Source organism: Panthera uncia, chromosome B4, assembly GCF_023721935.1.
Source record: "Panthera uncia isolate 11264 chromosome B4, Puncia_PCG_1.0, whole genome shotgun sequence".
In the NCBI taxonomy this organism is placed as follows: Eukaryota; Metazoa; Chordata; class Mammalia; order Carnivora; family Felidae; genus Panthera; species Panthera uncia.
In genome coordinates, this window is record NC_064809.1 from 39,621,981 (window position 1) to 39,747,904 (window position 125,924).

Genomic DNA, 125,924 nt, shown 5'->3' on the forward strand with positions numbered 1-125,924 from the left:
TCACTGGATTATTTGTGGGGTTTTTTGGGTGTTGAGTTTGGTAAGTTCTTTATACATTTTGGATACTAACCCTTTATCTGATATGTCATTTGCAAATATCTTCTTCCATTCTGTTGGTTATCCACACAAAACTGCAGAAACAAGTTCCTTGAGCTGTAAGGGCTTTGCAGGGATGATACCATCCAACCTCCTGCTTCCAAGCATGCCTACATCAGCCCAAACTAAAGATAAGTGCTTAAGAACAGCCTTTAGATAGCTATTTCTTAAATGTAATGAAGTGTCATGCTGAGATGCAGCCAGGTCCTGTGCTAGAAGTCAAAGATACAAGGTCAAACAGAAGACCTGCCCTCCAAGAGATTTAATCTGGAAGGTAAGAATATCAGTCAATGCTTTAAAACCCTATGTAAGAGTCCCTCCTAAAAGGAGTGAGTTGAACTGTGACTCCCAAAACTGTACGTCCAAGTCCTAACCCCTGGAACCTGTGAATGTGACTTTATTTGGAAAAAGGGCCTTTGCAAATGTAACTTAGCAAAAGATCTTAAGATGAGCTCATCTTGGATTTAGTGTGGGGACCTAAATCCAATGACTAGTATCCTTATAAGAGACAGGAGGAGAGAAGACACAGACACAGGGGTGAAGGCCAAGTGAAGACAGAGGCAGAGACTGGAGAGATGCGGCTACAAGCCAAGGAATGCCTGGAGCCACCAGAAGCTGGACAAGGCAAGGATGGGTTCTCCCTTAGGGCCTTCAGAGGGAGTGTGACCCTGCCAAAACCTTTACTTTGGACTTTTGGCCTCTAGAACCATGAGAGAATAAATCTCTGTTGTTTTAAGCCACCCCGCTTACAGTAATTTGTCATAAGAATCCTAGGATATAAATCTGAAGGCCAACAGCTAAGTCCATCAGGGAGTGAGAGATGGCCTCCCAGGAGAGATGACATTAGCCCTAAGTTTTCTAGATGAGGAGGAGCATGTTGGATTAAAACATGGAAAGCATTTTCCAAGCAAAGAGACTTGCATGTCCAAAGTCACTGAGGCATGATTCAGCAAGAGGTACTCAGAGAACTGCAAGTAGTTGGGAAATATTTGGCAGAATGGCTTCATATGGGACAGCGGGAGAAGCTGTTGGAGTGGTGGGTCATGTAGGGCCTTGTGGGTAAAGCCAAGAAGCTTGAAAATAATCCTGAACACTATGGAGAGCATTAGAGGATTTTAAACAAGGGAGTGTCATAATTAGATTTGCATTCTGGATGGATCCCTCTGACACAGCTGGAAGGGGGCCTGACAAGGGGTGGGAGACCAGTCAGGGGGTCACTGAAGAAGTCTAGGCAAGATGTGATGAGGGCCTGAACTCAGAGGACAAAGAAGGGATAAATCTAGGACATTAAGTACGCCCTGGCAGACAGATATGGGGATGAAGAGAAAAGAGTAACTGAGGATGGCTCCAAAGTTTCTGGCTTACACAACTAAGTCTTTCAAAATTGGTGTCATCTAACAAGCATACAACACATGCATTTATTCTTGTTTTCATTTTTCACTTATTTTTTAACCCAAGGATACAGACATTAGATGAACTTCTTTAGTGTTAGAAGGTCTCTTTGTGTCTCAAGCTACTTTAAACATTTCCTTCCAGAAAGCAGCCGGTCAAAGCCACAGTTTCCATTTGGGGAAACTCGGCAGGTGGCTGAGGGGAATGCTAAGTCCCCCTGACCCTGTGTGCCAACATTATAATCAGCACTGCGACAACACATGAATTAAATAGCTAAGAGGGGTCAGTGCAGGGAGGGAAGGTTTATGGAGCTTCCTGGAAGAAATATGGAAGATGACACATGGTGGGCTCTTGGTAACTGGGAGCTCCCAGCTTGTTTACAGAGCAGTTGTTACCAAGTCCTCTCTGGCATGACTCACACTGGCAGCCCCACCAACTTCCATATTTCAAGTTGCCAGACTCCTCTGCTAGTTCCAAAACAAGGAAAACTCAGAGTGAATCCTTCTTCCACCATCTACCATCCATGACATTGGCTAAAAAAGCCTGGGCAAAGGGGGTGTTCCCAGCTACACCCTTCCCCTCAGGGCTCAGCTGGCCCAGAGACACTAGTCTCATTTACTTGGGGAGCCACTTCAGGTCCTCCTTCTGTCTGCCAGCTCCTAGCTTCTGCCAAAGAAAGGAGACACAGGGAGAGATGCTAAAGCCGGAAGAAACAAGATCCAGTATCAGGATCTGGCCCAGAGCCTGCAGACTTTGAGCAACCTCCCTGCTCTGCTTAGGCCTGCCAAGATTCCGGCCCATTCCTTCGACTTTCCCACATGCGGATTATCTGCCACTCTATCAGATCACTCTGGAGTGACCTTTGTTTGGCAAAAGTTCAGAGGACACAGTCATTTTAGCCAAATTCCCATTAGTCCTCCAGCTCTGCTATTATGTCCACATCTCTGAGTCCAAACGAAGGAACCTCAGATAAGGACTCACCCCACTTCCTGCCATCCAAACAGGGATTAAACAAGAACAGAGGAGGCAGGGAGGCTGGCTCTGGGACTTGCAGTAGACCTGAGGCCATGGCAAGTTGTACACCAGGCCCAAGAAACATTAGCCAACCCCCAAGTCTCACGAGCTTGGTGGTACTGCCAGCTTTGTTTCCTGCCTGGACCTCCAGAGAGCTAGAAGTAGCCCCAAACACTCCATTTATGTGAAGAAGCTAAAAATTATGGAGACTGGGGTTATAATACAGCATTCATTGTTATCTATGAATAGGGGTAACTACAGACATTCCTTTGCTCCTGCTCCTTCTTCTCCTTTCTCTTTATTCTCCTCCTTCTTCTGCTTCCTTTTAAAGAGGTCTACTTATTTTAACCTGGATTTTTAGAATTTCAAGGGTGCCCAGTTTAGAATCACAGCATGAACTACTTAGGAACCTCTATCCTAAACTATGTATGACTGGAAAAGCAAAGACAGGGAAAAGCACAAATTCCAAATTCAGAGCCCTATTAGATCAGTTTGGGGCTAATGCTACATTTTCCTGGTTTACCAAAGGGTGTGAAGGTGTGCCTAAGTACTATGGGGAGAGAAAGTGACTACTGATGGAAAGTTCAGTCAAATGAAAAATGGTACTAAAGAAAGAGCATCATATTGGGGCGCCTGGGTGGCGCAGTCGGTTAAGCGTCCGACTTCAGCCAGGTCACGATCTTGCGGTCCGTGAGTTCGAGCCCCGCGTCAGGCTCTGGGCTGATGGCTCGGAGCCTGGAGCCTGTTTCCGATTCTGTGTTTCCCTCTCTCTCTGCCCCTCCCCCATTCATGCTCTGTCTCTCTCTGTCCCAAAAATAAATTAAAAATGTTGAAGAAAGAGCATCATATTAAGGTATTTATCAAGGGCTCTTCTGTGGATTAACAATATTTTCCATAGGTCAACAGTCTGTGTGTGTACATGTTGTAAAGCTGGAAAAAAAATCGGCATCTCAACAACAAGAAAATCCTTCCCCTTCTCGGAAGTCAGAGTGACCCTACTTGCCCTCTAAATTGTTTCCAGAAGTTTAAGTTATCATTTCATACTTTCTTGGTTGATCATTTACCAACCGGGACACATTTCCTCTTGGAACTAAAACCATAGCTCACAATTTGTCCCACTGATTTCCCTGCCAAAAATCAGCCTTAGTTCAAATGATAAAATATCTTTACTGGAGAAGCACTCATGATCCATCTATTGCCCCCACAAGCATTTTTCCACATTAATGATGGAGTCGGAAGATGTAGACAGTTCTAGGATTTGATACAAGTTACCCACCCATTCCCAGGATGTGATAAATGGTTCCCTGGCCAGCACTGACCCCCAGAGTCGAAGATAATGACCCACCTATGCTCCAGAACATCTGCTCTTCCCACTGCACATGCAAAAAGAACAAAAGCCTCCTGCTTTCCCAGAAGGGGCACCCAAGTCAATGGGAAAGTTCTAGGACATGAATTAAGTGACCTGACCCACCATCTCTCACAGTGAAAACTGAGCGGTGGCAAGAGAGGCAATTACACTCAAGCTGCTTCTACGTACCAGTCGCAGGTCAAGGGCTAGCTCTATGTAGTTCCTCCAACAAGTTCACAAGCATGTGCAATTAGGAACCCAGTAACTGAATAAAGATCTTAAGCTTCTAGTGATCTCTCCTATTAATATAACCTCTTGAAATAATCCAAACCATCCTCCCACTGACATAATAAGTACAAATAAGTATAAATAAGTAATAATGAATACAAGTAAGTAATAATAAGTACAATACTAAAGGCTAAGGACTAAGAAAACTATAATACATTCATATGATATATTAATCCAAATAACCCAAAATCTATGAAAAGAAATGAGTGTGTTCATCATATGCTAACTACAAGTTAAGGGCTAAGAAAAATATAATACATTCACATGATAACATATTGGACATTGTAATGATGCTCTTGAACTCTATTTAACAAGACTGGGAACTTCTCATGTTCTAAGATGAAGTAAAGAAATGATGATGGGGCACCTGGGGGGCTCAGTTGGTTAAGCATGAGACTCTTGGTTTTTCAGCTCAGGTCATGATCTCGCAGTTTGTGAGATCGAGCCCCGTGTTGTGCTCTGTTCTGACAGTGTGGAGCCTGCTTGGGATGTTCTTTTTCTTTCTCTCTCTCTCTCTCTCTCTCTCTCTCTCTCTCTCCCCCCTTCTCCCTCCCTCCCTCCCTCAAAATAAGTAAACTTTAAAAACCCATGATAGAAAATTAAATATGTAGAATGATTTTTAACTCCATGACAATATACATTAAAATGGGGTTTACAAGAGTTTTTCTGGGAGATGAAATAATGATTTACTTTCCTTCATTATATATTACTTCCCTTTTTCAATTTTCTACACTTAGCACGTTTTACTTTTATATACTGAAAAAATAATCGTTTGACAATGCCATGGATTTAGGGGGCTGGTGATGAGGATGCCAAAGAAGGATGTGCTGAGCTGGAAGGTGGCCAGGCATCACCAGAATTATTGTGCTGATTGCTGACCCCCATTCTGACACTCCAATCGCTGGGTGTGGAAGGGTCCAGAGTGGTCCCTGGCTCCACCCCGCACCCTGCAGTCCAAACCCTCTGGTTATGAGCAAGTTCTTTCATGACTCACTATAGGCCCCTGCACTGGTCACTTCCCTTAAAACAATCCAGCTGGCAAAGAGCACACAGTGGTGTTAGGAGGATTAATTCATTCATGTTTATAGACGAGCTCTCTGGGATTCTTGGATGGGAGTCACTTCATGCTAAGGAGTGAGAATATTCGGCGGAGTACATTTCCAGGGCAAACTTCCTGCTGCAGTTCTCTAAACTTGATGCAGATGCCCAAATTCAGAACAAAATTTATGTAAGTTGGCTGGCAGACCACACACCATTAAAATAAAAATGAACTGGATGTCAAATATCTACAGCCAACTGAACACCATCACGTCTGTCCTTCCTGAGGAACCATGAGGCTCTTTCCAACTCTGGCCCACTGATGAGCAGGACTGCTTGGCCCTGGGTGAGTGGCAAAGCTTCCAAGGTTATGTATATCTCCACCACAGGGATGTAAGTGGCCAAAAGGTGCCATGAAAATCGGTACAGGCCCACCGGCCCTAGACCAAGCAAAAAGAAAGCCAGTGTGCGGAAAATCCTTCATGTGGCATCATAATATTGGGAAAGCATAGTATTTTTGAAGAAAAGCAACAGCAGCAGCTTCCCAGATGAGGATTTGACTCTGGAAAAATCTGTGGATGAAGAATGACTCGTGGAACGGACCGCCCTTTTGCCCAGGCCAGCACTTAGTTCTGGCTGTGCTGCAGCCAGCTTCTGACAGTAGCAGATAAATGGTTATGAGAGCTATGTGGGAACCGTGCAGAGGCCTCAAGAGCTCCTCAGGGATATTTTTCCGTCTCCCACCTCCCACCAGCTGGAGGACAAAGCATGCTCATTTTCAGAGAAAATGGAATGCCCAAGTTAGCCCAGAAGATCTGGAATTGCATTTCAAGGTCGTTTTGTAACCACATCTCAAGGGCTTTAGCTGACAAGATACAGAAATAAGATAGGTCCCACAGGGGTGGGTTTTGGACATCTTCTTTCAAAGAAGCGTGATTTACAGAGAAGACAGGTACAGAAGGCAAGTTAAATCAAGGATCGCCTCCTCGCTCCCCGCATCACCCTGCCTCAATCTCTGAAACCCGAACACAGTGTAAGACAAGTAACTAAATTAACATCCTGTGCTTATCTTTCCCACAAAGGGATACAACTCCTTTCTCTCTGGGGTTGGCACACCCACTGACCCAATTCCAATGTATATTTTCCCTTGAACTGCATATCTGGCCTGCCTGCAACAGGAGGATGCCATTCTCCTAGCAGGTAGTAGCCTGTGAATATTAAATACACCTATCAATCTGGTCTTAGATATTAAAGGAAAAGAGAGAACATGGATCATTGTGTTCTTAGGTATTTTATGGATTAAGTCAGCTATTAAGTGAACCTCCAACTCAGAAGAAGTAACCAAGGAAAGCAGAGACTGGCATTGGCTTTGCTCTAGACTTGGTGCACATTAATCATGAAAGCCTCACTTAGGTTGCCCCGTCTGAAAGAACAGGAGACTACATGGACATACTTCTCTCCGAGAAGATTGGAAGAACAAATGAGGTAACCACTAAAGGCATGGGGAGCCCTCGGTGGGGGCAAATTAGCATGAATCAGATCACTATTACTAGCAAATAGAATGTTGACATTTGGTTTTATTGAACAGATAAAAGCTGATATGTGTACATGGTAAAAGGCTGAGAAAGCGAGAAAAACCCAGCATGTTCCATGTTTTGAAAGGAAAGAAACCTACCTCACTGAAACAGAGTAAACACCAAGCCTTGGTAAGCCTGACACAGAAAAAAGAGCTTTTTATTTAAGATGTCGTGTTTCCTCAATGACTGCCATGATGGGAGCAGAAGATGTAGAACAAAAGGCACAAGAAATAGCCCCAAGACACCTCAGAACGGGGCAGGGGGTGGTGGAAGGGTATGGAGTATGTCCCCCATCATATCATCTATCCTATCCCAAAATGGAGTCCATGGAAATTCCTTAGAAATTCCAGAGGCCACTTTGGAGATGACAAACCCAATAGTCATATGAAAGACCTGTGAAATAGGGGGGGTGGAGGCATACATTTATGTCAGATAAAGGGTTAAGACTAGGGACCGGTCCTTTTCCTGTTTCCTCTCAGATCTGCCCATCCTTTGCTCTAATATGTAATATAGGGGCAGTGGTCCCTGAAGTCCCATTTCCAAGACTCTCTCACCAACTGGCTTCAGACTAGACTCAGCCAAGGCAAGAACTGGTGGCAGATTGGCAGGTGGATGGAAAGAAGAATCCTGAGTACTGCTCCCTTCCCTCTATCTGCTTCATGCAGTGGCTGCACCTCCACCATACTTTCAGCACCCCGCCATACTGCCCTTCCTCCGATGACCCCATCTCCCACCATGCAGCTTCCACCACTGTTCCGGTGCCCAGGCAGCCCAGCCCTGTGCTCTGGTTACACCATCTTCTACCTTGGCTCCCCAGCTCCTGCTGCCACTCTTATCTCTGAGTTGCTTCACCACCCCTGTTTAGCTTGTCAGCGATTCACGTATCTAACGAACTTTCCCTGTATTAAATTCCCTCTGCTGACCTCCTGGGCTTCCCAAGTTTCTGACTGGATCTTGACTGATACATTTTAGGACCTAGAAGCTCTATACTGTTGGTGTCTACCTCAGACCTCCAGGAGCTTTACTACAGAGTGGGGAGGTCCAAATTCCAACTGCCAGCACCTGTATCTCTTTGCCTGAAGACTTGTCTTGGTAGTTTGAGTCTTTTCTGTTCACGTGTATCTTCAGGGCAGGTCAGAAGTGCAGGGGAATTTTCACTCACACACACACACACACACACACACACACACACACACATACACAACCTCCCTCAATGGTGACCCATGGGAGCTTCCTGCCCACTCAGGCAGTAAAACTGCCAAGTGCCTGTTCTAGCTTAGCTCCCAGAATTTCCCACCAGAAACAGCTCCAGTTGTCCACAGCAGTAACCCGATTGACAAGACACCCTTTATTGGCTGCCTTCTTTCCTCTGTCACTTGCCCACTCCACTACTGGGGTTTCCACCTCTCGAATAAATTTTGTACCTGAATCCTTGGCTCCAGGTCTGCATCTGGGGCCACCTAAAGTAGGACCCTGTTTTCTTGTCTTCCTAGTTCCTTATTTTTCATGGAAGTGTAGAAAGTCATGTCCAGGAAGAACGCTGTGCTGCAGACGCTCTGAATGAGAAGTGCTTTCTCACCAGCTGGAGCATGGCTGAGCAGGCCATGGTGCTAGGGGGGAGAGGGGAGGTTCCAGAAACCTCATCTAGCCTGGGTAACAACTGGTAGAAGAGCACTGTCTTGAGACCTCTGTTTTCTCTGTCCACAAAAGAGCAATCCCACCTGCTTTCTCCAAGAGCTTTCTTTCTGACAATCATGTCAAAAGAATCACAGGGAGCCAGAATACCTCCTGACCCTGGAGGAATTTTTTAAACCGACACTTGATTTTCTGGCACGTGACGGGGAAGACGGCAAAGGAACCTGAAGGGCTTATGTGTGCTTCCAGTGAATTCTAGGGAAGTGAAATAATGACCTTGGCCCAGACAGCAAAAGACAAATTTAATTTACATGCTTCAGGCCGTATATGGAAAAATCATTTAGACTGAAAAAAGAAAAGTCCAAACTGCAAGTCAATAGTGGCAAACATCACACATCCCGACGGTATGTGCTGGCCTCCATTTGCTACTCTGCCGTTCCAACATTCTCCATCGTTGCACATATTTGGGCCTTGTGTTTTCCATGAGGGTCTGGTCTGAAATACCATCCTGAATTTGCCCAGCCTCAGCTCAGAGGCTAGAGCCACCGCTTCTCCTCCCGCAGCGTGCTCTTACTTCAAGGGCTGACCCATCTCTCTGGCTTCTCCTCCATCACACAGTCCTCGGGACTCTCCTTATTTGTAACTTCTTAATTTAGACCAGGGCCAGTGGAAATGTATACAATGAGAGCATAGGGAAGGTCTTATTTTAGCCAGCACTTCTGATGCTGAGAATGGACTGTCAGTTGAAGAGGGCCAGAGCCCCCGTATGATAGCCTGGGCCACCCGAGGAGTCTCTCTTTGGGATGAGTAATTCCCATGCTCCACAAAGGGATATGTTTATGGACACATTCTGTGCTTCTCTGGCATCCCTCTCCACGAAGCCCAAACCACCCTGGAGACTGTAAGTAAAGCAAGGTCTTCTGGATAAGATGTCGCATTTATTTTTAAACCCAAGGATTTAAAGGGATGTCCATAATCAGAAACCCTCAGTCCCCTCCTGACACACAGACACACACAGACACACACACACACACACACACACACACACACACACACAATGAGAGACAGACGAGGAAACAGAGACAGAGGCAGACACACAGAGAGACCGTCCTAGAGCAGATATACTCTGTGGCCCAAGAGTGTAATCAGTGGGAGACGTAAGAGCAAGTGTAGAAGAAGTCAGTCCACCTGGCACTTTTCTAGCGCACACTTTGCCACAGAATGTTGCCACCCCCAAATAAATTCCTGCAGCTTTAAAGTTTATTCACTTATTTTGAGAGAGACAAGTGAGAGGGAGAGAGGACAAGCAGGGGATGGGCAGAGAGATACAGGGAAAGAGAGAATCCCAAGGAGGCTCTGCACTGTCAGTGTGGAGCCTGAGGTGGAGCTCAAACTCATGAACCGTGAGATCATGACCTGAACAGAAATCAAGAGTCAGAGGCTTAACCGATTGAGCCACCCAGGCGCCCCAAATTCCTGCAACTTTAAAACTCATTACTTATCTCTTTAAGATGTTCTGCTTTTGGCTGTATACTTCACTCTGAAATCTCTAAAAAACTCAGGAAGTTCTTTATGCAGCAGTTCCCAAACTTTCTCAGTTCGTGGTACCCTTAATGTCTACGTAATTTTTACACAAATGCCCTAGGCTAAAAGAAACCCTTGGCAGTTCCAGAGTAGTTGAGTCCAAAGAACCTAGTGAGCGTTTTTGTACTAACAAGTTTAGTAGCCATTTGGGGGAAAATACACACAAATGGAAAGAAAAAATATTTTATTTCATTCTTAGCCTTAACTGCTTACTAAAAGGATGTGCTCACCTGTTGGACACTATCCAACTTCACCAATCTTGGAATCAGACTGGATATGACCACTATCACTTCCTGGTTCTATGATGGCTTTGTGCGGAACTGGTATCATAAGCACTGAGAGCTTGACCTCACTAAGACAGGATGACATTGAAAGGCTTATCATATGTGTTAACACTGACACAGCCAAGGGGGTAGTTCATGTGGTGTCTGTCTGACAGACATCAAGTATTTCTGGGCTTCCCTCAAAAATGTTTATAAATTCTACACCTCTATGAGTTCACTGTGGAACTCTGGGGGGGTGTCTTGGGCACAGTTTGGAAAACACAGCCTTCCTGCTTCAACCTTTGTCAACACAATGAAACTATCTGTCCATGACTTTCTCCTAAATGTGTGTGTGTGTGTGTGTGTGTGTGTGTGTGTGTAAACAAACCCATAACCAAAACAAATACAAGTGCATACATGAATCAAAGTGCCCAAGGCAAGGTCTGGAAGTGTACAAACCACACTATATCTGTAGCTACCTCTAGGGAGACAGACAACATTTGGAGGAGGTGCGAATGAGGGAGCCCTTCATTTTATCTCTCATGTGGAACTTTTCTTGACGAGAATGCTTTCATATATAATAACTATAAACAAAAAAAACCCCACAATTGTAATGTACCCAAACACAAAAACTTTACCTACAATACCACTTCAGATAGGGCTAATTTTGTGCAGAGAGGGGTGAGTCCCAAACTCCAGTGGAGGGACTTAGTCACTAAAGGACTCAAACAGGCTTTGTCATACACTGATAGGCGAACACTTCTCATTTACTTCTCCTTACAACATTTCCCTCTTGAGGAGAATTCACTTTCCATAACACTGATTCTCAAGGGTAGTAGTCAGGAACAGGACTGTGGGCTTTTCCACACTTCTCCCTCCATGCACCTTCCCAGAGTCTAACTGTTCACACTCTACTCACATCATGATGCTATAGAGGGGAAGGCCACTGTCCTTTGTTAGTTTGGAGCTGCTGCCTGGCAATGACCATATTTCCCAGCCTGCCTTTCCTCTAGGTGGAGCCAGGGGACAAGGTCCCACCAATGAGGGAAAGGGATGCAGAACCCTGAAATTCCAAATTTGAGTCCTTAACTATTCCTAAGAAGACATCTCCATTCTATAGTCAAACAGATGGACTCCCCAGTCCCTTGCTACATCCATTTCTCTGCACCTTTGCTTATCCATTTCCCTTGGCAAGACTGGCCTAGGGAGGAAGGGACCATAGGTGAGAAACAGAAGCCTCTCCTTGAGAGATGGCACAAAGACAGTGAGATCCAGGGGAAGTGGATGGTGAGAAGCAGAAATAGATGAGCCAGAGCTGGAAACAATGAATCAAAGATACAAGAAAATAACAATCAATCAGTAACCATATAAAATAAAATGAATAAAATAAAATAAAGTAAATAAAAGTACATGAAATTGTCAGGGGGGCGGCCTTCAGTAACAATTCAACTCCGTAAGCTGTGTTTCACCCATGGAGCTACATCGTACACAGTGACCTGTTTCATTGCCCTTATTATCAAACATGAGAAATTCCAGGGGAGCAAGGATAAATGACTTGGATTTCAGAGCTGACCAGCCCTTGGTCAGTTGGTCCTTATCAGTTTAAGTAAGGGCTGGTCTGAGAAGCAAGAAGACTGACTCCTCCAGAAGGAGCGTGGGATAGAAGCAGCCTCTTTCCTGACAGTCCTCAGTTCATGCAGAAGCACAGGTGAGACTGAAGGCCCAGAATGGTGCCAGCATTTAGAACTCAGCTGTAATAGTGAGAGGCTATGAAACACCCAGGTAATAATGAAGATTAGTGACTGCGGGCACCAATGCAAATATGAGGCTTTCAACAATGGACCCAGGCTCGAGCCTCACCTTAGCTCTTCGTGATGTGACTCTTTGGCAAACTGAGTCATTTTCTGTCCCCATTGTATCCCTGTGCCGATGGGGAACCTTCTTAACCCCTAAGAAGAGTCTGAGAGAATTACTTAGATCTCTCTCTCTTTTTTTTTTTTTTTTTTTTGACCCTCAAATGGTCATATAGTGCCTTCAAAGAGGGCCTGAGGGAACTTCACTCTGTTCCACGGAACATTCTCACGGACCACCAAGGGCCTCTGTGGAAAGTCTGGGCCATACCCCCTTGGCCCGGACAGCCCCGACCCTCCCTGGGCCCCTCTTCCCCCCCCCTGAGCTGACAGTCCTGAGCTTCCTGGTGCTGTTGTCCCAGCCTCCTCGTCAAAGGCCCTACAATTATGCATAATTTATTCCACATGTTTTGTCTGTTGCGCCTGCCAGAGGCATCTGTCGTAAATGTTTCAATACTTTAACTTTAGATGAGTTTTCTTTTGAAATAATTGTCCCCAGAGTGGTGCACTGAACAGTAAATTAACACCCATCTATCCCCAGGCCTCCTTTTGGCACATGTTCTAGCTTCGACGCTCCCCATAAAACATTCAGTAACTGTAGCATCGCAGGCAGCGCCTGGCCACCACGGGAGCACAGGTGGCGCGCCCGCACCGGGTAAACAGCTGGGTGACAAGTCCTGTGAGGTAAACTCTGGGGACCGGTTAGATAGGAGTTTGCTTTAGAGTCTTCTCAGTGGTTTGTTTTACAGGAGAACATGCTTTTAGGTCTCACATTTGCCACCTCCCAGCTTGCTACACATTCCTTGTTCCTTGACATGAAAATACATTTCCCCTCCTCTCTGAAGCCATCGGTTATCTGATCCCATCTGTGTCGCGCCAGTGACAACCCCCCCACATCCCGCCCCATCACACACACACTCTGTCTCTCCTACACACACATACTACCACACACTCTCACACATGCTCACACAAACATTCACAACTCATGAGCAGTCTGAACAACTGATCTTCCGGGTACTCATTATTAGTGGTGGGCGTTATTGTGCTTTTTGCCAAATTTTTATTTCTGCGCCCCAGTAGCTTCTTAACTCCCCAAAGTAAGGGCCTGGCTAGGAAGGAGCTGTGGCTCATCAGCTACAATGAGTAAGGGTGTGCTGACTTACTGACTGAACCCATGTTCCAGTGCTTTGCCACTTGCTCTCAGATCCACTCAGCCATTCCCTTCCTCTGCTTGGGTACTGACCCCTGAAAACGATATTCCCCAGAAGAAGTGAACAACTGACTTTGAGTTGGGTTTGGCCAATGGGGGGCACTGGTGGGAGACTGGAGGGTAGGGGGGGAGATTCAGGGTATTTCTCCTCCACTGTCTCCTCCAAGGCATCTCCAGAAGTAGCTGCACCTCCTGCAGGGTTCCAGCCCCCACTGGGTGGTCGTGGCACCTGGCCTCTGGTAATCCCACCTCCCTCTTTGTGTTTGCAGTCCTAAGAATGGCAGCAATTCCCTGAAGGTGCCAATCTCTGGGCTTCCTGTTTCCTGCTTCCTCTACCTGCCCAGTTCTAACACCTCTGTAATTAGGTCCTCCTATTGTTTTCCCTCAACTGGCATGTGCTCTGCTTTCTGAGTGTACTCTAGCTAATACAAAGCTTATTGAAAGAAAAGGAGGCATAGGCTAGAATTAGAAGGGGCTGAGTGAAAGGTCAGAGGGATGACAGGAAAGATCAGGACTGCTCCCCAATCCCGCCATCCACAGCATCTTGCCATACTCAGCTTCAAGCCTTATCATCCTGCACAGAGAAAAACCTTGCCCTGGAGGAAAACTTGAGGAAACCTCCAAATTGGTCCAGGACAGACTAGTCCAGAAGAGATTCAAACTGATTAAGGGGGCTGGGGTAGAAAGAGAAACAGAGAGAGCCTATTCTTTTATTAAAAGTATCAGACTCTAGATTCTTCCTTGGAAACACAACATATATATATGTTTATGTTCCTGAATTTTTCCTACTGTCTGTTGAACCTCCTGCTGTAAACTGAGCTAATTCTACTCATGGTTGTCTTCAGTGGAAACAGAGCATCACGCCATGAGCATTTACACAAAACTATTAAAGAAAAAGTAGGTTAGCAAGTTTGTCTCATTCCAGTCTTTCCAATGAATACCCTTGTCCTTCTTGCCTTAATATAAGGAAGAAAAAGCAAGCATGACTTTTTAGTCATGTTTGAGGATCTGTTGAGGGAAAACATTCGAAGGACAGAGAAGCACAGTGGTCAAGAGCATTGCTCTGGAGTCAGACTGCCTGGCTCATACTCTGATTCTGCCACATATTAGCTTTGAGCAAGTTGTTCATTTCTTTAATCCTCAGCCTTTTCACATTTATAAATTGGAGATAATAATGGTTTTGAGACCTATATGAAATAAAACATGTAAAGCCTTAAATATTACTCAGAATTTTATTATTATTACTATCCTCACTATGCCTATACCCTTGAAAATCATAAGAATATATGTAAGAAGCCTACAACAGACCCAGTTCAGACCAAAAGACACCTGCAGATTGAAAGGGTGGAGATGGAGAAACATTTATCATGCAAATGGATGTCAAAAGAGAGCTGGAATAGCAACACTTATATTGGATGAACTAGACTTTAAAACTAAGATTGTAACAAGAGCTAAAGAAGGGCATTATATAATCATAAGGGGAAAATCCAACAAGAAGATCTAACAACTGTAAGTATTTATGCACCTAACATGGGAGTACCCAAATATATAAAACAATTAAAAACAAACATAAGAGACTCTTAAAAACTGAGAACAAACTGAGGGTTGATGGGGGGTAGGAGGGAGGGGGGTGGGTGATGGGTATTGAGGAGGGCACCTTTTGGGATGACCACTGGGTGTTGTATGGAAACCAATTTGACAATAAATTTCATATTTAAAAAAAACATAAAGGAACTCATTGATAATAACACAATAATAGTAGGGGTCTTTAACACCCCACTTACATCAATGGACAGATCATGTAAACAAAATAAACAAGGATGGGGCGGCGGGGTGGCTCAGCCGGTTAAGCGTCCAACTTCGGCTCAGGTCATGATCTCACGGTCCGTGAGTTCGAGCCCCACGTCGGGCTCTGTGCTGACAGCTCAGAGCCTGGAGCCCGTTTCAGATTCTGTGTCTCCCTCTCTCTCTGCCCCTCCCCTGTTCATGCTCTGTCTCTCTCTGTCTCAAAAATAAATAAACGTTAAAAAAATTTTTTTAAATAAATAAACAAGGATCAATGGCTTTGAATGACACAGTGTACCAGATGGATTTCACAGATATATTCAGAACACTCCATCCTAAAACAGCAGAATACACATTCTTTTCAAGTGCACATGGAACATTCTGCAGAATAGATCACATATTAGTTCACAAAACAGGCCTCAACAAATACAAAAATGTTGAAATCATACCATGCCTCTTTTCTGCCCACAATACTATGAAAATAGTCAAACACAAGAAAAAATTTGGAAAGACCAAAAATACATGGAGGTTAAACAACATGCTACTAAACAATGAATGGGTCAACCAGAAAATCAAAGAAGAAATTTAAAAATATATGGAAACAAATTAAAATGAAAACAAAATTGTCCAAAACGTTTGAGATGCAGCAAAAGAAGTTCTGAGGCAAGTATATAGCAATACAGGCTTACTTCAAGAAGCAAGAAAACTCTCAAATAAACAATATACCCTTACATGTAAAGGAGCTAGAAAAAGAAAATAAAGCCTAAAGCCAGCAGAAGAAAAGAAATAAAAATATAAGAGCAGAAATAAATGATATAGAAACTAAAAAAAAAAAAACAAACAAACAAACAATAGAACAGATCAATGAAACCAGGAAGCTGGTTATTTGAAAAAATTAATAAAAGTGATAAATCTCTAGCCAAATTTATCAAAAATAAAAGATAAAGGACCCAAATAAATAAAATCACAAGTAAAACAACAAATGAGAGAGGAGAAATAACAACTAACAGCACAGAAATACAATTATAAGAGAATATTATGAAAAACTATATGTCAACGAATTGGACAACCTGGAAGAAATGGACAAATTTCTAGTAACATATACACAAGAAAAACTGAAACAAAAGAAACAGACAACTTGAACAGACTGATAACCAGCAGAGAAATTTAATCAGTAATCAAAATACTCCCAAAAAACAAAAATCCAGGGCCAGATGGCTTCACAGGTGAACTCTACCACACATTTAAGTTAAGGGGTGCCTGGGTGCCTCAGTAGGTTGAGTGGCTGACTTCAGCTCAGGTCACGATCTCACAGTTTGTGAGTTCGAGCCCCGCATCTGGCTCTGTGCTGACAGCTCAGAGCCTGGAGCGTGCTTCTGATTCTGTCTCCCTCTCTCTCTGCCCCTCCCCCATTTATGCTGTGTCTCTCTCTGTCTCAGAAATAAATAAACATTAAAAAAAATTTTTTTTAATAATAATAAAGTTAATACCTATTCTTCTCAAACTATTCTAAAAAATGAAAAAAGAAGGAAAACTTCCAAATTCATTCTATGCAGTCAGCATTACCCTGATACCAAAACCAGATAAAGTCTCCACTAAAAAAGAGAACTACAGGCCAATATCCCCGATAAACATGGATGTAAAAATTCTCCATAAAATACTAGCAAATAGAAACCAACAGTACATTAAAAAAAAATCACCCATCACAATCAAGTGAGAATTATTTCTGGGTTGCAAGGGTGAGTCAATATTTGCAAATCTACCAACATGATACACCACATGAATAAAAGAAAGGATAAGGACCATATGATCCTCTCAACAGATGCAGAAAAAACAGCTGACAAAGCACAATATCCATTCATGATACAAACCCTCAACAAAGTACGTTTAGAGGGAACACCTCAGCATAATAAAGGCCATAAATGAAAAACCCACAGCTATTATCATCCTCAATAGGGAAAAACTGAGAGCTTTTCCTTTATGGTCTGGAACAAGACAGAGATGTCCACTTTTACCACTATTATTTAACATAGTTCTGAAAGTCTTAGCCACAGCAGACAACAAAAAGAAATAAAAGGCATCCATATCAGCAAGGAAGAAGTAAAACTTTCACTATTTGCAGATGACATGATACTACATACAGAAAACCCAAAAGACTCCACCAAAAAACTGTTGAGCTAATAAACAAATTCAGTGGAATCACAGGATACAAAACCAATATATAGAAATCTTCTGCATTTCTGTATACCAATAATGAAACAATAGAAAAAGAAATTAAGGTATCAACCCTACTTACAACTGCACCAAAAACAGTAAGATACCTATGAATAAACCTAACCAATGAGGCAAAAGACCTGTACTCTGAAAACCATAAAACACTGATGAAAGAAATTGAAGATAACATAAAGAAATGGAAAAACATTCCATGCTCATGGACTAAAAGAACAAATATTGTTAAAATGTCTATAGTATCCAAAGCAATCTACACATTTAATGGAATCTCTATTAAAATACCAATAGCATTTTTCACAGAGCTAGAACAAACAATCCTAAAATTTATATGGAACCACAAAAGACCCCAAATAGCCAAAGGAACCTTGAAAAAGAAAAGCAAAGCTAGAGGCATCACAATTCCAGACGTCAACTTATCTAACAAAGCTGTAGAAATCATGACAGTATGGTATTGGCATAAAAACAGACGTATAGATTAATAGATCATAAAACCCAGAAATGAAACCACAATTATATGGTCAATTAATCTTCAACAAAGCAGGAAAGAATATTCAATGGGAAAAAGACAACCTCTCCAACAAATGATGTTGGCAAAACTGGACAGCAACATGGAAAAGAAGGAAACTGGACCATGTTCTTATATCATACACAAAAATAAATGGAAAACCGATTAAAGACCTAAATGTAAGACCTGAGGGGTGCCTGGGTGGCTCAGTCAGTTAAGCATCCAACTTCGGTTCAGGGCATGATTTCACAGTTTGTGAGTTTGAGTCCCATGTCGGGCTCTGTGCTGACAGCTGAGAGCCCGGAGCCTGCTTCAGATTCGGTGTCTCTCTCTCTCTCTCTCTCTCTGCTCCTCCCCAGCTCTCGCTCTGTCTGTCTCTCTCTCTCTCTCAAAAATAAATTTAAAAATTTAAAAATTAAAAAAAATCTAAATGTAAGACCTGATACCATAAAAATCCTAGAGGAGAACACAGGCAGTAACCTCTTTGACATCTGCTGTAGCAATTTCCTTCTAAATATGTCTTCTGAAGCAAGGGAAATAAAAGCAAAAATAAACTATTGGGACTTCATCAAAATAAAAAGCTTCTGCACAATGAGAAAACAATCACTAAAACAAAAAGGCAATCTATGGAATGGGAGAAGATATTTGCAAATGACATATCTGATAAAGGATTAGTATCCAAAATATATAAAGAACTTCTAAAACTCAACACCCCAAAGATGAATAATCCAATTAAAAATTGGGCAAAAGATGGGGCACCTGGGTGGCTCAGTCAGTTGAGCATTCAACTATTGGTTTTGGTTCAGGTCATGATCTTATAATTTGTGAGTTCAAGCCCACATCATACTCCATGCTGACAGTGTGGAGCCTGCTTGAGATTCTCTCTTTCTCCCTCTATCCCTCCCCCACTTGCTCTATCTCTCTCTCAAAAATAAATAAACTTAAAAAAATTTTTTTTAATGGGCAAAAGACATGAAAAGACATTTTTCCAGAGAAGACATAACAAATGGCCAACAGACACATAAAAAGATGCTCAACATCACTGTTCATCAGGGAAATACAAATCAAAATGAGATATCACTTCACACCTGTCAGAATGGCTAAAATAAAAAATGCAAGAACAACAAGTGTTGTCGAGGATGTGGAGAAAAAGGAACCCTCTGGCACTGTTGGTGGGAATGCAAACTGGTGCAGCCACTCTGGAAAACAGTATGGAGGTTCTTCAAAAAGTTAAAAATAGAACTATCCTGGGGCACCTGGATGGCTTAGTTGGTTAAGAATATGACTTTGGCTCAAATCATGATCTCACAGTTTGTGAGCCCAAGCCCCACATAGGGCTCTGTGCTGACAGCTTGGAACCTGGAGCCTGCATCAGAATCTGTGTCTCCCTCTCTCTCTGCTCATGTTCTGTCTCTCTTTCTCTCAAAAATAAATAAACATTAAAAAAAAAACCAGAACTACCCTATGATCCAGCAATTGCACTACTAGGTTATTTACCCAAAGGATACAAAAATGCGGGGGCGCCTGGGTGGCTCAGTCGGTTGAGCGTCTGACTTCGGCTCAGGTCGTGATCTCAGGGTCTGTGAGTTCAAGCCCCGCGTCGGGCTCTGTGCCGACAGCTCAGAGCCTGGAGCCTGGTTTGGATTCTGTGTCTCCCTCTCTCTCTGACCCTCCCCCATTCATGCTCTGTCTCTCTCTGTCTCAAAAAAATTAAGGTTAAAAAAAAATTAAAAACAAAGGACACAAAAATGCTAATTCAAAGGGATACATGCACCCTGATGCATATAGCAGCATTATCTACAATAGCCAAAATATGGAAATAGCCCAAGAGTCCATCAACTGATGAATGGATAAAGAAGAGGTGGTATATATACCACACATACACACACACACACACACACACACACACACACACACACACACAGAGGAATATTACTGAGCTATAAAAAAGAATTAAATCTTGCCATTTGCAAAGACATGGATGGAGCTACAGAGTATTATGCTAAGCGAAATAAGTCAGAGAAAGACAAATACCATATGATTTCACTCATATGTGGAATTTAAGAAACAAAACAAATGAGCAAAGGGGGAAAAAAGAGAGAGGGAGAGGCAAACCAAGAAACAGACTCTTATCTATAGAAAACAAACTGATGGTTACCAGAGGGGAGGTGGGCAGGGGGAGGGGTTAAGTAGGTGATAGGGATTAAGGAGGACACTTGAGCACCGGGTGTTGTATGGAAGTGTGGAATCACTATATTATACTCCTGAAGTTAATATTACACTGTTGTTAACTAACTGGAATTAAAGTAAAACTTTTTAAAAAGGCATATTTAAAAAACAGATGTAAGAATATCCAAATTAACACCACCTAAGACAAATAAGAGACAGTCTATGCCCCAAAGTTATGGGCTAACGGCCAACATCATCTCTCACATAAACAAAGAAAGTCACCAACTCTCAGAACCACAGAGGCTATAACTCAATCTTCCCATGTGACAGCCGAAGCAGAAAAGACCCAGAGAAAAGCTCAACTACCTGATGAAAGTACCATGACCCAGCCAGCCAGCCTTGGGCCATACCACACTGTCTCTCCCGAATGTGGACATGTAGTTACCACCTCATTACAGTATAGAATGTTTCATTTCAAATAAGCATCGTGTTTATGTGATGTAAATTGTTTTCTGGGAAGCCTTACAAAGAGAGAACAAAAAAGCAATGGGCCACAGCTAACATCACACTTAATGGTGAAAGACTAATTTTTTTTTCTCCTAAGATCAAGATCAAGAACAAGACAAGGAAGTCTGTTCTCCTCACTTCTATTCAACATTGTACAAGAGATTGTAGTCAGAGCAATTAGCTAGAAAAAAAGAGATAGAGACAAATAAAATGCATCCAGATTGGGAAAGGAAGAAGTAAAACTATCTCTATTCACAGATAACATGATCTTATACATAGAAAATCATAAGGAGTTCACTAAAAACTATTAGAATTAAAAAATGAGTTCACCAAAGTTGTGGGATACAAAATCAATTATATTTCTATATGCTAGCAATGAATAATGCAAAACAGAAATTAAGAACGATTCGCAATAGCATCAAAAAGAATAAAATAATTACAAACAAATTTAACAAAATATGTACAAGACTTCTACACTGAAAATATAAAACATTGTTGAAAGGAACTAAATAAGATCTAAGTAAATAGAAAGATACATCACGCTCATAAATTATAAGAATAGTGTGGGGCACCTGGGTAGCTCATTCGGTTAAATGTCCGACTTTGGCTCAGGTCAAGATCTCATGGTCTATGGGTTCGAGCCCCACATCAGGCTCTGTGCTGACAGCTCAGAGCCTGGAGCCTTTTCAGTTTCTGTGTCTCCCTCTCTCTCCCTCTCCCTACCCTGCTCTCTCGCTCTTTCTCTCTCTCTCTCTCTCTCAAAAATAAATAAACACTAAAAATTAAAAAAAAAAGACTTAATAGTATTATGATGGCAATATTCCTAAATTAACCTATAGATTCAACTCAGTTCCTATCACAAATCCTAACATGTGTTTTTTACAGAAATTGATAAGCTGGTTATGAAATTCATATGGAAATGCAAGGCACCCAGAATCATCAAAACAATTTTGAAAAAGAAGCACAAAGTCAAAGTCACATTCCCAATTTCAAAACTTATTACACAAGTGTAGTAATCAAGACAATGTGGCACTGGCATAAAGATAGACACATGGGTTAACAGAATACAATTGAGTGTCCAGAAACAAATTCTTACATTTATATTGAATAGATTTTTGATGAGGATGTCAATATAATTCAGTAGAGATAATAGTCTTTCAACAAATAGTGCTAGACAATTGAATATCCACATGCAAAAACAAACAAAAAACAAGAATTTGGACACCTTAGTTAGTTAACTAATACATAAAAATTAATTCAAAATGGATCATACACCTAAAAATATAAGAGCCAACACAAAAATCCCTTGGAAGAAAACCTAGGAGTATATGTCTATGACCTTGAACTAGGCAATGATTTCTTGGATATGATACAAAAGCACCAGTGACAAAAGGAAATACATATAATTTGAATTACAACAAAACTTTTTGTGCTTTGAATTATATCATCAATAAAATTAAAAAACAATATCCATTCAACAGGAGAAAATATTTGTAAATCATATTATATATTGGATTGGTATTTAGATTATTAAATAACTCTTACAACATGATCATAAGAGAACAATTTAAAAAATGGGCAAAGAGGGCACTTGGGTGGCACAGTCAGTTAAATGTCCAACTCTTGATTTCGGCTCAGGTCAGGATCTCACAGTACATGAGATCAAGCCCCGCTTTGGGTTCTGCACTGACAACGTGGAGCCTGCTTGGGATTCTCTCTCCCTCTCTCTCTGTCCCTCCCCCCACTCTCTCTTTCTCAAAATAAATAAATAAATAAATAAATAAATACATAAATACATAAATAAATAAATAAACAAACTTAAAAAAAATAAAAATAAAATAAAAAGTAAAAAATGGGCAAAGGATTTGAATAGGCATTTCTCCAAAGAAGGCATACAAACAGCCAACAAGTACATGAAAAGATGTTCAACATTATTAGTCATTAGAGATATGCTAATTAAAACCACAGTGAAATGCCACTTCACACAACTAGGATAGATAAAATAAAAAAGATAATAGCAAGTGTTGCTGAGATGTGGAGAAACCATACATTGTATGGTTAGACTGTAAAATGGTACAGTTACTTTGGGAAATAGTATGGCAGGTCTTCAACTTGTTAAATATGGAGCTACTGTGTGACCCAATTATTCCACTCTTACCTATAAATCCAAGAGAAATGAAAACATGCATCCACACAAAAACTTGTACACACATATTCATAGCACCATTATTGATAACAGCCCAAAGGTGGAAGCCATCCAAGTGGCTTTATCATACCAATTGATAAAGGAGGTATATCTAAACTATGTAATATTACTTGGCAATAAAAAAGTATGAAATACTGATGTAGCTAAAACATGGATGAATCATGAAAACATTTTTCCAAGTGAAAGCAGCTAAATACTACATTTTTTTCATGATACCATTGACATGAAAACCCAAAATAGGCAAATTATTTTTTATTGTATTTTTTTTATTTACTTTGAAAGAGAGAAACAGAGAAGAGAGAGAGAGAAAGTGTGCATGCGGGAGGGTCAGAGAGAGAGGAGAAGAGAGAGAATCCCAAACAGGCTCTGCGCTGTCAGCATGGAGCCCGATGCAGAGCTTGAACTCGTGAATTGTGAGATCATGACCTGAGCTGAAACCAAGAGTCAGATACTTCACTGACTGAGCCACCCAGGGGCCCCAGAATAGGCAAATCTATAGAAAAAGAAAGTAGATTAGTTGTTTTTCCAGAGTTTAGTAACTACTAGGTATAGGGTTTCTTTTTGGGGTGATAAAAATATTTGAGGGGTGCCCGGGTGGCTCAGTTGGTTAAGCATCTTACTCTTGATTTCGGCTCAGGTCATAATCTCACGGTTTGTAAGTCCCAGCTCCACATCAGGTTCAGCACTGACAGTGTGGAGCCTACTTTGGATTCTCTCTCTCCCTCTCTCTGCCCCTTCCCTGTGTGCTCGCTTGCTCTCTCTCATCAAGTAAATAAATAAACCTTAAAAAAATATTTTAAACTTAGATGGTAGAAATGCTGCACAAATCTGTGAATATACTAAAAGCTATTGAATCGTACATTTTATGTGGGTGAATTTTATGGTCTGAGGACTAAATCTCAATAAAGAGGTCTTTAAAAATGGGGTTGATATCTTCAAAATTAAATAAAAAAGCAATAGGCCTTGGGGATCGGGTGAAGCTAAGTTTGACTACCAGCTTCCCCACACACATTATATGGTCTTGGGCAAATTCCCATACTGCTCTGGGTCTCAATAAGTGGTAGCTTATCATCCAACTGGAAGGAAAGTAAAGAGAGGTGAGGATATGCAGACTCGGGGTCACAGTCAAGGCAGAGCCAAGAGGATCCTCTGGGATGACAAGAGGCATATCCAAGACCACCAGCTAAATTTTGGTTCTTTGTCCCTGTCTATTCCCCAGCAGAAGGGGCCTTTCCTAAATATCCCACACATGAGAGGGTCTCCAGAGCCATGTTATACAGTGGGTATTGACCTCAACTCTTCCAGTAGGCAAGAGCAGCATCCCTCCCATCAGACAGCAACACGTGCTCCTCCCTTCATCTCCCATCTTTGGCTAGACTTACAGCAGGAACAGAAGATTTACAGTATTAACAGAATGGAGGGAACAGAAGAAGGATGTTGACAATCACATTCCAAGCCATTTTCTTCTCTCACTGCTCAATCAGGAAGGTCATTTTCTCCCCAGTGCCCATAAGACATTAGATGCTTTGAGCTTTGCATTCTCAACAGTGTAATGGAAATAGATGTTGAATGCTAAAACATAAACATATGTATCATTCATAATGCATTCAGATGTTTTTCAATTATTCATGGTTCCTGAAAGTTATGTGACCTATCATGCATATATATCCAAGCAAAGTTTATATTAGAACCACAGTCTCAATGTACGCAATTCCAGCTCCTTGGCATTCCCGTCCATGGAATTAAAATTAAATGAGTCAGTGGTCAATAAAAGTTACATGTGATTTCCATAAAATTATCCATTGTATATTGCTCTAGGGTGGAGAAAGAAGGTTGCATGGAGTTGCTAAAGCTGAGAACACAGACTTCTTGCTTTCTGATGAGGGTGGTGGTGATGATTAGTCTGTCCTAAGAATGAATTCATTATTTCCCTGAATAATTGGTGGTCTTGGACTTACTTTTTGTCTAGGAAAAAAAAAAAATAACTCAGAGAGCCATGCTCTTTCTCTTCTAAGTCCTGTTTTCTTTAAGAAAGAAAGAAAGAAAAGAGAGAAAGAAAGAAAGGAAGAAAGAAAGAAAGAAAGAAAGAAGAAAAAAGCCAGTGTTCTGGCCTCAAAAACACCACATTCTTCTGTTTTGGTGCTTGAATAAATTTGCATGTTAACATGAATGGTTCCAACTTTAAGAATGTAAAATTAAATGAAATTTGAATTCAAAGCCAAGATGGAGAAAAGACACATGCAAAAACAACAGATTTCCAATCTTGTTGATTTTTTTCAGGAACCAGATTAGGAAAGACATAAACACACACACACACACACACACACACACACACACACACACACACAGTTTCAAAGAAGGGTGGCACTCAGAGAAGACAGGCACTGCCAAAGAGGAGCCCCCCACACTGTACCCCCAGCTCACACACACTATGCGTATTTACAGATCACAGCACAGATTCTGAAGCTCTGTTTTAATGTCTGAATGCCACCGTAAAACTCAGAAATAGGACTCGGAAGACATGTTCACCATCACATTCCTACTTGTGAAAGCCCACCCAGATAAAATGAAATGTAAGGAACTTTATATGAGTAGCTCAAGTGAACACAGGCATGAATTTGCCTCGGCTGGCCCTAAGAGCCATGTCTTGCTTGGACTTCTTCACTGCACTCGAAGGGCAGTATTGCATGTAGTGGTTAGATGCACAGACCGTCAGAGATGTACAGAATCCCAGATCTACTCACCATTTACTGGCTGGGTGATTTCTGGCAACTGACTTAAGCTATGAACATAACTTTTGTCATTAGTTTTCATTTGCCTAATAAGAATGCCAGCATCATAAATTTACCATGAAAATAAGATAATATAATGCACTTAGAATGGCATCTAGCCTAGAGCAAGCATTCGACAAGGGTTAACTGCCATTGTGCTAGTTAGTATGGTGGTAGTTATCATTATTAGGTATTTAGGTGATTCAGTCCTGCACTGAAACTGTTTCTTTCTTCTCCAACCTACTCTCCCATTTTGGCCAGACACCACCATCCAGAAAGAGAGACAAATCAAGTCATGGCAAAAGCCTGCTCTGAGTGCAGGTCAACGGAATGTGTCATGAATCATCCCCTCCTGTCCCACTCCTGTCAACCTCTTCTCACAGCCCAGTCTCTGATGAAGGCATTCCAAATGAAATGACAAAGCACCTTCAGAAACGAAGAAGATGGCGAGCAACAAGCACCAGCAACTTACCTCATCTTCATCCTCAGCCATATTGGTGCCCAATTTCTGGACCACCGACTTGCCACTTGCCTTTAACATTTTCTCTCGAACTTTGGTTTCATACTCAGGCCGGGAGTGTTCCTAAAACCCAAGAGTCAAAGAGTAGTAAGTAAGCAGGCAGAAGAGCCCCTGGCCTGTGGGTGATAATCAGACACTACGAGTACGGTATAAAGTCAGGACTTAGGATCGAATGCTATTTGGATATGAACACCACACACGATCACAAGGAGTCTAGACCAGGAACACAATGTGGGGGAGAGGGAAGGAACACACAATAGTTGTTACCACACTGAAAACCAAACCTGGGCACGTTCCTGGGGATGGCGCCAGTGTTGAGAAAGGAAAGAGGAAACATTAACTGGGCAGCTGATACAAACAGAAGCATCTGGTTGTCCTACTAACTATCCTCATACCTCAAACTTTAAGTTTCAATGAGCCAAATCCCAGCCAGAGAAACAGATGTGCCCCACAGCTGGGAGTTAGGGCAACAGCAAAACTTCCTGCTCCATTATTCTGCAAGCTAAAATGGCGACCAATAAACATCAAAGCTAAAGATGGCCACAGGGAATCTTAAAACTCACTTGCCTGAACCTGTTTCCTGTACAACCTAGGTGACTAACTCATTGGCAAGTACACCAATGCTCAAGAGATATCACTGAGCCATTCAGCAATATAAACCTGAATAGTGAGTCACTAGGCAGGGGAAAGAGACTAACTAATCAAGAGGACTACGGTCAAACCAATGCAGATGCTGAAGCAGGAAGATGCAGGACTTACTTCAAAGAGAATTTAACAGTGTACACCTGGCCTCATTGGCAGGTCTTCCCTACAGCGTCCAAGGACAAATATCTACAGGTGTGAGGACTTCATGTTCCCGCATCATTTATCGATAACTTGTAGGCAAGGGTTCAGGCACTGGCTCAGAGTTGACCCAGAGTACACACATTTCTTTACCACTGCTCAGACGTCAGAGATTCCAAAAGCCAAACAAGCTAGGCTCCTGACCAGTCTTTGGCTTTCCCAGGACATTCATAACATTGGAGAGGAGAAACCATGCATGTGACTTATAAGCATAACCACTGCAACAGGGGGTGATGCTATTGAAGGGTTTTAAGGCACCCTGTCATTACCAATCTCCAAGGATGCATCAGCCCCGTCCCTTCCAGGACTTCTCTGCGGCAGCATGCCTGGGGGAATCTCCTTCCTCTTGAATAGCCTAGAGTTGCATAGTTTGTACCACAGATAGTTCTCAATTATGTATATTTCTTTTATTTTTTCCTAGCTGTTTTGCATGTGAGAGTCTCCTAATATGAGGATCTGCTACCAAAACTGTCTTATTTTGTATTTTTCACAGTAATTAGCACTATGCAGAGCACCCGGGAATCTCTAAATGCTTGTGAAGCTCACTGATTTTGTCTCTCACCTTCATCCATTCTCTACCACATCATTTCCTAATGTGTGTGCCAAAAGAGTTTTAGCTAAAAAGGGATTTCAGGGTCTAAGAGATTGGAAAAGCCCATACAAGGTATCACCTGAGAGTCACAATGAGCATATTAGAAGCTCTGAAAAGTTTTACTGTGAAGACACTTGCTTAATTTTTTTAAAGCCACCATTTCTTACAAAAAAACCCTTTGCTCCAAAAATTAACATCCTATAGGAATACTTTGAGAAATGGGGTTTGAAATTGTCCTCCATGGCCTCTGAAATCTGGCCACTTTTTATCTATATTATTTCCATGGAAGATTTTTTTATTTTTTTAATGTTTATTTCTGAGAGAGAGAGAGCAAGCATGGGAGGTAGAGGGGCAGAGAGAGAAGGAGACATAGAATCTGAAGCAGGCTCCAGGCTCTGAGCTGTCAGCACAGAGCCTGATGTGGGGCTTGAACTCATGGAGTACAAGATCATGATCTGAGCTGAAGTCAGATGCTTAACCGACTGAGCCACCCAGGTGCCCCTCCATGGAAGATTTTAATTAAAAAACCATAGCAATATCCTTTTGGTGAGTACCATAATGTGGATTCTAACCCCCCTCAAGCTAGAGTTGTTTCTACCTTTCATACCCTGAAAAGGGGCTGAGGAACTTTCCCTACTTGACTAGGAGGCTGCTCTCAACCTGCCTCTGACTTTCCAAAGATGTGCCACGCCATCAGGCATGTCTCTGCATTCCTCTAGTGGTGGCTATGGCTCACCTCACCCCACACTGGGCCCCCATTCAGAACCCCTCCTCTGTTTGGAACAAGCCGAGCATTCTTGGTGCATAAACAGAAGTCCAAGACTCTCAAAGCAGAGTTAGGCTGCTCTGCATCTAGCTGAGGCAGGTCAGACAAGGATCTCTCTGTTGGTAGCCAAGAAGGTCAGGTGAGGTTACAGAATTCTTCAAAGGCAGAGGGCTGGACAACTGAGCTCATGACCAGAGCAGAATCTAGTCCCTGTGAGGGTTGCTCCAATGCACCCAGCCATGGATAGGTCCTTCTTATTTCTGATGTTCCCCATACACGGCCTCTCTGGATTGGTGGTCTGATGTAAAATCATCACAAACATATAACTCCTCCCACCAAGACTCCGGGAAATATTTCCCAAGGCTACTTCCACCTGGTTGGTCTCTTCAGGAACTGGCTGAAGGATGGCACCAGGCCAACTCAGGACCAGCCTTCTCTGAGATGATCTAAAGAGGTAAATCCAGAGATATGTTCAACAAGTGCCTTCATCAAAGAGTTCCCAAGCTCCTACTGTGCTCTGAGCCTTTTTCCAAGCTCTGAGGTCACAATGGGTCCCTCCTCTCGAGGAGCTCATCTTCAAGTGGAGGAAGGTGACAGTAAGCAAACACACACACACATAAGAAACCAGCAGATAGGGATAAGAACAATGGAAGAAATAAAATAGGATGGCTGCTTTAGAATGGGGATTCTGAGAAGGCCAGTCAGAGGACGGTAATGTTTTGGTATGGAAAAGTCAAGAAAAGATAGGCCATGTGGAGACTGCAGCATTCTAGGCAGAGGTGACAGCCAGTGCAAAGACTAGAACGAGCATGGGAAAGAATGAAGGTCTACATGGCTGGAAGGTCTGAGCAAGGAGGAGAATGACATGTGCTGAGGTCAGAAAAGGCAGGTAGAGGATTTTGCTTCCTATGTGATAGGAAACCAGCTGGGTCATCTAAAGCTTGATATGACAGATGATGGATGGGAGAGAGATTGAGGGGAGGATATCTGTGTTCAGACAAGGCCACACTCTCTAAGAGGAACACCTGGGGTCTGACAGAAGCTAATGAGGCAAATGAGGCCCACTGAGCTGAAGATCATCCCACCTCACAGGGAAAGACTCTTGAGATCTTGCAGGCCTCCCTACAACAAGAACAGAATCCAAAGTAAATCCCTTGAGGTGCCCCTGCTGGTTCCACAGGGAAGTCCCTCAGGCAGGGGACACACTGACCCAAGAAGTTGGCTCTTGGGTTTGGTTTTTCACGTCCTTCCCTGCCCTGAAAGAAAGCAGTCTCTAGCCTCCTTCCACTTCTCCCTGGTTTACAACCTAGACTTGAGGCATCCCACTTGTTTGACCCTTCCTGGGGTGGCCCACATGGTGGGTTCCCCCCAGGTGGGAAGGACAGAGGGGAAATGAGCCTTTGTCCCGGTGAGTTAACCACTCTCCTCTCCCCTGAGGAGGTAAGTGTTTCCTAGTGAAGACCACGGGGAAGCATAACATCTTAGGACTACAGACAGCTGACCATGGGAATATTCCTGATTCCTAGAGATACAATCTGGTTAAAATAGAAATAACTTCTAATCATGACCTCCAAGGGCCCCTGCCTCCCACTCCCCAATGCCCAAGTCATACCCGCCATCCTCTTGCTCCTCGCCTGAATGCAGGTTAAACCTGCCCACGACACTTCAGATAAGGAATCTTGTAAAGTCATAAACACCTTCCTATCCTGCCCTCCATGACTTCCCATGACCTACAGGAGATGCACAGCAGCCATCAGTAACCACCCCGACCTGAGTGCATGCCTATATTTGTTGCTTTGTCCACCACTACATCCCCAAACCTGTTCCCACAGCCAACTGCACCTTCCCATCATCTCACTGTTTCTGATCTATACCCCTAGCTTCCCGGATCAAGACTTCTGCCTGCTGTTTCCTCCTGTGGGTACCCTTTCTTCCCTTTGAAATTTTCTTCAATGGAATTTGGCCAGTCTTCAAAACTCTGATAAAAACAAAACAAATTTTTAAAAAGGCATTTCTTTTTCTGGCTACATTAGCCAAAAGGAATTTCTATCACATATTTACCATTGCGTTCTAAATATTAGAGACCAGACAGCACCCTAGTTGAATAGAACCCTTTGGAGATGCTCAGAGACCACCCGACATAATTCCATATTGCATATCAAAACTTGGTACATAGTTGGTGCTTACTGGGTATGTTCAGACTGAACTGAACTTAAAGTGTGTTTGATATCCTAGTTTGAAATATAAACACATTAAAGGAAAAGACAAGGTTGTCCTCCCTTCCTCTCAGCCATGCCTGGCCCTGGGCTTGCACACTCAAGGCACACCAACCATGCTGTAGAACCAACCTGCCTTGCAGTAACCTCACCCATCAGGAGTGACCAGAGCCCATGAGGACCACCTCATTGTGGTAAACCCAGTCTTGGCCAGACCACTCTCACCCTGCACATGAGTTCCTGAAATCATGTACCTCCCATGAAGTTACCACTGCTCGCTGGGTTCATCAGAAAACAGGAAACATGGCTACTAAAGAAAATGGATCATATGGCCACCCCTGGCAGGGGCCTGTGACTGAGATTTTGAGGGAACTGAGTCACAACCAATGCCTTTCTCTGTGTGAATGTGTTTATACCTCCTAACAGAGACTTGCTGGCATCCTCAGCTCTACTTAGCCCACACACTTAGCTGGTCTCTGGCCCCAGGCAGGCTCGGATGCCAGGATGTTTCTTCTTCTCTTCTTTGGAGACATGCTAGGCCCTTCATTAGGAGAGTGGGAGCTCCCGCCACCACTACCCCCACACCTGGCCATAACTCCCCTGTCTCTCTCTCTGCTGAAGCAACTGGAACCAACAGGATAAGGATGTCCCAATCAGGTCACACCCACAGTCCCACTTCTACAGCTCTTTTATCGGAAGCACTCATTTGGGCATTCTCCCCCAAGAAAGGCAATTGCCTTCATTATTCTCTGTTGCTTATCTTCCTCATTTGTATCCTCTCTGAAGGTAGAATCCACATGCACATTCCCTGATTTGCCATGGAACCCATGATGCCGTCAGTCCCCGGGCATATGTTCAACGCACAGGACTGGAATACAGTGAGCCCATGTACTCAGTGCATGGTAATGGAATGCCCACCTGCCCAATTATAGCATCAAGGAGAAGAAATGATGTCATGCTACAGACATAGGGACTCACAAAGATCCCGAGTGTAAGGCGAGGCACATCAATTACTATGGGAGAATACAGAAAAGGCCTGCTCTCCATGTAGCCGCCATAATGCTTGTGGCCAGCCTTTGCATGTGGGTACTCAGGCAAATGCAAGTGTCCCTTGATCTTTCTAGACACCGTTCCCAGTACCTCATCAACAATGTCCACGATATCAGGAGTGCCTACCCAATATTCACATTTACTGTTCAGTCACTGGTAGTGTGTGGAAACAGATAAGAACTGTGAGCAACCATGCACATACTACTCATTGCCAGTTTGCCAACATCAGGACTGTGGACCTGGTTCTCATAAGAGCCCAGGGGGACGGCTGATTTGTTTTCAGTCTTTTCAATATCATCTGTCCATAAAACTAGACTCCAGAAGGGCCTATCCTTTGCCCTTAGCTCATCCTCTAGTTTCACACATGCTGTACTGGCTTATAATAGTTCAGTGGTTCTTCTTCCACAGGCATCAAAGGCAATCAGCATCTGGCACCCACACCTCTCCCTTGACCCTCAGTAGGCTTACATATGCATGCTCTGGGCTACATGAGAGTGATTCCTACCCTTTGGCTTCATGCACACTAGCAGCCATGACATGAGAGACAGAAATTAAATCTCAAAAGTTAAGTTAAATCCCAAAGCTACCATAAGGCTTTTCTCTTATACCACCTCTTTTTCCACCTGACTACCTATCAGGTCCAATGTTTTATAGCTCAAGAGAAGAGTGGAGATTTGAACTCTTGGCCTCAGTGCCTATCAACCACAGCTAAGACCATGGAGCCAATGGATTGATGTGGCAGCAAATGTTAAGTGGTCATCTCACTCAAGGAGATCTATTTCCAGGGTGAAACCAAGAAAGGACCCAGAGAAGTATGCAAGGAAACTCACTTCTTCCTCTTCTATCCCAGTCAGGTCCCAGAAGTAGCCCAGTCGCATCTGCAATCTCTTCCAATTTTCAAGAAACATGGTAGCTTAAAAAGAGAGAAAAAGTTCTATTAATTTTAAAGGGAAGATTTTGAGTACCCTTTAGGTTCCCCAATGGAGGTGAAGGATAAACATACTGATTTCAAATTTAGGGACTCTCTTTAAAGCACTTATTCCCTTCTTTCTACTTCTAGCTGGAACTGATCAAAACATTCCACATCCCTGACTGTTCACTCCATATATTTAAAGGGAGATACACATGCACACATGCTTGCGTGCGCCTTTCCCACTTCTAGATTATGAGGAGAGGGTAAACACAGACCTCAAGACATGAAGGAGGGAGGGAAGGATGAAGAAAATAAGACGGGAAGGGTCTGTAGTCTTTCTTGACAAGCCTCATCTTGCCTCCACACACATTCTTTCTTCCTGCACCTTCCTCAGCTGGCTCTCACTCTCCATCTTTCCTTCCGTCCCCAGCACCCCTTCCCTTCTCTGGGCCCCACTCATCCCAACCTGAGGTCATGTAACAGTCTCCTAACTGACCCCAGTCTCAGCCTTCTGAGCCCCCCTGCATGTGGCTCATGGAGCAATCTCCCCTAAGTGACGTTCACCCATTCCTCCATTTGTTCGGCAAGTAGCTGCTGTGCGCCTCCCACACCTGCATGCCGGTAGGTCTGCCTGCTCCAGCCGCAGCCCCTTAAAGGGATAGCCCAACACGCCCCAGGGAGAACCAACACCCATGGGCTTGTGACACGAGGACTGAACACCTAACACCTGCTGATGGAGCAAGCTGGTACTCTCTTTTGATAACTGAAACTAAGAGACACGAAGAGAAGCAGACATGGGACGAGCCATGCAGCACCTGAACAGAGGAAGGGCCATGGTTTCCGGTAGCTCCTCCAGCTCCAGTTCCCCAGACACCTGGCTGCCTGTCATTACCTGCATCCATGAGCTTGCTTCTTGCTTTCTTACAACAAATCTCTTGTTATCTGAGCAAGCTTGAACCAATTTCCAATCTTGCAAAAAGAACCAGGCCTAAGATCATCTGTAACATATACAACAATGTTCTAGACATCATGAGGGAGATCAGGGGAAACTAACGTGGATTTGCTCTCAAACTGTTTATAGTCTATGGGGAGAGACTGTCAATAACTAAAATACAAGGCATGGAGTGAGCAGGGCCTAAAGAACAGCACAGATAAGAGCTGTGGACATGCAGCAGAGGGAGCGCTAGCTGCCAGAGAAACCACCTGAGTGGAGTCGAAAACAATGGCATTTGGGCTGTGAAGAAGGGGTGGGGAGAGGGCAGATGCCCACTCTCCCCCATCTAAACTTTCAATGGCTCCTTATTGCCTAGTTCTTCTCTCTGGATGGGGGGGATCCTGTATATGCGGCCCAACCCATCTGTCTGAATCCATTCCCTCGGTTTGTCAACACACAACCTCACACTTGCACTGCTGCTAAGTCATCTCCTTGTTACCCTCCTCGCCCCCAACTCATGCACACTGTCCCACTCTCCTATGGTGCCCTCCACTGTCTACCCTCATCCTCTGCTGAACCACTCAAGCCCCACCTCACCCATAGGATCAGGCTTGGGACACCCTCTCCTCCACACTCCTAATTGTCCTTCAGGTCTGGTGCCCTGGACAAAAAGGAAAGTGACACTCCCTGAGGCCACCCCCTCACCTGGACACCAAGCATGGGAAGAGCCTGGGCGCCTATTGCTGCACCATGCAGAGCAGTGCAGTAACAGGGCCATAAATTTCCTCAGCTCTTAGCTGCCTGTCTACCAAGGGCACAGCACAGAACTAAGCAGAACACCTACAGACCAGCTGAATGTGCAGTTGCTAAAGGCTATGTTTGTTTTACTTGGCATCTACATTACAGTGCATGGGTTCATGCAGTTTCTCCTGTGGATTTGAGGCTTCTTAATGTCAGTGCATCGTGACCTCCCAACCCTGGCATTGGCCTGGGGATGCCCTGAGAACAAGGTGGAGAGGAGGGCGTCCCTCCTTTTCCTACGCTCTTCTCAGCGCCTAAGGAGGGCTCTGCATACAGTGGGACTCAGAGTGCTTCCTGACTGCCATCTCTATGAAGCAGACAAGTCTGACCATGTGAACAGAGGAGAGGGGCAAAGAAGTCACCGCAGAGGAGCCATGAGGACAAGGGAGGACTGTCATAACGACGAAGAGCGGCTCACAGCTCCTGGTGTGTATTACACGCCAGGGACTATGTCAAGTGCTCCACACATATCTCATTCACTTCTCACGGGAACACTACAGGGTAAGTATCCCTTCACCCACCTCACAGATGAGCATAATGAGGCCTAAAGGTTAAGAGCCTTGCTCCAGGTATACAACACCTTAGTTAAGAGTGCCGACTTTGGTGGGGCACCTGGATGGCTCAGTCGGTTGAGCATCAGTGAGTTCAAGCCCCCCATCGGACTCCCTGCTGTCACTCACCAACCCCCCCCGCCCCCCGCCAAGCCTGCTTTGGATCCTCTGTCTCCCCTTCTCTCTGCCCCTCCTCTGGCTGTGCTCGCTCTCTCAAAAATAAATAAAACTTAAGAACAAAACAAAAAACAAAACAAAACAGAGTGCTGACTTTTGTGACCAGGAGCCAGATCCACGCTGTCTGGCCATGGACCCTCAGCTGGTAAGGGGCAGAACTGAGACACACACATCTAGGACTGCCTGGCTCTTAAGACAGTGTCCTTAACTTCTATTCAGAACAGAGTTCAGAAACCCTGTCCCGTTACTTCCCTTTTCAATAGAGCTTCATTCACTTTCCAAAGTTCCCTGGAGTCTGAAGCCGGACGACAGAGGAACCAGGAGCTGGGCCTGAAGACTCCCACAGACCCAGACCCTGCCAAACTAGCACCTTCCACGCAGCCCTGGCTCAGCAGCCCCCACTCCTGCTCCACTGACAGAGAATCTCTCTGCAAAGTGCCACTTCTCCCCAGCCTTCCTCCTGGCAGGTTGGGCCCCAGCCCAGGCCCACCCAGCACAGCATCACTGATCATAATAATCATGGTAATGAGAGGCAGTACTATTATTTTTAATTGTAATTTGCAGGCAATTGTGCCCAGCGGCTCTTGGCTGCTGCAACCAAATACACAATCACATAAAACACAGCAAGGCTGTTAAAAAACACAACCGAACCCCACGCTATGCCAGGAAGCTCTGACGCATCCCACCCTTCCTGCTTTCCCCGCACGGCCACAGGAGGGGGAGGGAGAGGAGCAGGGGCGGGGGTGGGGGCAGTAAATTATGGCAGATCCCTGGGGTGGGGGGGGGGGGGTGAGAGGCATCTGTTAATTACAGCTATTGAGGAAAGAGGAGAGGTAGTTGTTGGGGCTTGAGAGTGGGAAAGTACAATTGAAAACCAAGTTTGTCTATGACAAGGGATTACGGATCCTAGGAAAAGTCTGTAAGGGATCATGGGTCTGGCGTTATTAAGCTTTCGCTATTCAGTCATGGGCATCTCTTAAGACAAATTGGTGGGAATTAGGACTGTAATATATCAAAAACTAAATATGTGTTCCAGGTTCCAAATGAATTCCAGTGAATTTGGGGGTAGTTATGAGATGCTATGCTTGACAAGGAGCCACAGAGCTGCAGCTCAAGATGCCCCAGTCAACAAGCTTCAGCTTCAGCCAGTTCTACTGAACCCGTCCTGTGAACCATTCCAGGGCCAAATGGTACTAAGTGCCACTTCCTCCTACTCCCTGTCCCTACTTCTGTGGGCTGACTACTGCCCATGTGCTCCTGGGTACTGGCTATTCCACCTGAGAACAGAAAATAGAGTGTCCCCTGGAAATGTTTCTTGGTGACCTAGTAATATGGCGGTCTTTCCAGTCTGGTTCTATCTCCACCCAAGTAGAGGTCCCTACAGGGAATAGAGAACGCTTGTGTTCGGTACTCCCAACACAGTACTGACAACAGACCTCTCCCTGTCCCCTCTTCACACTTTTGGGAATGTGTGACTCATGGTCCCATCCTGGCATGTCCTTCAGGCGCCATGGAGTCAGTGATAATCAAGTATCCTTTGCAGAAGGATCATGGCCCTGCTGCTCTGCAATCCAATGGGGAAGCTAAGGGCTTGTGTATCCAACAATGAGGAAAAAGTAAAAGTCAGGTAGCTACTCAAGATGGACTGAAATGTGTTGACTCTGTTCCTTGTATGATACACGTGGGTGTGTCTTCTTGGAAATGTCCAGTTACCACAGGGTTATTATTCCAGGTTATTCCATTCCAGTTTGTGAAGAGAAGGGTGTGTGTGTGTGTGTGTGTGTGTGTGTGTGTGTGGTCAGATGGCTATGGCCCAGAGAAAGTTTATTACCCTAATACTCTGGGGGTAAGGGAGGAGAAGGAAAATGATGAAACTATCTGTTCTTTACAAATCCCTTTGGTGGAAATACTGACAATACTTCTCTGGCATTAAGTAAAATCTCTAACATCTACACTCATGGTATCCTGGAAATTGCACTGAACCTGGAGTCAGGAGACCAGGTTTAGGCCCATCTTGACCACCAGCTACCTTGGTGACCATGGCAGTCACCCCACCACTCTGAGTGTTATACTGAATATCTATGACTTTACATATCTTAGTAGATAAACCTGGAGCACCTTACAGGTGTGCTAGGGGTTTTCAAACATGCATTGGTTCAAATTCTGAATAGATCATATGTGAGATTAAAACAAGATTAACATCCTATATGCTTTTAAAATATATATAAAGCCATGGAGGGTACTCCTAGGTCTATTCACATGTATAAGAGAGAAAGCTACTGTCCCTAAAATACTTATTGAGGTATAAGTATTAAATACTAAAGGACGTAAATCAAAGGGTATGGGCTTCAGAGCATGGTCACTGTAACCACTTAAAGATATCACCAATATAAGCAAGGCTCATGGTGACCACTTACCCCACAGAGCCATGAAGATGGAGAAGAAGACGGTGGCAGGGTTGTCAAACAGGTGGCTCGCCTTTGCTGTACCACAGGCTGAGCTGAGGTTCCAGTAATCACAGGACTTGTCACACAGGGGACACATGGTGAAGGCATTCTGCTGGTCACACATCTCTTTGCTGCAGTTGAGAGAGGCTGCTGGGTCAAGTGGAAGTCAAGGAGGACCCACCCCAAGAAAATCATCCTGAAAACATCTCCCACTTCCAAATCCATGGCTAAGCTTATCAACTCCATAGGTGAGGTGTGTTAGAGATGCTGGAATTGGATTCTTTGCCATGAGAGTTTTACTTCTGCATTTTGTCAAAGAAACGGATGGGCCACTTCTGAGGTGCGGATCCCCCTGTCACTAGGAGTGTCCTAATTAGTGAGCATCTGTCAGAGATGTTGTACACTGAGTGATGCCTTATAAAGTCCCCTCAAAATGTGCTGCATCTATGAGGTTGGTGGGGAGCACCGATGACTCTGAATCCATCACCTGCCTGAAGTCCGATTCCACCACCATCATATCAAGCCCAGGTTGTCTTCTTAAACCCTTATGGCTGCCCCCAACAGGTGTGGGACTGGTCATGGGGAGAAGCAAACCAAGAATCTGGCTGGATCAACACAAGCTCTTACTTCTTTCTAAAGAAGAAGCCACGGGAAGAAGAATGGAGTCAGAGCTGGGCTGGAAGTCTCTAAGTGCATCAGCTGCACGCCCATTTGTAGGATGGGGATTAATACCCTCAGTATAATAAGAATGATCAAAACTATGAAATGGGGGATGCCTCAGTCAGTTAAGCATCCAACTCTTGATGTCGGCTCTGTTCATGATCTTGTGGTTCGTGAGTTCAAGCCCCACATCAGGCTCTGCACTGTGTCAGCATGGAGCCTGCTTGGGATTCTTTCTCCCTTTCTCTCTGCCCCTGCCCCACTTGTTCTCTCTCTCCCTCTCTCTCTTTCCCTCTCTCTCTCTTAAAATAAATAAATAAACTTAAAAAAATTATTTAAAAAAAAACATGAAATGGGATTAGGGAGAATGCAAGAATAAGGTAAATTCTTCCAAAGTCTAGATTCTATGATACTTGTAGAGAGAAACACGAGTCAAATAACCACTGGTTAAATTCTAAGCTATCCATTCTATTTAATGGACTAATGAATATAGTTGAAATTCCATTCACTCTTTAGGTGATTAGCTAGATCCAATAAATTCAGGCTCATATGAATGCTTGCAAATAAGAACCAAAGAACTACCAGCCCTAATTGGCTTCCCCAGTGTCCTTCCACACTATATATTGGTAGGAAAATGAATGAACTCATCACTCTGGTGTGTAATATTTCCCCAGGGGGAATGGGTAGATGGTTAAACTCATTGTTTGGGGGAAAAGGGTGGAGAACTCGAGATTTCATGAAAATGAAGCATTGGCTGTTCTCAGAGAGCAGCTGGAGACACAGTCTTAGCGAGGTAGGAGGTACTACACTAAAAACCACAGCTGTGTTTCCTCTGGAAAGAGGCAGCAGAGGGCACTATAGAGTATGGCTGACAAGAGGGAGGCCATTGCCACAGTGAGCTGGCTGGCATCCTGTGTGCTAAATCAAGTGCTTACATGAAACCTGGAAGTCAAGGGATGCCTGGATCCAGCTCCCTTCCATGAAGAAGTTGAAGGATTTCCCTGAGGGCTGTCACAGTCTGTCAAGTCCCAGCTTTCAGGCTTGTTTTTAATGAGCCATTAAGCCCACAACAAGGAAAGGCCTTCTGTGTGAGAGAATGGAAACTCTAAGTCTGAATAAATCCTCATTCCTCCATTGACTCGCTGTGAAGCTGTCCATTGGCAAGTGTCAATAGGAGTGAGTCACTCACATAGACAATATTAAATAATATCTTAATAGTAAGTTTAGCCATGCAGGTTTTACTTGGGCACATTGTTTTTTTTTTTAAGTTTTCTTTTTTTGTAATGTTTGTTTACTTTTGAGAGAGAGACAGAGACAGAGTGTGAGCAGGGGAAGGGCAGAGAGAGAAGACACAGAATCCGAAGCAGGCTCCAGGCTCTGAGCTGTCAGCACAGTGCCCGACATGGGGCTCAAACTCACAAGCCATGAGATCATGACCTGAGCTGAAGTCAGACACTTAACCGACTGAGTCACCCAGATACCCCACACTTGGGTAAATTCTTATTGGTAACTGGAGAACAAGGTTTATTCTAAGTCTTCTGGGTCAGACAAGTGTCCACTGTATCACTGAGGAGTTGTTATTTTCAGAGATGAGACTACCCTCTTAGAAAACAGATTCACACAGAAAACTGTTAGTCTGTATAAATTATAGTAAAGAGCTGTGCTTTTAAGCCATGTTTGAGAACATATAAGTTCCTCAGTGCTGTCCTTAAGTATGTGTGTCAGGGACATCACTTTGTTGTTTGGGATTTTTTTTTTTTTTACACATAGACTTGGGGGAGGGATAATCCTAGTCAACCCAATTCTAATCAAACCCGGTCAATGCTTTAAAAAAAAAAGGTCAGGAATGAACACAGTGTCAGCAACCAGCTTGGTGCAAAGCACTTTGAAACTTAAGTGCTGTGTCACCAATCATTTGTACAAAATGGCAGCCATTGTAACATGGAGACTTCTCAAATCATTTAAATTTGAAGTCAGAATGCTTTATAGGTATTGGGTTGTTTTGTTTGTCTGTTGGATGCAAGCAATTTGAACAGAATTCTGGAGAAATTCTGCCTTAGGAGGATATTAAAATGACTTTGTATTCTCTGAGAGAGGCTGTCTCTCTAGACAAACTGAAAAGACAACTAGAAAGATGAGGGAAGCTCACTAGAACTGAAATCACATCTGGGTTATTCACCAGCTGCATAATCCACAGATTTCTTGTTAGATGCAAATGTGACTATAACTCATATTTCTTCAATCTATCATTTTCTCTAGAAAGCATAAAAGGGCTGATAAATGGTCTGGCAATCAGCTGAACCAGGACCCCAAGGTGAGTGGTGTTCTTAATCAGTAGTAACTCATTGCTCACAAATTAGGTGATACAGGGCTGTGCTAGCATGAAGGGAAGAGGTGCAATACGGCATTTATTCAAGAAATTCAGACACAACATTGCTACTAAGGACTCAGACCTAAAGTAACCATTTTTTTTCAACATGGTTTAGATCAATCAGATTTTTTTTTTAAATGTCCCAGTCTTTCCTATGCATGTAAGCAAATGCCTAATAAATGGAATCAATCCCTTGGTTAGTAAAGTACTATAGACAAGTCATGTACATATGGAACCATTTATTACTCATAAGTGATATTTGTATCTCACATATCAAAGTTGTGGGTGATAAAAGGTACCATTCAAAGTTCCACATAATGTAAATTTTCTGCTTTTGATATGATACTATAGTTACATGAGACACAACCAGTGGGGGGAACAGGATGAAGGATACTGTGGGTCCTTTGTACTATCTTCCTATTAGTCTATAATGTTTTCAAAATAAAACATTTTTTAAATGATACATAGATAATAAATTCCAGGCTTAATGTCAAAATACTCTAAAGTAATCCCAGGAATTACTTCTGCAAGTTTTTAATCATGCTTAGGAGTAGCTGACAGACACAGATCCCAGAAGAATATGAATTTGTTTAGATTCAGTATTGGGACTTAAAGACTACCTTTTGTTGATTGAGAGTGGTATTTCATGAGTTTTCGTCAAGCCCAAAGAGCTTGGATTTCTGATGGATACACAATTATGATTAAAGAGCAGTTCTTTTAAAAAATTCTTCATAATTTGTTATCATTTACATCTTCCTTATTTATCACACCCCACCTTGAGTATGCAAAACCAATAACCAAAATTTCAATTTTATAACAGTCAATTTCAAACTTTTGGACTGTGACCTACAGTTTAAAAAAAATCTTTTAATCAGATTCCAGTATACAAATACATACTCTCTCCCCTATAAACATACTTAGATAACTAAATAAAATCTCATAAAACAATACCTATACTTCCTTCTTATGATGAATACTAATATTATATTTCACTCTACTCTATCCTGTCTTTTTCTGGTTCACTTAAAACATAGCCATTCAACTGATTCTTTAATCCACTAGTGGGTTGCTATACATAGTTTCTGAAACATTACACACTCTTACAGGTAATAAGATACACCTGCAGTGATAACAATGATATTTTACATGACTATATACCTGCATATACACAAGCACATGTGTATAGATATAGATTTTTCAGCATGTGTAGACCATGATAATTTCCAGCTAAAATGGTCACTGTCTCATGTATTCCCAGATGGGAAACCAGGGCAAAGGTTCTAAAACCCAACATTAACCAGGACGCTGATGCCCACCCCCCTTCTCCTACACTGGCCTTGGCTCTCTATGCACAGTATGGAGTTTTCCAGTTTGGATCAATCTGAGGCCCAGCTCTCTAGGGATCAAACTCAGTAAAGGGAAACATGGGAGCCATGTTTCCTGAGAAAGCACCAGGCAAGGCCAGCTGAAGCTACTTGGCTACCAAGGAAGATATAAGCCCTCTGGGGGACTTCACATCTTAGCGGAAAAAGCAAAGATGGGAGCAGGAGGCAGCAGAGGTCAAACTGCAACCCTGACAATTATTAGTTGTTGAAGTTGGAAAAGTTAGGTGACCATACTTAGCATCAGATGAAAATAATAACAGTTTACAACCATTGATCTCTACAGGATCAAAAAAACTAATGCATGAAAACCACCCAGCACCATGCCTGGCACAAGGTAGGCATCTAGTAAGTATCCATTCTCCCCTTGCGCTCCATGGCCTGAAGAAAGCAGAACCTCTGCTATGTATCTCGTGTGACAAAGGTCCCAGAACTCCCAGTCAAGAACGCCAGACAGTTGGTCCTGGAGTTTTACACACAAAAATATCCAAACCCTTGTCTCTTATCTCAAGGTATTTTGCTTTATTCTAACCACGGGCAATGCCTATTCCAGCTTCTCTAGTTTACAAGACCATTCCTATAGACAGACATGGTGGAAAGAAGAGCTACCTGGTTCCTGCCATTGGTGAAACCTTTTCCTCAAAGGAGCACAGCTCTTGGCCCTTTCTCCAGAATGGCCACTACTTCCTCCAACTACAGTAGACACCCACAGTCTGCCCGGTGTCCTCATCCACCTGGCTACTGAGGGAACGTCCTGCTGGTACAGCGTGATCTCGGCTCACAGCCACAATTGCTGGCCCAGGGCCCTCTGCCTAACCCAAAGTGAGCCAACAGGCCTTTTTCATTCAGGACCAATCAAGTAGAAAGCTCTAAGTTGTAACACCCATGAGCTATTAGTAGGACTGTTTACATCCAATGGAGAAAATCTGTAGTGAAACAAATATGAGAAAGAACCAGAGACAGGAGATAAACAGGAGTCCCTATTTCCATTGTCTCTTAGGCTAGCCACATGCCTGACACTAGGTTCCCCCGACACACCCCAGAACCCTTATGATAAATTCGTTTTGTTGTTGTTGTGTTTTTTTTTTTTTTTTTTGCTTCAGCTAGTTCATGTTGCACGTCTATCACTTGCAACTGAAAAAGTATTAAAATACACTAACCCACTAACTATGCTTCGCTTTTCAAGGACAGTGCTGCAGATGGCAAGAGATTTAAATTTGAAATATAAGTGTCTCTCATGTCGCTTGTACTTTATTTCCACAGACGTTGACCCTTTCAACAACTATTTATTAATATTCTACTATGTGCCAAACATTGTCTCCTTGAATCCTCACAACAACATCACGAGGTACGAGTTATTACCACCATTTACAGCCAAGGGAAGGAAGACTCAGGGAGTGAACTACCCAGTCCTACAGCTAATACATAATGCTGTCCATCCTAAAGGATGCTATTTTTAAGTGCTTATATTCTTTGTAGTCTCTCTTTTCACCAGAAGGACCAGCCTTTATTCTATCTTTGGCTTTCCAAGAGCCTCACCATGGGGCCTATCACCTGCAGTTTCCAACTTCCTGAACCAGAGGCTGAGCCCTCCTTTCCAGAACTGCCTGCTTCCATGGTCAGCCTCACAGTGTTTGACCATATAAACATGCAATCGCCACCCAACACCGCTCAACATCTCCTGACTTGGGTCTTTATAGAAAACCAGAGAAAAGAGTAAGTCATGAAGTTGAGGGGGAAACGCATTTCTCAGGCATGATTTTTTTTCATCAGGTATAATTCATTTGCCCATATCAGACTTAGGCCCTGGAGAAGAGCTTAAGTAGGAGAGAAAGGGAGCCACCCCAGCACAGCTCTGAAGCCATTCCCAGACTCTGTAGTTCCCAGATCTGTCTCTGGAGGGAAGTTGCATGTGCGGTAAGGGGAGGAGAGAATAGAGGGTAAGAACTTTGGAAAGAAGCGTGTGAAATGTACTCGCAACTGGGATGAATCGCCAAACTACTGCCATGTGGGAACTGAGCCCTCTTCTTTAAAACCGTCTCACCTGGGAATATCTTCTTCGATTGTTGCACATCCATAAAGAAACACGATCACCCCGATTACAGAAGATGGGATGAGGAATGATGTATATAATCCCAGCCAGGCAAAATACAGTCCAATTTTTTCTCCAAAATACTTTCTGTAAAAGAAAGAAAATCACAACACATAGTAAGAACACCATATACATTCCACATTTCTGTTTGTTCTAACCTGACAATGGGTTGGCATAAAGGAAAAGAGATGGAAGTTAGATAGCGAAACAGGGACCTCGGCACAAAGATCAACGGGTCTCTTCTGATATGAATTACGTTCCCTTGGAATCACACACACACACACACACACACACACACACACACACCTGCCCTGGCTATTCCTGTGCCATAGCTGCAGGAAGGAATCCAGCCCTAACAGCAAGCTGAGAATATGCCGTAAGTTTTGGCATCTTTACTGGACAAACATGAAGGACACATCATCATCTCATAAGTACTGCAACCCACAAAAAAACCACACCTTTTCAGAACTTGCTTATATGAACAAAACACACAAAGTATATAGTTGGGCATGTATACTTGTGTACACAAACCATAAAACCCATAGAAAAAGGACTAGATGCATTTTGGTAAAATATTAGCAGTGGTTTCTCTAGCTGACAGGATGATGGGTGGCTTTTTATTTATTTTTCATCATTCTGCATTTAAAAAAAATTTTTTTAACATTTATTCATTTTTTGAGAGACAGAGCATGAGTGGGGGAGGGGCAGAGAGAGACAGGGCGACACAGAATCCGAAGCAGGCTCCAGGCTCCGAGCTGTCAGCACAGAGCCCAATGTGGGGCTCGAACCCACAAACTGTGAGATCATGACCTGAGCTGAAGTCTGACGCTTAACCGACTGAGCCACCCAGGCACCCCTTATCATTCTGCATTTTTAAACTACTTTGTTAATGAATTATTTTCATTAAAAAAAAATCTTTTTAAAGAGAAAATTAACCAGCCATTATCTTTTTGATCCCCATTCAGGAATGTAGTAAATTATCACACCAAGTCTCTAAAAAGGGATTTTTTTTCCTTTAAACAAATATTGGTTACGGATACCTGATGAGAAAACTACAAGTAGATTTTACTTCTTGAGAGCCTCTGACATAAAACTCAGGAGGGACAAGGGAGTGCAGCCCAGTCTTTGATGTGAGAACGAAAGAACAACAACAGACAACAGAATCTATTTCTCTACCACCAGAGGTGCTGACTGCAAGGACATGGGGCTTCCACCCTAATGGCAAGAGAAATCTGGATAATCTGTGACATCAAACTTCCCTTGAAGTTTCCATCAGGGAGTGGAAGCTGCAAGGTAATCATGTGAACTGAATTGAAAAAACAAAAGCAAAAACAACAACGACAAGCCCCTCCCAGGAAAGATGGGACATGTGAACACTTTCAGATTTGGCAGAGCATGGGAAGAAAAGGCAGACACCATAAAAGTGGGCACAAAGAAATAGATATAATTTTTTAAACCTTAAAGGTTGAGTATAGGTTAGCATGACATGTTAGAAAAAATGGCAGCTCTAGACACAAGAGGGCTTTGCGCTCACTCATAAGATCCTAGCCAAGAACCGCCACTCAGTACTCAGGACGACGGTAATGGGCAAGGTCAGAAACTGGAAAGGGCCTCCTTAGTTGCAGAGAGGCATGAAAGCACACCATCTCCCAGGACCATCTCTTATTCAAATCACTGAGTGACAAGGATCAGCAGTCTGCAGTGAGGGAGGGGCAGGAGAGAGACCCCCCTGCGGCAAAGGACTGCTGACAGCTGACGTGGAAAGGGGACAATGAGGACAAACTGTCAGCACTTCCAGGGCCCACATGAAGCAGCACATGGTAATAGCATCCCACTGCTGAAGGAATGTGAAGCCTGTCGTATGCTGCAGATGACTCTCACAACAACAAAATCCAAGCCGTGCCCAACCTCTGACTAGGTTGACTCTGCTCCCCTCATGACAGAAGAGGTATAAGCCCATTTCAGTTTTTCTTATTTTTTTTAGATTTATTTATTTTTTTGAGAGAGAAATAGAGAGACAGAGAGCACACAAGAGCACACAGGCGGGGGAAGAGCAGAGAGAGTGAAGGAGAGTCCCAAGCAAGGCTCCATGCTGTCACCACAGAGTCCGACATGGGGCTAGATCTCACAAACCATGAGATCATGAACTGAACTGAAATGAGAAGTCAGCTGTTAAACCGACTGAGCAACCCAGGTGCCCCAAGTCCATTTCTAGGTGTAAATACCACTTACCTCAGTTTCTATGTCCTTTCATACACAATGTTCAGAAAATTCAATAAAAAAAAATCCTGAGTTACATAAAAAATTAAACATTCACTGTCAAGAAATTAGGAAATCAACAAAACCAAAGTTGCTCTAGATGTCAGAATTATTAGGGACTTTAAAGTAATTATAATTCATTTTTTAAGGAAGAATCTAATGCAAAAGATAGGCAACATGCATCATGAGAAAATTGGGAACTCCCATAGAGAGACAAAAATACAAAAATGCAAAATGGAATTGCTAGAGGAAAAAAAAGCAATAATGGATATCAGATATGAGAAACATCTTTATTAGAGTGCCTTAGCAGGAGACTAAACACAGCTTAGGAAAAAATGAATAATTCTGAATATAAGTCAACAAATATTATCCAAACTAAGACACAAAGAGAAAGAAAAGAAGAAAAATATAGCAATCAAGAGCCATAGGATAATATCCTAGGGTCTATCATATGTAACTGAAGTCCCAGAAAGATAAAGAGAAAGAGACAGAAGAAACACTTGAATGGATTATGGCTAAAAAAATTTTCCAAAATTAATCGAAAACAATAAAACACAGATCCAAGAACTCCAGAGAACCCCAAGCAGAATAAATATAAAAACAAAAACAGAAACCCACATAGCTAGACAATATCATAATCAAACTTCTGAAAAACAAAGATAGAAAATCTTTAATTAAGCTGGGGTGAGGGTGAGGGTGAGGTGGGGAGGGTATTATATGCAAAGTAACAAAGATAAGATTTACAGTCAATTTCTTGGCAGAAACTATGCAAGCCAGAAGAATAGAGTGTCAACCTTAAAATATGGAAATTAAAAAAAAAAAACAGTCAAAGCAGAATACAGAATATTATGTGACATAGTGCTTCCATGGGGGATAAAACTAGTTCTTTGGAAGCCAAAACTATCTTAGGTAGCTTTCAGGTGGTTTTTAGGTCTCCAAAGGGCCACAGTACATAAACAGATACATAGTATATACATGGTATTAAAATTTCATGTAACAATAATGGAATAAAGGCAGAGAAACACTGATACCAAGCAAAAATAGTGATAATGTCTTATGGAGTTTATAACGTATGTAGGAATAGGATAATAATAGCACAAAAGACAGGAGAGAAGAAACCAAGATATACTGTTGGAAGACCCATACCCTGTGTTTGAAAGGGTATAATATTATTACTTTTTTAAAATTTATTGTCAAGTTAGCTAACATACAGTGTATACAGTGTGTTCCTGGTTTTGGGGGTAGATACCCGTGATTCATCACTTCTATACAACACCCAGTGCTCATCCCAACAAGTGCCCTCCTCAATGACTATCACCTGTTCCCCCCATCGCCATCAACCCTCAGTTTGTTCTCTGCATTCAAGAGTCTCTTATGGTTTGTATCCATGTTTTAAACTATTTTTTCCCCTTCCCTTCCCCCATGGACTTCCGTTAAGTTTCTGAAGTTCCACATGAGTGAAAACATGTGAGATCTGTCTTTCTCTGACTAACTTATGTCACTTAGCATAATATCCTCCAGTTCCATCCACTTTGCCACAAATGGCAGGATTTCATTCTTTCTCATTACCAAGTAATATTCCATTGTATATATAAACCACATCTTTTTTTTTCAATATATGAAATTTATTGTCAAAATGGTTTCCATACAACACCCAGTGCTCATCCCAAAAGGTGCCTTCCTCAATACCCATCACCCACCCTCCCCCACCCCCACCCCCCATCAACCCTCAGTTTGTTCTCAGTTTTTACGAGTCTCTTATCCTTGGGCTCTCTCCCACTCTAACCTCTTTTTTTTTTCCTTCCCCTCCCCCATGGGTTTCTGTTAAGTTTCTCAGGATCCACATAAGAGTGAAAACATATGGTATCTGTCTTTCTCTGTATGGCTTATTTCACTTAGCATCACACTCTCCAGTTCCATCCACGTTGCTACAAAGGGCCATATTTTGTTCTTTCTCATTGCCCTGTAGTACTCCATTGTGTATATAAACCACAATTTCTTTATCCATTCATCAGTTGATGGACATTTAGGCTCTTTCCATAATTTGGCTATTGTTGAGAGTGCTGCTATAAACATTGAGGTACAAGTGCCCCTATGCATCAGTACTCCTGTATCCCTTGGGTAAATTCCTAGCAGTGCTATTGCTGGGTCATAGGGTAGGTCTATTTTTAATTTTCTGAGGAACCTCCACACTGTTTTCCAGAGTGGCTGCACCAATTTGCATTCCTACCAACAGTGCAAGAGGGTTCCCGTTTCTCCACATCCTCTCCAGCATCTATAGTCTCCTGATTTGTTCATTTTGGCCACTCTGACTGGCGTGAGGTGATATCTGAGTGTGGTTTTGATTTGTATTTCCCTGATGAGGAGCAACGTTGAGCATCTTTTCATGTGCCTGTTGGCCATCCGGATGTCTTCTTTAGAGAAGTGTCTATTCATGTTTTCTGCCCATTTCTTCACTGGGTTATTTGTTTTTCGGGTGTGGAGTTTGGTGAGCTCTTTATAGATTTTGGATACTAGCCCTTTGTCCAATATGTCATTTGCAAATATCTTTTCCCATTCCGTTGGTTGCCTTTTAGTTTTGTTGGTTGTTTCCTTTGCTGTGCAGAAGCTTTTTATCTTCATAAGGTCCCAGTACTTCATTTTTGCTTTTAATTCCCTTGCCTTTGGGGATGTGTCGAGTAAGAGATTGCTACGGCTGAGGTCAGAGAGGTCTTTTCCTGCTTTCTCCTCTAGGGTTTTGATGATAAACCACATCTTCTTTCTCCATTCATCAGTTGATGGACATTTGGGCTCTTTCCATAATTTGGCTATTGTCTATAGTGCTGCTATAAACATTGGGGTACATATGCCCCTATGAATCAGCACTCCTGTATCCTTTGATAAATTCCTACTAGCACTATTGCTGGGTTGTAGGGTAGCTCTATTTTTAATTTTTTGAGGAACCTCCACACTGTTTTCCAGAGTGACTACACCAGTTTGCATTCCCTCCAACAGTACAAGAGGGTTCCCATTTGTCCACATCCTCACCAACATCTGTTGTTTCCTGAGTTGTTAATTTTAGCTACAAAGCTGTAATCATCAAGACAGTACAGTACTGGCACAAGAACAGATGCATAGATCAATGTAATAGAATAGAGAACCCAGAATTGGATCCACAAATGTATGGCCAACTAATCTTTGACAAAGCAGGAAAGAGTATGCAATGGAAAAAAGACAGTCTCTTTAGCAAATGGTGCTGGGAGAACTGGAGAGCAACATGCAGAAGAATGAAACTGGATCACTTTCTTATGCCATACACAAAAATAAACTCAAAATGGATGAAAAACCTAAATGTGAGACAGGAAACCATCAAAACCGTAAAGGAGAAAACAGGCAACAACTTCTTTCACCTCAGCCACAGCAATTTCTTGCTCAACACATCTCTAAAGGCAAGGGAAATAAAAGCAAACTGAACTACTGGGACTTCATCAAGATAAAAAGCTTCTGTACTACAAAGGAAACAATTAACAAAATTAAAAGGCAACTGACGGAATGGGAGAAGATATTTGCAAATAACATATCAGATAAAGGGTTGGTATCCAAAATCCATAAAGAACTTAGCAAACTCAACACCCCAAAATCAAATAATCCAGTAAAGAAATGGGCAGAATACATGAATAGACACTTTTCCAAAGAAGACATCCAGATGCCAACAGACACATGAAAAGATGCTCAACATCACTCATCATCAGTGAAATGGTATAATATTATTTTAAGGTAGAATGTGATAAATTAAAGATGTTTTCTGGTAAACCCTGGAGAAACCACTAAATTTTTTAGGATAGGTATAATTAATAGGCCAAAATGGGAGATGAAATGAAATCATAAAATATATTCATTTGCAAAGAAGGCATGAAAAGAGGAAAAACAGAAATAAACTACAGACAAAACAAATAAAAAACAAAGATGGTAAGATGGTAATTTTAAAATATAGATACATTAATAATAACACTAAATGTAAATGTATAAGAAACCTACTTTAATTATAAAGGCATATGTAGAAGAAAAAGTAAATGAAAAAAGACATACCATGCAAACATGAATCAAAAGGAAGCTGGGACACATAAAGAAGACTTCAGAAAAAAGAACATTACTTGGGATAAAGAGGGGCATTAATTAATGATAATGTGGTCAATTCATTAAGAAGGCCTAATAATCCTAAATGCATACAGTAAAATGCATACATCAGCTGCATACATCAAAATACATACAATAAAAACCAATAGAACTAAAAGGATGAATCAACAAATTTTCAAGTATAAATTGGAGATGTTAACACTTCTCTCTCAAGTAATGGAGAGAAAACTAGACATAAAATCAGTAAGAATATAGATGTCACTACACACTAACTTGACTTGACAGTCCACTAAGCAGCTGAAAATACATTCGTTTCAATACACATTCACCAAGATAGTCCATATTCTGAGTCATAAGGCTAATCCAACAAATTTAAAAGGATTGAAGTAATGAAAATTTTATTCCCTGGCCACAATTAAGTTAAACTTTTTAGTTTAGTTGATTTTTGTCAACAGCAGCAAGATATCTGAAAATAACCACAAATACTTGGAAATTAAACAGCACCCTTCTAAATAACCCAAAGAAGGGACAAAGAAGAAATAAAGGGAATTAGAAGGTATTTTCAATTGAGTGAAAAGGAAAACACAACATATCAAAAATTGTGGGACGCTGTTACAGAAATACTTCGCAATTTACAACAATTAATACTTGTATTAACATAAGAAATCTCTGAATCAAAATCATCTAAGCTTGCACTTCAACTAGAAAAAGAAGAACAAATTCAATCCAAAGCAAGAAGAAGAAAATAAATAATAAAGCAGGGACCAGAGGTCAGTGAGGAAGAAAGCAGAAAATCAATAGAGAAAGTCAATGAAACCAAAAGCTGGTTGTTTGACAGGACCCATAAAAGTGATAAATGTTCAGTCAGACTAATCAAGAAGGTGAAAGATAAAACACAAATTACCAACATGGGGAATGAAAGAAGGGACATCACTACAGATCCTATTTTCCATGACCATGTGATACTGTTAGCTGCTTCCTCATGGGTGTGCTCATCTTGCCTCCCCCTCCACTTCACACTGCCCACCTCTGGAAGAAGAGCGAGGAACAGAGAAGGCAGGAGGCACATAAGACATAACAAACACAAACTGCCCTAGTGCTCTTGTCTTGATTGTTTGTATGGCCCCACTTTAAATTCTCACGATATCTTTTCCAGGTGAGAAAACTAAAACTCTGTGGATAGATAGACTTGTCCAAGGTCACATGGCTAGTGCAGAGCAAAGCAAGAGCTTGATCCCTTGTCATCTGACCCCTCCATGTCCATTGCTCTTGCCAGGATAACAACAGAAGCCATAGTGACTGAAATTTATTGAGGACTGATTGTTTGCCAAGCTCTGTTCTAAGAGATTCTAAATAATGTCTTATTTTTCAGTCCTCACAACTCTATGAGGTAGTATGCTATTACCCACCAGTTACAGATGAAGAAACTGATATACAAAAAGATTAGCCACATGCGACTAAAAGATTACTCACATAGCTAGTAAGAAAGCAGAGACAAGATTCAAATCCAGTGGGGCTAACTTGAGATTCTAGCTCTTCACCTCCATAGTATACTGACTTCCAGGAAGGACTTAGAGAAGGAAAGGAAATGGTTGGGCAAGGGGACACACCCAGAGAAAACTTGCTGAGTTGGAGAAGGACAATATATAACTACTTATCCATCCCCCTCCCTTGCCATGTTCTCACTTTTTTTTTTCCAGCTCTGAAGCCAGACCACCACAGCATCCCATCTGAAGCATATTCAGAGACATAAGATTTCCCCAACCACTCTCTTAACCCATATAATCTACAAATCTCTTCTCCTGTTGTTTCCCAAACTTATGCTTAAGAAGCTGATCTGATAAATTAAACTTTACTGGGATACTTCATCACTTCTTCCAGGAAAGGAATTACATTCCAAGCTTTATGGAAACACAATACCTTCACCCCTTAAAGGAAGGGGTAGGGTATTTTGAGGGGCTCTTCTAACTGTTCTACCTAAGCAATTTACTCCTCTTTTTACCATAAAAACACTGCTGGTCAGAGAGGTGGACAGGAAGCCTGAATACAGAGCCCAGATGCCTGGAAAAGGAAGGTGGGAGGGTCAAAAAGCATTAGGGTAAGAACAGATGGAACAAAAAAGGGAAAAAAATCAATTATGTCATTTAAGGAAAACAGTTTAGTAGAGTCAAAACTTCAGATGCCTTCAGAAGCCAGGCAGGAAGCATAAATGTTTGATGCAGACCAGGCATGACCAATCATAGCATCTCCAGTGGAACACTAGAGGGCTTAGGTCTGTCTTCAGGGACCAGTAACTACTCAGCTCCAGCAGTCCAGGGTGACATGTGAGAAAATGGGACCTGAATTGCCAGAACCTAGATTTTTCAAGAAAAGCTGGAAATCTGCATTTCTCCTAATTTTTCAATGTTGGCAACTAACTCAACTGGAAAAAAATGTGGGAGTCAAACAAAAATATCCAAGGACTGGACAATATCTATGGAATTATCATCTGGTGCCCCCTCTGGTAGAGCAGAGATCCCAGAGCAGGGGCTTGGAGTGGGGAGAGCTGGGCATGAGTGTGCCCTCTTCTGCTTCCTAATTTGGGAAAGTCATCCACTTCTCTAAGCTTAATTTTCTTTCCATTTAAAATATGTTAGTGCGAAAATGAAATGAGTAAGGTATAGGAAGACATGGTGAGCAAGTAATAAATGCTGGAGGACACAGGAAGCAAGTAATAAATGTTACCTATTGTTGATGATGTTACTCTAAAAGTCCACGTGGTCTACTACATTAAAATGAAAAACTTCTCTTCATCAATGGTACTATTAAGCAAGTAAAGAGACTGGCCAAGGAATAGGGGAACAAAATATTTGTATACATTTATACAACAATAGACTTGTATCCGGAATACATAAAGAATAGATCAATATGAATTAGGAATCCAATAGAAAAATGAGAAAAAAACTTTAAGGAACATTTCATTAAAAAGATACCTAACTGCAGCCTCCAGTGAACTTACCACCAGAAGCACTGCTGACTCCGGTGAACACATTGTCCGAAGTACTGCTGCCTTCAGTGAACCCACTGCCCGAGGCAATGCAGCCTCCAGTGAACCCAGTGCCCATGGCACTGCATCCTCCAGTGAACGCATTGCCTGCGGCACTGGAGCCTCCAGTGAAAAGGCTCGCGGCAGTGCATCCTCCAGTGGACCCAGTGCCCACGGCACTGGAGCCTCCAGTGAATACAGTGTCCGCTGCACTGCAGCCTCCAGTGAAACCAGGGCTCGCGGCACTGCATCCTCCAGTGAACGCAGTACCCGCGGCACTGGATCTTCCAGTGAACACAGCTCCTGCGGCACTGCATCCTCCAGTGAACCCAGTGCCCGCGGAACGGCAAACTGCAGTGAACCTAGTTCCTGCGGCACGGCAGCCTCCAGTGAACCCAGTGCCCGCGGCACTACAGCCTCGATTGAATCCCATGCCCTCGGCACTGCAGCCTCCATTGAACCCACTGCCAGAAGCACTGCATCCCAGTGAACCCAGTGCCTGCGGCAATGCATCCTGAAGTGAACCCAGCCCGTGGCACTGCACACTCCAGTGAACCCAGTGCCCGCGGGACTGCAGCCTGCAATGAACCCATGGTCTGCCGACTCTACCCTCCAGTGAAGCCAGTGTCCCCGGCACTGCACCCTCCAGTGAAGCCAGTGCCTGCCGCACTGTACCCTCAAGTGAACCCAGTGCCCGCAGCACTGCAGCATGCAGTGAACCCAGTTCCAGCTTCTATGCAATCTCCAGTGAACCCACTGCCCGCAGCACTGCAGACTCCAGTGAACTTACCACCCGAAGCACTGCTGCCTACAGTGAACACATTGTCCGCAGCACTGCTGCCTTCAGTGAACCCACTGCCCGAGTCAATGCAGCCTCCAGTGTACCCAGTGTCGCGACACTGCAGCCTCCAGTGAAACCAGTGCCCGCGGAACTGCAGCCTCCAGTGAACCCAGTGCCCATGGCACTGCATCCTCCAGTGAAAGCATTGCCTGCTGCACTGGAGCCTCCAGTGAAGAAGGCCCACGGCAGTGCATCCTCCAGTGAACCCAGTGCCCATGGCACTGGAGCCTCCAGTGAACACAGTGTCCGCTGCACTGCACCATGCAGTGCACCCAGTTCCCGCTTCTATGCAGCCTCCAATGAACCCAGTGCCCGCAGCACTGAACCATGCAGTGAACCCAGTTCCTGCTTCTATGCAGCCTCCAGTGAACGCACTGCCAGTTAGTGCTGCGTTCAATAAACATGAAAAGGTACTCAACTTCCCTAATGATCAGATTATTGGGGAAATGAAAATGAAATCACAATGCAATATCTCTACCCAGTAAAGAGAATGGTAAAAATGAAAAAGAGGGGAAATACCAAGTTTTGGCCAAATGTAGAGAAACCAAAATGCTCACGCAGTGCAGGTGGGATATACACAGGTGGATCCACTTGGGAAAACTGCTTGGCAGCACCTACTACAGCGGGGCATGGGCATCCCCAGTGATGCAGTAACTCTTCTAAGTATATGCTCAACAGAAGTGCAAAGAGAGACCCATACAAGACTCACTATTTATAAGAGCCCCAAGCTGGAAACCACCCTAATGCCTATAAGGAATAAAATGGATAAATATGTTGTGATATACTTGCACAATGGAATATTATGCTGCAGTGAAAATGAACACATTACAAAGAACATGCAACCATATGGATAAATGTCATCAATACAACAGTGAACAAAAGAGGCCACATACTGAAGAATATATATACTTTATTATTCTATTTATATAAAGTTTAAAAACAAAATAACGGTGCTAGAAGTCCATATAGTAGTGTAATCATATTTTTCTTTGATCTGGGTACTGGTTGTATGGGTGGGTTCAGTTTGCAAAAATTCAACAAATTATATATATTATATATGCACACCTTTCTATAGGTATAGTATACTTTGATTTTAAAATGGTTTCATTTTTTATTTTATTTTAATTTTTTTTACACATTTATTCCTTTTTGAGAGACAGAGAGAGACAGAGTGCAAGTGGGGGTAGGGGCAGAGAGAGAGGGAGACACAGAATCCAAAGCAGGCTCCAGGATCCGAGCTGTCAGCATGGAGCCTGATGCAGGGCTCGAACCCACAGACCGTGAGATCATGACCTGAGCTGAAGTCGGAGGCTTAACCGACTGAGCCACCCAGGCGACCCTAAAAATGGTTTCATTTTTAATTTTTTTGTTATGTGCAGCTACCCTCTGTCGCCACACCATGCTATTACAATACCATTGGCTATATTTCTTATGCTGTGCCTTTTATACCTGTGAATTATTCATTCCATAACTGGAAGTCTGTACTTCCCATTCCCCTTCACCCATTTTACCCATGCTCCCCTCTGGCAACCATCAGTTCATTCTCTTTGTTTATTCATTTTGTTTTGTTTTGTTTTGTTTTTAGATTCCACATATGGGTGAAATCATATGGCATTTGTCTTTCTTGGTCTGACTTATTTTCCTTAGCATGGTACACTTTAGGTCCATCCATGTTGTTGCAAATGGCAAAATCTCATGCTTTTCAGTGGCTGTGTAATGTTCCATTATATATAATACCATATCTTCCTATCCATTCACATCTATCAATGGACTCTTAGGTTGCTTCCATATCTTGGCTATTGTAAATAATGCTGCAAAAACACAGGGGTGCATGTATCTTTTTGAATGAGTATTTTCATTTTCTTTGGGTAATTACCTAGTAATGGAGTTACTGGATCATTTGGTATTTCTATTACTGATTTTCTGAGGAACCTCCATAGTGTTTTCCACAGTGGCTGCACTAGTTTGCATTCCAACCAACAGTGCGTGAGGATTCCTTTTTCTCCACATCTTTGCAACAACACTTATTTCTTGTCTTTTTGATTGTAGCCATTCTGACAGGTGTGAGGTGGTATCTCATCATGGTTTTGATTTGTATTTCCCTGATGATTAATGCTGCTGAGCATCTTTTTATGTGTCTGTTGGCCATCTGTATATCTTCTTTGGAAAAATGTCTATTCAGGCCCTCTGCCCATTTTTTAATCGGGTATTTATTTTTTTGGTGTTGTCTTTGGTCTTTATACATTTTGGATACTAACCCTTTATCAGATGTGTCATTGGCAAATACCTTCTCTAGTTGTCGACTGTTTCCTTCATTTTCCAAAACCTTTTTATTTTTATTTAGTTCCAATAGTTTATTTTTGTTTTTGTTTCCCTTCCCTTTCCCTTGCCTTCCCATGTTTAGAAAAATGTTGCTATGGACAATGTCAGAGAAATTACTGCCCGTGCTGTCTTCTAGGATTTTTATGGTTGCAGGTCTCACATTTAGGTCTTTTATGCATTTTGAGTTTATGTATGGTGTTAGAAAGTGGTCTAGTTTCATTCTTTCCAGTTTTCCCAGCACCATTTATTGAAGAGACTCTCTTTTCCTCATTGTATATTCTTGCCTCCTTTTTCATAGATTAATTGACCATATAATCACTGGTCTATTTTTGGGCTCTCTATTCTGTTCAAGTGATCTATGTGTCTATTTTTGTGTCTGTACCATATTGTTTTAGTTACTATAGCTTTGTAGTATATATTGAGATCTAGAATTATGATACCTCCAGCTTTGTTTTCTTTCTCAAGACCAAAAGGATCATTCACCACAATCAAATGGAATTTATTCCAAGGACGCAAGGATGGTTCAATATTTGCAAATCAATCAACATGAATCATCACATCAACAAAATGAAGGATAAAAATCCTATGATCATCTCAGTAGATGCAGAAAAAGAATCTGACAAAATATCAACATTAATTCATGATAAAAACTCTCAACAAAGTAGGGTTAGAGGGAACCTACCTCAACATAATAAAGACCATATATGAAAAATCCACAGCTAACATCTTAATAGAAAAAAACCAGAGCTTTTCCTCTAAGATGAGGAAGAAGATAAGGATATTCATCATAATCTCTTTTATTAAACACAGTACTGGAAGTCCTCACCACACCCATCAGACAAGAAAAAGAAATCAGAGGTATCCATATAGGTAAACAAGTTGTTAACCTGTCACTATTTGCAGATGACATGATACTATATAGAGAAAACCCTAAAGACTCTACCAAAAAATCTACTAGAAATAATAAGTGAATTCAGTAAAGTTTCAGGATACTAAATTAATACCCAGAAATTAGTAGCACTTTTATACACTAATAACAAAGTAGCAGAAACAGAAATTAAGAAAACAATTCCATTTACAATTATACCCAAAAAAATAAAATACCCAAACATAAACTTAACCAAAGAGGCAAAAGACCAGTACTCCAAAAACTATACAACACTGATTAAAGAAACTGGAAGAAGATGTCACAAACAAATAGGAAGATATTACACGCTCATGGACTGGATGAATTAATATTGTTAAAATGTCCATATTAGCCAAAGCAATCTACAGATTGGAAGCAATCCCTATAAAAATACCAACAGCATTTTTCACAAAACTAGAACAAATAATACTAAAGTTTGTATGGAACCACAAAAGACCCCAAATAGCCAAAGCAATCTGAAAATGGTTTTAAAAAGACACCACATGTCCTATAATCTGCAGGCCAACAGATTCCCTGAAGATCATTTTGTCCATTCTCTTGCCTTCAAGCCAGACAGCATTTAATCCACATCTGGTGTATGTATCATTCAGGCTCAGTCTATCACCAGACCTGAACAGGGAGTTCTCACCTTAGTGAAGCAAAAAGGCCAGGCTTACAAAGACAAGGCTTCCAGAACCAGGCTGCCAGCCCTGAAATGCAAGGTCGGCATTCAGTGGGGCAGCCCAAGGCAGTGATGGGGTTGAATGCTGCTTGTGTCATTCCCAAGCGATCGGATCCGAAGTGGAGCAGACATGCCAGCAGGGCATGTTTCGGGGGAGCCAGCCCTGTCAGCCAGAGGGAGCGAATTCTGCTCTCAACTGCTGCCAAGCCCACATCAGCCTGACAGCATGGCAAAAGCACAGCACCTTCCTTCCTGGTCTTACGAAAAGCTCAGGCTTTCCCAGCCCCTCAGGAGACAGACTGTGGGCAGGTGCTGGGATGCCAAAGAGAAAGTTTGGAGCCTTTAATTAGAGTTCACAATGGCTGGTTCTTTGGAAGACAGCCTGGAAATTCCCAGCTACAGAAGAAGCCAGGCAAGCCAGCAAAGGCCTTTCCTTGGTGAAACCACGAGATTGGGCCAATTACCAATGCCCCTTTCCTGTATCTTCAGCTCTTGGAAATCATAGCTGATAAGGGGTCAGCACTGGGAGCAAGAGGAGAAATGCAGCATTTATTCAGCATGTACCATATGCCAAGCTCTTGGTTAAGTGCTTTATACACATTATCTCATTTAATGCCTACAAAACCTTACAAGGCAAGCTAAAAACTAGTGTTGGAATTAAGGTTAGATTCAGATGAACAAAAACAGTGAAAGATGACTTGGTTTGGTCAGGTTTTTAAAAAGTCTTTCTTGGGGATAATATTCAGTCAAGTCAAGGTTCAAGCTCCCTGTCAGAATGGTCTTGCCCAGCTCAAAGAGTTTCCCCACCTTTACAAGGTAGTATACAGGTAAGGAGGAAGTAGGTGCATCCTTAGGATGTAAGAGGGGAGGGGACTTCTGGCCAGAAGGCTGTCCGCTGGGAATTTCCTGGTCTAGACCTTGGAGCCCTGCCCTGGTCCCCGCTTCTCAGTAGCTGAGATGGGCTGGATTGGCTCCCAGTATTGTGTGGGCATCCACCAAGGGGTGGCCAGGCCAGCATGGTCCTACTGGGGCATCCACCCCAGTCTTCCTCTTCCTTGTCCCCACTCCAGCCTCTTCAAGTCAGCTAGTTCATGAGAACCTCTGGATCCCCCAGACTCTATGTGTGGTCTGTGGGATGAAGGGGGTGCTATTTCAGGCTCAGCTATCCCGAGTCAGCTGCCCTGGCAGCAGCATGAACACTGGCCCCATGCTGGATGCTGGGCTTCTCTAAAGGACTTGTAATTTCCTAAGACCACACTCTAAGACAGGAGGTGCAAACCCTGGGCACTAGGATTCACCCCCAAAATATCCAGGTGCTTGCTTCCTCTTGCTTCCACCTCCCTCTCCTACTCCAGAATAGTTTGACCCTAGGGAGGCACCAGAATAATGACCTCTCAACTCCTATTCTCCTACATCTTTCTATTTCTTTCTTACAATGGACTTCCTTCATTGGAAAAGCTGGTTTTCCCTTTCTGTCTGTTGGGAATTTCCCCATGTCTTATCCCCTCCACGCCTCACCGCAATCCTAGGGAGTACTGCCCCACCCCCACCTCTCCCAGCTGCAGGGGGTGGGGCAGTACTCCCTAGGATTGCGGTGAGGCGTGGAGGGGATAAGACATGGGGAAATTCCCAACAGACAGAAAGGGATTTCAAACATTGTCTATACAGATATACATTATACTCATTAAAGATTGGTGCTTATCAGTTTCTTTTCTTAGGACCCACGATCCTAAGACCTGAAGTACATGGTGCTTCTCTCTAGGGAATACAGACATGCCTGTGAGAAAGAGACCACCATCACAGGACATAAGGTTCTCCAGGCCTCTCCCCCATCCCACCTCCCAGCTTCTGCCTCCTGATCACTAGCCTGGCAATCCAGGGCCTGAACCCATCCCCGGGTGGAGGGGGGGGGGGTGTCCCACTGTTGGGGAACTGCAGCTGGATTGTCACCCATCTACCATAGCCGAAAGCAGGAGCCAGGCTGCCTCCAGCTCTGGGAGGCACAGGCCAGCACACACAATAGGTGGCTCCTCCAATCAACAATGGAGGGCCAGGAGGCTCTCAGTGCTTAGCCATCCCAGAGAGGTCAAGAGAAGACCTCCTTCTGAAAAGAACATTTTGCAAATATGGGGCAAATTCAGAAAGGAGAGTGAAGAATGGGCTAGGCTTCAGGGCTGTAAAAACCGGGCTTGGCTCAAGTCCTGACATTAAGAGACAACACAGATGCCAGCTAATGGGATGGGAGCACTTCAGAAGTTCCAGAGGGGAAAAAATACTCCTTGGAATCAGAGCACCCTAAGTCCATGACACTCTCCTGTGCCACTTCTGTCAATTGTCTCCCTCTCCCCTCCAAGTCCTCTGTTTGAAAACGTTTCCAAATAAAGAACTGTTGCATGAAGCAAGGGAAGCTGCAGGCCCAGGCCCAGGACTCAGAATTGGCTGGGCTGAAGTGGCCCATCACAGGCCCCTCAAGCAGCAGGTGTGTCCAGAGGTGCAAACAGAACAGAAGACCAGGGAGGGCCAGGGACCACAAGATGGAGATGCCAAGCCCAGGGTCAAATAGAGAAGGGAGGTTCAGGTGACGGTAAGTTAGATAAAAAAAATCAGGGCTAGGAAAGTGAGTTAAAGTAGGAAAAACAAGGCAGCAAAAACCAAGCTCCAAAGCCAGAGCACTGGCAGGATCTTCTCCAGAACCCAGGAGAAATACTGAAGGCAAGTTCTGATCCTGGCTCTTTCCACACATTTGTGGATTCCCTTCAGCGGCTGGATAGACCTCTGTTAACAGCCATGTCTCCCCAGCCAAAAGGAGAAACAGATCACAAAGTAAAATAAAATACCTCCATCTCTAATTGTCCACTTCATTTCAGGTACTCTGTGGAATGCTTTCATCGCATTCTCCCTTATGTTCCTCACAAGAACCCGGTGAGCGAATACAGGGCTTGGCAAAAATGGTGTCCTTGTGTGAATGAAAAGGTTCCTTCCTCTGGGAATACACAGCCCACATCAGGGCACAAGGAGTGGAAAGAGAGCATGGTGTGGATTCCAGACCCCACTCACACTCTCAGCCAGGGACCTATGGGCAAGGCACAAAATTCACAAGTCTGTGTGCAGTCCTAGAAGTACGCATTATATCCCCATCTAATAGATGACGGGATGGGTATTTAAATGTTAAACACCTCACTCAAGTGCATGAAGCCATTAGGTCGTGGAGCCAACATTCAAACTCTAATCCACTGAGGTCCAAAAACCCCTGATTTCTACTACCACACTAATATCACAAAGCAGAGAGGAGTGCCTTTCAGGAAGCCCTTCCAATAGTTAACAGCAATGGCTGTAGATTCCTAATGACCCTAAAATAGTCAAGAAGCCTCATTCCCCAGTTGTGCGATTTGTCCCCAGTTCATGAGATGGAACTACAGAAAAAAGCAAAATGATTCATATTCTCCCAGCTTGTTGGTTTCCAATCCCACAGTTCCACCAGCTAACCTGACACTTCCCCATGGTGGCTAATAAGAGTCTTGAAGTCAATGCACCCAAAGTGCAACTCTTGGTTTCTCTACCTCTCCTACCACTCTTCAACTGTCCTCCCCAGTCTTCATCATTTGGAGACACAGAACCACAATCCAGGTGCCCAGGACAACACATGGAAAGAAGATCACGGACTCTGTTCACCACACTCCACATCCAATCCATCAGCAGACCCTGCAGACTGTCCTTTCAAAAACCCACCAAATCCAACCATATCTCGCCATTTCCACCACTCACACCCTGGCCTCACTTCGGTAGTCTCTCTCCTGAGTCACTTCCACCCATGCCCTGAAATCTCTTCACTACAAAAAAGGCAGAAGAATCCGTTTAAACATCTCTCAGATTCATTATTCCTCTGCTCAAGGTAATTGTATGACTTCATATCACATGTACAATAAAACCTGAAATTGTTTTCATGACCTGCAGGGTCCTATCTGATCTGGCCCCAACCCCCTCACCCCCTTGAAACAAGTCCAACTTCATGTTTTCCTGCTGCCCCTCCTCTTTGGCTTTGTTCCAGTTCACTCACCCCCTTTTGCTCCTCAAGCACACCACATCTGCTCCCAACTCAGAGTCTTTGCTACGGTTGTGCCCTTGGCCTGGGACACCCCTCCCTCAGACTTTCTCATACTCACTTCCTCAGAAAGGCCTTCTGTGACACACCCATTCCAAATGTCACCCACTCTCTGGCCTTGCTTCATTTTTCTCCATGACACTTCTCATTACCCAACATTATGTGCTAAGTTTATTGGTGTCTTTGTCCATCTCTGCTGCTAGAATGTAAGCTTCACAAGAGCAAAGACATTTTCTCTCCCATTCGCTATTGTTCCCTAGTGCCTGGAATGTGTCTGGTACACAGCAGTGGCTTAATAAGCATTTGATTAGTGGATGAGTAACTCCTCACAATAACCCCTCAGAGTGGTTACTAGGCCTATCCCTCAGCATGAGCTGAGTATGGCTCTGAGAACTGAGAGCCTTGTGTCGTCACATAGCTAATAAGAGAAGAATCTGGACTCCAGCCCAGGGATGCCTGATCTCAAGCCTATGCTGTCCCCATAGCATGTATCCCTTCAGGAATGGAACAGATGATAATGCAGACTGGACCCTCCTGGTTTACTAAGTATTATGAGTTATCTTCTATTAAAAAAAAAAAAAAACTGGGGCGCCTGGGTGGCTCAGTCGGTTAAGCGTCCGACTTCGGCTCAGGTCATGATCTCACAGTCTGTGAGCTCGAGCCCCGCGTCAGGCTCTGTGCTGATAGCTCAGAGCCTGGAGCCTGCTTCGAATTCTGTGTCTTCCTCTCACTCTGACCCTCCCCTATTCATGCTCTGTCTCTCTCTGTCTCAAAAATAAATAAGTGTTAAAAAAAATTAAAAGAAAAAAAGAAAAAAAACTGAAAGGAACCCTAAGGCTCATCTGAAACAGAATTCTCCACTCAAAGGTTTACAAAACCCTGCAGCCCTTCCCCCCAGAAGCACATTCACATTGGAGAAGCCAGTGATAGCATCTGTTCCAATTTCTATTTGTAAAAAAGGTAATATATAAAATGATTATACAGACATTTTCTGTTTATTAATGAGCAGCATGAGAGCCTCCAAGACATATCAGATGGTGATTAGAGACACACACTCGTGCACAGACCCCCCAGTCATTTAGCACCTGGTGGTTTTGACCATTCTACATTGTTTGCATTTTCACTCTTAAATATAGTTTATTTCTTACCCACAACCAATCTTTTAAAAAAAGATGGAAACATGAAGGATACCGATGTGGAAATATAACATGTTAACGCAGAACAGGAAAATGGCAAGAAAGAAGTCAATAAATTTGCCTCTAGGTGATATTCACACAGATCCATAGATTGCATGCCAAAATTATTAATATGACATAAGATACCCTTATTGCCAAAACTCAATGTTAAAAGGTTGGAGGAGCTATTGTATCCAATTATATTTAATTGGTTTTTCATTTATTGAGGGTTAAAGAATGTCCCCAACTACTGTGTGTCATCTGCAGAGAACTCCTTGTAAATGTAACCTAAAACTTTCTCTTGTAGCTCTTAATTTGGGAATGAAGAATACACATTAAATGCTGAACTCAAAATGCAGATATACCAAATTTCAAGTCAGAAAAGTGTTTTTCTATTTGGGAGCTTTAATATGATGATAAATTCTAATCTAAGTTTTTACATACATCATTACCCAAACCAAGGATGACATACTCTGCTACTTAAAAATGTATTTGTTGGGACATGTCTTTCTTTTCTTGCATAATTTAATGTGATAACATAAACAGTATGTGCTACCTCTGTCGAAAAAAAGGATAGACTTGCCTTTATGTATAATGAATACTATAAAAGATGAGATGCAATGAATTGTATAGTACAGTACCCATTAATATTTATTTGAAATAAACTACTTTTTCTTAGAATCATTTCTTCATCATATTCCACATAATTTTGACTTAAAAACAATTCCTAGGGGGCGCCTGGGTGGCTCAGTCGGTTGAGCGACTGACTTCGGCTCAGGTCATGATCTCACGGTTTGTTAGTTTGAGCCCCGTGTCGGGCTCTGTGCTGACAGCTCAGAGCCTGGAGCCTGCTTCTGATTCTGTGTCTCCCTCTCTCTCTGCCCCTTCTCCGCTCATGCTCTGTCTCTCTCTGTCTCAGAAATGAATAAACAAAAAAAATTTTTAAACAATTCCTAGGGGCTGCTATGAAGGTGGTCCGTGCAGAGCCACACACCTACCCTCTACCCACCCAGCTCCACAGGGTCTGTGTCCCACGAGGGTGACCTCAGGGGAGAGTCAAGCAGGTCCCCTGGTTCTCTGGCTTCTGGGTTGGCCAGTGGGAGGCATCAGCAGGAAATCAAAGGGTAGGGGAATGGGTTGGCCATGGGGCCACAGCATCCAGCAGGGGCCTCGCCTGCACAGTGGCTTCAGCCACAGCCCACCTCTGCGTTCTGTGACCACAGCCCCCTCCCGCCCCTTTGGGCCTAGAGGTACTAACAGCTCGCCACTATTGCTGATCGACCCCTAGGGTGCCTTCCCATCCTTTCTGGATTTCCTTTAATCAATCACATTTGAGCATGCCACCTCTTTCCTAAATAAATATAAGGTTCAACAGTCAAAAAAAGCACATGATGAGAGTTAGAGGTTGCTGATCTGTTACAATCCTCTCCTTTTACAGATTAGGGAACAGAGGCTAAAGGATCTCACCAGACTTGTCCTAAAGCCCTGCCAAAAACAAGCCAGAGCCACAATCAGAGACAAGAATTTGACACAGGAGTGATAGAGACCATATAATGTATGGCTATGAGAAGAGCCATGAGTTCATACATATGAATTGCTTGAAACAGCACCTGAGCAGAGTAGATACTCAGAACTGTCAGCTAGCATCATCATCATCATCATCATCATCATCGTCGTCGTTGTGTACCAATTCCCAATCCAGTTCAGAAAAAGGGGACATGGACTTAAAAATACACAATCCTTTCAGCATAAAGATCCTAAAATCAATCCTATTACTAGATGGAGAAACCAAAGCCCCAAAAGGTTCTGTCCAAGGCAAGACCCCTGCCACCTTCAGTATGAATGAGAAAGAAGTGCCAAGGCTCGTGACTTGTTGGTGGCATGGAGTGAATTCCAGCCCCCTAATACTCCCTTGACCAGATGCCCTGTTCAGCTCTGCAGAGCTGTCCCAGAATAGTCCCGCTTCAAGGTCCCCCAGCAAGCAGCTGTCACTGTTAAATGAAAATGACCTTCATCTCACTAAGTGGTTACAAATATCCACTGAGGCAGCATAGGAAACATGCTTTCAGAATTCTAAAGCAGAGGGTTCCAGCACAAATTACCATGGCTTCCTTACTCCACATTCTTCCAAAAAGAAAAGGGGCCAGAGATTAGAATAAGAAGAGGCTGAGGAGCTGTTCTGACTTCACTATTCCATAATGTGTGGGGGTGGCAGAAAAAAAAATAAGACTTTATTCCCGTATGACAAAAAATCATTCTTCAGTGTTCTTCAATATTCTCAAGGGGGAAAGAAAGACCAGCGCTATGATGTGTAACAACCATGCCAAGAAACCTGTTATATTTCATGTTGAAAGGTTGATGAAAAGAAGGTCTTGATTCAAAGCACAGTTTTATTGCAAGTTTATGGGCAACGTTGGTATTGATGTTTTTAAAGAACACCTGCTAGCATGGTGGGACCCCCAGAAAAAGCTCAGTTAGAGAGCCCAGCCCGCCCAAACTATGTCTGCTCTTTACCGAGACACAGGCAGCCCACATTCTTCCCTCAGTGTTCATCCATGTGAAAACCTAACTGGAATCTGGTTTTTTCTTTCTGGTTCAAGGTGCATTTCCCATCTTAAAGATAACTCTGTTTGGGACACCTGGGTGGCTCAGTCAGTTAAGTGTCCAACTCTTGATTTTGGCTCAGGTCACAATCTCATCATCAGGGATTAAGCCCTGTGTCGGGCTCCATGCTGAGCATGGAGCCTGCTCAGGATTCTCTCTCTCCCTTTCTCTCTGCCTCTCCCCCACGCTCACACTCTCTCAAAATAAATAAACTTAAAAAAAAAAAGATAACCCTGTTTGTTCTGCCATTGGGCACTACACCTCTTCTTGGTGATGTCTTCTTTTCCCAAATTTGTTCCCGTCTCATCCACCAGGAAGGGAAGAAAAAGAACATGTATTAAGCACCTACACTGCTTTTTACATACATAGGTAAGTTAGTCCTCACCCTATGAGTTAGAAATTATCCCCCAATTTTCAGATAAGGAAAACCAGCCTCAAAGAAGTCAAATCCCATGTCCCAGATCCACACCCAGTTAGCTACACACCTGAATTTCCAACTGAAATCTATTTTAACAGTCTTTGATCCTTCCTACTGCCCCACTGTGCCAATTCCAAACCCCCTCTTTCCACTGCTAATCGTACCTCCCTCCTCTACCACTAGAATATGATTAATGGATAAGAGAATAGAATCATATTCTCTCTCTCTCTCTCTCTCTCTCTCTCTCACACACACACACACACACATGCACACACAAACAGATCCTACCAAACAGGAACAATCTCCATTGTCTCATCTTGACCCAGAAGATCACCACATGCCCATATGAGTCATGTTAAAAACTATGGAAGAATAAAAATTAAAAACCTCCTAATTGTTTTTCCAACAGTTAAAATGCATTGTCCTGAGCTCCATAAATTTTTTCTCTAATAGTTTCCTAAATAGTTTTCTCCCTCTAATCTCTCCACGGTGCACCTCCCTGGTCTCTGACAATGTACACTCCCTAAGCTCAAAAGTCCTTCCCAGCTAGTGCCCTTCCCAGTACCTACTGCAGCCTTTGGTGCAGTAAGCAGTAAATGACAGTAATGAACAGAGCAGCATGGGCTCAACAACTAGAAATAAACTAACAACATCTAAACCCCATCCTCACATATAGTGGTTGGGGGTAAAGATGCCTAGACGTTCCAAGACTTCAAGGGAGACGATCAGAATATCCTCCCCCAATCCAATTATTCCTTACTCAGGCCCCACACTGGCAATGAGCACTGTTGGCAGACACAGGTCTTCAGACCTCACCTACATTCTAGAACTTGGTTCCTCTGCATTGCACTGAAGCTTTATCATTAAAATCAATAACACTGAAAATCTGCACAGCACTTTATCGTGAACAAAGTACAGTCACATACTCTATCCCATGCAATCCTCCCAAACACTCTTTGGAAAAAAAAAAGTAAAGGTCACAGATGGAAACAACTGGCCCAAAGCCAAAGAGCTACGACGGGGGATGCTGGGCCTCAGGCCATGTCTTCTGTCACCATTGTCCGAGCTCTTGCGGCTCTACTACTTTTGTATTATTTCAGTTGTTGTGTCTGGTCTCCCTAGCCTTGCTGTAACACCTCAAGGATTATCCATCTTCTCCCTCCCCACCTGGGCACTGGGCAAAGCTCTGCCCTTTCCCAGCCTTTGGTAAACCCCTGCTGAACGCATGAGTGAAGAGCATATGAAGTGACCTCCTCTTTCTGTCAAGTAATGGCAAGTAGAAGAAAGAAAGCCTCAAGTGATTCACTTTTCAGATGAGTGGCTTTTAGGAATAAAGCAGCACTAGTCTCTGTGACCAGAGTCCTGATTCTCTGGAAGAATCTACCTTTGGGCAGCTTTGGCTATCCCCTCAAGAGCTTTCTCCCAGCATCTTTGACTTACAGACAAGGGATGAAGGGCTCCTTTGAGCTTAGATGCAACCTCAGTCCCAGTGCTTTCTTCTCGTTGGCATACAAATGTTGAAGCCTAGCAGAACTTAAGTCTTCAGTCAAAGGTCACATGCTTTCAGCTCCTTGGTGCAGCTCCTGAGGTGTGTGAGTGCAGATTGATGCCATGACTTCAAGGTCCATCCACTCCAGCTTGTGAGGAGAGGAGCTCCCAACCATGGCAGGCCCCGAAGGACTCAGCTTCCAGATCTTAGGGGAAGGTCATGAATCTCTTCTCCAAACCTCCCTCAAAGTACTTCTGGAACCCCAGACCCATGATAGCAAATACATGAAGGACAACTATCCCCTTTAAAATATATGCAGAAGGGACTGAGGAAGGAAATAATCAGATGGCATGAGCTTGGAAGAAGTAAAAAGGGGGCTGGACAGAAGGAGCTCACAAGGGCCACTGAGCTGTAGCTTGAGGCACTGGCATCAACCAAGAACCCTCAGCACTGCAGAGGATAAAAGGAATGGTCCTTCCATCAGGCAGTGGGGTCGTAGTAGCAAAAATCAGCTAAGGCCTCAGTGAGGCTCCAGAAAGAAGGAAAGATTCAATCATTTGTCTTTCACCTCACGATCAGGATACAGAGGAGACAAGGTCTTAGGGACAAAGGCAGCAAGAGGGAAGAAAAGACAGCAGTGTCCCCATGTCAACATGATCCTCTCAAAACCTGGCAAGTAGTGGCATGGGCTGAGGACCTGCAGAGGCTGCATGGGGCTTGTAAAAGTGGCTCTGAAGTCATCCAAAGGCTCTTCCTCAGCAATGCTGTCTGATTATTTCAGGGCAAATGCATCACAAACATATGGATTTGATTGTACCTCCCCACCCCCATCTTCCTCTCCTTGTGCCAGAAAAACACATACAGATTTCAAAATGAAAAGGAAAAAACAAAAGAACGGCCAGGGACCAAAATGCGTAGTATGGTTTTAAGCAAGCTTGGAACATGCTAGGAAAATAATCGTTACTGGTCAACAAATCCAAACAGCAGTGGCACCCAGCCCTGTCATTAACATTGACAGCCAGGAAAGTAACTGCAATTCGGTGGGAGCAGACATGTGGTCTGCCAGAAGGGGCTAGAAATAAATGGCCCCCAAATGTCTGACACTTAAATGGATAAGGTGACGCATCATCTCTCTACAGTCTCCAGACCAATGCATGAGGGTGAGTCCACTTGTGTCCTCAAATTTTATCAAAGGGTCAGTGTCCAGCTGTTCTCCATCTCCACTGGAAATGGAACAAAACTGCTTCCATTAGAGCAGAGGGAACACAATTCAGACATCAAAAGAAATGACCAGTTGTATGTACTTTTACAACAGAGCATATTAATTGCATGCCTATGAATCAATCTATTTACAAATATTTATTGAATGCTTACCCTAAAGTAAGGGTTGCACTGTGTGTCAGACACAAAGCTAGGTGATTTTCAAATATTATTAGCAATCTTCACAACAGCACTCCAAGATGGGTATTGTGAATCCTGTTTTATAGGTGAGGACGGAGCCACAGAGAAGTTAAATGAGCTTCCCAAGATCATAAATCCCAGAAATGGTAGACCGAGGATCAAATTCAAGTTCATCCAATTCTGATTTGTTTTCTCTATTCTCTTCACTTTCAGCTAAGTGCTGAAGGGAATTCTTTGTACCTCCGCACAAAAACGAGCACACTGTTTTATGCCAAGTAGATGGTGAATGAATGAATGAACAAGCACAAACAATAGGTTCTACCACCACCATTCTTATGCCATATTTCATTAATTCAAATGTTCACCTTTAAGTATTACATAAAATAAATGTATATCTTACAATCAGAAGACTCTTGGAATCAATGAAAAAATGATCATCTCAAACTAAGATCAGTGTGACATGAAAGCATAATGAATGATATGGGACAGTGAGCATTAAGTGCCAAATATAGGTAAGTGTCACAGTTCAGACAGAGCAGTACAAAAAGAGTGGAGTTGATTTTAGATATAAAGGCCAAATAAATAAATGAAGGCCAAAGAACCTTGATGAGGATGGGGAACGGTCATTTGAGGCATCTCTCTTAGCAGAATATACAGATCTCTTGGGGTGCCTGGGTGGCTCAATCAGTTAAGCGTCTGCCTTGGTTTCAGCTCAGGTCATGATCTCATGGTTCAGTTTGTGAGTTCAAGCCCCACATGAGGCTCTGCACTGACAGTGTGGAGCCTGCTCAGGATTCTCTCTCCCTCCCTCTCTCTCTGCCCTTCTCCCACTTGTGTGCATGCTCTCTCTCGCTCTCTCTCTCAAAATAAATAAACTTAAAAAAAAAGGAAGAGTACATAGATTTCTTAAAAATAGGGGCCTCATCTGATCTGTTTTGCTCCCCAAGCTCCCAGTTTTGCATTATGTAAGAAAGAATGGTGGGGTCTCCCCTCTGAAGTATCAAAAAATAAAGGAAAGCCCAACAACTCATCGGACATTCCCAGTCTGATGACCTCTGAACACACTTAGATCCAGGATTCCATACCTAAAATGGGAAACCTAATTGGTTGCTCACCTGATGAACTACAGAAACTTACTGTGCAGTGACAGTATCGAATCAAGAACTCACTCAACAGTATTTTGCTTACTCACTTCTCTCTAGCCAAACTTCCTTTTTGCATTTCCACATTTTTTATCACGCCCCCTCTCCCCATACACACACAGACACACACACACACACACACACACACACACACACACATACACACACACTCCTCCCCCACACACACACAGCCATTTGAAGGTAAATTAATCTCCCTTCTCTATTCTCAATTTAAGTAATCTAAATGTCTACTTTCTTCAGGAAATGCTACATGGTGTTAGGGAACAGGGACAGAAAATGGTCACACACCAAGCAGGGCCTTTAATAAGGAGTTTCTCTACTACTTCTCCCTTCAAGATGCCGTCCCAAGAGGTACAAAAACTTAAAAACAATTCTTGCTTGCTGAAAGTAAGGGGTGAAAATCTGATGAGGCATAGGATATTCACAGGGTCTCAAAGACTGTCCTCATAAATTTATTATTAATTACAGAGGAAAACCAGTAACCACACAGTGGAGGAATCTGGCAGACACCACGAAGAACACAGTGATCAAAGCTAACATCACCATAAAAGGGACACGCAGACAGCACAGGCCTCCTGCGTGATATACTGACAAGGACACACATCGCTTATGTAGGATTCCTACTAAAAATACATGATCTGGATCCAGTCATGAGGAAACGTCAGACTAACCCAAACGGAAAGACCTTCAACAAAATGATCCTTTATTCTTCAAAAATGCCAAAGTCATGAAAGACTAAAACAAGATCACAAATTGAAAAAGACTAAAGAGACATACCAACTCTAAATGGTAATACAGGACATTATTGGGACCAGTGAAACTCCAATATGGATTCTAGAACAGATAATGGCATCAACAGCAATGTTGAAGTCCCTGGTGTTAAAAATTACACTGTAAGAAAAAAATCTATGTTTTTGGAAAACACACACTCAGGTACTTAAGGGATAAAGAGGCATGACGTCTGCCACATTCTCCTAAGTGGTTCAATAAAGATAATGTATTCATAAATGTATAGACAGAGAGAGAATGGCAGAGCACATGCAGCAACATGTGAATGAGTGATGAACCTGAGCGCTGACAATCAGGGAGTCCTTTGTATTACTTTTACAGTTTTCCCGTCCTGTAAATTTGAAATCATTTCAAAATAAAGACCAAGAAACAAATTAAACCAATTTCTCCTCCTTCTACAGGTGTCACTGAGTCCAGGCCCTCGCCTCTAACTAAGCAGCCATGTCTGATTTCTTGGGCTCCACCAGCCACCAGGGAAGGACACAGAGAAACGTCCAGCAACACGTCTTGTCTCTCAACACATTCAGCCTTTCCTTTGGTTTCAGTAGAGACTGCTAGCGAACAACGTGATCACTGAAAGTAATTATCTGAGCATAAAACAATTAGTACGACAACCACAGAGAGAAAGTTAATAGCCACTTACGTGGCTGTTCACTTGTAAACACACCAGCAGTGAAACTCGGCCAAACCCGCGCTCTGCCCTGAGGAATTACGAGTCTTAAATCAAAGTTACAAGGGCAGGGCAGGCAGTAGAGGCTGTGCACATTTTGAGGGAGGCTCCAAAAACAAGCATAAAGATGTTCCTGGAAGCGGTTCTGGAAGGGGAAAAGGAAACCCTGATCACTTCATGAGGTATTGGAACAGGTTGCAAGGGAAGGGGACTGGGCGTCCTTTCCTGGACATCTTTAAAAGAAGGAGAAACTGTCTAGGAAAATGTTACAATGTGTAGAATTTACTTCAAAATACTTGATCATATAAAGTGTGAGCGGAGGTGTCTTACTCGGCCACAGCTCTGATGCAGGTGCCAGCCAAGACGGCCCAGGTGTTCAGCTGGCGCTCTCTTCAGGAAGCCCGCTCTCGCAGGTGGTTTCTCTGCCTCGCGCATCTCCATCGACAAGCACAGCTTGGTTAATTAGCATAGAGTGTCAGAAATGGGTTTTCGTGGGTAAAAACAATGGCCTGTTTGTTGACTAGCATAACGAGTGCTAGAAAAGAGCTCTCATTTGGTGAAATTAGAGGTATTCAAATAACGTGGACTGGCTAGACCTATTTCAGACATTTTCCTACCCTTGCTTATAAATATCCAAGGGGGCCTGTACCCCTTGTCCTAGATGCCTTAGGCTAAACCCCTATATGGCCCCATGTCTAGCTGAGTCTCTGGATTCTATTTCCCTGACACTGTTTATAAAGGTGACAAAGTTCTGTCTCTAGAGTTGAGGGGTTTGCCTGGAATCAATCTTTCACGCATGGAGATGGGTCAGAGAATACAAAAGAACGATGACTTGGGACATCCTGAACACGTCGTGAGAGCTATTATTTTTCACACTTGTTAATAAATGTCACTTACTCAAAAACTGCAGGGACTATGGTAAAGAATTATGGGTGGCTAAACTGGCTTAGGTCGGCGTGAAGCAGATGAACAAGGGGTGGCCCTACATAAACACAGGGGCAGAGGCACGGCAGGCTGCGGGTAGGCCTTTTTGTTAATGACCTTCAGCTTAATGCCACTGTGGTCTGAGGAGATATGCCATCTGACCTCAATTCCGAAAAAAATCACTGGAGCTTGTTTTAAGGGCTAGAGTACAGCAGCTCAGTAAATGGCCCGTGGGAACACAAAAAGCATGTGTTTGCTGCCATTTGGGTGCAGCGTTCTATAAATATCAATTAGGATAATTTCATTCATAATGTTGTTCAGGTGTACCACATCTGATCATCTACTTGTTCCCATCAGTTATTGAGAGAATTGAAATCCCTAGATATCACTGTGGCTTTGTCTATTTCTCCTGTTTCGTCAGTTTTTGCTCCCTGTGTATTGTTAGGTACACACAACCATAAATAGGGCCGTTGCATCCTTTTAAGAAGTTGGCTCCTTTATTGATTACAAATATTATCCATATCTCTGATAATACTCCTTACACTGAAGTCTATTTTGTCTGATATTGACATAGACACTTTGGCTTCCTTTTGATTAGCATTTATGTGGTATATCTCCTTTCATCCTTACACTTTAAACCTATCTGTGCCCTTATATTTAAAGTATGTTTCCAGTAGGCACCATATAATTATGTATTGTTTTTAATCCAACCTCACATGTATATTCTATCCCGTTTATACTTGATGTAATTACCAATATGCTTGGATAGAAGTACACCATCTTGCTATTTTATTTTGCACTTGTTCAGAGCCACAGAAGGGCTCACCTCGTTCTTTCAGGGATTACCTGCCCTTTGTCTAATGTCTGGCAACAGTTATTACTTGAATTTTAACTAGGTTTGTAGTTGTTTATGGCACAAAAGCTAGTCCTACAGTAGGTACTCCATCATGACCAGATGTGGAAGTAGGGAATCCGTGTTTAAAAAGTTTCTCAGGTGATTCTGGTGTGCTGCTAGAATTGGGAATCTCTGCTTTAATTCGAGGGTCACACTTTAAATGGGTCACGCTTTAAAAGACACAGCAGAAATGTGAACTGCTGGATATAAGACAATAGGGACTGCTGGGGGGCATGGGGAACCAGACAGCATAGGTTCAGACTAAGAATATTCACACATCTTTTGGACCAAATCTTTTTAAATGCCTCCTGGCTAAAAATCTTCCCTGGGGCCACCAACTTGCACCATCTGTGACTTTTTTTTTTAATTAATCAATTTATTTAAATTCAAGTTAGGGGGCGCCTGGGTGGCGCAGTCGGTTAAGCGTCCGACTTCAGCCAGGTCACGATCTCGCGGTCCGTGAGTTCGAGCCCCGCGTCAGGCTCTGGGCTGATGGCTCGGAGCCTGGAGCCTGTTTCCGATTCTGTGTCTCCCTCTCTCTCTCTGCCCCTCCCCCGTTCATGCTCTGTCTCTCTCTGTCCCAAAAATAAATAAAAACGTTGAAAAGAAAAAAAAAAAATTTTTAAATTCAAGTTAGTTAACATACAGTGTAGTACTGGTTTCAGGAGTAGAACCCAGGGGTTCATCCCTTACATAAAACTCCCAGTGATCATCCCAACAGTGCCCTCCTTAATGCCCATCACACATTTAGCCCATCCCCCCATCCATCGCCTCTCCAGCAACCCTCAGTTTGTCCTCTGTATTTAAGAGTCTCTTATGGTTTGCCTCCCTCTCTGTTTTTATCTTATTTTTGCTTCCCTTCCTCTGTGTTCATGTGTTTTGTTTCTTAAATTCCATATATGAGTGAAATCATGTATTTCATGTGACTCTCCTTTAGTGTCAATGTACCTCTTAAAATGGGATGCCCAGAATGGAGCACCATCTTCCATGGAGGACTGACAGCTCAAGGTCAGTGACACCATAACTTTGAATCTTGACTCTGTTATCTTTCAGGGCAACTACTTCTTCCACATGTGTACCAATGGAAAATCTGGTAAGTATGCCTCCCATTCTCAAGGACCCAGAGCCTAGTGACTAGATGGCATAACACAACCCCTTGACTGACGCTGGCCAATCAATGCTACCTCTGTCCTTCATAATCTCTACCCCCAGGAGAACAGAGATCAGAAGCACAGGAAACACCAACAAGTACACCAGCTGTTAGAAAGTATCTTGGCAAAACTCCAGGGTGATGGTAAAGTTGCGATACGTGTGCGGATTTTGTATAAACGTTCCCATGAACACTCCCGCAGCTCACTTGCACAGGTAACAAGTAATGCTGGAAATGGAGAGGTTGGGGCCACTGTAGAGCAAAACTGTGGGGTCACAATTCCTGTCTGGCTTCCACTCAGCAGCCCCAGATCTGCTGTGAATTAGCTGCATGGCCTTGGGCTACTGAGCTGTCTTTCCTAAGCTTCCAATTATTCCTATGAGGTCTCCCTCTCCAAGAAACTTTGCCCCTTCTCCCATCCTGGCACCCTCTCTCCCACCAGAGACTCAATCTATGTCCCATTTCCACAAGGCTTGGCATTGCCCTGGCCCTGACACACTTCTGGGAAAAGTAGTTGGGGAAATTTTATCCCTCAGATAACGTTCTTCAGTCTGATCTTACCAGCTTCCTATTCAAAATCCTTCCACGTCACTTTGATTGAGAGTTTTCACGCTGGCTTTATGATCTGATGCCTGCCTATCTTTCCTGCCTTACATCCCTCCCCACCCTCACATATACCTTTCATTCCTGTGAAACACAGCCTCCTGCAGACCCCTGAATGATTATGTTTTTTCACCACTGTTTGCCTTAATTCATGCCCACCCCCCTCCTCTCTACCCAACTTATGTCATTGTTCATAGCTCAGTCATGCATATTCCAGGCCTCCTCTGATTCAGGAACCCCATTTTTGTACCTCCTAATTCTGCTGCACATATTCTGTCTGAGCAGTCATCACACATCTGTAGATATTAGCTGACTCATCTTTTCTCCAAGGTGACTATAAGCCCCTCAAAGGCCTGGATTTTTCATTACTACTGCCTGTACAGTTCCTGCCACAGTATATGTGCTTGAATCACTGAGTGTTTTGAATGATGAGGGCATCAATGATAAGCAAGTCACATCACGGGGGCGGTGGCCTACCTGCCTCACAGGAAGGGCCAGGCCTGCAAACAAAGCCCTTGTCACAGTATCCTGAGCTCAGACTCAGGCTCCTGGGACTATGTCAGAATGTCACACAACCCAGTGTGGACTCTGCAGCCCATGCACTCCCTTCTCCACCCTCTGTCTAAATCCTCTCCCTGAGCAGGCCCAGTTAAATGGAAGAAACCTCTGCTCCCTCTGCTCACAACTGCTTCACAAACAAGAAGGAGACACACTCCCAGATGTGCTGCCCGAGAGGTGCTCTGGTGCCTGGAATTTAAGAAGTCAGGAAACCTCTGGAAAAACATCAGTTGGAAAATCCATCCACAGCCAGCCCTCTCCAGGCCTCTCTCCTGCCGAGTTTGCTCACTGCTTGAAGTCTACAACCCACTAGTTGTTTACGTTCCTAACCCTGAGTTAGGGGCATCTGCAATTTAATTTGAGCCATGGCTAGACAGGACTGTTCTCTGTTAGAGTTGCAAGAGCATAAGCAACCTTCTAGGCTGAACCCTGTGTGGCATTCTCTGGCACCACCCCTACCCTGAGCCTATAAATACCTTCTATCACTTTCCAAAATCATCTTTGGCAAGCCAAGATGGGGGTCAGTCACCCCCAAACCTGGAAGATGTCACTAGGGGTGAACAGATACAGAGTAGCTGCAACAGACTGGTAAGGAAAGGAGATGGAAGAGGAAAGAACAAAGTGTGATGGCTATTGGAGGAGGGAGAAGGGAAAGTGCAGGGGAACCAGAGAGGTTAGAGGGAGATGCACGCAGCCGCGAAGCCTGAAGATCACTAACTCAGGCCCTGGGAAGGGTTGCAAAGGACACCAGAGAGCCATGATGGGCTCTAAAACACCTTGCCAGGAGTCCGGCTCCAAATGAATAGTAAACAGAGTTGGCCAGGCACACCCACCCCTCCTCGCCACCCACGAAAGTAACTTCACCTACGGAGAAACATGCCAACTCCCCTCTGCCCATGTCCAAGACTCAGAGGACTAAAGGCCAACACTGAGGGAAGGGACAACAGACAGCAAAGAGAGTTCTGGTCAGGGGACCAGACTGTTCCCAGCTCATTCACTAGGGAAGTCTACTTTGCATCTCATCTATCCCCACTGCTCAGTGGTCCCACCAGGTGGCTCACTGGAAATTACTGTCACCTTTCAAAGACACACTACTGCTCTGCCTCTCTGCCCCATGTCACATTCATCACCCACCGTCTACCTATAGAAAACACACCATTGGTTTATGTTATTGGATGTGCACGCAGGCAGATAAGAGCCCCTGTTACAATGGAGAGCAAAGCCCTGAAGGGCAGCATCCCATGGCAACAAGGCAGAGGGCCATCCAGTCTGCTTACACACTCACACACATGCACACACACACGCACATAATTCCCATTCACCAACACCACTGGAACAACTCAAAGCCATTTGGAGCAGCAGCCCCCAAGCCGGGCCTCTGAGCCTTCCCAAAGTCAGTCAGCCCTCATGCCAGGTGTCCTGCCATGCAGCTGCCATCGACCCTCCAGGCCATCAGCCCCTGAGATGCCATGCAGACTTTTCCACTCATCCAAAGCTTCTTAAGTGCTTCTGATACACACCATGTGTCCCAACAGGAAAACACACACTCATCAACTCCACAAAATGCTCCAGATGTGATCAAAGCTGGAGAGGCAAAAGAAAACAGAGATGGGGGTGTTCAGGAAAGGGAAGACGAAGAGAGAAATCCAGGGGTTATGGCAGCAGGGGTACTCTGGGTGGTGGTGAGTCCAATGGATTGAGTCTAGAACTGGGGGTCCAGACTCCCAGGCTCCAATCCTTCCTTGCCACAATCAACTTGCCTCATTGTGAGACCTGGGGTCCTGCCCCAGACCAGCTTCAGGCTTAAGATTCTATCTAGAGAGCCTAGAAAGTTGGCCCTGGAGAGGATGTTACAGATCACCCATCCCAACCCCCCTATTGTTAGGTGAGGAAGGCAGCAGGTAAGTCAACCTGCCTGGAACATCTTCCACCACCTCTAACTCCACACACCCTTCTACCTCCCAGCTCACCACTGTCTGTATTAAATATCAGCAGATTACGGCAGCAAAGATTAATGATTCCTTATCATTAAAGGGATGATGTCCCTCTGCCCCATTAAATCTGTTAGAGGATTTTGGTTCCCTTTTTATAAAGTGAGGCTTTCAAGGACCTCCCCCGCAAATCTAAAATTCCTAAGTCTCCATGATCTTTGGCAATACCCCCTTTAAGGAACCAGATCTATTTTATTCTAAAAGGTCCTAGAGTCCCCTCACCATACCATCTAAACATCTGACCACATCCGTTCACTATCCCCCACCATCGTCTGGAGGCTCCTTTTAGGAAGCAGCCCCTGTATCTCACCAACAGCCTTCCTCTCTCAAAGTGGCACAAAGTGGTTAAGATAATGGGCTCTGGAGTTGTACTATCTGAGATCTGGAGCAAGTGACTTATCTACTCTGTGTAGCAGTGTCCTCTTCTTGACAATGAGGTTGGTGACTGTGCCAATCTCACAGGGTTACCGTGAAGATCCAAGCAGAGCATGCATACAGAGGGCATGGTGACACAGGTGCACAGTGAGTATAGGGGTCAATGCTATTAGTACTGGTCATCATCATGCCTACTGAGACATCTGCCACTGGGGAACAGGGCCATTACAACCTAGTGAAATCTGTGGGTTAGTTAGGATGTAGAAGGGAGAAAACAGAAAAGAAACTCTAAGCTTAGTGTCATACCACCCAGAACATCCGTCATGTCCTCTTGGAAGGACAGAAGACATCTCAGGAGCAGAAACCGCTCTTCTCCCCAGACCCTCCCAACCCCACCCCTCCATCTTGTCTGGCACAAAATGTGCAATCTCTTTCTAGTGCCCCACAAGGAAGAACTTCAGGTCCTTTAAAAGTAAAAGCCAGCCAGATCATGTTAATGTCGTCCACACAAGTGCACCCACATAAGCCAAACTCTTCAAGGACGTACTCTTTTCCTTAGGATAAAGCCCCAAATCCTCAACCAGCCTACAGGATCCTCTAGGACCTGAGTCCTGCTTCACCCCAGCCTGGTCCCCTATCACTCCCCTCGCTGCAGACCTAATGCACTCTCTTCCAACAGTGGGGCAGTATACACAGTGGTGAAGAGAACCAGCTCTGAAGCCAGACTCAGGAGTTCAAATCTTACCTCTTACTTACTAGCTGTGTGACCCTGAGTGACTTCACAATCTCTTTGTGTTTTAACTTCTCATCTGCGAAAGGACTATAGTGATTCTATCTCAAAGGGCTGTTGTATGTTAGCAAATGCAAAGAGCTTAAGCAGTGCCTAACACACAGGAAGGACCATGTAATATCAGCTATTGCCATTACTCTGCTTACCTTTGCCTGGCTTATCTTTGCTTTCACTCATGTATCAAAACTTAGTTGGGGGCACCTGGGTGGCTCAGTTGGTTAAGCATTTGACTTTGGCTCAGGTCATGAGCTCACAGTTCATGAGTTCGAGCCCTGTATCGGGCTCTGTGCTGATAGCTGAGAGCCTGGAGCTTGCTTTGGATTCTGTGTGTGTGTGTCTCTGCCCCATCCTTGCTCATGCTCTGTTTGTCTCTCTCTTTCAAAAACAAATAAACATTAAAAAATTTTTAAGAAAACTTAGTTCAAAGTCACTTCTTCCTTAGTGAGTCCTTCTCCACCTAGGCTAGATTACCCTACATCTTTATTCCCATCACATTCCATGATCCTCCACTGTAAACCATGCCACATTTAAAATTAACTATATATTATCTGTGTTCCCTACTAGATCACAAGCCCCAGGAGATCAGACTAGTGTGGACCACAGGTTTAGATATTCCCGGGACAGTCCTGGTTTACACTTGCTGTCTCAGTGTGGTAGGTCAAATTGGTTTTCAGCCAATATTAACTTCCCAGCAACATAGATTTGTGCTTGGCTATGTGAGTTCTTTGGCCAATGGAACAGTAGCAAATGTGATGTTGGTGATACCTTAAGAGGTGCTATGTGTTTCCATTCCTTTGCTTGTGCTCTTGTGATTCATCATGAGAAGAACATGCCCCAGGTAGCTTCTGATCTAAGGAGAATGTACACAACTATGAAGACCTGAACAGTCTGAGGTCTGGAGCCAAGCCCAGACAACCCGCAGCCTGAAGCAGAGCTTTTCCACTCAACCAACAGATATACAAGCAAGACAAATAAGTGACCGCTGTGAGCAAGACAAATAAGTGACGCTGTCATAAGCTACTGACCTTGGGGTACTTTGTTATGCAGCATTACCATGACAATAGTTGACTAGTACACTCAGCATAATTATTAATAGTGCTCACCTTTACTCTTAAAAGTGTTCCAGGTAGATGATAAATAATGTAACCACCCAAAGTCAGCCCATAGCTACCTATCTTTTTGCCATTTTTAACTCCAGTGCCTAAAACAGTGCCTGGCTCAGGGAAGGCGCTCAATGAACCCACTGGATAAAACTGAACTGAATTACAGGATTTCTTAAATCTCTTCCCCAAAAACATGGAGTCTTCTTCCCAACTGCATAGTTAGATGTTAAACACTCAGAGAAGGGCTAATATATTCAAAAGGAGATATGATCTCACAGGATTTGACTGGATGGTGTTAAGCCTTCAGAGAAGGGCTAGTATTCCAAAGAGAGATACGATCTCACAGGATTTGACAAAGAGGGGAAACAGATCATGGAGTAAGCATGGAGGATGAATGAAGTGAAGGGGAATGAAGCTCCACAGGTAAGAGGAATCTCTATCAGGTGCATCAGGTGGGGCTTCCAGGAGGCTGAGTGTCCATGAGTGGGGCAAAGAGACACCCTTAGGATGGTTCTTCTCTCCACTGAGCAGCTTGCCTTCCTGACCAAAGGTTGAGGATTGGGCAGAATATCAACCGAAGGCAATACTGCCATTTTGTTATTGATAAGAGCTGGAAATCAGCCATTGTCTTTACCCTCATCTGGACAAAAATGCCCACATAAAAAGTTGAAAATCCCAGTCCTTTAATCCTCTCTCTGTCACTCTTGTGTTCAGTTGAGTATGGATTCTACGAGAGAAACTGACGCGGTGGAGCCAACAACCCTGAGGCCTAAGCCCTCAAGATGAGTTTTCCTGAGTCCCTTCAATGGGCTGGGTGACCCAAGCTAGGTGCCACATCTTTCAAAGTTTGCATCAACCATTCTGCCAGAGGCAGACAGCAATCCTTGGCGGTCAGCCAACCACTCATATCTTTGAATACCTTAGATAATCCCAAAGGTACTGGAGGACAGCAACCTCCCAGGCAGGGATCTTGAAGCTTTTTGTTTTGCTTTATTTTGTTTCTTGCTTATGTCTGTGACTTCCAGACCCACAAAATGCTGTGGTTTTCCGTTTCTAAAACAGAGGCATGTCCCTCTGCGAAAAGCCTGGGCGTGCCGGGCTAATTAAATTTAGCTATCTTGTGGTTGTTGTTGTAATGTGTGTTCCGCCAATGTTATTCAATGTGTTAAGACGTTTTCTGTTTATGTTGGTTACATACCCATGTGGTGTGGGTGGAGAACATCACTCAAGGGAATATCATTAGCAGGAACAGGGAGCTCAAGGGTTCCAGAGACACGTGGTGAGACAGTGGCTCACGGGATCAAACAGTTGGGCCGTGTCCATGGTAACTTATCCACATGCTAGTCCCTTCCCCCTTGCTAGGGCAAGAGCAGTCCCTCAGATCTACCTGAGGTCCCCGACTTCCGCAGACAGGCTTGCACCTGCCACGGCCAGCCTAGAGGTTTTGCAGAAGAGAAGAGATCCCCCTCTCTCCATCAGGGAGAGAGACTGCACCCGGTCCAAAGGGGCTGGGTGACTTGCCCAAAGTTTCCCAAGAGAGTGGGTGAGAAACTGCCTGCTACCACTTCACAGCTAGGAGTGCACGAGTCCTGAAACCCTCGTGAGCCCTGTTTTGCCACCTGCCTACATTCCAGAGAAGCCATCTGACAGCATCCCCTTTGGTTTTCCACTGTCGTGACTCCTTTGTCTAGGCTCTCTTGCCGCACTCTCTCAAACGTCTCCTCCAACCACTGCCCGTAGCACTGTGCTTTCTTCTCAGCGCTTCCTCAGCCTTGGCCATTCTTGGGTCTCTCCTGACCACAAATGCCTTTATCAGAGTCCTGTAAAGCTCCCGACCATATTTCTTCTCTCCTTCATATCTCTGCTTTCTACTCTAAACTCACCTGCTCCGTAAGTTACATGTTTCCCTCACAAACCACACTAAATCCAGGCACTACCCCTTCTAAACCTTCTACCACCTGCTCCTTGCACATCAACATATATCTGGTGTGTCAGCTACCTGCTGGGCACTACTTACAGCTCTATGACCTCTATCAGCAGCGCTCCATTATGAGCACCTTGTGTCCCAACATAACACTTCAAGCTTCCTGCTCCCCCATTTCTTTTAGTTGTGATGCCACACCCAGGGCAAAGTTCTTCATCCAGTAGACCCATGATGCAAAGACCGTGTTGTTAACAGAGTTCTATTTTGAGAATAATCTTTGATCATCTGGGTTTCTTGCGACCTGACGACATCACACTTATTCTGGTCCCATCTCTGAGGCCCCCTGAGCTTCAGAAACACCATTTCACTCTCACTGGGGAACAAAAAGAAGACATTCCCATGACAAAGGCAGACCTTCCACAAAATCCCACACCTAACAGGAGCCAGGAGCCAGACTCTGGGACAGACTGTGGAAGAGTCTCACCTGGTACACAGTGCGAACCTGCTGGGGTGTCTGGTTGCGAAACCTGCAAATAAGACACAGCAGCGCATTGGAGTTGGGCAGGAGCTACTCGATTGACAAGACCAAGAAGTGACAACTAACAACCTGACAACATGGAAGAAGTCAGAACAAAAAGACTTCAAAAAGACTGCAAAAAAAGACTGCTTTTGATTGAGAAATCAAAAGCATGGCGTTCTGGGGTTGCTTAACAGAGGCACAAATGATTCTCTCCAGCTCAACAAGCCAAGAGTGGCCCATCACCCCTGCCATGCCCAGGGGACTGTTCATAACCATGTCACCACTGTAAAGCAGAGGTTGACTATAGCCAGTGAGCTCCACTCACCAGGAGCCCACACTAGTTTTCCCTCAGAGATTAATACCAGATAGCTGGAAACCCAGCTTGCCTGACGTCCAGTTGGATGGAGCTGTGTGTCACCTTCAGCCACATGCTACAAGGGAAAAAATATAGTTTCTGTAATCAGACAGGTCTGGGTGTGAATCCCAGATGGGCTGCCAGCTCTGTGCCTTGGGAAAGGTCCTTATCTTACTGAGCTCAGTATTCCCATCTATAAAATGGAGGTAAGAATACTCATGTTGCAGGGTCACTGGGAGGCACAGAGCTCACACACACAAAGTGCACAGTTGCAATGCACTGATTTATAATGAGAAAACATAGTCCTATGATTATGCAATATTTGTCAAAACTCTTGAGCTGAAGGGCTATGTAAAGTTCTGCTAGCTTAGGGAATACTATTGTTTTCCTCTAGGGAGCAGATAAATAATAGCTTCGCTTAACCAAACCTATGTCCATCACCGCAGTATTTGTGCAATACTTTATCACAGTCCTCAAACTAGTATCACTGGCCAGGTAGGACAGGTGTTATGGTCCCTATTTCATAGCTGAGGAAACTGAGGTTTGGGAGACAGCTTGTCCAGACATTACATCAACTGGAAACAAAGCTGAAGCTAAAATTGAGTTCTTTTCATTCTTAACCCACTGCTCCTCACCTAAGAGAATGTCCCTAAGCAAGCGCCTCAGGACTTAAACACATGCACACTCTATCCATCTTTTAACTTAGTAAGTGGCGGCCTTACTCCTTCTCCATTTCCTTCCTGGATAGGGAGCTCTTATTTGTTTAAGTCTGTCTTCATATGAGTCCTCTCCAAATCTTTGATCACATTACTTTCCCTTCCCTGAAATATTTCCAGCCCAGCTGAGTTTTTTCTTTAGACACAATGACCTCAGTTAGACACATGTGAGGCTTTGCCATGATTTGGTAAGTTATGTGATCCTAAAATGTTTCCTGAGGATTTCCAGGGTCTGTGGGTACTGTGACATATCACATGGATATGTCTAGAAAGAGTTATGGTCACCTCCCAACAATCTTTGCCTGAGGCATGGCTGATACCCCTAAGCCCATCATTGCAGATGACTAGTTTGGGGGTCAATTTCCCCTCATGATCTTTTCCATATGCTAGTTTTCACAGCCTCACAGTTACTTTTTGTAAATTTCTCCATCAGTTTGTCCCTTCATTTCCCAGAAAAGCCTAGTGGTCATCTACAAGCTTAGAGATTTGACTTTGAACTTAAGCTCCCTCAGAACGGGGCCATGCTTAACTCATCTCCATACATCCAGCACCAATGTCTGACATACGGTCAGTGCAAAATATGTGTTGGTTCAACTACACTAGCTAATGTGTGCAGAAGGACCCTGCTCTGAGTACCCCAAGGCCAGTGAGTCCCGAAGAGAAGCATCATGATGATGAGGCTGTTGAAGAGCCCATGTCACACAAGGACATGCAGAAAGGCCCAGGAGCATTTTATGTAGAAGAAAAAAAAAGTCCAGGGAGCTGAACTAGAATCCGAAGGAGGGAAATAGGCAAAGTTCCTGCTCCGGCTCCATGATCTCCTAGTGACTAGAAATGTCCAGCAGAGAAAACAAGTGACCCCTGAGGCAAGATGCTTTCTACTACAAGAGAAATCAAGCAGAGGCTGGGCATTTGCTGGAATATGCTGTGACAGCAAGTCTCCATCCTTTCATTCCAGGCCTAGGCACTGGGGTGGCGGCCCCTAAGTGCATTCCTCCTCTGCCGGTATGGTTTGGTCCCAGAGGTTCTGGGTAGCTAAGAGTCTACTGCTCACAAGGGCCCAAGGGGAAAATGGAAAATATAGCTTGCCATGTATTTTTAGAATAACAGCAGCCTCTCTTCTTCCCTGGGAAATTGGACATAAGAGAGTCAAGGAGGCAATAAGCCGTGAGCCAGACAACCTGTTCTTTCCCCGGTTCTGCCCATGGAATTCTGGGTGGCCATGGGGAGTGTGCGTGCGTGCGTGTGTGTGTGTGTGTGTGTGTGGCCTCCTGGTACTTGGGATCCACCATCTGTACCATATGGCTGATACTGTAGGCAGAAAGATTAAAAGTTTGATCTGAAACAGGAGCCACCATCCATGGAAGGCTGTTCTGAGGTTTGGGAGGCCACCCTCGTAAGACCAAGCTGGCCTCCAGGCACAGCCTTGGACTGGAGTGGAGAGCACTGAATTCCAACTCCTTGTCCACAGGTTGACCACAGACCTACTGCTCTCCCTCTGGGGGGGGGGGGGGGGTTGCACCTGAAGGACAGTGGCTCTCAGTGGGGGAAGCAAGAACCCTGTCCCAGCTACATTTAATAAACAGCCTGGCTTACTTCCTGACCTGTACAATGGGCCAGAATATAACAGCACAGAACATTACAATCCTTGTTTCTGCCTTGCCCCAACCAGCTACTGCCTGCTGCTCTGTGTCTACTCTGTTCCCCCAACCCGGGAGGTAAAGGAAAAATATTCTTCAGGCCCACAAGATACTACTTCTTTCCAGTCTGCAAAAGGTTGCCCCGCCAAATCCAATACTTCAAATGCTGGGACCCATGCAAATACCAAGGTGCTAGCCTTGCACTTCGTCTCTCCTTGGTCTCCCCTCCCTTGGATCTAGCCTCACCTCCTTCCAATTCTCTGCTAATTCACAGGGCGGAGCCAGGGACACGGGCTGGACCGGCACAGAGTCTATACAGGTGAGACCTGTAAGTCAACTTTTTTTTTTTTTTAATTTTTTTTTTTCAACGTTTTTTATTTATTTTTGGGACAGAGAGAGACAGAGCATGAACGGGGGAGGGGCAGAGAGAGAGGGAGACACAGAATCTGAAACAGGCTCCAGGCTCCGAGCCATCAGCCCAGAGCCTGACGCGGGGCTCGAACTCACGGACCGTGAGATCGTGACCTGGCTGAAGTCGGACGCTTAACCGGCTGCGCCACCCAGGCGCCCCTCAACTTTTTGATCTAACGGCTCTCACTCAACAGCCATGAGGGATCTAGCTTTGAGTCAGTGGGATTTCCAGCCATCAGTATCAGGCTAAACAGTAAATCCATACAAAGGGCAGCCCAGGCTGGCCATGAATACACATTCATGTCCTTTAACCTCAGTCCTTCAGAAAGTAACATTTCTAATTCAAGTGCCACCTCTTCCAGGAAGCCTTCCCTTATTCTGCTAGTAGCAATTACTCTTCATCTGCTGTCCTGCAGTATTATGTTTGTACTTAAGTTATAATCCTTTTAAGCCCTCACTTCATCCTGCCTTGCACACATCTACCTCCCTACATAATTGCTAGATCTTTAGGGCACAAACCCCACCTTATTCATCTTGCACCTCCCCATGCCTCCTAGCACAGAGACTTGCTCACTGTAAGCATCAGTAAATGCTTACTGCGTTGGACTGAACTGCCTTTATAAATCCCAGAGAAGGATCAAGGAGGAGGCAGCAGTGCTCAGGAAATAATTAATCACGGGTTGATCAACATTTTTTCCTCTCCAGTCCCTCCCCCAAACCAGCTGCGGCCGGTCCTTCCTGAGCCTGGCCTGCTGAGAAGCCTCCTAAGAAAGAATGTGGCTTCCTCTGTCTTCCTTCTGGAGGGATTTGGATGGGTCACATTTCAGGGGGGTAGAAGTAGGGCCCCAAGACCGAGAGGGACAGATCAAATCACACAGCCATCTAGTGGCTGTCCTGGAGAACTCTGGCAAGGACAAGGACCTCCGCCTTGCAGAGGAGGAGGGAAAGGCAATTCCTGTGATGCCAGGGCTCCAGAGAGGCTCCCCATGGGCAGGGCTGGAGAGGGCTGGATTCTAAGATGGCAGAGATGTGCAGCAAGGTGGGGGCACAGGGCCGCTCTTGCTATTCACAGATGAGCCCCAAAGGCTGCGGAGATGGTGTGACCCCATAGAAATCACTCTCAAGTCATTGTGGAAGTGTTCGTGTCTCAAGACTTTAGGCCAGGACGTTTTGAAGAGAACTCCAGAGCTGCCACATGGACGGGTTCCATGCCCAAGGCCTGATTTCTAGGAAGCCTCACTCATGAAGTGGGCATTAAGTAATGAGTAAGAGTCTGGGTGCCTGGGTGGCTCAGTCGGTTAGGCGTCCAACTTTGGCTCAGGTCATGATCTCACAGTTCGTGAGTTCAAATCCCGCGTCGGACTCTGTGCTGACAGCTCAGGGCCTGGAGCCTGCTTCTGATTCTGTGTCTCCCTCCCCTCAGCAGCTCCCCTGCTCACACTCTGTCTCTCTCTCAAAATAAATAAAGATTTTAAAAAATTTTTAAGTAATGAGTAAGAGTCAATCACTCCTCTCCAGACTGTAATCCTGATTCGGTGTGGCAAACCCGAGGCCGTCCATGCGTTATCCTCTTGATGAATTCCCCAAAGTCAATGGACTGCAGTCATGCTAAGCCTGGGAGACTTCTGGACCCCTCTCTTCCTCACAAAGTCATGGGCAAGCAGCGGCATGGGCTTAAAATAAAATTTTTGTATACCAACTTCAACATAGTTAGCAGCTAAGTCAAACTCAGCTTAAAGCCTACTGCTTTGTCTGATCCATACCAAAACCTTCCAGCTAAGAAAATCAGCCTGTGAGTAGACATTAATTTTAGTGAAAAGACAGGTCATGGCCCTAATAGTGGATCACACCTGCACAAATTCAAAAGGCCCCAGGCCTCCAGGTTCCCCGGAAAATAAAGGCTGTTTCCCTCCTGGGATGTTGGGGAGTTAACCTAGAGCACTATAGACAAAAAAAAATCTACTTTTCTGGCTGTGAGGACCCTCTTATGGCTCCTAAGGGACCAGAAGAGTCATTTCCTTCCAGCTAAGGCATCATTTCATCCATTGTCTTGGTCACAAGCTGTGTTTCTACCAGGGCACAAGTGCTGCTGGCTGCAAGTTCTTAGAGAGAGCTACTGAGAGTGGTATCCCTGCTGGATACCTCCCTGGGGAACCTTCCAGGCAATGCTCTCTCTCTCTCTCACACACACACATACACACATACAGCTCAGGCCTGCAGGCCCCACCCAAGCTTTCCAGAGCAAAGACAGGATCCAGGGGTGGAGAGCCCTGTTGGGCTGGGAGAGACCCATTAGCAGTCTCACAGTGCAGCCTGCTGGGCACGAATGAAGGTGCAGCAGGAGGCAGGGGTGAGGGGTGCAGGGAAAGGTAACTTGCCTCCCCTCTGTCAACTTCTAACACCTGGGAAAGGGGCCTCAAACCCCAAATTTTCAGTTTAGGCTTGAAGGCCTTTGAAAGGGGAAAGATAGTACTGGGGCTTTCAAATGCACACAGATCTCCCACCCCCACCGAGTTGTCAACTGGTCGATGCTTTAGAACATTCCAAATAGTTGGCATGAAGGAGGAGCACTGGCGATCCACAGGAGGAACAGAAGATCAGTACTGAAAAGAAGGAGCTGAGTGTCCAAGGAAACAGGCGGGAAATGCCTCCCGTAAGCCTCTGTATGAATTGTCATTTCCAACTTATAGAGGACTTCCTGCTTCCGCCAGCCTTTCAACACAAGCACATGGAGACAATTTCTACATGAGGCCCAAAGAGGGTGTGGTCCACGTTAGTAAGCAGCAATGGAACAACACTGACACAGTGTGGGGGCCGGCCAGGGGCTGGACTATGCACAGGCTGGGTGGGTCCTGACAGGCGGTGGCAGGAAAGATGGAGAAGTTGCTGAAGAGAGATGGCCCTGAAGAAGCACCCACAGGACCTGGTGTCAGAGCAGGGAAGTGGCAGGTGAGAAAGAGGGCCGCCGATAAAGAGGAAAAAGGAGGTGGTTTTGAATCGGGCAAGGTAAGCTGGGCCATTCGCAAGGCAATGTAACAGGAGTCCAGGGTGGTGCCTGCTGGGTGTGGATAGCTGTTTCCCACACCTTGCACCCTCTTTTCTCTCCGTGACCCCTCTCACACCCTGGTCTCGCTTACCTGTCTCTGCTTCCCTGCCTATTACTCTGTTCGCCCCTAATGCCCCTGGCCCTTCCCTCTCTCCCACTACTGTCAATTTCTCCTTCCAGCAGCTCCTTGAAATTGGAGAGTTTCTTATACCACTGGGTGGACAGCAGCCCCCCCCCCACAACCCCCATACACCACCCAGTGACCCCCTTCCCTTCCCCCACAGCCAGCCTCAGAGGGATGCCTGAGGCTCCAGCCTTCCTCCCTCCCAGCCAAACCAGCCAAGCCACAGGCCTCACCCAGGAGCTGTGGGAGCTCCCTGAGCCATCTGATGTATGAGGAGCAGTGGACAGCCTCCAGCTCCACAGCACACCATGCCCCGTCTAGACAGATCTGAGCTCTGTGTCCTCAGGAACCGCCAGGCCCCAGAGCAAGGCTTTGCTCCAAAGGTAATTCTTCCCCTGCAGGTGAGGCCGCTTTGGTGGCCAAAACTGAGTGCACATTGGAGCCTTTTTCCACTTAGCTGGCGGCCAGTCACCTGAAGTCTCTGGGGGAAAAGACAAGGCTCTCTGGTAGGGAAAATTCTTATTTTTTCATCATATTTTGTAAAAACGAGTATGTAGCTGGAGAAAACAGGCGACAGAGTGGGTGGCCACTTGGGATGCAAGGAGGAAGATCAAAGCCCACCAAGCATGGAGGAAACAGCCTTGGTGTGGCCCAGAGAACAATCTAGGTGGCCAGTGCTTCAGACAAGGCAGCCAGGGAATGGGAGGTGTGGGGTGAGGAAGCCTCAGTCACAGGCACCCCATGGCCCTGCTCTGCGACCCCAGCGCTTCAGTTAACAGTCTTCAGCTGGAACAAACACCTGCTGTCAAGAGACATCCAAGCAAGCTCCCAGTTCCCTGGGCGGGCCGTCACATCTCTGTGTGGGAGGTGAACCTACCCAAGCTGCGGCCCCCAGGCTGCTTTCTTCTTCCAAGAAGAAGCTGGAATCCCTCCCTCTGGACACAATCCTTCTGGCTACTGCCCCCCTCACAATCCCAGCCCAGGGCAATTAGCCAGGAACACTCTCTGTGTTTACTGGCTGATTAATTAGCTCATTAGAAGAGCCACAAGTGACCGTGTGGCAGTGAGTCCATTATGGCAGTCATGAGGCCAAAAGTTCCCATCTTTTCCAAATGGGCCTGTGCTACCAAATCTCCTCACAGATCCCTCAGTTCAGCCTCCCAATTTATTATTCTTTTTTTTTTTTTTTTTTTTTTTTTTTTTTCAGTTTACGATAACCAGGATCCCGATGACCATGGAGGGAACGTGGCTTGCCCAAAGAAGCCACAGCCCACAATGGCAGGCCCGGCCTCCACTCTCAGCTCAGTGCTTTCCCGCTTCACAGTGCTGCCTCCCAACATTCCAGCTGGGAATGAAGCTGGGCTCAGACAGCCCACTGAGACTCCAGAGTCTTCAACCCACTTGAGGCTAGTCAGACCCACAGCATTCTAGTACATTCTCTCAAAGGACTTTCACTAATGTTCTGCAGAAGCTAGGGAAACTCTCAAGGTACCAAGACATCATTTGAGGGGCAGCATTGAAGGGAGGGATTCCAGTCTCTTCTCCCTTCTAATGTGAAGAAGCCATAAAGAGCTGACATTCCCTGTCAGAAGAGCCAGTTTATTCCTCACGTGATTAGTCAGGTCTTCCCTTCTCTTGGTCAACACCATGGCCACTTGGGCATAACCCAAGATCTGCTTCACCCTATCCTCCAGGATGAATCTGAAGGACAATAGTAAGAGTGATAGCTGCATACACACACACACACACACACACACACACACACACACACACAGGCAGGGAAAGAGAGACTATATGCTGAGAGACAGAAGTCATGGTATATCAATGAACATTAACTGCTGCCCCACACAGACCCCATTCCCCTCCCTGCCCTGAGCTGCTTCCTCATGCATCAGACATAGAGCAGGACAATCATAGCCTAGAAAAACAGATCCTTCTCCTTGGCCAACAGACTGCCAGGGGTTAAGAGGGTTGACAGGTGCCTCTCAGAATCTGCATCTCTAGGGTCCTTCCAAGAGTGCCCCCCAGATCTTACCTGATGAGGTCAATAGGTTGAAATTTATAAAACACTCCATAGCGTGCCCATTCTTGATACAGCAGCTAAACAAGAAAAACAGGGAAACAGATAAGAGGTGCAGGGGGACAACTGTTCACCTGTTTGTCCACCCTAGCAAGTCAAAATTTTAGCGCCCCAAACCACCCTAGCAAATCAAAATTGAATCCCCAAAGTTCAGCTTCTAGGAAAATTCTCACGAGATCCACCAGAAAGATATCCAAAGGCAGGAGGCTACAGAGGCTGACTTCCTCTTTGGCTATAGGAGGCTATAGAGGTGACCTTTATCACACTCTGGGGCAGTGCTTGACAATCATAACCCCACCTTCTTTATTCCCTTGCTTTGCTTCATCCAGGAAAATGAGTCCTGGCTTGCTTTCATTCACTCATTTAACGTATTTATTGAACATCCACTACATGCCAGATGCTGGATATAGCTATAAACCAAACAAAATCACTGTTGTCATGGAGCTTACACCCTGATGTGTGGAAACAAACAGAAACACACCAACATGTAAGATTTATAAATGCTTGGGGCACCTGGGTGGCTCAGTTGGTTAAGCATCTGACTCTTGGTTTCAGCTTGGGTCATGATCTCATGATGTGTGAGTTCGAGCCCTGTGTCGGGCTCTGTGCTGACAGCACAGAGCCTGCTTGGGATTCTCTCTCTCCCTCTCTCTCTCTCTCTGCCTCTCCTCGCCTCCCCTGCTTGCACACATGCTCACTCTCTCACTCTCTCTCTCTCTCAAAATAAATAAGTAAACTTTAAAAAAATAGATTTATAAATGGCTTTAGGAAAAGCAAATTGAGGCAAAGGAATAGAATACAAAGGGCAGTGGAGTGGAGTAGGATGCTATTTTAGATAGATGGCAAGGGAAGGCCTCTCTGAAGTGACCTCTGAGCTGAGGAAGTGAGGGAATATGCCAGGCAGAAAAGTGCTCTCCTGTGCAAAGGCCCTGAGGACAGTGCATGCGTTATATCCTAGGGAAAACAGGGAAGCCTGTTTGCACTTCCAGGGCAGTGTGACTGTGAGGCAAAAAATGAGAGATAATGTCAGAAAGTACTGAGGTGGCAGATCACTCATGGGCTTGTAGGCCATGCCCAAACCTTTGGACTTTGAAGGAAGCCAGGAGGGGAGATTTGCCGGAGTAGGGAGAAACAGCCTGCCTTGACTACAGACCTCCCACTCCGGCTGCTGTGTGGAGAAGAGACTAAGAGCTGGCATAGGAGTAGGGGGTCTACCACAGCGGTCCAGAAGAGATCATGGTGGCCTTTGCCACAGAGGCAGTGGGGGAAGTAATGAGAAGTGGTTGATTCCACTTTATATTTTAAATGTAGAGTAAGATTTACTGTTAGATTGGATGTGGAATGAGAGATGGAGAACCTGGCCTGAGCTGCTGAGTGAATGGTGACTCCATGCGCTATGGTGGGGAGACTGTGGGAAGAACCAGTCAGCAAGGCAGAACCAGTTCCGTTTGGGACGTGCTAATCCAAGATGCCCTTCTGGCATCCACATGGGGCTACTGAGTAAGCAGCTGGACGTAAGCTTCTGGAGTTCAAAGGAGAGTCCATCTCCTTTACAAAGAAGATGTACATTTGGGAGGTGTCAGGCCAGAGATGACTTATAAGGTCATTAAACTAAGGATCTAACCACCAAGGAAGAGGAAGTAGGTAAGGAAGAGGCGTGACATCAGGGCCCCAGTGCAGCAATGGTCAGAGAGCAAGGAGATGATGAACAGCACAGGAGACGGCAGAGCAGCCGGGAATGTGCTAGACGTGTGTGGTGTCCTGGAAACCAAGGGACAACTGGTTTCAAAACGAAGAAAATGACCAGCTGTGCCAAACACTGCTGATGGGTCAGGTCAGATAAGAATGGAGCAGTGACCTCCGGACTCGGTGACTGTAAGGTCACGCATGACCTTGACAAGAGGGGTTTCTGTGGAGCTGTGGGGGCAACACCTGAGTGTACCACATTCTAGAAGTTAACAAAACCTAGGTGTCAATCCCAGCAGCAAACCGCATTTTGGTTTCAAACACTTCACCGGTGAGCTTCACAGCTCATCCGCCTGGAAATGAAGTGATCTGGTAATGAACCGTTATTAGACGTCATCTACATACCCAAGCCGAATAGATATTAGCGTGTAACTGAATTATACGTCTAGCATTGACAAATCAAGCTAGACGTCAAGCTTTGACAATACACTGGCCATCCTGTTATGTTCTTTATTCTCCTTACACATCACACGTCCTTACACATGACACAGAATTCATAAGGAATTCTGTCAAGGAGACCCTGCTCTAACTAGGTATTTTAGATATCCAGTTGTACGTTAGGAAGCCATCCTTTTCACCTGAGAACCTTTAAAGACATGCTTTTTAAGTAAACTGACATAAGAACTGGCGTTCCTCCTTAATGGGTAAAGACTTCTATCATCATCATACCTCCCAACCACTACAGAACAGAACCCGAAACCACATGGACCCTGACAGAGCAGCCTTAGTCACCGCCACTTGCAGAGGAGGAAACCCACACACGAAAAGCGACGCAGCGCCATGACCAGCAGAGCAGGATGTGAATCCGTGAGTTTGGATGCCGCTCACTCCGGGCAGGTGGCATCTAACCTAATCTCACTGTTCCTATTACACCACCTCCTCCCCTTTGTCCGGGGAGCTACTACTGCCCTGGGTCTTTATTCCCTCTCATAGTGCAATCCCTGCACTCACCAGCACCTGGCTGTCATCATCTGTGGCCCAAAGGGAGGCCGAAGTGCGTCAGGAGGTAAGAGCAAGGACTCCCCTGAGGGCTGTGGGTCGTCACTGCCTGCATCCCGGTTCTGACCTCCAGAGCAGATTCCTCTCCGAGTCACATATCAAGCCAAAGCCTGAGCCTGAGAACATCCATCTGCTACTGCCCTGGAGGGAAAAACTAAAAACACTCCAAGAACCAGTATGGCACAGTTGGCTTGGGCCCAAACTGACAGCCAAGCTCACAAGCCTTGCCCCTGGTGGGATATCGAGCATGCTGCAAGAAACATCTGGAGGTCCCTTTCTCAGCGTGGCACCCTCGGAGCACAAAGCTAGATTCAGTTTGTGAGGATGAGCCAAGAGAGCTGTGTGAGCCCCGTGCAGATGGGCAGGATGGACACAGAGGACATCACGGGGCAGCCCCTGCAATGGAGCTCCAGCTACTGGACACCAAGCCTGGGAAGTGACGCAGCAGTGAGGGCCGAATGCCCACGTGGCTCTGTCCAGGCTGGCTCGAGCGCTGCAGACCCTTCACCATCTCTACAAATGTTCACTCACACATACTTAGAGACCAAGTGAGTCTTACATACTAAAGCCCAGGTTACGGGGTCCCAGAGCAGACTGGCAGTTAGGGTGGAGGGAGGCGTGCTCTGGAGTCTGCCCCCTAGGGATTAGCGTGGTGGAGGAAGGTGCAGGAAGACATCCACAGTATCTCGTAACAATCCCTTTACATGTGCAGAGTCTAGATTCTTCTAATGCAGCTTTTAGTAAATCCATTTTCTCCCTCAGAGCTACACCACGTCCTCTTCACGACTGACCAAGCCTGCAAATAGATTCGGGAAGGTCCGCAGCTCCCTCTCAATGGACAGTACCTTATTTCAGAGGCCCGGGTGTCGGCCTGACCCTAAACCTTTACAGCAGGAAGCAACGACCCACAGGGGCCACCCTGCCTGAAGGATCAGGGCATTCAAGCAGCCCATGGGCTCCCTGGGGATCACACTTGACAGCGGGTCAGTTGGTTTTAGTATTTCATGAGACTGTAAAGGAACCCGACTGTTAAAACCATTTGCAATGCCAGAGAATGGCAAGATGCTTGAGACTCGAGGCCCTCTCGAGCTCCTCCGAGAGCCAGGCTTGCAACAGGAAGAAAGATGCCAGCTGCAGCCCACCGAAAGGTGGTGATGGAACAGAGCAAACTCAATGGAAGAGAATGGAATTCTACTCCCAGATCCTGCAATGACCTGTTTGAATTTTTAGTGACTCACTTCAACTATCTCGGTCTTCTCCAGTAGCAAAATTAGTGCAGGAGGAGAAAAATCAATCCTCAAGTGACACCCAGGACAAAAGTACCTTTCTGGTCAGAAAAACAGACTGACTCTCTTCACACACCTTTTAGTGGGTCACTTTATAACCGTCCACTAGAGAAAACAATCATCTGCAAAAGCTGGAAAATACAAGACCCAGGGTTTAAAAACTGCTAAGGAGAATCACATTCCAGTGATGTACCTTAGGCACCCCTGTAAGTGGGTGAGGAAGCTGCGGGAGCTGGCAGGGCTAAGGCGGCCCTCATTAGATGATTATGGTCACTTCCCTGGAATGCTTAGGAAAACCAGGCAGGTCCAGCTAATGTGGAATTAGGTGGCTACTGGCAGCCAGGGGAGACCCATCCACATCCATGCTGCTCTCTCTTCCTGCTGCCCTGCTTTCTAGAAAGGTGTAAAATGCGGGGTTCCTGGGTAGCTCAGTTAAACATCCAACTCTAGGTTTCAGCTCAGGTCATGATTTCATGGTTTGTGAGTTTGAGCCCCAAGTCAGGCTCTGGGCTGACAGTGTGGAGCCTGCTTGGGATTCTCTCTCTCTCCCTCTCTCTCTCTCTCTCTCTCTCTCTGCCCCTCCCCAGCTTGCTCTCTAAGTAAATAAATAAAAACTTTAAAAAAAGAAAAAAAAGGTGGGAAACCCCTGTTCTTCAGAGGCAGGCTGCGTCTTGTTAATTAGCCTCCAGGAACAGGGAGAGAGAGACTTCCAGCCCCTGGCTGGGGCTGAGTCATCGAAACTGCACAACTGCACAAGGCAAGCTGGAAGGGAAGAAGACTGCATTCTCGGGGGCCTCTGGTCTTTCCTGGGATCTGCCCATGAGGAGCCTGGGCCTCAAGGAGATCATGGGAACAGGCACGAATTGCAGGGAAGAGTAAAAGAGAACATCTAGATACCGGCAGGATGGGCAGCTTGGGGTGCCCTTGCAAATCACCCCTAAAGGCCCCCAGAGGGGTGACCCCACTGCAGTGCCTAACCCTTCACACCCCCCAGCAACAGATGCAACGGTTCTCCCTGGCACCCAACCAAAATCCTTCCTGCAGGTCTCTCCAAGAACACTAGACTATTATAATGCAATTAAAACGAATCAATATGCTGCACGTATTCAGAGGTTTGGACTCTTTCTTCCTTAGGATACTTTTAGGCCCCACTCATACAGTACTGAAACTGCGGGAACAAACCCAGCACAGCGCTGAGAATTCCCGCTGCCATACAAGAAGACCCTGTGTACCTGGCTATAAAGCACAGGCTGCAATTTGGACACCAGGGTTTTAGTCCTGACTCGACAATCATTTATGGCCATTGGAACCATCTCCTCACCTTGCTGGGTATCAGTTTCCCAACCCAAATGGACAGAAAAAAAGCTTCCCCTCTCTCACGGATTCCCTTATCCCAACCCCAGCAAAGCCAATATCCCTAACCATGACCGTGGCAGAGGAAAATAAGGACTGGCCAGCAAACCCAAGGCAAAGCCACAAGAAAGGGGCCTCTTGTCTTTTGAAGACAGCTACCTTTGACATCCGCTGTGGGAATTACCCACCAAGGTGCGGTTCCATCCGACCTGGTCTCTCCCTGCCTCCCAGATTCTACCCATTCTGACGGTTGGGCTGTGCACTGGGAATAATTCTGTTGGCCTACCCGAAAGATTCCTGAAAGGAAAAATTTTTGTTGTGTCGTGTTGTTAATGCTAACATAACATCATTCCAAAGACGAACAGACATATATTTTAGATAGTCTACAATTTGCTCCCCTCTGCCTCTGTTCAGGTAACAGAGGTCTGGCTGATTTTTGCCAGGAGTTGCTGTGTGTTCCCGGTCTCTGGAATGTTCCTGTAGAGTGCTCCACCTTGACCGGCTGGGGTCACCACCCACTCAGCAGGAGGATCCTTAGGTGGGCAGCAGTGGTGAGCACTCTTTAAAGGGGAGGAAGGTGAAATGAGAAAGCAGGAGGGCAGAAAACGGTTGGAGTGAGCTAGGTGAGATGAGGGGAGAAATGCTTCCTCCTTTTCCTTTAACTCTGATCCGGGACTTTTCAGGAAATTAAACACCGAGACTATTAGCATCAGATAGAAAACAGATGAGGTTAAGACATCGCAATACTACAGCAGATTCCCTGGGCAGGCAGAGAGGGGACATGTGTAAGCAATCACAGCAGTATTTCTGGAAAAGACCTTTTATGTTTTTAATACTTAACACTTCATAACAGGGACTAATAGGCAGGATAAAAAGAAGGCTGCTCAAAAGGCAACTTGGGGGATGAATAATTTTCCAGACAACAGAGCTGGGGGGAGGGAAACTCCTCGGGCTTCAATTCCTCAGCCCTCCCACCTCTGCCCTCCCTCCTCTGCTCACCAGAGTTGCTGATGGTTGGGGGAAGCTGGGCAGGAGGATGGCATGAAAGGGTTGACAGCCAGATGGGGCAGTCCCCACTAAAGAGGCGGGTGATCGTTAGAGCGCCGCACCATGGTGAGGGAGGGTGGCACACCCACACAGAAGAACCGGATCTGGGTGGAGAGCCTGGAGAGAAGGGTAGGGGCAGGTACTGTCTGTGATTGGTGCAGGAGGAGTCCTTCCAAAGGGACCTTTTCCTTCCCCTAACTATAACCTCTGATTCCTAGCTGCCTGGAATATACAGCACGACTGATCCTCCTTCTCCCTCACATCTCTCATCTCTAACTTGGGAATGGCTATTCCCCACTTGTCTGACTAGAGAATAAGAAGAATAAGTTAAAGATGACACCCCCCCCCAAAAAAAAAAAAAAACAGCCATAATGGCACGGATAGTAATACACTTATTCAGCAGGGACATTGGATTGGAGAGTCAGAGGTGTTCCAAGCCTCCTCCCTTTAATTGTGGCAGTGTCATCATGGGCAAGGTGCTCACTCTCTCTGGGTCTCAGTTTTCCCACCTATAAATTAAGGAATTTGGATGCCCAGTGTTTCTCAGCTGAGGCCCTTTCATCATCGGAGGTGGGACAATGCTTCTGGGCGGGACTGCTGGATAGACTTCAGGATGGTGAGCACTGTGGGCTGTCCAAGCACTGAATGCCAGTATGAGCACCCAATACACACAGTCATGTCAATGACCAGAAATGGCCCTCACGTTTCCAATGCCTGGGGGGTAGGGGGCTGTGGAAGAGCTGCTGAAAAATATTTAATCAGGTAAACAGGACATTTGGGGCCAGCCCCACACCCACCCACAGTCTCCTGTGCCCAAGCACTCAGTGTGGCCCAGGCCGGCTTACCTTTCTGTCATTCGTGTCATCCCCTGGGCTGTCATATTCACCCTGTAAGACAGGAGGGATGGCTGCATCAAGCCAAGGGAACTATCAAAAACAGAGAAAGGATTTTCTTTTCCATCTTCTAGCGTCACCCCTTTCTGTCATTCCCTTTGGGGGAAAGTCAAAAGCCTGACACGGTAAGGAGCCAATGTTCAGTTTTGTTAGTCATCAACATTTGCCATGTTTCCTCTGGACAGCTTCTCGCACAAAGATGCTCCCCTCCTAGGCATCTGCCATCAGCCTGTGCCTCCTCAGAGCAAACACAATGGCAGAGGCCATGGCCAGCAAACGGTGTGAACTCGCCCTGCACCAGGGCACAGCGCCCCCTGTCCACAAGCAGCAAAACCTAACAGCATATTTGCCCACAGCCAAGGTATGGGGGTGGGAGACTGCCATCTGGAAACTCCTTCGGGTACTCAGAGGCCCCACCTCCGCAGTCTCATTGGGCATGACTGTGTGACCCGTGGGAAAGAAGTGACCGGTCAAGGAGCAGTGCAGTCGTGAGGGCACCTAGGTCAGAGGCCAGGCAAGTTCTTCACAAAGCGTCTTGAAGAAATGTCATCGCGCTGTATCATGGGATGTTTATAACACGACTCTCAGTCGAGGAAAGCTTTACTTACAAGTCCGTCTGTTTTCTCTACTGAACCAAACAACAGCAAAAGCAATTTTGAGAGATTGGCTTCAACATTGTTAAATATGTTTTTTTTTTTAAAAACCTGATACTTAATATATATTTGCCTATTAAGGATGAGGAATTTCACACCCACACAAAACAATCACACACAAAATATCACCTTCAGACTTTTTCAGGGTCTGACCGCCCAGGATGTGTGTTACCTGGGCCTTCGACTCTCCTTCCACCGCCACCCACCCACCTTCACCACCACCCCCTCCCATCATACACTGGCATGCCACGTCTGCCTTCCCAAAACCACCACAGGGCATGTGGGGAACGCTCCCACCAAAGCCGGCTCATCCCGCCATTGAGACAATACCCGGAGAGGCAGTTGTGGGGATTCCTGTCCACCCCAAGGAGGCTGGATTCGGCCCAGGTGTCTGAGCGGCGTGATTCCCTCATGCCTCGCCTGCTGTGTACTCGGCCACCGTGTCCCCTGCGTTGCACAGCCGTTTGCAGACTGCGCGGAAAGGATACTTACGTCATGAAGAGGGTAGGCAGCCTCATAGATGTTGTTGGCGATCAGAGAGTTAATGCCTGTGGAAGAAAGGAAGATGAAAATGGCAACTGTAGGGCAGGAGTTTCTCGACCTCACCTCTGTCTGTTGGAAACAGGCACTGCGTGCTCCTCTGTCACCCCTCAATCTACAAGTTTCTGTGGAGCTTTAGTTCTTAGCCTAAGAACAATATTTTTACTTCCCCAAAACAAAGTTATGTTTCAGTATCAAATATACTCTCTCAAACCTCATGCTTCACCTTTTCTCCTGCCCCCGGACCACCGCAAAGTCTCTGCCACCATCATCAGGTGACACTACCTGTGTTCAGTGACAGCACAGGAATGACTATGGATTTTACTGTCATATGACCAGGAAAAGTATATGTCATAGCATCCCACAGCACGTTATCAGAACTCATTTCTGGTGCCTTCCCATTCCGTCCCAGAGCAGTGCTGGTCTGCCTGGACCATTCCCTCCCGGAGGTAGAGGACTGTAGAGCAGTGGTTCTCAAAGTGTGGTCTGGGGAACCCTGGGGGCCCCCATGACCCTTTCAGGATGCTCCGAAGGTCAAAACTAATTTTATAATAGCACTAGGACATTTTTTGCTTTTTCTCTCCTATTCTCTCATGAGTGTACAGTGGGATTTTGTGACGTGGGGTGGCATCATCCCCCTGACAGCAAATGGAATGTGTGTTTGTGTATCCTTGTGCTTTAAAAATCTCCTCAGTTTTGGGGTGCCCGGGTGGCTCTGTCGGTTAAGCGTCCGACTTCAGCTGAGGTCATGATCTTAGAGTGTGTGAGTTTGAGCCCTGCATCAGGCTCTGTGCTGACAGCTCAGAGTCTAGAGCCTACTTTGGATTCTGTGTCTCCCTCTCTCTTTGCCTCTCCCTCACTCGCTCTCTCTCTCTCAAAAATAAACATTAAAAATTGTTTTTTAATTTCTCAGTTTTAATTTCTAATACAATAAATATTGACTGACATAACCCCACCAAAACAAAAGCCCTTTGGATGCTCTCAATTTTTAAAAAGTGTAATGGTTTCCTGAGATCACAAAGTTTGAGAACCACACACGAGATTCACTTTTTAATCCCGACAGTATTTCACACCACATGCACATAGCAGACCCTACGAAATATATGCTAAATGAGTCAGTGACTCTGTCCCTATAACTCTGGTATAGTCACAACAGAGAACTTTCTGCTCAGGACAAAGGCACTGTTATTTACTTGTTTCATTCATGGTTTTATTCAGAGACTATAAGATGGTCTGTATGTTCTGACTCAGGATAGTCTGTCCTGGGTCACTGGCTCCCATATGGGAGACATTATATCCCACCAACCCTAAGTACCGACGACCCTACCATGCGAGGATACACGTGTAATCACGGAGGGGGAGAAGGAGGGGTAAGCTCTGGTTCATGGGGATTTCCCTTGTCTCAAACACACATTCTGCTCTGAACCATTCTTTCCAGAGAGACTACAGACAGTTGTGAGATGAGAAGAAAATTGGTTTGGGAGGAAAACATGTATCATGTGCAAATGCTAAGTAATGTGCATTTGCACGGCTCTGGATAAATGACAAGGATGGATAACAAATCTAGACAACATTTTCCACCTCCCCTTCCCAAGCGATACCCCACCCACATACTCAGAGACCACAGAGGCTCTCAAACAATCCTCTCTCCTCATCGGCCTCCTCTTCTTCAAACCCTGCCCCTATTCGCCTCATTTTTAGGACCCTGGAATCCAGGAGGACCAGCCATAGGCCCCACGTAGAAGCAGAGGCCCTTGGGAGACTGCAGGGGGCGCTCTGGGAAGCGACCACTCTTGCAGTGAGTTGAGAGCTGCTGCATCACCAAAGGACCAGTCCTCTCCTGATTTTAAGTTTCCTCCTTGGCATGAACATAAACCACCCGAAATAACTTTGGGGGCTGGGGGGGAATAGACAGTGGGTAAAAGGGAGTGCGGACGGGGAGGGGTGCCTGGGGGGTGCTGAATGAGCTGCAGATCTGTCTTACTCACAAGACTACAATTTCACTCTGAGCATCATTAATCAGTTCAAGAGCCATAACCACAGCAATGTGAAGCCACCCTACAATAATCAAGGGGAGGAGTCCCAAGTGAGGAGGGGGGTGGGGGATGTTCCAAAGCTACAAAAGGGCTGTCCACATGGATAGAGGCTGAAGCATCACAGGCGGATGGAGCTCTAAACTAGACCGCACCCTGTGCACTACCCTGACCCAATCAATCCCTGCACTCACACCCATGGTAACCACAGCAGCAACATACACCCTGAAGACAGCCCCCAGCCTGCCTGGAAAAAGTTAAACAGGTGTTGAAATCTCTGCTGTGCTGGGCACTGAGCACAGCAGCCGAGTGTCTGACAGCATTAAGCTGACCACTTGGACTCAGGGGTCCTGCTGCCAGATCCTCAGGAGGATCTAAATCACTGGAGGTCTCAAATAAAGCTTCCCTTGCACCACGTGCCTGGAACAGGCAGCTCACTTCACTTGTGGGATGTTGTCTGCCCCTTGTTGTGTGTCTCCTGAAGGCTTACAAGGTACCCAAGGTCAGAGAGCATTCTCCCCTCACCTGTATCTCTCATGGCACCTAGTACACTGCTGGGAACACAGAAGGGATAATGGTGGGTAAGAGTAACCAGCCCCATGGCTAAACATATCGCAGTATCTCTTCCCATTTATCACAGGCACCATCTTCTTCACTACTCCAATTTTCTATGGCAACCTATGCTGATGAAGAACCTTTAAACTCTAGTCAATTAGTCCATTTCCTAGAGAGGAAACCCAACCAATGGTTCTTTGTCTTGGGGCCAATACAATTCAGTTCATCACACCTGAGTTGTCCCAACCCAGATAACCAGAGCCCCAAAATGCTGTACATGATGTGTCTCTGTCCTCCAGGGCTGTGTACCTCCTTTTTCCAGAGGGCATCAGACGGGCAATTCCAACCAGTGGCTGCTACACAGGGAGGCAACAGCACATAAAAGAAAAAGAATGGGGAGGGTGGGGGAAGCAAGTTGAAAATAACTATTCAGCCACAACTTCACCCAAGAATGGGAACTGCTTTGGCCTCTTGGGTCACCCACAGACTTCAGAAACCAAGATCCTACCCCCAAACAAGCATGGAAATCAGTTTGAAAGAAGAAGAAAATAATCAAACGTTTTTTAAAAAGGAGTCTCTGCTTTGAAAACTGAAATTCTGAATTTTTTCCTCTCTTTTCAGCAAAAATGAGCTAATTGGTTCCATCATGCACCATTCCATCTGGCCATAATGGCAAAGCTTTCTTCTTCAGGATCACATCTAGTCTTTCCTCTCTGCTCTAGACCCAGGGAGACAGAGAAAGAGAGACCTAACCACTCATCCCACTGCCCCCAGAAGCAGGGCCAGCAAGAAGGAGAAAGCACAGAGGACACTGTCCTGTCCCTCTCCCCACAAAGAGAAGCAGTGTCTCGGCTCAAACACAGCACAGCTCACTAGGGACCCCCTCACTGATCCGTACGGTCCCTTTGAGTCACTAGGTTCTTCATATTTCTTGTTTTTAGAACTATGATCCCTAAAGGAAAGGGCTCATGCTTCCCCTCTGCCCAACGCCAACCACAGCTCTACACAGACTGACCCGGCCAGGCCTGGCAACGCTGTCCCTTGGCATCATCCATCCAGAGGGTCAGGGCCAAGGAACAAAGCAGGGTGGGCTCAAGCTCCAGGACTGGTACCTAAAACACACACTTGGAACACAAAACCCGAGGCCTAGCATTTAGCTTCCAGGACATCTCTGGCTTCCCGGACACAAAGGATCAACCAAAGCACAGTTTATGGTAGGCCTCCCAAAGAGAGCCTCATTAAATCTGTGAGTGCCGCTGGGTGATGGGGACTGCGGCTCTATTCCCTCCAGGCCAAACACAAAGAAAACTTTCATCCAGCGGGACAGGTACTTAGAGGGATGGGGCTGAACTCTTGAAAACCCATTTGGTTTTGATTCCCCCCAGAACAGGGACCAGTCCGCCGGGCATCTGCTTTCATCCCCCTACTCCAGCCGGACGTAAATCTAAACCAGAGGCCCCAGACGGTGCATTTAACAGAGACTATATTTACCCATCACCAAATTGTCTTGACGTGTGCTTAATTACTTAAATGCCTTTAATCCCAAGCCTTTTCTTCTAACAAAATATAAACCAGTTCAGCTGGATGAATGATAAACCAGATGTTTACAACACACAACACAGTCTGGCTTTGGTCAAAATAATTAAGACATCGTCTCCTGAGTGGGGAGGAGAGAGTCCCAAAGCGTACATTTGTTGAAATGCTCTGACACCAAAATGTCTATGAAAATGTAGTCCCATCAATCTGTAATTTTCTGTCCAAGAAAAGGCAGCAAAAACTTCCATACGAAAGGAGTAGAAAAGGTGTCTCTCTCTCCCTCTGACGTGGTCAAGGGGGCTTGTGACTCTCTCCACAGTAAAGTGTGCTTTAAAAGGCATATAGCCAACAATACTGCAGTAATGCTGTATGGTGACAGAGGGCAACTGCGCTTATCATGGTAAGCACTGGACCACGTGCACAACTGTTGAATCACGATGTTGTACACCTGAAACTAATAGAACGCTGTATGTTAATGACACTTCAATTTTTTAAAAAAGGCATTCCATGAAAGGGTGAATTTGCAGAGCCCTGGCAGGTGACCTTACATGATGTTGATTAAGGAGGCATCGTGGCGCTAAGGAGGCACCACCAAGTTTCGCCAGGCCAAGCCCACTCACACTACCACCACCATGCAGAACCCAAATTCATGAATATATTCGGTCTCGGAACACTGTGCACATTCGTCCATAATCTCTTCACTTCCAGAGGTGAATAAGAGGGAAAGAAGGTTACAGAAGGCACAGAAGAAACCCCCACAAATATAAATTAGACCATCACCAAATGCCAATCCACCCATACTTTTTTAAGGTCAGTAACCCTTTCTTTACCTTATTATACTTGTTTTTACCCTCCTGCCCATCCTTCCGCCACAGGACAAAAAAGGAAAAAAAGAAAGTCCACAAGGCCCTACTGCTGGCTAGGACAAAAGGGACTGAATGCTAAATGTCCATATGACAAATGTTAGAAAAGTAACAGCAACAATTAGGCCCTTCACAAAGATGACCTGGTTATCATTGGGTACTTCAGAAAACCAGTGGCCACATCCCCAGAGGACAGAGCACTCTGCATGATTCTTTCCAATTCCCGGATGTGAATAGAAGCCTGTGGCAGCCAGCCCAAAGTCATCTTTATCTAACTTTAGAGTTCCTAAGAATCACCTCGGTAGCTTGTTAGAAATGCAGCTTTTGGAGCCCTGACCCCACCCCCCCAGCCGCCACACACACACACACACACACACACACACACACACACACACACAGTCTGACTCGGCAAATCCTGTGTGGGATTTGGAGAGCCAGGGCTTTCCGAGGTACACCAGGGGTTTGGGATGCCAATGGACCATGGCCACACCTAAGCAATGTCACCCAGGGCTTCAGGCAAAGGAATGATGTAGGAATGCAATCTTTTCTCCCAACCATGCTAGCCAGTGGTCCTGAATCCTCCCTGCCCTTACCTCCCCCTCATTGTCTTCTCCCATGGTCTTTGAGGTCCGTAAACATCATACCACCTCAAGTCCTGGCTATGGCCCGGGACCTGCTCAGTGTGACTTTATAGAAGAGCCAGTCCCCTCTCTAAGCCCAGCTGGCTCTTTTTTTTTTTTTTTTTTTAATGTTTATTTTTGAGAGAGAGAGAGAGACAGAGAGAGACAGAGATAGAGACCATGAGCAGGGGAGGGGCAGAGAGAGAGGGAGACACAGAATCCAGAGCAGGTTCCAGGCTCTGAGCTGGCAGCCCAGAGCCCGACACAGGGCTTGACCCCACAAACTGAGAGATCATGACTGAGCTAAAGTCGGATGCTTAACCTACTGAGCCACTCAGGCGCTCCAAGCCCAGCTGGCTCTTATGGAAAGGAGACCATGTTGTTCCTTTGAATCAAAGTCTATGAAATGCTGGACCTGGAATTAGAAGCTTCAAGCACACTGTGGGGTCTCTATGTTACAAGGGGAGAAAGAAATGGGTCCAGTGAGGGAATGTGACTTGACCTAAGTTTCTCAATTTGCTCGTCCCAGAACTGAAATGCCACCTGCTTCTCCAGTCTTGCTGGGCATGTGCCTATCCTCCTTTTGCTCCTTCTAGATACACACTCACCCCTTCTCTATCTGACATGAATGGGCTCCCTTGCTCTCTGGCTTTCCATTGGGTTCAGCAGGTCAGAGGGAATTGGGACCCCTGACCTCCTCCCTGAATAGTCACCTGCTTGTCCCAATGGGTCTCCTCTACCCAGTTCTGTCCATCCATGTTCCAGTAACCTTTCTCTCACCTCATGGATCTGAAGCTAGGAACAGCTTTACTGCTCTAATTCCAGGCATCCCCAACTCCCTATCCACACCTTTATAAATGGTATCTCAATATTTCTACCTTAAATTATCCTATTTTGAGAGTGTTATTTGTTCCTGTTGGGACCCTGATTCTCGGGAGTGGCTTCCATCATGTCTCCTGTATTATTTGCTCTCCTTGCATGCATCTGTCTTTCCAGACAGCCACGTGGCAGCCTATTTCCTCTTCTCCTCAAATATTACCTCATATGTAAGCCCCATAAGAGCAGGGATTTGTGTCTGTTGTGTCTGGTTGATTCACTACTCTATTCTTTAGATATGAATGACACATGGTAGATGCTCAATAAATATCCATTGAGTAAATGAATGGATGCTACACTGGGAAGACCTCAGCTTCCATTTCTCTGTGAAACCTTTCCCAGATAACTTCATCCATTTATTCATTAATTTAATTGAACTTAATTTAATTAATTTAAAGAGAACTGAAGAAGAGCCGGGGCACCTGGGTTCTAAATCTGGCTCTAAATCTCTGATCTTGGGCACCCTGTTAATTTCTCAGTTGTGAAATTACGTAATATTTGCTGACCCTACTTTGCACGGTGGCTTCAAGGATCACATGAGAAATAAGTGTGAAAGTGCACATGTGCAAGGGGTCCTTATTATTCTGGTTACAATAATACCTTATGTGTTCAGAGAGCTCTTATCTGCTTATCTCAGTTGTCACAACAGAGAGCCCAGAAGAAAGAAAAAGTACCTCAATCTCACAAAACCCATTCTCTAATGTTGCATGCCGTAACCACAGCAGAATCCTCAGACCCTCCCTCAATGCATTTTCTCTCTTTGCTCCAAATTCTAATAAGCTGCTTTTTCTGTCTCCCAAACAGCAAAGTAAAACTGAAAGAGCAGAATTCAGAGAAGGAGGTTACCAGAGTCAAAAATTCAAGATATCACAGAGTATGGGGCAAAGAACCCTAACAATACTTTGGGAATCCTCGAGGAAACATTTTAAAAATTGATGGTATTTTTTTTAATTTTTATGTAATATTTATTTATTTTTGAGAGACAAAGTGAGAGACAGAACATGAACATGGGAGGGGCAGAGATCGGGAGACAGAATCTGAAGCAAGCTCCAGGCTCTGAGCTGTCAGCACAGAGCCCGACACAGGCTCGAACTCACAAACTGTGAGATCATGACCTGAGCCGAAGTCGGACGCTCACCCGACTGAGCCACCCTCAAAACTTCTGTTCTTAGTGATGATCCTGAACCATCCAAAAAAAGTTACATATGCATTTATATAGAAGATATACCTTGATCTATTCTACATAAGAAAGCAGAGAATAGCATGAGAGATTTTAGAAAAATTTCTGTACCAAAAGATGTTGCTGAGGATATTAAGAGCTAAACCACTAACCATACTCCCCTTTCACTTGGTTCAAGGTCAAATTTGCAGCCCCAACTGTAGGAACTACAGGCCCTTATGGTTTAAATATTTGTATTCCATTTCCCCCCTAGTATTGACATTCTATTTTAATTTGTGTTTTTCCTGGTTCTTATTTCTTTATTTATATTATGCTGTTTTATTGTTTTTCTTGTAAGCCACCTCAGAAATTTTGTGGAACAAGACGGGAATATAAATAATTCCATACATGCAACTCATATACAGCTTCATGCTTTGCAAAACTAGGCTCTCAAAAAAAGTATTTTCTACAAAGAAAAAAGTGATAATACTAAATGACCAGGAGTGTGTCTGAGTTACTATTATCTTTAGTATATTTTCCAGCTTTGATTCCAGTCTTTCTTATTTTTGCCATCTTCTAATTCCCTTTGTAATTGGGTACAATGGCAAAGGAATGAAGCTTTGTGAACTGGCCACAATAATGACCATATAAAAAGTAATTCCAGGGGTGAAGGATCAAGAAAAATACCTTGGAAAACAATTCCAAGCACTGTCCTGTTCTCCCTGTTCTCTTCTTTTTATGAGGCAGATTCCTCTGGAGGAATCTAAGTCAATTCTAGTCATTTGTGCTTCTCTATAAAACCAGAGAGAAGGGCAATAAAATCAAAATTTACCCCATGGCTCAAAGGGCCATATTATCTTGAGGCCTCTGAGTGTCATTACATTCCTCATTTTTTCTGATCTTCTAAGTAAGATGGTACATTGCCCAAAGAGCTTAAGGGGAACTTGACTTTCCAACACAGAAGACAAACAACTTGAAAATCAGCCTGGGGGTTCTCTTCTGCTGGGAAGCAGAGAAGTTCAGTCATATGTCCCTTGTTACAAAGCTAGTAAATCAGCAGCAGCTACTGCTGAACTAACAGACTTTTGGATGGGGGTTGGGGCTTCAATGTTATGGATCGGGGGGTGGGAGGACACAAACATAAAGTTCATAACAGGTAACTATTAAGAGGTTTGGATTTTATCTAAGGGAAATGTGGATCTATTTTGTCATTTCAAGCAGACCAGTGAAATAATCAGACCAGAAATAATCAGACCAGTGCATATCTGATTATTAGCTCACACGGGCTGTTAATTTTACGTTATAGGTTAAAAATGGGTAAAACTAGGGTTAAGAAGACCTTTTAGTGGTTGGGATAATAAATTCAAGAAAAAACACAGTTGATATAGAGTAGGATAATGGCTGTAAAGACTCAAATTGTGTCTAGGGGCACCTGGGTGGCTCAGTCCATTGGGCAACCGACTTCGGCTGAAGTCATGATCTCACAGTCCATGGTTTTGAGCCCTGCGTCGGGCTCTGTGCTGACAGCTCAGAGCCTGGAGCCTGCTTTGGATTCTGTGTCCCCCTTTCTCTCTGCACCTTCCTGGTTGCACTCTGTCTCTCTCTCTCTCCAAAATAAATAAATATTAAAAAAATACATAAAAAGAGTCAAATTGTGCCTATTTCATAGATGTTCACAAGATCAACCCAATAGCACTTTGTTACAGTTCCAGGCTTGAGAAATTAAGAACTAAAGTTCACTGAAATTTGGGGTACATGGATGAGAGCTGGGTTGTCCCCCCAAAGGGAAGTCTGTATTTTTTTGGTTTATGTTGTGCTTGAGGTTCCTTCAGAGCATCTGCATGAAGACACAGAGTGTGTAGTTAGACATTTTGTTCTGAGAATCTAGAGAAAATATAATTCATCACTTCATTTTTATAATGCCCATGCTTAAAGTACAGAAATCAACAATGGGTTCCCCCCACACACAACTGGTAAAATCTGCCTGATATTTATTTTTTATTTTTTTAAATTTTTTTAATATGAAATTTATTGTCAAATTGGTTTCCATACAACACTCAGCGCTCATCCCAACAGGTGCCCTCCTCAATGCCCATCACCCACTTTCCCCTCCCTCCCACGCCCCATCAACCCTCATTTTATTCTCAGTTTTTAAGAGTCTCTTATAGTTTGGCTAACAATAGGGCTTTAAAATTTATTTGTATAGTGAGTTGTTTAAAGTTTAACTTAAATTATATTAAAATAGCACTAAAGAAGAGGCTTTATAATATGTTAACCTCAGTTTTCCTTCATTTTCATCATTTTGTAAGTGCAGGAAAACTGAGGCTAACAGACACAATACAGCCTACCAAAATCTAACCAAATTTAGTAGAGACAGAACTTGAACTCATTTCTCCACGTTTCCACCTAGCAGAAGTACCTGGGAGTTTTAGGACCTAAGGTTCAATATATGTTAAAAGAAGGTAGGCTCTCCCTTCCAAGTCAAATGCCTATGAATCAGTGGCCAGATGGCTACTGCTTCTGTAGTAACAGACTTTAAAGATTCAACCTAATTCCACCTCTAGTTCACAGCATCCCAAAGGTATTGGATATAAGATTTGGAGCAAAGAAACCCAAGTTCTAGACCCATCTGACAATGACTCAGTATGTGACCCTGGACAAGTCACATGTCATCTCTGTCCCCATTTGTAGAATTACTGACATGCCAACTTTCCCCTGAGCTATGAAATGAATACTGGATAACTTATGTTGATACTTAGACACACACACATGGAAGTTAATTGCTTCCACCTCTGTGTTCCCTCTGCACTCTGTACATGTCTCTATAGTTGTACCTAGCAGATTAGCTCATAATTATTTATTTACATGACTGCCTGCATAGCTAAACTAAGAGCCCTCAAGGCTAGAAATTAGGTCAAATTCATCTTGGCATCTCTCAGTTTCTATAACATCATTTGACACAGACAAGGTGCTCAATAAATGTTTTCTGAATGACAAAAAAGAAATTTTTGAAAACTACTCAACACAACAAAATTCTTAAGAAGTTTGATTTGAGACATCACCAAAAAATTCATATCCTCAAATGAAAAAGAAAAAAACTTCAGTGTTAAAGTAGAGGATCCCTAATGGCCTTTTGACAACCCAGAGACGATCTCTCAAAATAAACTTCAGTTTTCAAGGACTTCCTAGTTTACAAGACAAACTAACAGCTCAGTCTTCCCAAAGACTCTGCAAGATAGATGTTACTATCCCACTTTACATCCAAGGAAACTGAGTTGCAGAGAATTTATTTGTCCATAGTTACAATTACCAGCAATCGCTGTGGGCTAACAGGCTAGGCATGTTTAATTAATTTGCTAAACCAAATTCATGGACTAGAATGTGCAAGGCAGACAGCTAGGTGCACTGGGGCATAGGAGATGATTCAACACTTCAAGGACTGTTTGGGAGCCTAGGCCATGGACATAGCAATCAGCAAGAAAGAGACTGAATTTGGTGGGAGTTCCAAGGACAGGGTATTGGAAGAACCCATGGGACAGCCATGTTTGGTCTGGGGATGGGCATGGGGGGATGGGGGGAGGACATTCAGGTGAAGGGAACCATGTGAGCAAAAACAGAGAAGACAGTGGTCACAATAACAGGAAGAGAAGCAGGAGAGAGAGGAAGAGAGGGGGAATTAGAAATGGACATTTGATATACTGATTTTAAGGTTCTGGTGAACATCTCAGTGGAGATATCCATCTGTCAGTTGGAAATGTTGGGCTAGAATTAGTGAGAGAAGTGGGAAATAGAAATACATGGTTCCTAGTCATCTGTATACAGAGAAAAGTAAGGAGGCCAAGGGAATACGGAGAAGAAAACATCTAAAATCTAGGAGAAGGAAGAAGAACCAAAGAAAGTGTGGTCCATGAGGCAGAAATAGAATGGCAGCAGAGGGGCACCTGGGTGGCTCAAGTATTAAGCATCCCACTCTTGACCTCGGCTCTGGTCATGATCTCACAGTTCATGGGATCAAGCCCTACACTGGGCTCTGTGCTGTCAGTGCAAAGCCTGCTTGGGATTCTCTCTCTCCCTCTCTCTTGCCCCTCCCCTGCTCATACTCACTCTCTCTCTCTATAGATATAGATATAGATATAGATGTAGATATAGATATAGATAATCTCAAATATATGTGTGTGTGTGTGTGTGTGTATATATATATATATATATATATATATTTTTTTTTTTTTTTAAGAGTGGCAGCAGATTAGTACAGCAGTAGCACCTTCCTGGATATCAACTCTCAGAGGATGAAGGTCCATAAAGAAGGTGTGGAAGGATGTGTAGGAGGTTAAAGAAGAGGAAGACTAAGAAAAAGGCCATGAAATGTGGGAATTGGAAGTCACCTATGACATCTGAGGGAGCAGGTTTGGTCAAATTGAGGATGGTCTGACAGGATAAAAGGCAGATTAATGGAGCTGAGGAGTGAACTGGTCAAGAAGTGAGGTAAATTCAAGAATTCTGATAGAAGTCATGAGAAAATATAAAATACATTCTGAGATCTCTTGACTCTTCTGGTTGTCCTTGGAACCAAGGAAAAATGGCTGCTCCAAGTGGGGGCTTCAGTCCTTCCATGGAATCAAGCTGGGCTAATTAATTACCTCCCTCACTCATGTCCTGGCCTCATCAGCACCACGTTCCAGACAAACAACATCACATGCAAGACTTGACTTTCAAAAACTAGAGTGTTATTTGGGATTTTGTACAAGATGAATACATCAGCGCAACCCGTCATCATAAATTGCCCCCTCGAGAAGTTCTGCACTAGACTAAAGGCACTGTCACTATATAAAACCTGTTCTAGTTCCTTCTCCAGGACCACTCCCTTGGTATTAAGGCAGCTTATGAGTCCCCCCGCAATACTCTCCAATGCTACCTTTATTATCATTAGCACTGTTGTGATTTCTTGGCTTGATTGACTACATTATTCACTAGACTTGTCTCTAAATGACTTTGAACTCTTTAACTCAAGGCTGCCTCAAAAGCCAAAGATTTGCCACCCCAGAGTGTATTTTGAAGGAATTTCTCTCAAAGGTTTCAAAAGCCATTCTGAGTGCTGGTAGCAGCTCTGGAAAGAGCTCTGGCCTGCAGAGTGATTCCTGTGGAAAGGATGCGTGCTTGTGCTCATAAGCTCCCATCTCCACCTCAGCCATTTTGTGTGTCTTCCGCAAAGTCCTCCAGCATCAGTTGGCCTGCCCTATGGGCTCCCAAATGCTGACATTCCTACTGCAAAGACTAATACCCTCAAGTTTCAAAAACAAATCACTAAGGGAACAGATTCAGCCACATTTGGTGACAGGAACGCTGAACTCAGGAGCCACACCTTCAGACTAACGTGTGACCTCTGAAAAGTCACCCTGCGGGAGGTTGGCTCCTTCACACATAAAGGGAGAAGGCTGCACTAAAGGGTCTCCGAGATGCCTTTCTTCTTAAAAACTAAATAAATAAACTAAACCTGCCATGTTTGGGTGATTATTAAAACCTTGTATAGGTTGTGGAGACAGGGATGAAGGTCTGGGAGAAGTTACAGCAATCTGGGGAATGCCCCTGCCCCCACAAGATGGGGTGCTGCTGCTCCTGGAGAGCAAGCAGGACCCCTGGCCCCGAGTGCAAACAGCCTCCCCTACTCCATGGGGGTGTCTGTTTGTTCTGTTCTTCGTTGCCCCCCATACCCTGCAGCAAGCTGCAGAGAGGACAGCTCTGGCACCGTGGCAGCCCATCAGCACTGGGCCCGTGGGCGGCAGAGGGGGTCCTTACCCATTGTGTTGTTAGCCCGAGAACAGGCTGTGCGCTTCAGGATCTCATGCACCTGAAACAGACAAGAGCAGGGCTGTGAGCACCATGATCGTGTGTGCCACCATGGGAGGGGGCGGGCAGGGGACCAGGCAACTGGACCCACTTCCAGAGAGGGGGAAGCGAAGCATATGCCAAGCTCATGCACTGCACATCAAACCTGTTCGAACTTGAGTGCTTTGAGGAAGCAAAGAACCTAAGTCCCTCGCACGCACACTATCCCCTTTGCCCTACCCCGAAAACATAAAGGCTATATATGGACTGCAGTTACAGGAGGTAAGGAAAACATGCCAGGGAGCCCAGACCCACATGCTTCAGGAGGCCTTGGGAGGGAGTATTGGGGCCAGAACGTCCAGGGAAGGGGAAGAGGAGGGTGTCCTGTCCGCCAACCCTGAGTAACGCCACGCTGGGGAAAGCCCGGGATGAGCAGGCTGCTGAATCCAGTTCCAGGCCCAGCTCCTAGCCAAGGGGTCCTGAGCAAACCTCCCTGAGGGCCCTGACAGTCCCTGGCCTTCTCTGTAATGGAGCTGACTCACAGAGCTGTTCTAAGAAAACATGAAAGTGCTTTGTAAACTCATAGAGGGCCACATACATCTTGCTCATTGTTACTATTATTTCTCTGTTTTTTTCCTGAGTCCTCATCTTGTCTCCCCAGTCAGACACTTCCTCAAGACCCCTTGTCTCGGAGCACTTCTGGGGCACATACCAGGCTCTCAGCCCAATGATGACTGTATGGCGAAATAGGCCAACAGAGCCCTGGACGTGGGACTTGCAGGGAAATGTCTCTCACATGTGAGGGAGGGCTGCAGAGGAAATAGTGAATGGCCAGCTAGTGCCCTCCAAAGGGTCCCAAGACTGTGCCCAACTATAAAGAGGTCCCCAGCAAGGAAGTCTGCTCTGGGACAAATAGCTGGGGTGCTAGGACACCTACAAAGAAGGGGCACAGGGATGCCGTATACAGATACAAGCAAGTTCCTCAGACAATAGTCCAGGGCAGAGTAGACCCCAAGACAAAACTCAAAAGGCTCTTTTCTACCCCTTCTCACTATGCAGGGGGGGACTAGGGAAAGGGAGAAGCTTCCAGAATGAGAGCTGAATGAGAGAAGCATGTTCCTGCATCATCATTCACACTCCCATATTCCAGCCACAGACCTAGAGTGAGTGGAAAATAAATAACTTCCAGCACTATGGTGCCCAAGAATGTTTAATTCACTTATAATACTGTGCAGTAATTTGACAGCAATAATAATTAGGAACAGCATTTATATGACACTGACTATTTTACAAGTACTTTGCAATTATTTGGTAATCTCCACAACACCCTATAACTCCCCCATAGACATGAGACCCAAGCCACAGGGCGATTTAAACAGCTTGTAATAGCATCAACAAAAAAATGGGAAGTTTATGCCTTTTTCCATAGGATGATAAATCATGTACCCATTTTAACCTTCCTAAAACACTAGCCTAAGGAACCTGAGGTGTTTTCTTCCCAACCTGTGAGCAAAGAGTCAGGGAGGGCCATGTTTTCAGTGTGCCTTAGAAATGTTTTGTAGCTTCCTCTAATCACCTGTCACTTCTCATCCTTCTGATCACCCTGCTGACTTGGAGTCCTTCTACTACCTGACCCTTACTTCTCCTCTGTTGAAACTTAAGTTCTTTCCTAGGGTACAATGGAAACACACTGCCATTGTTTCCACTGTGGCATAAATAAGTGAGCAGCTTTTCTTGGGTCCCTCTTTTTCTCCTCTGTCTATACACTGAATGCTCTCCAGGCAGATAGAGAATAAATGGACCAGAGCATGGAGACACACTACAGCTCAGATGGAGGCCACGGGCACAGGCCATACACAGATTTTCATCAGAATCCATCATCCTGCAAAACCAAAACCTTGATTTCAAAAGGCAAAAAAAAAAAAAAAAAAAAAAATAGTAGAAGAACGGCTACAGTCATGAATTTTGGCTTTCTATTGAATGGGCTGGAAATTTTATTCTTGAACAAACTGGCTAGTTCTAGCATCCCCTGTGATATAAATGCACAACACTCCTTAGAGGGTAAAAGAAACACAGTAGTCCCGCAATGGGTCCTCATTCAGACACTAGTGATCTGTATGAATTTTTTCAATCCACTGCCTCTTAGAGCCTCAGTTTCCCCAACTGTCAAGCAAGGGGGTCACCTGATTAGCTGAAAGACCTCACCAGCTCAGACATTTCCTGTTTTTGTGATTCCAAATGGCCAAGGTGGAAAATCCTAAAGAGAAGAGACTTCTCTCAGCCTCTAAGTGAGGGGGGCTGTTTGCTATTCCTTTTGCCACTAAGATTGGGAAGCTCCTGGATCCGCCCCTTGGTTGCTAGGCAACCCCAGGCAAAGGATGATGGGAGGTAGCAGGAAGAGCAAGAGAAGGCCCTGCCACACTGGGTACCCAGCCTTCCCCTTATTTCCAGAACCCACCACCCGTAGTTGACCTGTGTACTTACAATGCGGCTACGGGTGGCATTATCAAAGAAGGTGTCCTTGTCCTGGATGTTGTACCTGGAGACACCAAGAAAACAGAAGGTCAACTCATTTTATGACCCTTGTCCTGAGACCACTGTCACCCCAGGCCAGAGCAAACCTTGAGAAAGCAACACAGCAAGATGTGTGAGACACACATACTCACACATGCTCACACACACACACATGGTGTTTATAATTTTTTTTGACCTAGTAATTGTGAGAACTGATCACAGAAATGAATCCTAGGAAATATAAATTCAATAGAAGAAAAAAGTTCCATAAATAAAAATGTTTGTTGCAAAGTTACTGACAATAAGGATAGTGGACATAAAATGAAATTCCAAAATCAACAGGGTGGATTATCATGCGGTCACTGAAAATTATAATTATGAGAACATCCTAAGTAGAAAATTTTAGACTGTGATAGGAAAATATTATACTATGATATGTTTTAAACATGAAAGTATGTAGAAAGGATTCCTGTGTATGGACAAAGAGAGTAAACAATATAACAACCACCAGAAAGAGTATAGTTTCCTGGTGCTGGGATGATAAGGCTTCATTTTTCAAACTTTCATTTAATATTGTCACTACTGTCACATCAGTTAGCTACCGAACTCTTAATTATGGAAGGCCTGCGTGTGTTCTCCACTTCACACTGTGACCTTTTCGCTAAAAAGAACACCTGTGTAGATCTGACTGTGCTCAGGGTGAAGATGTCTGGAATGTGCTCCCAGCTCCCCCGGAGCCCCCGTCACTTGGGCGCATGTGTTTCCTAATAACCGATGAAGAGCAGAACATGATAGTAGGTAGACCATTGCTCTAACAATTCAGAGGATGGAGAGCTTATTTTGGGCGGGAAGAACAGAAGATTCTTCCAGATGGAGGTGTCTAGAAACTGGATTTGAAGGGTCACATGCACTGAATGAATGGAGATGCATGGGAGATGGCGGTTCAGATGCCAGCACCAGCATGCAGACCCAAGGAAGGGGAAGCATGGAAGAGACACAGAGCACCAAAAAAACCCAAAAAACAAAAAACAAAAAAACCCCAGCAGCCAGTAGGTCAATGTGCCAGTCCCAGTCCCAGTTCAGCCACTTAATGCTGTGTGAACTTGAACAGACCCCCCTGACCTTAGTTTCCTCTCTATGAGACACCATTATATCTGAATGGCCACCTCATGAGGCAGGGTGACATTGTGACTTATGCTAAATACATCTTTTAGTCTTCATCCAGGGCTCGTGACTCACAGCTCCCAAATTCCTTGGAATTTTCTGAACAATAAGGGCAATGGGAACATGTTTTGTCATAATACTTGGTCTCCTGTCCTCAGTTCCTGAAATCATTTTCAGAGCCATAAAGGTGAAATGGGTGTCTTATTATTCCTAACAAGCCTCTTTCAGTCACAACTAGGCTTTTATCAATGAGGTGATTTTCAGAAATTCCCTAAAGGTGGAAGGGAGGTGGGGGAGAGAGAGCTGATTGCCAGAGGAACCAACCTTGAATAGAGGGTGGAACTTTCAGTCCCACCCCTGATTTCTGGGGAGGTGAGAGGGGTTAGAGGTTAAATCAGTAGCCAATGGCCCGTGATTTAATCAATCATGGCTACATAAGGAAGCCTCTAGAAAAACCCCAAAGGAGAGGGCTTGCAGAGTACCCAGGCTGGGGAACTAGGATGCTTCCATGTGCCCCCATGGCGGGCCCCAAGCTCCACAAAGACACAAGCACCTTCATTCAGAACCTCACTTTATGTATCTCTTCATCTGGCCATTGATTCATATCCTTTGTAATAAATTAGTAATCTAGTGAGTAAATCAGTTTTCTGAGTTCTGTAAGCTCCTCTAGCAAGTTAATCAAACCTGAAGAGGAGGTCATGGGAACCTCTGATCTACAGCCAGCCAGTCAGAAGCACAGGGAACACCTTGGACTTGTGATTGGCATCTGAGGTGGAGGGCAGTCTTGTTGCACTGAGCCCTCAACCTGGGAAATGTAATGCTCTCCAAGGGTAGGTAGTGTCAGAACTGTGTGGAATTGCAGGATGTCAAGGAATTCCTTGATGGATGGGAAGACCAGCACACACATTGGAATTGGTGACCAGAATTGGGACCAGAATTGGGGCCAGAATCATGAGGGGAATAATGATTCAATGAGAAAATACATGCAGAACGAACAGTAAATACATGTGTATGGAATTATTATCTAATACGGCAAAAAATGGGTAGGAGATGTTATCCAATCAACAGCAGAAACACAGCTTTGGGAATGCCATCTCCCCAAAAAGGACAGATTCTTCTATCTCCTCTACCTATCCTTGGCCCTTGCTTTCCCTCTCTTAATCCTGACACTCTTATTCTCCCATCAGCACCTACAACAGAACTCATGCTTGCCTGCTCCATCTCTCACTTCCCAACCATGACTCATTCTTCCAAAGGTTTCCCAAATGACCATCCCTGTGAAGAGCTCTTATCCCACCCCCCTCCCTAGGGGGGATCTAGGTGGGCATCTCTTCAGAGTCAGTGAGTACATGAGTATGCAGATGCGAATACAAAAATCCAGAAACTTTATCCTCCTTCTTTCTGGTTTATCACAATATATTGAAACCCTATTAGACTAGGAACTGGGCAGAATGGTTTCCTCACAGAAGGCAAACAGGTATCTGACCATTTTCTCACTGAACCCCAAAGTTTATGGCTCTGTGCTCCATGATTTTCCATCCATCATGCAACATGACTAAAATGGCAGGTGCTCCATGAGCCACTGGACACATGTTGGGGAGCTCTTTGGGATAATCTCATTTAGGGAAGGGGATTCAGAAAGCAGATGCAGGGAACATTTCACCATGAGAGCATGCCTCCTCCCCTATCTCCCAGGCTGTGGGGCACTCACTGTGGGAGCTGAGACACTGAGTGGTGTTTGATTTCCCTTCCCATCCCCTGCCACATCCCTACCCCAACAGCTCCCATACTTACAGATACATTTTCTCCCTGGAGAATGGGTAGGAGAGATTTTTCATCTTGTTGTTACTGTGCTCTGGAACTCTAGGTTTCAGGGGTGAGCTCAGCTTCTGCAGAAGCTCGTTGAACTTCTTCGCGATGCTGCCTTCTGATTTGATCTCATACATCTACAAAAGGCAAAGCCATAGGCCTAAAAAGGAGACCGCATCCAACTGAGAGAAGAATGACTACAACCACAGCTGCACGGGGCACCAAACCCCCAGCGAGGGACACTCTGGAAAGAGGAGGAGACTGGGAGAGACAAGTGGAGCCCTCCCTTCCCTGCTGCTTTCACAAAGGTGTGGGCTCTCGACCCCATCTCGGTCATCTCTGCGGATGGAGTAACCAGTGCAGAGAAACCAGCGAGGAGGCCAAATTTGCTATATGACTTTGTTACATCATCTTAAGAGAAACAGAAGACCTACTATGTGACAGTTGCCATACTAAGTGCTCCACACAAATTAGCTCCAATACACACAGAAACCCAGCTCAGTAAATACTACTCTCATACTATAAGGAGGAAATTAAGGCTCAGAAAGGTACAATGAGCCAACAAAGGTCACAGATAGTAACTGAGTGACAGCTTGGATTTAACTCATGTCAACCTAGTCAAAGTCTGTACTCTGCAACTACACCATGCCCCACATCACTTTCTTTGTGTGTTCCTCTTGGGAATTAGCTGATAAATGAGTCTGTTTTCAAAGTACTAAACCTCTAGAAAATACCTGCCTTGAGTAAGATACAGAGTTAGTATCAAGATAATTATTGATATATATATAGTACACATAGCTTTTTATAACGCATAGGGTGTTTTTGCATACATTACAGATCTTGTTCTTTTTAATTGATAGATGTAGTCCTCGAGACATGGAGGCTGCACTTACAGCAGAGCTGTGACAGATTGAAGGTGGCCACAAATTTCTTATACAAATTTTCCTTTCAAGAAGCACTATTCTGTTCCCACCCTCTTAAATCTGAGTGGGCTCTGTAGATGCTTAACCAGTACAGCAGAAGGGACACTCTGCTGGTTGCATCCTCTAGAAGACAGGCAGCTTCTGTTTGGTTTGCCTTTGTCTCAAAGTCCGGAGCCACCAGGAAGAAGTCCATGGGAAGGTAAGAGGGTTCGCTCAGAAAGACAAAGGACTTAAGCTGGACCCGGCCTTTCAGCTGCCTGGCCATGCATCAGCCATATGAAGGAAGTCTTCTTGGACCTTCCTGTCCAGGTCAACCCCCAGCTAAATTCCACCAAGGGACACAACTCAATACCACATGAGTGGAAGAATCATCCAGCCCAGCTCTGCTCAAGTTCCTAACCATAAACTCATAAGAAAGGAAAAAGTGACTATGTTTTCAGCTACTACGTTTGAGCCCATTTGTCACGTTGTGCTAGAAAACCAGAACAAGGGCCAACATCCAGATCTTCTAACTTGAAAGCTGATTTTCTTCTCTATCATGACATCCATCCAGTGGCTTAAATCTAGAGAGGCAGTAAAACAGGTATGAAATACAAGGTAGACAGGGTTAAATGCCGCAAAAGCCACACAAAGTATTCGAGGGTTCAAAGAAAGGAGACAGCACATCCAATTGAGGAATCAGAAACATGTTTCATTGGGGAATAGCATTTTTGTTGAGCTTTCAAAGAAAGGTAACTTTCTCTTGCTATCATTTTGTTCTTTAATAAAATAATAAATTAGGGGGAGGGGAAGAACGTCCCCAATCTAACAACTGAAATAGAACCATGGTTTATTTATTTCTTCTAACAAGTTTTTTGATGCATTTTGATTTTATTTCAATTACAAAATTAACACAGTTCTAGTAAACAAGCAAACCCAAACCATAAAAGTACATTAACTGTATGTGAACAGTTCAATTTCATTTCCAGCCGAATCCCACCATCCTTTCCAGAGGAAATCTCTATTAACAATTTGGAGTACGTTTCATCCTAACTTTTTCCACACACATTCCTTTCTAAATCCAACTATGATCCTGTTTCATGTATGGTTCCACAATTTGCCTGTTTCATTTAGCAATATATCACAGATATGTTACCTTTCCAGGTCAGTTCACATAGAACTACCTTAATGAATGTGTAATATTACACAGCAGACATGAATCCTAATTTGTTTAGTCATTCCCCTATTGATGGGCATTTGTTTCATTTTCTACACATGCTTTATCTTGTTTGATCACACTTCTATTAACATTACCTTATGAATAGTTTGAATGAATAAGGCTTGAACAGATGCAGGCAAAGACATTCTAGACAAACAAGAAAGTAGAAAAGTTCAAGCTGGATTGAAGAAGGGTTACATGGCCTGATTTCTTTGGAGTACCCAGACAGTATAAACCAGGTAATAACTGGAGTATCTGAATCCCCTGGAAAAGACTGTGTTCTTGACTATTCTACTCTACTGCTTTGTTTGCTAAAATGTGAGTTATCATGGGGGGAAAAAACAGTGTGCCACTTATAATCATGCCTCCATTGTCATTAAGTTCTTAAGCATCCTGCCAAGTCTCTCCGCACACACTGGTCACTGCAATGCAAAGAGCTCATCCCTCAGGAATCTTTGAGCCTGGAGGGACGGGGACAGAGCAATGGACCCCTCATGCAGTCCCAGAACACATCTCACAGGTCATTTGGGGCAGGTGCTGACCAGGTACGTGTCCTGCACAGAGATTGCAATGTGCTAATCATACCCATCACCATGTGTCTTTCAATGGCATGTGCATGGAAATTAAAGTTTCCAAACAGGAGGGAAGCTGATGGACTCTGTCTTCCAGATGCCTTGGAATGACAGGCTCAGACCCACAAGGGTATTTCTTCTTTGTCCACTTCTCTCCATTACTACCTTCCCAGACTCTCCTAGTCTGAGAAGCCTTCAACCTCCCTATGAAAAAGCCTTCAATGGTTATATTGCTCTAATGATAAAGAACAAAGTTCTTAACACAGCCCATGGGACCCCACAGGAGTCCCCATAGTCCCCTGCTCACTGTACCCAACTGCTGGCCCTCTTGCAGTTTTCCCAACATTCTGAGCCCTCGACACTCTGCATCTACTCCCTGCCCCCCACCACCAACTCTGTTCACACTTGATGCCTCCCTTAATCGTCACTTCCTAAAGAAAGTCCTTCCTGGCTTCCAGACAAGGTCAAGTCATACCTTCACAGTATTTCATGGGCCCAAATTCCTCTCCTTCGTAGCACTTACTGCAGTTGTAATTTTACATTCACTTGAATGATTATTTGATTAATGTCCGGCTGCCTTACCAAACCATGATCTCCATGAAGGCAGGATACCATCCAAACTGTTTCCTGTCTTTGAATGAATGAATGAATGAATGAATGAATGATAAATTTTGGGGGAAACCAGCATTGATGATGGCAGTTGCTGCCACTGGAGGAGCCCAGGCTGGGGACGGAACAGCCACAAAGTAACAGGCCTGGTAGAAATAAATGGGATTGGAGAGTCAAGCTAAAATACTAAAGACTCTGGCTGGCTGAACAGCTTCCCTCCCTGTCCCCACCAACTGCAAAGGCACTTGGGAGCCCAGCCTCGGCAGAGGCCAGGAATGCCCGTATTCAACAGGTACAGATTAATAACCCAGCAACTGTGTCAGGGCTTTGTTCTGGCAGAAGGTTAGCTGAGAACCTCCACGTAGTTCTTCATCCTCACCCTGGCAGTGGGTCTGGTAGAGCTCACTTAGAGAAACGGGCTAAAAGGAGTAGACACCTATGGTATGTCTTCAGAGGGACCAGGCATGGGCCCAAGATACCTTTTGACTGTTTCTTGATGGGGGTACTCCAATCACTGAAAGCAATATCATCCGCCTCCAGGAAAAATGTAAAACATGGAGGAGAGTCTCACCAGAAACATCAAAGTAACATCCACTCCACAGCACTGACCAAGACCCCACACGGTCATGTCCAGGCTGAAAGATCTGATCGACTTACATTGGAAAGAGATTTCCCAGACTTCAGGGACTCGTGGGGGATGGAGCCAGACATGTACTCACAATAAAACACAGGTGGGTGAACCCATGGCACAATGCCAGGGACACATAAGCTCACAGGACAAAGGACCCTGCTCCTGCCTGAGCATTGTACCTATTCCTGAAACTTCTTCCCTTCCTTTTCATCTGGACTACTCCTACTTCTCCCTCACCACTAGGCTTAAGGATCAACTTGCCCAGAAAAACTTCCTTGGCTGCTCACTTCTCATCATGCATCTTCAGTACCCTGTGAACAAATGCCTGCGTCATGAAGTTTATCATGTTCTTCTCTAATTCTTGGCTCACTTGCCTGTCTCCCTAACTGACTATAGACTTCTGGAGAGCAGGGACCAAACCCTGTGTGCCTGGTCCACAGCAGGAACACAATAACATCTACTGAGTGAATGACCTGGGTCCTGGTCCTTGCTGACACCAAGGAGCTGTGTGACTTTAGGCAAATCACTCTCCCTCTCAGGTTCTTCACCTCTAAAGAGAGAACTAGGGAATACCCACTTCCCACTACAATGGAGTAAAATGGACCAGATTTACCCTATCAGAAACAACCAAGACACCCAGACGAAAACAAACAAACAAAAAAAACATGAAATAATGATTGCTGTGTTCTCCCAAAACTCATATTTTGAAATCCTTAGTGCCCAATATGATGATATCAGAAGGTGGGGCCTTTGGGAAGTGATTCAATCATGAGGGGGGAGCCCCTTCTGCCACGTGAGGACACAGTGAGAAGTACCAGCTAGGAACGAGGAAGAGGTCCTTCACCTGACCACAATGGCACCCTGGTCTAAGACTTCCAGCCTCCAGAACCCTGAGAAAGAATTCCACGCCCACTTTCTTGTTTATAAGCCACCCCGTCCATGGTATTCCATTATAGCAGCCCCAATGGATAGAGACTGTGGTTTCAAGATACTGGCTATCAAGCAACAAAGTTCCTAGGAGACAGGAAACAAGCAAGATGGCTCCTGGGATGGCTCCATCTCACTGCCTTGACAGAGGTTCTCAGCCAAGGGGCAGGAAGGGAAGACAAGTGGGGCCCATTGAACCCCTGAGCTGAGGAGACAGAGCTGGAAGTCTGGGGAGGCCAAGGCAAATGGAGTTCACAGGACAGGGTAGCCCAGAGGAAAGAGCTTCACAAAGAGCTCCAGAGAGCTGCAGAAGGTCCCCTGTGACCATTTGACCACACACTTGCGAGGGACCTAGCTGAGCCTGGAGAAAGAACCATCTAAAAGGACTGAAAATAGCACCTCTTCCCATCAGGCAGAATGGAAAATCTCATCATCCACAGGGCACTGGGAAGAGTACTCAGGTTGACTCGGTAGTGGGGGATCATTAGCCCTAGACCATGCACTGCTCCAGATCCACTTCAAAAATCATAAAAGAAAGAACTGGACTAAATGCCTTGGAAAGTCCTGTCCAACAGTGTACAGCTTTAAACATTTAATGAAAAAGAAACACTCGTGATGTTTCTATGTTTCAACATCATGGGCACCCCCTAGATGCAGGCACTGAGCTTGGTGGTTGATTTGCCAAGTGCTGAAGAAGCACAAAGCTGGTGATGACCCTTCCAAAACAGAATGCTTTGCAATGTGCCCAGCACTTCCGTAGGCACCACTTCATTGGGCCCCATGAACACTCTGCAAGTGTGCTTGCCAAGTAGCATTAGCATCGCTACCTTACAGACAGGAAAACAGACTCAGACGCAAGGAATTGCCAGAGTCGCTGGTGAAACCAGGCCTGAAACCCAGGTTTCCTGACTCTCCCCCTCCCCATCCAGGCTCTTTCCTTCAACCTTTGATCCGTGGAAGGGCCCCATGATCCCCCAAAAAGGAAGCAGGCTGGAGTTCCCTTTCGGTCCCACCAAACCCAATAAGCCAGGCTCTTTCTTCTCTTGTGTCCAGCAGGATCCAGGCAAGGCACCCCGACCCTCTTTATTGTCATTAATATGCTCAGCGGCAGCCTCGTTATTACTGTTATTCTTGGACATCAGAGAATTATGAACATCCTCAGAAATGGCAAGACACATGTTGGCCAGCTGTTCCCCATTATGCCCTCCTTGGGTACATGATACGCCTTTCATGTGCTTAAAATCATAAATAATTTTTAAAGTATGTTGCTCTTATTTTTTATTCCAGGGCTCAAATGTGGTTCTCATAAAAGCTCACTTTGGCCTCATTGTCATAGTCTAAGAGGTTTACCGAGATCCCTTCTTTTCTTACTTCTTTCTCCCCCCACTTGTCTCCCTCTGCCTCTCCCCTCCAGAGGGGCACAGCACTGTGGTCTCAGGACTGATTTGTTTCCTTCCTGCGTTGGAATCATGTTTCCTCCTGGGATGCAAGGAACCAAGGCTATGGTGATGTCTATCATGAACAGATACATAATACTGTCCCCATTCTACAGATAAAGAAACCAAGGCACAGAAAGTTTTACTAACATGCCCAGTACCATACAAACATGAAGAGGTCCAATGACCCCAGAGATCAAGGAGAAGGTACAACAATAAGAGCTATAAATGATATAATCTTGATCATCTGTGAGTCACTCACCTGTAGTGACCTAAGAAGGCCTCTCCTTACAACTCATAGGAAAAGTCAGTGGGAAGAGCACAAACCAGGCATCAAGATGGACAGTGAGCCCAGCTGTGAGCATGTGTGTCTGCTTATATCCCATGACCCCAAAAGTCTGCCTCTTTTCATCTATTTATGCTTTCCTCTGCTCCTCCTAGTCACTAGATAATTGAAGGTCAACTGTTACAACTGATGACATCTCACTCGCCTTAAGGCTAGGGCTTGAAGATCAGCATCACACCCACTTCCTGACCTTTAATGTCAAAAGGCTCAGGCACACTGAGAAGTCAGTGTGGAGCATGGCACCACAAGCCACTAGCCGACAAGGGCAGAAGGCTCTGGACTAAAGAAGTTATGAGAAAGGGAAGCTATAGATGCAGCAGAATTTGCCCCCGTGTTCTTATCCCGCGTGCCGGTGCCTGAGAGGGCAGAGGGAGGGATACACACGCACACGTACACACGCATGCGTGCACACTCTGTACCAGATTCAAGGACTCCCACACATAAGCATTTACCTGTGTGTGTGAGTGTTAAGCTATTCACCAAAATGCCAACAGCACCAGAATCCCCAAGACCAGCCGCATCCTAGATCCCACAGGGAGACTCTGTGTGACACCAACAACAGAAGCTGACCAGTCTCTTCATCCCTACCTATGCTTACGGGTAAATTTCCTGTCTGAAGCAATACTGAGCCTGGAAAGTGATACTACAAAATGCACATTCTCCTTTGTCTAGCTCTATATTCATTTATGGTTTTTAATTCCGTTTTGGTATGTAATCTACAAATGAATGAATGTTTGCTGACTTTAAAAATATGGGATAAAATCCAAACTACTTACATGGCTGACAAATCCCCTATAAGCTGCTCCTCCTGCCTCCCACTATATGCATAATGGCCTCCTCTCAGTTCCCCACACAGG

The 125,924-nt window shown here is 44.7% G+C and overlaps 1 protein-coding gene across 1 annotated transcript; it reads right to left on the reverse strand.

The window, feature by feature from the left end:
* Nucleotides 1–24,766: 24,766 nt before the first annotated feature.
* LOC125918752 (anoctamin-2-like) lies at nt 24,767–119,226 on the reverse strand. The gene is made up of 10 exons (XM_049624946.1): nt 118,411–119,226; nt 115,423–115,477; nt 112,909–112,960; nt 99,423–99,478; nt 98,230–98,271; nt 90,909–90,973; nt 43,738–43,872; nt 37,251–37,411; nt 32,288–32,370; nt 24,767–26,053 (listed from the first exon to the last, which is right to left on the reverse strand). The coding sequence occupies exons 1-10, from the start codon at nt 118,560–118,562 to the stop codon at nt 25,793–25,795; spliced, it is 1,062 nt and encodes a 353-aa protein (XP_049480903.1). The 5' UTR covers nt 118,563–119,226; the 3' UTR covers nt 24,767–25,792.
* Nucleotides 119,227–125,924: the final 6,698 nt, after the last annotated feature.

Excerpts from the sequence above, each read along its gene's own strand:
- LOC125918752 (XM_049624946.1), bottom strand. The coding sequence starts at position 118,562 with ATGTATGAGATCAAATCAGAAGGCAGCATCGCGAAGAAGTTCAACGAG. Across the intron at positions 98,272-99,422 it reads CTGCCTACCCTCTTCATGAC|GGTGAATATGACAGCCCAGG; the intron begins GTAAGTATCCTT and ends CCTGTCTTACAG. Across the intron at positions 90,974-98,229 it reads ATGACACGAATGACAGAAAG|CTGCTGTATCAAGAATGGGC; the intron begins GTAAGCCGGCCT and ends TTTCTTGTTTAG.